The 123,846-nt window shown below is 48.0% G+C and overlaps 2 protein-coding genes, 1 long non-coding RNA gene and 1 pseudogene across 5 annotated transcripts; 2 read left to right on the top strand and 2 right to left on the bottom strand.

Moving 5' to 3' along the window:
- Positions 1–26,287: 26,287 nt before the first annotated feature.
- PLAC9 (placenta associated 9) lies at positions 26,288–38,061 on the top strand. The gene is made up of 4 exons (XM_069572254.1): positions 26,288–26,644; positions 36,242–36,339; positions 37,451–37,580; positions 37,930–38,061. Exons 1-4 carry the CDS (start codon positions 26,581–26,583, stop codon positions 37,938–37,940), a joined length of 303 nt encoding a protein of 100 aa, XP_069428355.1. The 5' UTR covers positions 26,288–26,580; the 3' UTR covers positions 37,941–38,061.
- Positions 38,062–43,108: 5,047 nt separating this feature from the next.
- ANXA11 (annexin A11) lies at positions 43,109–84,370 on the bottom strand. 3 transcript variants are annotated; one of them, XM_069572252.1, is made up of 16 exons: positions 83,956–84,217; positions 61,875–62,106; positions 58,276–58,338; positions 56,697–56,809; positions 55,408–55,794; positions 54,059–54,146; positions 53,724–53,818; positions 52,978–53,091; positions 51,968–52,058; positions 51,521–51,600; positions 51,335–51,391; positions 49,233–49,326; positions 46,781–46,876; positions 45,735–45,793; positions 45,413–45,535; positions 43,109–43,900 (listed from the first exon to the last, which is right to left on the bottom strand). In XM_069572252.1, the coding sequence occupies exons 3-16, from the start codon at positions 58,328–58,330 to the stop codon at positions 43,841–43,843; spliced, it is 1,512 nt and encodes a 503-aa protein (XP_069428353.1). In that variant the 5' UTR covers positions 58,331–58,338; positions 61,875–62,106; positions 83,956–84,217; the 3' UTR covers positions 43,109–43,840. The 3 variants fall into 3 exon arrangements, with proteins under 3 accessions (XP_069428353.1, XP_069428352.1, XP_069428354.1); XM_069572251.1 differs by lacking the exon at positions 61,875–62,106 and having other exon boundaries at positions 83,956–84,370; XM_069572253.1 differs by lacking the exon at positions 61,875–62,106 and having other exon boundaries at positions 54,248–55,794; positions 83,956–84,187.
- An 11,466-nt stretch (positions 84,371–95,836) lies between these two features.
- LOC138430212 (uncharacterized) lies at positions 95,837–105,969 on the top strand. Its single transcript, XR_011253066.1, has 3 exons — positions 95,837–97,279; positions 98,317–98,356; positions 105,687–105,969. It is a non-coding gene; the product is annotated as an uncharacterized lncRNA (long non-coding RNA).
- Positions 105,970–121,036: 15,067 nt separating this feature from the next.
- Positions 121,037–121,506, bottom strand: LOC138430324 (RNA-binding protein 3 pseudogene; annotated as a pseudogene).
- Positions 121,507–123,846: the final 2,340 nt, after the last annotated feature.

Here is a 123,846-nt window from a genome sequence, read left to right as displayed (position 1 = left end):
CACTGGGCTTTCTTCACATTCCACTTCAACCACAGGAGCTTTTGCTGAGTTGGGCTCCTGCTGTGCGTAGCCTCCTCCTTGTGGGGGGGCCGCACCGAGGTTGTTTCAGCCAGGTTAAATCTGAGTCACGGCACCATAGATGTCAGGTGAGTGTATTCTCCTTGGTTCTGTCTCGTCACAACAAAGATTTTGAGTGACGGACATTAAAGCCTTCGGCGCGGCACAGCTCTCGGGTCTTGGACAGACCATGTTATAGCTCTCAGGTCTCGAACAGACTGTGTTATAGCTCTTAGACAAATCAGTGTTACAGCTCTATTTTATTTAGAAGATAGCAGGAGAATCCATCCTCAAAGCATAAGGGCATGCCAACCCAAAGATGCAAAGAGAAGAGAGTGGAAGGGAGACAGAGAGAGGGAAAGAGCGCATGCACGCAGGGGAGAGAGAGAGAGTGCACACACATGCGAGGGAGAAAGAGAGAGAGACAAAGAGCGCACGCACGCAGGGGAGAGAGAGAGAGAGAAAGAGCATACACAAGCGAGGGAGAAAGAGAGAGAGAGACAAAGAGCGCACGCACCCAGGGGAGAGAGAGAGAGCCCTTTGGCTCCTTTTTTTATATGTTTTTTCCTTTCCCCTGGGCCTGCCCTATGCAAATTGGGCTTAGTCAGGAGTGCTGTTCTACCTGAAGTCCTCACTCCGGTCCCCGGGCCTTCCTCTGACCTTCCTCTGTTCTATTTTCATGGGCTTTTCTCTTCCTCGTCTTTTAGCCACCGCCATTTTGGACTCCTTTTCCTTATTCTAACTACCTAACAGTTCCAAATCTTTGTTACCACAAGAACTGAGGGAGAGAAGTAAACCAACCTGATATAAGTTAAAAAAAAAAATACTTTTCAAATATTAATTTTGTTCTAGACACTGTTACAAAATACCCAACATCCACAACTCTCTGAGGTAACAGCTTATACTTGAAGACAGGGAGGGGAGATCCCTGCCCAGACAGCCAATCAGCTCAGGCCATTGAATCCTTCTCCCAAGATCAACCATGAAGAAACAGTAAACATATGAGAGAAGCATGAATTCCTAAAACCAAAGAGAAAATGTAGGGAATGTCTTCCCCACTCCCACCCAACTCCTCAGACCCAAAATTAGAATTGGGCAGTAGGGAGTAGGTTGGTGGAGAACTTTTAATCTGTTCTCATCTCTCCCTCAAGTTGAACACAGCTATGGGCCTGACCCTCCTGCACAGAAGCGGGCAACAACAGGGCCCATGACAGCTTCTGTTGATATTAGCAACATAAAAGCCCACTGGATGATGAGAGAGAGTTCAGGAAAACAGACTGAGAGCCCTCGGGCAATCACCCCTATACTGCCAACCAAAGCACCAGGATTGTAGACTACACTGGTATCAAATGGAGAAGGCAATGGCACCCACTCCAGTACTCTTTTGCCTGGAAAATCCTATGGATGGAGGAGCCTGAGAGGCTGCAGTCCATGGGGTTGCTAAGAGTCGGACACGACTGAGTGACTTCACTCTCATTTTTCACTTTCCTGCATTGGAGAAGGAAATGGCAACCCACTCCAGTGTTCTTGCCTGGAGAATCCCAGGGACAGGGGAGCCTGGTGGGCTGCTGTCTATGGGGTCGCACAGAGTCAGACACGACTGAAGCGACAGCACCAGCACTGGTATCAAAAGGCTCAAAAGTGGAAAAACCTCAGGCAAAAGAGTGATCAATGGAATGGTATCAAACAGATTCTTTAAGGGTTCTATGGTTCCTGGATTTTCATCCTTAAATCACTGATTTCAGTGTAGACTAGGGCTTGGCCTTAGCCCTCCCTGCAGTGGATTATCAGACCTGCTGGTTGATATCCCAAGGGATACAAGATTACAAACTAAACCACTGGAAAGTTGAGAATCACAAACATATGCTAAGCCACACCTGTCATCTGAAACAGAAGTGTTGAAACAGAAGGACCGGAAATCTAAAAATTCTCCTTGAGTAGATGAATTAAAAAGAGAAGATGTTAGCAATATGGTATATAAACAAGAAATCAGTTTAAAAGAACTAAGTAAAATTATTAGGCATGAAAAATAAAATAGTTGAAATAAAGTAAAGCAAAGCAAAAGCAAAGTCGCTTAGTCATATCCAACTCTTTGCAATCCCATGGACTGTAGCCTACTAGGCTCCTCCATCCATGGGATTTTCCAGGCAAGAATATTGGAGTGGGTTGCCATTTCCTTCTCTAGGGGATCTTCCCGACCCAGGGATCAAACCTGGGTCCTCCCCCATTGTAGGCAGATGCTTTTTACCGTCTGAGCCACCAGGGAAGTCCAGTTGAAATAAAGAATCTATTAAATGAAAATAGAACACAAGAAATAAAATGGATATAGTTGAAGAACGAATTTGGAGAAACAGGCCTATGAGTGTCTCACAGCGGGAAAATATAAAACATAAAATACGAAAGAAGCTTGGAAATGTGGGTAATAAAGAAATGCTAACACCTAGGGGCATAAGTTCCAGATAGAAACATAAAAATGGAGTAGAAAAAATATTTGAAGATACAGTGGAGAGAAATTTCCCACAAACAACTGTATTTGGAAGATCTTATAAGGGCTTCCCTGGTGGCTCAGAATCCCATCTGCCAATGCATGAGACACAGGTTTGATCCCTGATCCAGGAAGATCACATGCCGTGGAGCAACAAAGCCCATGTGCAGTAACTATTTAGCCTGTGCTCTAGAGCCTGGGGACCACAGCAAGAGAAGCCACCTCAATGAGAAGTCATGCGCTGAAACTAGAGAGTTGCCCCTAATTGCCACAAACAGTGAAAAGCCTGCATAGCAACAAAGACCCAGCACAGCCAAAAACAAATAAATAAATAATTGTCTAAAAAAATGTTTAAAGAAAGGACTTATAAAGGGCCAAAAGAAATAAAGCATACCAATCTCTAGACATAACAATAAAAGTTGACAATAATCAAGAGAAAAATTATAAGTTTCCAAAGGGAAAGAACAGATCACCTCCAGAGGAATGACAATGAACAGATATCCAACAGCTACACTGGGTGCTATAAGACAGTAAATAATAGTTTTAAAATGCTGGGGAAAGGTACTTTGAATGTAGAATTTTATCTTCGGTCAAATTATCATTCAAATGAGAGACAGTGATGGGGGAAAAAAAAAGTTCCCTGCATTCAAGAGTTCAGAATGTTTGCCCTACAAAGACCCACATTGAAAACACCTGGGGAAAAAGTCCTTAATAAAAGGGAAATAAGTGAGACAATGCTGCAAGAGATATAGGGGAGGGAGAGGGAGAAACATCAAAATAAATAAATAAATAAATAAAAGGAGATAAGCCCAAATTTAAATTATATACAGCATAGTCAGTTTCCATGATGGGTAGGTGTATGTGTGTATGGAGGTGGGGGGATGGGGGGAGCAGCACCAGGATAAGTTAACTGGGCATAGGAGTAAGTTGAAATACAGAGCTTCTTTGGTTATTTCCCAATAAACCCACTGTATATGCGTGCTAAGTTGCTTCAGTCCTGTCCAATTCTTTGTGACCCTTATGGACCAGGCTCCTCTGTCCATGAGATTCTCCAGGCAAGAATACCAGAGTGGGTTGCCATGCCCTCCTTCAGGGGATCTTCCTGACCTAGGGATCGAACCTGTGTCTCTTTATGTCTCCAGCACTAGCAGGTGGGTTCTTTACCACTAATGCCACCTGGAAAGCCCAAACCCATTTGTACACTGAATAGTAAATAAAAAATTCATTTAATAAAACTAACCTATCTAGCATCATAGCTTTGCCTAGACAAACGTAAACATGCTCAGAACACTTTCATTAGCCTACAGTTGGGCAAAATCATCTAGTACAAAGCCTATTTTATAATACAGTGTTGAATATATCATGTAATTTGTAGAACACTGTACTGAATGGTTGTGTGAATACTTGTAAGTATGCCCATTGTTTACCCTAGTGATGGTGTGGCTGACTGGGAGCTGAAGCTGCTGCCGTTGCCCAGCAAAAACAGCAAACTAAGGGTTACCAGAGAGGAGAGGGTTGGGAAGAAGAGCAAAATAGACGAAGAGGCTTAAAAGGTACACACTTCTAGGGACAAAATAGATGCTTATAAGGTTGTAATGTACAGCACAGGGAATGTAGTCAATATTTCATAATAACTTTATATGGAATATAATCTATAAAAATATTGAATGACTGTTGTAAACCTGAAACTAATAAAATATTGTAAGTCAATCATACTTAAATTTGTTTTAAAAAGAACTAAATTTTTAAAAACTTTCCACTTTTTAACCCTCTGGAGATCCAACCAGTCCATTCTGAAGGAGATCAACCCTGGGATTTCTTTGGAAGGAATGATGCTAAAGCTGAAGCTCCAGTACTTTGGCCACCTCATGCAAAGAGTTGACTCATTGGAAAAGACTTTGATGCTGGGAGGGATTGGGGACAGGAGGAGAAGGGGACGACAGAGGATGAGATGGCTGGATGGCATCACTGACTCAATGGATGTGAATCTGAGTGAACTTCGGGAGTTGGTGATGGACAGGGAGGCCTGGCGTGCTGTGATTCATGGGGTCGCAAAGCGTCGGACATGACTGAGTGACTGAACTGAACTGAGAGTCATCTAAATCTCAATGAACTAGAATTACTCACACTGATACAACCGCAGAAAACCCAAGTTGCATTAACCTTAACTTTCCCACTACTAGGAAATGAAATCACCCAAAAAGATAAATCTGATAAAGAGAAAAGAGACAAAGATAAAGCTTCCTAAGAGGGAATCTTGCAGGCATTCTACTTTCCAATGGAAAGGTAACAACATAGCAACCCTCTGAAAGGACTGATAGATTGTTGTTGTTGTTCAGTCACTCGTCATGTCCGACTCTTTGGGCCCCCATGGACTGCAGCACTCCAGGCTTCCCTGTCCTTCACCATATCCCAGAGTTTGCTCAAACTCCTGCCCATCGAGGTGGTGATGCCATCCAACCATCTTGTCCTCTGTCATCCCCTTCTCCTCCCACCTTCAATCTTTCCCAGCATCAGGGTCCTTTCCAGTGAGTTGGCTCTTTGCATCAGGTGGCTAAAGTATTGGAGCTTCAGCATCAGTAATTCCAATGAATATTCAGAGTTGATTTCCTTTAGGATTGACTGCTTTGATCTCCTTGCAGTCCAAGGGACTCTCAAGAGTCTTCTCAAACCACAGTTCAGAAGCATCAATTCTTCAGCACTCAACCTTCTTTATGGTTCAACTCTCACATCCATACATGACTACTATGGATAGCCACAGACTACCATGGTTTATCCATATTAAAAACCACAGCTTTGACTATACAGACCTTGGTCAGTAATGTAAGGTCTTTGCTTTTTGATATGCTGTCTAGGTTTATCATAGCTTTTCTTCCAAGGAGCAAGCATCTTTTAATTTCATGGCTACAGTCTCCATCTGCAGTGATTTTGGAGCCCAAGAAACCAAAATCTTTCACTGTTTCCATTATTTCCCCATCTATTTGCCATGAAGTGATGGGACCAGAAAACATTTGTTTCCTGAATGTTGAGTTTTCAGCCAGCTGTTTCACTCTCTTCTTTCACTTTCATAAAGAGGCTTTTTAGTTCTTCTTCACTTTCTGCCATAAGTGTAGGGTCATCTGCATATGAGTCTACTGGTATTTCTCCTGGCAATCTTGATTCCAGGTTGTGCTTTATCCAGCCTGGTATTTCACATGATGTACTCTGCTTAGGAGTTAAATAAGCAGGGTGACAATATACAGCCTTGATGTACTCCCTTCCCAATTTGGAACCTGTCCATTATTCCATGTCTGGTTATAACTGCTAATTCCTGACCTGCATACAGGTTTCTCAAGAGGCAGGTCAGGTGGTCTGGTATTCCCATCTCTTTCAGAATTTTCCATAGTTTGTTGTGATTCACACAGTCAAAGGCTTTGGCATAGTCAGTGAAGCCAAGGTAGATGTTTTTCTGGAATTCTCTTGCTTTTTCTATGATCCAACAGATGTTGGCAATTTGACCTCTGGTTCCTCTGCCTTTTCTAAATCCAGCTTGTACATCTGGAAGTTCTTAGTTCACATATTGTTGAAGCCTAGCTTAGAGCATCTTGAGCATGATCTTGCTAGCATGTGAAATGAGTGCAATTGTGCGGTAGTTTGAACATTCTTTGGCATTGCCTTTCTTTGAGATTAGAATGAAAGTTGACCTTTTCCAATGCTGTGACCACTGCTGAGTTTTCCAAACTTGCTGGCATATAGAGTGCAGCACTTTCACAGCATCATCTTTTAGGAACTGAAATAGCTCAGCTGGAATTCCATCACTTCTACTAGCTTTGTCTGTAGTGATGCTTCCTAGGGAGCACTTGACTTCACATTCCAGGATGTCTGGCTCTAGGTGACTGGTCACACCATCATGGTTATCCGAGTCATTAAGATCTTTTTTGTATAGTTCTTCTGTGTATTCTTGTCACCTCTGCTCAATATCTTCTGGTTCTGTTAGGTCCATACCATTCCTTTATTGTGCCCATCTTTACATTAAATGTTCCCTTCATGTCTCATTTTCTTGAAGAGATCTCTAGTCTTGCCCATTCTATTGCCTTCCTCCACTTCTTTGCACTGTTCACTTAAGAAGGCTTTCTAATCTCTCCAAGCTATTCTTTGGAACTCTGCATTCAGATGGGTATGTCTTTCCTTTTCTCCTTTGCCTTTTGCTTCTCTTCTTTCCTCAGTTATTTGTAAGGCCTCCTCAGACAACCATTTTCACCTTTTTGCATTTCTGTTTCTTGGGGATGGTTTTGATCACTGCCTCTTGTACAATGCTATGAACCTCTATCCATGGTTCTTCAGGCATTCTATTAGATTTAATCCCTTGAATCTATTTGTCACTTCCACTGTATAATCATAAGGGATTTGATTTAGGTCATTGATAGATAGCAAGTCACATTTCAATCTATCTGTAATTGTTATGCATGTTTCCGCTTAAGAGCAAAAGTCAGCAGGGTGTAATGTCACTCCATTGGCCTTTGAGTGACAGCTCTCTTCAAACTGTCACCTAATACTTACTAGCTATATTAGTGATACCTTGGGTAAATTTCATGTCTTTGAATCCCAGTGTCTACTCCCTTCTTATCTTATTTCCTTTTACCCCAACACCCCTACTGCCCCCACATCCAGGCAACGTTTCCAACTTGTTTGCTGTGCCTGTTCTTCAAAATGTACATTGTTGTTTTGTGAGCAAGTATTTCTGATTTAAATAAAAAGTTGTATATATGTATACACACACACACACACAGGACTTAAATACCCAGGCATGTTGCTATATGTCGACTGCTACTAAACTTAGGCATCTTGAGAAGAACTCCCAGAACTATGAGTTTGGTACCTTAATCTAATTTTCATTTAATTCTTGACTATTTGCCACAAGTATGCTGAGTTGCCCACATTCCTGTTGCTCCCTTGGAAGGGGAAAAAAAAATCATCCCTAAAACAATGTGGAAGCCAGCTGGAACCTGCAGGATTTGTGAGCAAGACAGGAAACGATAGAAAAAGGCTGGCCAGCTAGGACAGCTTATCTTGGATGCCTCCAAAAAGCTGTCGTAACTTTGTTTAGCTTCGCTAGAAGCGTTTAACTACACAGGGAATGAGATCAAATGATGTTTGTGACCCACTCCTAATCAGAATCTCTTCATGAATCACAGCCTTGTCGTGGTGAAGGGGCTTGTGTAACTCAATGAAGCCATGAGCCACGCTGAGCAGGGCCACCCAAGACGGAAAGGTCAGAGTGAAGAGTTCTGACAAAATGTGGTCCACTGGAAGGGGAAATAGCAACCCACTCCACTGTTCTTGCCAGGAGAACCCCATCAACTGTATGAAAAAGCAAAAAGATATGACACTGGAAGATAAGATATCCTTCCACCCCACCCCCACCAGGTGGTAAGGTATCCAATAAACTACTGGGGAAGAGCAGAGGGCAATTACAAATAGCTCCAGAAAGAATGACGCAGCTGGGCCAAAGCGGAAATGACGCTCAGTCGTGGATGTGTCTGGTGGTGGTTAAAGTAAAGTCAAATGCTATAAAGAACAATCCTGCATAGGAACCTGGAATGTTAGGTACAGAGGGGCCTAGCATGCTGCAGTCCATGGGGCTGCAAAGAGTCAAACACAACTTAGTGACTGAACCACAGAATCAGAATGTTGTAAGGGACTGCAGAAATCTTCAGAAAGACACCCGCCGCACATACATACACCCTCATTTTACACTGGGAGAAATCGAGTGCCTCCAAAGGAAGGCAACCACCAATGTCACACGATCAACCTGGTGGCAGACCTAGGTCTCTGACTCCTTGATATTTCACCAAGCTGCCTGTCAGCAGAACCGCCAAAGTAATGCTCTCAACAGCATGGCTCACCTCCCAAATATTTTACAAATATTATCCAAGAAAGATGCATTAAGAGTGAGAATATTTTCCATCACTGTTGTTAGAGGCACTAAACCCCTACATCCTGTTCATGTTACTGGCGCCTGCCTTTGATATTGTATCCATAGCAATGTACAAATACTGTAAACATCTGCAGACCTAGGGGATGTTCTTGCCATTGGTTAAAGGTACAGCAATAATATGTTGCACATGTACACTGAAAAGGGGGTATTTATAGCTCTTATGAAGCTTTAACATCTGCACAGCTTAAGAACTGGCTGGGCTTGTGTTCTGAATATTACAGAACATTTCCTAGGAAACTGAAAATAAATATATTACAAAATTTCCATTTTGAAATACATTTAGTATTGTCCTGGCATCCTGTAATGCCTGTTGCAAAACACACTGTAGATATTATTAACTAAAGTACAGATCTTGTTCAAATTTCACAAAATTTTATGCTCGTGTCCATTATTTGTTTTTATACTTTATTTGAAATTCCACATTGTATTTAGTTGCCTTGAGCAGCTTCAGCTGCATGCGACAAGTTCTGATAAATTGTCTTTTCATTTTTAATCTGTTACAAATATTTTCTAATTTTCCTTGTTACGGCTTCTTAGATACACCATCATTTAAAGTGGACACTTAACTTCCAATACATGGGGCTTTTAAAGTATCTTTAACATTAATTTCTCATTTAAATGCTTTCTTCTCTGTAATCACCCTTTGTGTTTTTGCAGTCTTTTAATTTTATTGAGGTTTTCAATGGCTGTCAAAGATCTCTCTTGGTAACTATGACACTGCACTTGAAAATATGTGGGCTATTTTCAAATATCTTTTGATATTGACTTTTAACATAATTCCACAGTGACAAGAGAACAGACTCTGTATGATTTCAGTAGCTTTAGACCATGAAATTTTTGTACTTATCTCCCTGGATATGTTGCAGTGTCTCCTGGTTTATAGTCTATGGGAGCTTGAATAGAATTTGCATCCTCCTAGTGTGTGGAAATTATATAAATCTTAAGTATGTTGAATTGGTTCATAATGCTTTTCAGGTCTACTATATCCTTCTACTTTTCTATTTATCCTATTAATTTATGAAAGCTTGATATTGAAACTCCAACTAAAAATCTTAATTTATCTACTGAAAAATAACTAATAAGTAGTGGAACTATATGTAACTTATTTTGTATTTTCAAGTCTCCTGCAAATGTGTTATCATGCTTTCATAATTTAAAAAATAAAGAAGGAAAAAAGTTTTTAAAAAAGGAAGAATGTTGTCTCCTCAGGAGTTCTGGTTAATGCATCATACAGCGCAAACTGAAGAGGAGGGAGGAGACCCCAACAGGTAAAGAAAATTTTTATGTTTGTGTTTCTTGTCTTGCCATAAAGTATGGATTTCATTTCCTCATATCTATACAGTGGACATACTATATAATAGTGTGCTGTGTGTCTCTTCTCTGCTTGGTGGTTGGTAATGTCATGTTGACAGCTTAAAATTGTCTGCAACAGGAATATGTATGAAGAAGGAATTCATAGGGCCTGGACTCCATCTTAGGCCTGTTCATGCTGATCATCATAAAATTTTCTGTATCTATCGGAGTGTAACCTCGGGTGGGCCGAAAGAGCATGAGAGAGAGCTAACTCAATTATTCCCTGAAGTCTGGGCGGAAGACAAACCCCCCATCCCCCTCCAGGCTGGCTAAACATCAAGTCCCAGCAATAATTGAACTCAAACCAGGCACCATCCTGGTTAGAAGCACCAGTACCTGCTACCAATAGAGGCCTGGGCTGGCATACTGCCTCACATCAATAGACTGAAACAAGCGGGCATTCTAGTAGAGTGCCAATTGGCTTCGAATATGCCGATCCTACCAGTCAAAAAGGAAGGAGGACAGGACTATAAGCCTGTACAGGATCTCAGGCTAGTCAACCAGGCTACTGTGATTTTACACCCCTATACCTATACCCCTATACCTTACTTAGCCTCCTCCCGCCAAGGACTAAAGTTTATACTCACCTAGATTTCAAGGATGCCTTCTTCTGCATACGCCTCGCCCCAGGATCACAGCCCTTCTTTGCCTTTGAATAGGAAGATCCAGCCGAGGGCACCAAGCATCAGCTCATCTGGAGTCCCCCACAAGGGTTTAAGAACTCCCCAGCCATCTTTGGGGAAGCCTTGGCTTCTGGCCTGAACTCATTCCATCCGGAAGAGTATGGATGTTGGCTCCTACACTATGGGGATGACCTGCTGCTGGCTACCGAGACCAAGGAAAAATGCTGGAAAGGACAAAAGCACTGCTCCAGCTGCTGATGGAAGCAGGTTACCGGGTGTTGAAGAAGGAGGCACAGACCTGCAAGGAGGAGGTAAGGTCTCTGGGGTTTGTTTTAAAGAAGGACACAAGGTTCAGACCCTAGTTGGGTCCTATATACTGATGGCACTAGCCTGATAAAACAAGGACGACGGCTGTCAGGTTAGCCAAAGCGGAAGGGGCCATCAAGACTGAAAAGGGATGGTGGGAATTGCCAAGGGGCAAATTATTGGCACCGGAGGAGCTGGCACTCAATCTGGTAAGCCAAGCACACCAAGCGACCCACCTAGGCCACGCTGCCTGCTCACAGGTTAATGCTGCCTCTCGGGTATTCAGACAAAAACCTCCGGGTATTCAGCTGAAAGGCACGCTGCCCTTTGAACACCTGGGAGTGGACTTCACTGAAATGAAACCTCACCGACACCACCGTTACCTGCTGGTCATGGTATGTATGTTCTAGGGATGGGTAGGAGCTTTTCCTACCGGGACTGAAAGAGCATCAGAAGTAGCCCAGTGCCTGCTCAGGGAAATAGTTCCAAGATTTGGACTTCCTACCAGCATTGGTTCAGACAATGACCCAGCTTTTGTAGCTGATTTAGTACAACAAGTAAGCAAAACTTTAAACATCAAATGGAAACTGCGCACTGCATATAGGCCCAGAGTTCTCAGATGGTGGAATGAACCAACCGGACATTAAAGAGACTCTCCAAGAGGATCATAGAGACTGACTGCTCCTGGGTGGACTTGCTTCCGACAGCTCTGCTCAGACTCAGGATGACCCCACAGTCCCAAGGCTATTCTCCATACGAAATTGTGAATGGGAGGCACCCTCCCATAATAAAACAGGTGTCAACAAATTTGCCTCAGGTAAGAGGGTATAGGATTTCACAGCAGATGTAACTGGGTAAGGTAATAAATCAGGTAACTAAGTTTGTACAAGAAAGGGTGCTGTTCCCCCTTGGGGAACAGATTCATGAGTTTACGCTTGATGACCAAGTATGGGTCAAAGATTGGAAACGTGATTTGCTAGCCCCTTGGTGAAAGGGCCCTTATGTTGTTCTAACTACCCCTACTGCAATTAAAGTTGCAGGTATTGTCCCTTGGATCCATCATACGAGGGTGAAGAGAACATACCACACAGACCCAAAAAACGCTGAATGGACTGCACAGAGGGACCACGCTGACCCTCGAGAGACTAAGACCATCCTTAAGAAGAAGGAAAAAAAGATCCTGGATGAACCCCTTCAGGATGAAGCTGCACAATCAACTCCTGCTGCTTAGCCTCATCAACGTGATTTTGAATTTAACTTGCGCTTCAACTCAGGACAATGTTTTCATCTCATGGGCACATTCCTATGCAGACTTCCACAACACTTCCAGCTGCTGGGTACGTAGGACTATGCCTCTGTCAGTGATGGAGGGACTTCCTTGGTGGGTGTTACAGCTCTGCTAAGGAGATTTTAAACCACTCTGCTCTTTTCTGGGATGACAAAAAGAGACTTTCTTCTCTCTTGCCAATCATAACCTCTCCTTGCTCTCTTGGTGTAAGACCTACAGTCAATAGACTTGGGTCATGGGGTTACGTTTGATATAAATGCCAGTGTAACAAAAGCCTAACCTACAACAAACCCCAGTAAATCTAACCTTATTTACATGCTAGGTGGACAAGATCCATGTTTCAATGGTATGAATATATTGCTGCCTTATTTGTACCCTGTATAGGGAAACAGATATCATGATTAAAGCAGAGGCCTTGACTAATTTCACACAACAGGCCCTCCTAGATAGAACAAAAGCCATCCAAGCCTTAAATGAAGAGCCGATCCAAATGAGAAAAGCGGTAATTCGTAATAGCATGGCTTTGGACATACTCACAGCTGCTCAAGGAGGGACCTGTGCTATAATTAAGGTTGAATGTTGTGTATACATTCCTGACTTATCTGGCAATGTATCGCCTGCTTTAGATGACATGAAAAACCAGGTAAAAGCAATGTCAAATGGAAACATTCCTTTCTGGACTTCGGTCCTATCTTGGGTGAAAGGCGATTGGTGGAAAACTATATTTACCACTGTTATAGTTGCCTTGATAGTTTTGCTTTGTGGACCCTGAATTTTACAATGTGTTATGAACTCTGTAACCCAAAGGTTGATGTCATTCTCCCAAATTGGCGGTCGGAGAGCCAGGGTGCAATATATCCCTGTGAATGATGCTCATAATATGAGTTAAGAGCATCAAGAGGGGGGAATGAAGAAGGAATTCACAGGGCCTGGACTCCATCTTAGGCCTGTTCATGCTGATCATGCTTGGCCACCTTTCCAATGGACTCTGACCTCTGTGTTTAGTGCCTATGAACACAACAGCAGAAGGATAAGACCCCCTCCAGACAGGGGAACCTTAAAGATCGTATCTAGGTTACTCATCGCCTAAGAGAAAACATATGCTAATCACCCCTTCCTCCAGACAGGCCATAAATGTTTCTGTACCTATCGGAGTGTAACCTCGGGTTTATTGATTATTGGCTAATTGTTTGAGCACATGAGCACATAGCACATGAATGAGGGGGTTATTGGGATTGTATTTTCCTTGGTTGATGTAAGTCTCAAGGAATTTGGGGTGGTGGGTTCAGACATGTACACATGGGGTATAAAAGATTTTCACAAATGCTGGTCGGGGTCCTTGGCTAAGAGGAGACTCTGCCTTGGGCCCGGCGGTGTAACAAACTGCGCTCCACTATCTGCATTGTCCTTCTGAGTGAGTTTGTTTCCTGGAACACGTGGCTACAACATGTATACTAAGGAAATTGGCGAATGCTGTATTGGTTGATTTATTATTTTGTTGCTTATCTAGATTTAAGAAAGTCAAGGGGAAAATATTAATAATGCAGATTAAACTTCAAAGTGTGAATGACTAGAGCCCAGGATGAAAGCGGATTTAGTTCAATGAACATAGTTTGTACAAGAGTGAATTTATCAGCAGATCTTATCATATGTAAGACAATCCATTTATCGGGAAAAGAGCAGACTGAGATGCAACTTCATTTGTCAAATCAAGGTTGAAATGCACCCATGGTTTGACTGTGGATTCAAGAGCATCTTGGGAGGAAAATCAACTATATCAGATTTGCAGGAAAGACAACTGTGTATTTTATATTATCTGTAAATTTATTTTGTAAATATACATGATTAATATCAGTAAAACTTATAATAATGTATGTATTAAACACACACACACTGTAGGCCAAAGACAGGCATTCCTTGTGAAATCCCATTATATCCTTCGAATTTGCAGGAATCCCACAGAATGACTTCTATGTTAATGACAAGAAGAGAAACATTCTTTGAACAGTCACTGAGTGGCCAGGCATTACGCTTAGAGCCTGGTTTGCATTCTTTCACTTAATCCTCACTTTAACCCCTAAGAGGTTTGTCCTGCCAGCCCATATTTCCAGTTACAAAACTGATGCCTAATGAAATTAAGTAGCTTGTTAACAACCAGAGCTGGTGAGTGGTAGAACCAGGAATCAAACCAAGATCCCCATGACTCCAAAACCTATGTTTGTTACATGTGTGTTTGTAGCCTATTGGTTACAAACCAAGTGGTTTGTAATTGGTAAATTACAGACGCAACTATAGTGTATTCATGGTGAAATACATTGCTTTGTGAAATACTTATTTAAAATGGACTCCATCATCTAAATCCTTGTGTAGAAATTACTTGCTTTCTACTTCAAGCAAGCAATCCATATTGCCTTTTAAAACAGAGGAGAGTATTTATAAGGATATTAGGGGATTCTTGGTTCTTGGTGTTTAACAGAATAGATAATTCTATAATCCTTCCACTAAATATCCAGACAAACTGTAACAAGAATCTTTTAAATGCATGGATGAGCTTTCAAGGAAGTAACTGACTTCCAGAGGCAAAAAACAAAGTAAGCTTAAGTGAGAACAAGACTAAACATCCGAGCTGATACTCTGTTGGTTCCCAAGGTGATGTGGTAGGATTGGCCTAAATAATCAGAAAGTGTGAGTTTGAATTATCATGAAAGAATAATGCAAATGGAAATGTGTAAAATATTCACTCAATAACAAAACCCCTCTCGATCAGCCTAGGCTCAAACAGGGAAGAGATCTCTCTCCTCCCAAAATCCTAACCGCACAGTTCAGGAAGTCAATTCAGAAAACTGCAAATGACCCTGATTGAGTGATATATCCCTGGGATCTCTGGCACAAGCAAATACAAAACCTCTTTGCAACCCACTTCTGGCAAAGCTACTACAGATAAAAGCTATACTGCAGATTAGATCACAGCCCAAATGAAAATCACTGAAGGAAACAATCTACCACATATGTGTGTGTGCTAGGCGCTCAGTTGTGTCTAACTCTTTGCGACACTATGGACTGTAGCCCACCAGGCTCCTCTGTCCATTGGATTTTCCAGGCAAGAATACTGGAGTGGGTTGCCATTCCCTTTTCCAGGGGATCTTCCCGACCCAGATATCAAACCCAACTATTAACAGGATTAGAGTCTCTGGCTTCCCTCATAGTCCAGTATTAAAAATCTGCCTTGTAATACAGGAGACACAGGTTCAATCCCTGAGCCAGCAAGATCCTACATGCCACGGGGCCACTAAGCCCGTGTGCCACGACTCCTGAGCCTGCACCCTGGAGCCCACGTGCAGCAACTACTGAAGCCCATGTGCAGCAACTACTGAAGCCCATATGCCCGAGAGCCCATTCTCCGCAAGAGAAGCCCTTGCAATGCGAAGGCCACACACCACAACTAGAGAGGGGCCCTCGCTCTCCACAACTAGAGAAAAAGTCCACATGCAGCAGTGAAGACCCAGCACAGCCAGAAATAAATGAAAAGGATTAGAGACTCAAAGAACTTTTTAGGGGATCAATCTCTGCTGTCTTCAGATGTACAAGTGCTCCAGGGAGAAAAGGAGGATGTCACCCCTGCCTCAGAGGCAAGTTTTACATGAAATCTGGTCTTGCTGGCTAACCACCAGCAAGAGGGGCATGGGTGGATACAGTACCAAAGAGCTCAAATGCACTAAGGAAAATGGACGTAGTAAATAAGACTGGAAGAAAGGAGCCGCTGCCACCTAACTAGCCACGCAGCCTTGAGCAAATCTTTTACCTCTTGAACTTGGGTTTCTTCATGAGGCAGTTAAACCTGAGATTTACATAAGCTTTCAGCTTTAAAATTCCATGAAATCCCAGAAGCACTATTGGTTAGTGAAATGATTTATTGGGAATAGTGAGTTTCCTTTTACTGGAAGTATTCAAGAAGAGTGAGGATAGCCACTTGTCCAGTATGCCATGCCAAGAATTTCTATATTAGTTAAGAAGTTAAGATTTGATTTTGAGTAGTAAAAACAACAGAAATGGAGACTTCCTTGGTGGCCCAATGGTTAAGAATCTGCCTCGCAATGCAGGGGACATAGGTTAGATCCCTGGTTAGGGAACTAAGATCCCACATGCCACAGAGCAACTAAGCCCTCATGCCACAAGTACTGAGCCCATGCATTCTAGAGTGCAAGCAACACAACTAGAGGGCCCGAGGGCTGCAACTGCACATCACAGCTAGAGAGTCCGTGTGCCACCGCTGAGACCTGACATGGCCAAATACATATAAATAGATTTAAAATATTATTTTAAAAATCAAATAATAGTTAACATTGATTGAATATATAATATGTGCCCAGCACTATTCTAGGCATTTATACACATCTCATCTGATTCTCTCAACAACTCCCAAGAGGACACATTTACTATTAACATCCTCATTTGACACTCAGGTCAGAGACAGCAAGTTACCAGAGGTCTCTCATCTAGAAAGAGGCAGAACTGAGACAGGAAACCATGCTATTCTGACTCCCCCAGCTGTTACCCATCACCCAGTTCTGCCTTCAGCCCCTGATGCAGCCAGGATGGGCATGCCTTCCTCTGGCCTGGGCTCTTGAGTACAAGGCGATGTGACTGCCTCCAGCTACATCGTCCTCCAAAGTGAACAAGTGAGCATGGAATGCAGCCAGCTTGCTAACAAGGTTGCTTTCCTAAGTCTTGTGATGTGAGCAGGAAGGAGCTGCCATCACTGGAGTTCCTTTCACCCCCACTTCATTTTGCAAAAGGGGACCCTAACACCCAGAGAGGGTGAGCTAACCACCCAAGCACACACAGCAAAGAGCAGCAGAGCTGGGAAATAGCTACCTTGGGTCCTAACTTCCAGGCCAGTTCTCAATGTTTTGTTTTGTTGTTCAGCTTAACTAATATACATATACAACATAAGAGCTGTGAGTTGAGATTATTCAGTGCCTTAATGAGAACTATAGCCCAGGAGACAGCCCCTCAGACTGCTTTGAAGAACTGCTCTGAAGAGGTCTGTGATTTTGAGGAGTACGTGCAATCAGGCACATATCTCTGCAGAAGGTTGCTATCAGTCACAAGGATCAGATATCTCAGCTAATTATTTTAATGCTTTTCTAAGCATGGACTGATGCAAGAATTTGGGTTTGTAAAAATTTCTCCTGAAAATATCTAACTATCTGAGGGCCTGTTCTGCCAGTTTTCCCAGAGCACAGAGTGTCTCATTCTTGAGCTTCACCCTGAATTCTTTCCAGAGTGCTATCCGTCAATAACTGAAGTGGCATTTAGTGACTTGAGTCTTGTAGAAACGGGTGACAAGCAACATTCCTTAATTGGTGAGTTAATTCCTATGACCAAGGTAGCTCACATATGTCCCTCGGTTTTCAGATCCAACATATACACATTTTTTCCGATGAACCACAACAAATTAGAGATCCACAAGGGTAGCAATTATTTAAAATTAAATTCTCTGCCTCTTTTAAAAATTCGAATGTAATCTTGCCCCACACAACGGAATTTACCTCTTATCGATCCTGAATCAGTATTTCTGCCCCTTCAGGCAAATTTCTTCACTAACATTGACCCAAAAGTACATATTCCCACCTACTAACCTTTGTCCAGGCCATCAGCCCAAGAATTCCCTCCAGAATCCTCTCTTCTTTATCAGGGCAAACTGGAAATTCAGGTTCAAATAGTCACCCTGAGGAGAAACCAATCATTGGAACATCTGTTTTCAAACTAAATTTATACCTCAGTCAGAAACATGAAACTTCAGCACCCTATTTAAGCTTCAGCACAACACACAGAAATTTCAATATATTTTAGATTTACAAAGGAATAAAATTTGCAGACGGGTTGGAACAGTGTAGAATTCTCCACTCACCTATTCATTGGTCCTAGGGAACACAGTTAAAGCAGAATTATTCCAGAGGTAAAATATCAATACTTGTATATACCTTCTTTTTTCTCTTCCTTCCTCTTTTTTTCGTTTCTGTTCTGTTTTTGTTCCTTCTTGGTCAAGTTCAGTGATGTTCAAATTTTGGTTGCAAAAATTCTCAATTTAAGTGTGATTTTTTTAAAGGATGTTCAAGGCCTAGGTAAGTGTAGGTAAGTGTCATACGCTAGTTTGGGAATCAACTCCTAGTAAAATGCACTTTTCGTATCCAGAGGCACGTCCACAGTGAGGAACGGGCTTTGGAGTCCAGTGTGACCTTGGATAGGTTTCTTATCTGTTCTCAGTCCCATTCATAAAACGAGGGCAATGAAGGTGGAATGAGTGGGTCCTGGGCTGTTCCGGCCTGCTCGCTGGCACTCACTCCATGTCTCTTCACCCTTAGCTGCAGTTAGCTTGTCCTCAGCATCATTTCCTCAGTTGGCATCGTGGCCACCAGGTCCTTCACACTCAGGATCTGTGTCCTATGCTGGGGCCCAGAACTCTGCTCTCCACTTTCTCAAGGACCACGGAGCTTTCAGAGCGTGCGGAGGCAGGGCCCAGCCCCTTTTCTCCCTTACATTTTCTACATGGTCTCCCCAACTGGCTGTCGTCTACTCACTTCTGGTCCCTCCCAGCCTTGCTTTCTCATCCACTTCTCATCCCTCTGCTAACCTCCCAGCTAGACTTGGGCAAGGCCCTTTCTCTGGCCCTTTCTCAGTTTCCTTTCCTGGACAAGGAGGAGTGGGGCTACAACAGGAGTTGTTACTGCCACTACAAAGATATCCCATGCTTGCTGTAACACATCAGATCATTCAACAATAAGAAATGTCTGACACAAAATTGCCAGTTAATTAGTACCTCTCTGTCATCCTAATTCCTGTGTATAATAACAGTGATTGCACCTTTAGCAGCTGACTGTGCATTTTTTTCTAGGTATCAGTTATATAGAGAGAGACATGTATAAAATAGTATATAATATACATGCATACAGATTCACAGATGTACTTAGGTTCGTGATGAGATTGTATTGTGCACATTTTTCTGCAACTTGCTTTCTTTATTCAACAGTAAATCTTGCAGGTAATTCCACACTGGTGTACATAGATAGAATCCATTCATTTAATTTATTTACTTACAGATTTACCGACATACAGCACTGTGTAGGTTTAAGGTGCACAGCATAATGATTTGACTTATATATGCATCATGAAATGATCATTGCAATGTTTAGTGAACATCCATCATCTCATATAGATCCAAAATTAATAGAGAAAAATTCTTCATTAATGAGAACTCATAGAATTTACACTCTGAACAACTTTCATACAATATATAACATACATCAGTGTTAATGTGTTAACTATATTTATCATTTTGTACATTACAACCTTATTACTTATTTATCTTATAATTGGGAGGTGTACATTTTGACTGCCTTCATCCAGTTCCGCCTCTGACCACCCACACATCTGATCTCTTTTTTTATGAGTTTGTGTGATTGCATTTTTCAAAGTATCATTGATCAACAACACTGTCTTAGCTCCTGTTACTCACCTTAGTGATTTGATGTGTCTATACATTTCAAAATGATCACCATGATAAGCCTAGTTGTCATCTGGCACCATGCAAAGATATTACCTAATTGACTCTAATTCCCTACTCTATTCAATTCATATCTGTCACTCACTTATTTTCCAACTGGCAGTTTGTACTTAATCTCTCTCATCTATTTTTTTCCTGTCCCAACCTCCACGCCTCTGATAACCATCTTTTTGCTCTCTGTATCTATAATTCTGCTTCTGTTTTGCTATATTCTGCTTCTGTTTGTTCACTTGGTTTTAGACTCCACATATATGTGAAATTATACAGTATCTGTCTTTCTCTAGCTTCTTTCACTAGGCATAATACCATCCAGGTGGACCATGTTGTCAAAAATGGTAAGATTTCATTCTTTTTATGACTAATATTCCATTTTGTGTGCAGATAGATATACACACACACGTACACACATCTCATCTATTAGTGGACACTAAGGTCGCTTTCTGGGCTCCCCGCATGGCTCAGCTGGTAAAGAATCGCCTGCAGTGTAGGAGACTTGGGTTCGATCCCTGAGTTGGGAAGATCCTCTGAAGAAGGGAACAGCTACCCACTCCAGTATTCTGGCCTGGAGAATTCCACGGACTGTATAGTCCATGGGGTCACAGAGTCAGACATGATTGAGTGACTTTCACTTAGAATTAGGTTGCTTTCATATCTTGGCCATTGTAAATAACGCTGTAATGAATGCAGGGATAGATAGGTTTTTGTTTTCTTTGGATAACTACCCAGGAGTGGAATTGCTGGATCATATGGTAATTATATTTTTAATATTTTGAGGAATCTCTATACTGTTTTCCATAGTGGCTACAGGTTCAATGCAATACTTATCAAAATGCCAAGAATATTTTTCACAGAACTAGAACAAATCTAAAATTTGTACAGAAGCACAAAAGACCCTGAATAGCCAAAATAACCTTGAGAAAGAAGAACAAAGCTGAAGGTAACATGCTCTATGATTTCAAATTATACTACAAAGCTACAGTAATCAAAACAGTGTGGTACTGGAACAAAAACACACACACAGATCAAGGGAACTGAATAGAGCTTAGAAATGAATCCAATCTATGCTGAAGGAGGCAAGAATATACAATGGGGGAAGAAAACCTCATTGACATGATGTTAGGAAAACCGAACAGCCACGTGCAAAAGAATCAAACTGGACTACTCTCTCAAATTATGCACAAAAATGAATTCAAAATGGATTAAAGAATTAAATGTAAGACCTAAAACTATAAAACTTCTAGAAGAAAACAGGCAATAAGCTCTATAACACCTGTATTGATAATATCCTTTTTTGATGTGTCTCAGGCAAAATAACAAAAATAAACAAATGGGACTATATCAAGCTAAAAAGTTTTTGCACAGTGAAGGAAAAGGCCACCTACCAACTGTGCAGTGCTTAGTCGCTCAGTCATGTCCAACTCTTTGTGACCCCATGAACTGTAGCCCGCCAGGCTCCTCTGGCCATGGGGATTCTCCAGGCAAGAATCCTGGAGTGGGTTGCCATGACCTCCTCCAGGGGATCTTCCCAACCCAGGGATCGAACCCAGGTCTCCTGAATTGCAAGTGGATTCTTTACTGTCTGAGCCACCAGGAAAGCCCATATCAACTGGGAGTAGATATTTGCAAATGATATAAAATAAGATATATTTTATACTTGTGTGTGTGTATACAGTGCCTTTTTAAAAAGTATTATTTATTTACTTTTGGCTGCACTGGGTCTGCACCGCTTTAGGCAGACTTTCTCTAGTTTGGCAAGTGGGGGCTACTCTTTGTTGCGGTGCTCAGGTTTCTCATTGTGGTGGCTTCTCCTGTTGCAGATCACAGGCTACAGGTGCATGGGCTTCAGCAGCTGCAGCATGCGGCCACAGTAGTTGCGGCCTCAGATTCTAAGGCATGCGGCCACAGTAGTTGTGGCTCTCAGGTTCTAGAGCACAGGCTCAGCAGCTGTGGTTCATGGGCTTCGTTGCTCCACCACATGTGGAATCTTCCCAGACCAGGGATTGAACATGTGTCTCCTGCACTGGCAGGCAGATTCCTATCCACTGTGCCACCAAGAAGGTCCCTGATACCCAAAATATATAAAGAACTCATACAACTCCATTCATACAAACAATCTGATTTTAAAATGGGCATATCTAGACAGACATTTTTCCAAAGAAGACATACAGACAGTCAATAGACACATGAAAAGATGTTTAACATCACTAATCATCAAGGAAATGCAAATCAGATTGTGGTGGAGAGGGATGCTGCACCATGTGGTAAAGAATCCACCTGCAATGCAGGAACCGCAGGATATATGGGTTAGATCCCTGGGTCAGGAAGATCCCCTGGAGGAGGGCACAGCAACCCACTCCAGTATTCTTAGCAGGAGAATCCCATGGACAGAGGAGCCTGGTGGGCTACAGTGCATAGGATTGCAAAGAGTGAACACAACTCATGACTGAAGCAACTCAGTGTGCATGCATGTACAATGCCTAACTTCTGTGACCAAGGATCGAAACTATGCCCCCTACAATGCAAGTGTGCATTCTTAACCACTGGATCAGCAGGGAAGTCCAAGAGAAATGCAAATCAAACCATACTGAGATACCATCTCGCACATGTCAGAATGAGGGAAAGTCGCTTAGTCGTGTCCAACTCTTTGTGACCCCATGGACTGTATAGTCTGTGGAATTCTCCAGGCCAGAATACTGGAGTGGGTAACCTTTCCCTTCTCCAGGAGATCTTTCCAACCCAGGGATTGAACCCAAGACTCCCACATTGCAGGCAGATTCTTTACCAGGTGAGCCACAAGGGAAGTCCAAGAATACTGGAGTGGGTAGCCTATCCCTTCTCCAGAGGCTCTTCTTGACCCAGGAATTGAACCGGGGTCTCTGGCATTGCAGGTGGATTCTTTACCAAGTGAGCTATCGAGGAAGCCCACGTGTTAGAAAGGTGAATCAAAATAAGATACAAAAAGACTATAAACCCAACAGCGTTTTAGGAGGTGTTAGAAACAAAAGCAGGATATTGTGCGTGAGCCCTGCCTACAGCACCACCGAGCGGGTGGGCACACCACCCAAGCCACACTTCTAATTCAACTTCCAGTCTGCCCCTCCCCTGCCATTTAAAGGACCAGCTCCCCCTCCCTCAGGGAGCAAGCAAAGACACCTGTTACTTGTTTTCACTCCCTTCTGCTACAGCACAAGTCCGAGACCGAGTCAAGCTTTGCCTGCATTTCCCATCTGGCCTCTTATCACCTTCTGCTGATTAAAGTGTCCAAGAACCCACATCAGTGCACAGAGTGTCCTTAGCTTATATTTTATTCCAGCTCCAGTCTTGAGCAAAATGAGATCATTGCCCCCAGAGAACACTGATAAGGTTCTCACAGAGCTGGGGGACATGCCAGACGACTCCCTACCCGCCAAGGCCACAGGACCCTGGAGTCCTAAGTGAACACTTTGTTGGGAAATGTCTGTGGCTTTGACAATGGACTGAACTGACGCTGAGAAATGTGAATCTGTGCAAAAAAAGTCTCAAAACTAAGCAGGTAGGATACCTTTAAGCTGGTTTCCTCCACTTTTAAATGTGGATTCATCACACTTCAAAAAACACTGGGTGGGAAACTGCCCTTACCAACCTCTGGGATAACCACAGAACGCCGCTCATACAGTACCAGCCAGGATGGACTGAGAAACAAGCACACAGTGCTTGGAACGGTACTTGACATAAAGTCGGAATCAATGAACGGCAGCATCAGTGAATGTCGCCATTTAGGACGACAATTGCTGATGGTATACTGGTTAACATTAGGCCTGTACACAGCAGATTTCCCTACCTTCCTACATCTTCCCCTGCCTGGGAGGATTTGGGACTGTTTGCCAGAAAGGGGATAGAGTCTTAAACAAAAACAAAACACAAAAGACTTCTTAAATCTCACCTGGTTAGGGCCCCTGCACCTTCTGTCCTCTGCAGAGGCATCTATACCCACACTCCCCTGGTTCGTTCTCTCTGCCTGTAGCTTGTGTGGCCATGGGCTAGCAGCCCTGTTCCATCTGTGCGGAGGAGGGTTGACCTGGTCCCTGCGGAGCTAAGACCTTTCTGGAACCAGTCTTGTCTGCCCAGAGACAAGAAGACAAGGAGGCTTTTGTGGACTCTGGCCCTCCCAGCCACTGAGCCCCTTCCAGCTTGGCAGTCCCTCTCCTCCGCTCCACCTCCAGAGAGATGGCCAGCTCCCACTAACCGTTTGCTTGGCCCCTTGCCTTTGGGCGTGGGCCGGGGGAGCAAGCCCTGCCAGATGCCCCCTACCCACTTTTAGCACCTCAACAGGCCAGCCTGGGAGGCCACACACATCCTGCAGCATTGCCAGTGGGTGCATGGGTATCCTGGGAGCAAGTCTCCACATTTCTGTGTGACCTAAGGCCACCCCCTGACTTCTCCAAGCGTCATACTCCGAGTGAGGGTTCAACTGTGGATCTTGGTGGTAACTGCCAGGGCGGAAGCATGAGAGGAAAGGATGACTTCGCGCATTATAGCACTTTAACTAAGCAGGCAGTTATGGGTCATCTTTCCCTAACTTAAGAACTTGCCACTCTGAGCCTCCAAAGACCCAATCTGCCCTCTTCTACCTCCACCTCCCTCCAGATTTCCTCAGTACCTAGTTACTTACCTGGGGCCTGATGATGCTTCAGAGCATGAATTTTAGAATCTGGTCTACCTGCCTTCCAACCTGGGGTCTGCAGCTTTCTGATCTAATCAAATATATCTTCTCTGAAAATACATGGTTTTCACTAGGTCAATGATGCCATCCAACCAGCTCCTCCTCTGCCGCCCCCTTCTCCTCTTGTCCTCAGTCTTTCCCAGCATCAGGCTCTTTCCCAATGAATTGGCTCTTCACATCAAGTGGCCAAAGTACTGGAGCTTCATCTTCAGCATCAGTCCTTCCATTGAATATTCAGGGTTGATTTCTTTTAGGATTGACTGGTTTGATCTCCTTGATGATATTAATATATCAGATTAATAATCAGAATACATAAAGGAAAGAGGGAAAATAGAAAAAAAAGTATTTGAATAGGCAAATAAAACTCCACTTTACTCATAAAAAATAACATGTAAATAAAAATAACAAGGTAATTTTTTTCATCATCAAACTGTCAAAATATTAAAAGATAAATATCCAGTGTGCAAAAATGTACAGGGCTGCCTGTACATACAATTTCAAGTCTTCCCACTGCGGAAGCATTTTATGTAAATAGCGCCACCTGCAGCACAATTCCAATCTAGACTGCAGAGTAACTGGGTGTGCCTTGGAGCCCTGCTCTCAGTGGCTGGCCCCTACTTTGGGCTTAGTAAGAATCATTGGCATATCCAGCAAGAGGCCAGCTTAGCTAGATTCCAGTCCAGTTCCCTCAGCTTGGTAAACTCTTCCAGTTCCTTGTCTGTGCGGTTCCTAATATAAATTCAGACAAAATGTGTATACATGGAACTGCATGGAACTGAATAATATATGGAAAGTGAAAGTCACTCAGTCCTGTACAACTTTTTGCAATCCCGTGGACTGTATAGGCCAGAATACTGGAGTGGGTAGATGTTCCCTTCTCCAGGAGATCTTCCCACCCCAGGGATCGAATCCAGGTCTCCCACATTACACGCGGATTCTTTACCAGCTGAGCCATCAGGGAAGCCTATATTTGGGGATTTTTACTTTCATGCTTTTATTTTCATCCTCATCTCATCAAATTTTAGAGATCATTCTATGTTAGTACACCTCAACCTGAGACAGGCTGGGACTTGGGACCCTTTGCTGCAGTGCTTGCTCCTGGACAAACTGTTTTCTCCAGCAACAAAATACAAAGAAACTATAGGGGACTAAAAGTAGCTGTATGGTTGTACAAACTAGAAACAAGAAGATACAAAAAGACCAAAAACCCAACTGCCACTTCAGAGGGTTCAGAAACAAAAGCAAGGTACTATTCACCACACCAAGAGAGTGGGCAGACCTCCTAAACATACCCCTCCAGCCCAGGCACATCCACCCCAACCCTGGAGCCATTTAGGGACCAGCTCACCCCCTCCCCCAGGGAGCAAGCAAGGGCACCCATACCTATTATTTGGCGTGCTTAGGTAAGAGATCCAATAAGGTCTTGCCTGATGTGGCATTTTATCAATTTCTTTTTTTAAATTTATTTGGTTGCCGTCATGTGGGATCTTCCATTGCGGCAAAGGGACTCTCGACTTGTGGCATTAGGGCTCAGCAGCTGTGGCATACAGACTTAGTTGCTCCTCAGCGTGTGGGATCTTGGTTCCCTGAACAGGGATCAAACTCAGGTTCCTTCATTGCAAGGTGGATTCTTAACCACCAGACCACCAGGGAAGTCCCCATCAATTTCTATTTAAGAACCCGGATCAATAACAAATCCACTATATTCCTTTGGTAAGTATCTTTTAACAATACTGTTACTCCTTTAGAAGGACAAAATTTCTGTGGAAGACAGACGCTCCGTTTCTGAGCCTCCCTCTCAGAGCGGCACTATCTGATGTCATCAGAGCTGATTACTCCGTGAAGTTAGGGATTCAGATCCTGTGCCACAGGCGTGGGTGGCCCTTCTGGAAACTGCAAGTTGCTGGTCTGTGAAATGGGCTCATAACGGATCACTGGGCCCCCGGTTCCATCATCCTCTGTTCTGTGCTCGGGCCCAGGGGGAGGCGCGGGGGGCTCAGAGCGCGGCCCCTTCCTGGGGAGACGCCCAGCCTGGCACATCGCCCCTCCGCTCGCGGGGTCTCTGGAGGGGGCGGGCTCGCTGGAGCCAGAAAGCCCGGAGCCGCCCAGGAATCTTGGCTGAAACTGCGAGCATTTCCTCCCAGGCGGGCCGGCGCGATCCCGGGGAGGGCGGGGAGCGCGGCCGCAGGCAGAAGCGGCGCTGCGCTCCGCCGGCCGGCAGCATGCGGCCCCTGCTCTGCGCACTGGCCGGGCTCGCCCTGCTCCGCGCCGCGGGCGCCTTCGCCGGTGAGTGGGGCCCGGGAGCGGGGCGAGGGCTAGGGAGTCCGCGGACCGCGAGGAAGGAGCAGAAGAGAGGGAGGGAGATGGGGACGGAGCCAGACGGAGAGAGAGAGAGATGGAGAAAGAGGGAGATAAAGGGAGGGAGAGAGAGCGATGGGGAGAGAGAAAGGAAAGACGAAACAGAAAAAGGCAGAGAGATAGAGGCAGAGGAACATGGAAAACGGAACGAATAAAGAGGGAAAGGGAGAGGCTGGGACAGAAAGATTTCGGAGGTAAACAGATGGGTGTGAACTATGAATGAGGACAGCAAAAGGAGTTTAGTGGGAAAGAAACAGAGGAATTAAATGGCAAGAGAGGGAGATCCGAAAGAAACAGAAAAAGGAGAGAGGGTGGAGAAACCCAGTGCCCCGGGTGGGGAGGAGAGGGAGGAGGGGGCCAGGGTCCGGAGGTGAACCGTGAGGTCTGCGGGGTGGGGCGGCCTGCGAAGCACCCAGGCCTCCTTTCCTGGGGAATTCACTGGGATGCTGAGCTCCAACAGGCAGATGACCCCGGTCTGGTCCGGCCCAGCTGGTAGGGGCCAGGCAGGCGGCCCCTGGAGGCCTCGGCTTCACCTGCCTGGTAGTCTGAGGAGGTCCTGCAGTAGAGGAGAGGAGGCCAGTTGTCAGCCTTTCAGAGAGCTTTCCCAGAGGGCCTGAGCAGCCTTGGGTGGGTGGGGAGGAGGCCGCAGGAAGGAGAGGCCCTCTGGGTGCTCCCGGCTGGGTTCCTTGCCGTGCTTTATCCCCTCTAGCTCCCGACAGCAGCCTTAGAGCTGTCCCCTCGCAGGTGAGGCTCGGACAGGAAGGCTGCAGGACCAACTGTCCCGTATGCATAGGTGTTCCTTCCACCACCCCAAGACTCTGCACTCTGTGTAGAACTTTACAGTTGACATTTACCCAAGCTCTCTTGCCAACCTCAACCAGAGACGGCTGATGCTCACAGCTGTACAGGTGAGGGGAAGGCCCAGTCTGCCCAGGCATGCAGCTCTCCCGCCCCCTCAGCCACACCCTTGCCCTGTGTCAGGCTGCTCCCCCATCCACCTGGAGCTGGTGGAAGTGCCCCGTGTTAGGGTGGAAGCTCCCCTGGCAGGGAACCGGGAGCACCAGGGAAAGGGCTGAGGCCAGTCCTGCTCCTGGCCAGCCCCCGGCTGAGTGGCCTTGGGTGAGTCATGTCACCTCTCTGAAGCTATTTCCTCTTCTGTAAGTTGGGGAGAATGGTAGCCACCCAGAGAACTGGAGCAAAGGGAAGTGCCCAGCGCAGAACACCTGTCAACACACACTGGCTCCTTCCCTCGCGCCCTCAGACAGCTCCACTGACCTCCCTGAGCCAGCTTCTCCACTGAGGCTGGCAACGGAGGGCCAACAACCCCTTCCTCACAGGCTGAGTGAGGAGTGGCTGAGACCACCCAGCATAGAGTTCGGCCCACAGTGCCATCCGCCCACCCCCTACTTCCCTGGCCCACTGCCTGCCCCCTCTTTGCAGAGTCCCACCTCCAGGAGCTGAGGGGACAAAGCCGAGTCTGTGCTCCCCCAGAGGGAGGAGCTGGCCACTGCCCACAGTGGCTGACCTTCTGTGGCCCCTTAGCTATGAGTGGTACATACGTTTTGTCTTAAAGCCATTTTAAACATTATTTTCTTCCTGGTCATGCTCATTGCTTCAGATTAAGAAAAAAAGAAAGAAGAAAGTATAAATGTATTTATGTAATTTCACATTGTGTTCAAACATTGTTTTACATAACCTTTCAGACTTCAGACAATTATATCATTTTTTTTTAACTGTTGATTATCAAATCTTTTGGCTATACACACAGAATAGTGTAAGGAACCTCCATGGATTCCTGACATCTTAATTCGTCTAATCCACCTTCTCTCCCCTCCCTCAGATTACAGGAAACTCCAGGCACTAAATATTTTCATCTATAAGTACTACCTTATATATTATTAAAGCATCAATAATCTTTTAGTAACTAAAATACCACTGTCACCCCTAAAAATGAACAATAACTCCTTAATATCATCAAATGTCTAGTCAGTATTCATGTCCCTAATTGTGTCATGTTTTATATTTGGTCTGTTTGATTCAAATAAGGTGGATACATTTGGGTTTTGGTTGATATGTCCATTAAGTTTCTTGTAGTAAGTTTTAAGTTTCTTTAGAAGGTTCTTTTCTTTTTTCTTAAAATGTATTTGGTAAAGAAACTACGTTGCTGGCCCTATGGCTTTTCACATTTAAATTTTAGCTGAGTGCATCTTCTGTATGTCATTTAAATGTTCTCCTTTTCCCTGTATTGTCTATAAACTGGTAATTAGATCTTGAAGCATCGTATAATTCCAAGTAGACTTTTTTTGCGAGAATACTTTAAGATGATTTATTGCTTTAATTTTCACTTCTTTGATTACTGCCAAGGTTGGATATTTTTTTTTTCAAAAGAATATTGGTCATGTCTAATTCTTGTGAATTGTCTTGGCCTTTTCAATTGTGGTATTAGGATTTTTCATATTGCTCTATAAAGTCTTTTATGTGTTGAGTGAAATAGACGGTTCTGTGTTATTTGTAGAGAATTTTTTTTTTTAAGTTAAGACTTCAGCTGAGGTCCTTTTCTGTTTTGCTATTTAGCCATTCTCATCCATGCCTCGGGGCCTACAGGAATCCACCGTCACTCCGGGTCCCTGTGGACTGTCTTCCACTGGGATTCTGCTTTTTTGCTTTGGGTGAAAGAAGATGCTCGAGCTATGTTGAGACATCTTCCCAGGTGGCACTAGTGGTAAAGAACCTGCCTGCCAATGCAGGAGACTGAAGTCTCCTGGATCAGGAAGATCCCCTGGAGGGGGGCATGGGAACCCACTCCAGTATTCTTGCCTGGAGAATCGCATGGACAGGGTAGACTGAGAGAAAACTGGCAGGCTACAGTCCATGGGGTCGCAAAAAGTCGGACACAGCCGACGTGACTTAGCACGTAGCGTGCGTGGACACAGCCGACGTGACTTAGCACGTAGCATGCGTGGTAAGGATCACTGCGTTTCTTCTTACAAAAATGGATGATGGGGAGTGAAACTCTCAAAGACAATTTGATCCAATGTACACATTTGGGCTCTTGTTGGGCCCCAGGCCAGGTGCACAGGCGTCCTGTGTACAGGTCCCTTTTGCCCCATGCTTGTCCAGCCCCTCATTTTACAGAGGAGGCAGCTGAGATCCCAAGGTGGGAGGCCCTTAACTCATCACAGAACTCCCAAAGCACAGCATAGTGTCAGGCAGGTAGGATTCAAATCCTGCCCCTACTACCTACCAGCCGTGTAGTCTTGCGCATGTCTCAACCTCTTTGTTCTTTGGTTTTCTAATCTATAAAAAAGTGATGTAGGAGTACTGAGCTTACAGATAGAATTAAATGAGATAATAATGCAGGTAAACACTGAACAAAAAGTTTGGCGTGTAATAAGTGATCATATGTTGATAGCGGATTCAAATATAGAGTAGGGCTGTACCCATTCTAAAGGTGGAGAAACCGAGGATCTAGCAAGTGGGACTGGCTTATAACAGAGCCCAGAAAATCCGGTCAGCCTTGAACCCCCGGTGTGCTTGTTGGCGAAGCCCCTCCCAGCACCCCGGGGGCCCCTGCACAGTTTAGTCCCAGAGCAGATGCCTCCCCACCTTGAGGAGACCTGGCCAGAGTTACCTAGTGAAGAGCACTGGCTCCATGTGGAGAGGGAAGGCCACGGGGGCTTACACCGACCTGCTCAGTCTCCAGCCCACCTGGCGAATGCCTCACCTGGCATTTGCGCGTCATCTGGCAGTTCTCAGGTGCCTTCAAATGCGGGATCCCCTTGAGTCAGCGCAGCAGTCCTGCCAGTAGACAGGGCAGGGAGGATCCCCTGCAGAAGACTCTGAGTGAGAGGCAAAGAGCACAGTCAGCCAGCAGTGGAGGTGGGACCCCAACCTTGTGTTCTGTTCAGAGCATGTGGAGAGAAGTTTATCCTGGATGGCTTCCTAGTCCTTGGTCTGGTGGGGGTTTAGGAATGTTCTAGTACTTTATAATCCAGTGGATTAAAAAATGTAGGATTCTGAGGTGGAAGGAATCTGGTTTTCTGTACGGCCTTGAGGGGAGCAGAGTTGCCTGCCAACCTGGAGCATCAGCCAGGCCACCTCTGAACTGATAAGTGAGAAAGAAATAAACACTTGTGTGACTGAGGGGCGGAGGGCTCTTTGTTACAGCAGCTCAGCTTGTATCCTCACTTTAACCACCCGCTGACTGCACTGGTAAGCTCTCAGAGTCACCGGCAAGGCTCAAATCCACCTCTGGAAAATGACCAGAGAACAGGGGAGATGACATATCGCTCCCAAAATAAAAGTTTCCCAGCATCTGAGCTCCCTCTGAGGGGGCTTAAGCAGCCTTCTCCTGTTTCAGGCAGAGCAGGTCCACAGATTAGAGTTCTTCATATAATTGTTTGAAAATAGCATTCTTCTGCTTAAAAAAAAAACAACACTGGTTTGGAATGAAGCAGAAATTTTAATCCAAATATTGAATGTGGTCACATTTATTAGACTTATTATATTGAATGTGGTCACATAGAATTAAGCCGCAGTCTACAAGTGTGGCTGGTCAGAGCAGCACTTTTCAGGGTCAGAAATCATTTGAGTTGTGCACTTTCTTCGTGAGTGTTCAGGTCTAGAGGAAAAAAAGTTCTCCTATGTCTGTCAGTGGGAGGGGGCCCAGTGGCCACGCCCCTTTAACTGGAGTCTACCCCTTGCCTGCGCTGAGCCTCTGGTCCACCCCACCCCACCCCCCACCGGCAGCCGGCTCTCACGATGTTCCACCCAAGGCGCAGTCCAGGGTGCACATAGGCCCTGAGCAGGCACCAGACCAAGGAAAACAACCTTGCATCCAAGAAGGTCCATTCCCCAACTGGCCAGGCAGGGGACGGGGGGAGCAGAGAAAGGCAGGGAAAACTGGGAACCGCAGCCTTGGCCGTCGGTGGTCAGGCGGGATAATCTGCCACCTCCCCCACTCTTCTTCCTCTGGTTTGAGCTTCCCTGGAGCCCCGTGAAGCCGGCGGGCATTATCATGAGCTCTTTACTGGCAAGACAGCGCAAAGCGCGAAGGGAGTCCTTGCCTAACTGTTGCTTTGCTGGAGTTTCTGGGCAGACAAGCAACTTGTCCTTAGACTCATCCCGGTTCTGTCCTGGTAGCTCACTTGAGGTCTGAGAGACAGGTGACCCTTGGGTGCGCTGCATCTGTTCGGGCGTGCCTCGCCCTCGCCACTGCCCCAAAAGCCTTGTTCTGAGAAGGCAGCAGAGGCTCAGGGAGCAGGAAGTTCCCACTGGCTGCACCAGTGCGCAGCTGAGAACGGAGGCTTGCCGTGTGTTTTCTGCCTTCAGGCTTTGAGGTCAACGCCATGAGAACCCCCATGGGGAAGGGTGCGGGGCAGGGTGGCCGGGCTCTTCCCAGCCACCCCCAGCCCCCAACCCCCCACCCGCCCTCTCAGCAGAGCTCCCGGGGAGGCCTGGATGAGCTCACAGACAGTTGTGCCGCAGCCCGGGGTGCAGTTGTGTCCAGATGCGACGGATTACTGCCGTGTGATGTGGAGCGCAGTCTCAGCCCAGCTTCTTCCCTGGAGGGGTCTAGGAGCCAAGTCAGGCCTCATCATAGACACGCAGAGAACAGGATGTTTTAGGCTGAGCAAGGGGAGCAGACTCATGTTGCTCGTGACTTAGAGGGCTGATAGAGCCCCGCTTGGCCGGCAGGGTCACCCTGCTTCCTCCTGGCCTGAGTGCTTGGGGGAGGGGGAGAAGAGTCGTTTAGGGTCTGGGAAAGGGCAGGTGGGGTTCAGGGGAAAGGCTTGGCCAAAGGCCCCTCTGGGCAGAGTCTGCAGAAGGTGTGTGTGGGCACAGACCTAGGCCAGGACAGCCTCTGTGTGGCTGAGAACAGCTCTGCCTGCCCCCTCCAAGTCCTTTCTCTCTAGCTGAGCACCCCAGTTTTCTCAACTGAGACATATGAGTCAACATCTGGAGTCCCTTCATAGTGGCCCCTTTAGACCTGCCTCTGCCTGTCCAAAGCCTTCTCTCAGTGAATGACCCAGAATGGAGCACAGCCCTCCAGGTGGGGTCTCTCAGAACACCCCCCAACACCCATCCAGAACTTTTTGTATCAATGCACAAAGCCCACCACGACTCATGCTTTTTGCTGGCAACCTCACTGGACAAGTGCCTTATATTGTGGAAAGTTTCAAACCATGCACACAAAAGTAGACTAGCAGAGTGAGCCCTCCAACCCCTACCCCATGTCCCCGTCTCTCAATTTCAACAATTACCAGTCTTGGTCAATCTTGACCAATGTCCAACACTCCCACCCGTGCCTCCTCCCACTCCCAGGCCTGGATTATTTTGAAGTAAGCCAAGACATAATAGCATTGTATCTTAAATATTTCAGGAGAGATCTCTAAAAGGCTCCTTTTAAAAAAATAACCAAAGTGCCACTATAACATCCCCTCCCCCCCCAAAGTCAACAAGACCAGTGTTTTTTGAAGAGGTTTTTCTAAGTTCAGTGGATGGATGTAATAAAAAGCAGAAAGTAAAAACTGAAATTGTTCTCCACAAAAAATGCTCAGAGTGAAAGGAGGTTTTGTCCTTGTGCTTGGCTCTCACCCCTGTGTGGAAGAGCTGGGGTCCAGATAGATAGAGTTAGGACCAGAGACTCTTAGGGCATGGGGACTCTGGCAGAGCTCCACAAAACCAGCTGGCTGACCAGCTAGTGGGGCCAGGAGGAGGCCAGGGTGCTTGTGGTTCAGTCATTTGCCAACTGTGTGATCTTGGACAAGTCACCCAGCCTTCAGAGTTACACATTCATCACCAGCAAAATGGCTTATCATCTCCATCCTTACCTCAAGGACTGCCCGTCTTCTGCTGCCAAGTCACTTCAGTCGTGTCCGACTCTGTGCGACCCCATAGACAGCAGCCCACCAGGCTCCCTCGTCCCTGGGATTCTCCAAGCAAGAACACTGGAGTGGGCTGCCATTTCCTTCTCCAATGTATGAAAGTGAAAAGTGAAAGTGAAGTCGCTCAGTCGTGTCCGACTCTTGGCGACCCCATGGACTGCAGCCTACCAGGCTCCTCCGTCCATGGGATTTTCCAGGCAAGAGTACTGGAGTTGGGTGCTGTTGCCTTCTAGGCAACTTTATATGTCCCCTTGGGCAACCCAACCAACAATGAAGTCTTAGAGTTACAAGAGTTTTGCATTTACAAAGATCAAGTCCAATAACTCTTACCCCCACTCTGCTTCAGATGCTCACAGCCTTAGTATTGTCACTGTGAAGTTGCTCCACCTCTCCAGGCTAAAAATTGCAGTATCTCTTTAAAATTGCAGTAAATTCTGTTACCCTATCATTGCATTGAGACCTCCAGTGCCTTCAGCCCCTCCATTTCTCCCAACTGTCAGTCCTCTTATTGGCCTTTTCCCCTTCCTTATTCAGGCTAGACTCCAGAACTCAGCCGCTTAAGCCCTGGCTGGTTGAATCCTCAGCTCCTTTCTCCTCTGCCTGTCACCGCATTCATCCCTTGTTTCAGCTTGTCCCAGGTTTCAGCTTGTCCACCCATCTGTCTTTGCTGCTAAGCTGCTGGGGTGGGGCTTCCTTGGCGCTGTCACTCCGAATCATCCTCCTAACTGCTTCCGTCATTCTCCTCACCCCCTCTCTTTACTCAAGCTTCTTACCCAGGGGTGCTGATACACTGGCTCTTGGGAAACAAAGCGTTTGTCAGTTTCCATGGTGAAAGCACTCTTGCCATGGCTCCCATTTTAGTGGCTGTGTCTGTCAGCCTGCTCAGAGAATTCCCGATAACTTCACAATGAACTCTCCTCTCTGCTAACCCTGCAGGAGTTTTCAGCAGATGAGTCCCCTCTTCACCGAGTGAACAGCGGTTATTAGGTGGGACTTGCTCAACTTCTTGACCCTTTTAAGTAGAGCTTTTTACCCGTTTCTGCAGTGTGTCCTCTCTCTCCCTTCCACGCGTGACCCCCACCCCCACCCCCATCACCATTTCTGGACTCTGTGGCCTTGCATCCTTTCAGTTCTCCTGGGTTCTTCCTGTCTTCAGGCTAAAAGCGTTGTTTAGTTTCTTCAACGCTTAACAACCTGGAAGTAACAGTAAAGACTTCTTTAGACACCGTGATCCGATCTCCACTCGCAGCCGAGCTTGTTGGGCATGCTTTCTGGGATCTCTGTCTCCTTCTCTTGGCCTTCCCTTCCCTTCTCCTCCCACCGCGACTAGACTCTGGTCTGCTGGCGCCTCTTTACTGAGAGCGCGGGGATGGCGTTCGGCATCAGCTTCTCTGTTGCTCCGTGTGTCAGTCTTGACCTTGCTAGACCTCAGTGCCTCTTTAGGCCATGCTGTTTCGTCCTCTTTAAAGTGCTTGGCTTCTCCTTGTTTCTGGGGCAGTGTCCCCCTTCCTGACTGTCCGTGTTTTCCAAGGACCCAGCCAACTTGGATGCCCTGAAAACATCTCAGAGCCACCAACCCTGCAACGTGAGCTCAAAACCAGGCTCTAAGGCTTCTGGTGTGAAGGTGGCTGGTGCCAGGAAGAATCAAGGAGGACCCAGCGGTGGGGAGGAAAATGATGTTGAACAGGCTGAACCTCAGAGCTTCCACTTGCTGGCCGTGTGACGCTGGACCTGTCACTCCACCCCTCTCAATTTCCTCATGTGTGAACTGTGGGTAGTCATCGGTTGTAGAGGCTGGCTGAGTTTACGCGTTTGTTGAGCACACCATGTGGCGCATAATGCTATTTCTAAAACATCTCCGCACATACTCTTCCTCTTTTCCTACAGCGGTCTCCTTTCGCCAGTTCTTATGCCGATTACTGTGATACTTCCTGCCTTTAAAGATGAATCTCTCCAATTCATTCTCTGAATTTTAAAAATTCATATATGACTACATGACTCCCTGTTACAATAACCCCTGGAACATCATGATCGATAGATTAGGACCCCGGCTTTGTTTGCATCATCCACCTCTGCAGTCTCATCCCCCAGCCACGCAGTACTTTCCAGCCACTCCAAACCCCCAAGGGTTTCTGCACTGAGCCACGCCGCTGCTGCTGCTGCTAAGTCGTGTCAGTCACGTCCGACTCTGTGCGACCCCATAGACAGCAGCCCACCAGGCTTCCCCATCCCTGGAATTCTCCAGGCAAGAACAGTGGAGTGGGTTGCCATTTCCTTCTCCAATGCATGAAAGTGAGAAGTGAAAGTGAAGTCGCTCAGTCGTGTCCGACTCTTCGCGACCCCGTGCTACTTCATGTCTGTCTTTGCACACTCATTCTTTCTGGCTAAAACATTCCTTCCCTTCCCTTTCTTACCCAGTTCAGGCCGCACCTCCTTGAGGATGCCCACTTGGGTCTGGAGGTGACCCTGGCCCTGGAGATGAATGAGTAGGGCAGCCCTACATTCACATCCTGGCTCTCTCGGCTTCTCTTTGGACTGTTTTCTGGACTCACCTCCTTTGAGCCAGGTACTTTGTAAGAGACTCTAATGTTACAGGGAAACCGAGGGCCCCACAGTGACAAGACTTATTTTCCCACAGCTGATGAACCCTTCATCCCCTCCCGAGGAGACTCAGCTCAGAGCGCAGGGTGTGAGACACACGTGGCTCTCCACAGTCGGCTGGACGTCATAGAGGAGGTAATGAGGGTGGCCTGGGAGGACATGCAGCTTCAGGACCATCTGCCAGGCTGGTGGTGGCTTGGGAGGGCTCAGGCCAATCTGGTTTTTTAAAATTGGGGTGATCTAGGCCAGTCCTGCTCCCTGGCCACCATGTTAGACATCTCCATGCCTTCCCTGTACTGTTAGGCTGACCAGCCCCCAGCAGACCCTGCCTCCCCTGGGAACTTGCTTGCCTCCAGCGGGAGATCTCTGCATATTCACCAGATGAGAAGGTGGAAATTCACTTGCTGTGTTATGTTATACAGCTACTGCTTGTAACCCAAGGTCCATAGTTTTGTGTGGGGGAAAAAAACTGCACTTTATTTCATAAACCTTTAGCTGAAGTTTAGCACTGTCATTCACTATAGACAAAAAACAATTGTACCTTGATACTGTCATCAATAGAAATCAGATAATTTCATCCCATTATGGTCACTGTGAATATCTCAACTTATATCTCAATTTATTCTAATCAATGTGTCAAAAATTCAGTAGTTGTTAGGTCTGCTGTTACTTAAGGTAATACGTTTTATATCAAAATTTAAATACTTTAATATTTTAATGCATTTTATATCATTGGAAATCCTATATATTTTATTTTCTCAATGAAAGCATTCTTCTGATGGGAGTCTATAGGTTTTACCAGACTACTAAAGGGGTTCATTTACAAAAAAAGTTAAGAACCCTGAATAAAGAAAATTTCAAAATGCCAAAACGGTCATTTGGCAGAGTCGCCACCAGGGGGCGGGGCAACAAAAGAAATGTGAGCTCCCAGTGGTGTCATCTTGAAATGGGAAAAGGGATCCCAAAGTCCATCCACGCCCCAACCCAGTGATTAAGCGAAACCCCTGAGCGCCACAGCCAGGAGTGGCCTTGAGTGAGCCCCTCGAATCCTGTCATCTGGGAGCTGAGAGGCAGATGGGGGCAGTGCCTGAACCAGGAGGACCCAGGTCCCCCGGCACCTAGTTCCCTTCCGGCTGCCCCCTACTTGACTGCCACGGGCCCCGGAGGATGTGGCTGATGGAGCAAGACTGACCTCACTCTTGTCTTTCACAACCCTGCTGTCCTCCGCCTTCTCTCCTCGCTCTAGACAGTGGAGAAGACGGTGGAGCACCTGGAGGCGGAAGTCAAAGGCCTGCTGAGTCAGCTGGAGGAGCTGGCCTGGAACTTGCCCCCGGGGCCCTTCAGCCCGATCCCCGACCTCCTGGGAGATGGAGATGGTGAGCAGCTCGGGTAGCGGAGATGACAGCCTCTGGGACTGGGCAGCAGTGGGGACAACTGCTCCACTCCATGGACAAGCCAGGGAGTCTCCCGCTTCTCCTTGAGACAGAATTGGGAGGACTCCCCCCCGACTCCCCCAGAGAGCTGTCTGCCCACACCCCCAGGGTTGCTGTAGCCCAGCATCAGGAAAGGGCACCCAGCAGAGTCCGCAACACCCTGACGGAGAGCAGCTGCCTCCTCCGTGAGCTCTGTGTTCCTGGCGCAGGAGTCCCTGGGGGACTGGCAGGGGAGGGCAGGCGGCAGTCAGTGCCCGTTCACTCACCCCCCAGGTTGTCCCCTCTCTTTCAGATCGCTTTTGAGCACCAGAGCTGGAGCTGCCCAGCAGCTGGCAGTGACACGACAGCCCTCCTCTGAGAACAGAACAGGCATTCTGGCCTGGCTTCCTCAGCTTTGTGCAAAATAAAACCTATTCCTTTGGTCCTCTCTGTCTGCTGACAGTGACCTCTGCAGCCACAGCCCCTTCTCCATCTGCCCCCATGCCCTGAGGCTCGCACCCCTGCAGACTCAGACGTAGGAGCACAATTCCACCTGCACGCTTCCACCCTTATTTACAGGGATGGACAGGGCAGGGGTGGGTTCAAGAGGTGAGGCACCTGAGGCCCAGAACTTTAAGGCAGCACAGTGGAGGGGCCCTGAGTAGCCTTGTGACTCAGTATGTGGCCACGGTCGAACAGCAAAGGAGCCACCTGAGAGCTCATCGAAGATGCTGAATTGCGGGCCCTGCCCAGAACCTCTATTCTGATGAGACTGTCCACGCAGTGTGTGTGTACATTAGGTTTTTTTTTTACCTTTTTTCGACTGAGGTAAAATTCACATAAAATTCTAAATTTTAACCATATAAAATGGTACCAATTAAGTGGGTTCAGAGTGGTGTGCAATCACCACCACCTTATTCTAGGAATTTTTATCACCCCCTGTACTATTATGGAGAAGGCAGTGGCACCCCACTCCAGTACTCTTGCCTGGAAAATCCCATGGGGTGGAGGAGCCTGGTAGGCTGCAGTCCATGGGGTCGCTAGGAGTCGGACACAACTGAGCGACTTCACTTTCACTTTTCACTTTCATGCATTGGAGAAGGAAATGGCAACCTACTCTGGTGTTCCTGCCTGGAGAATCCCAGGGACAGGAGAGCCTGGTGGGCTGCCGTCTATGGGGTCGCACAGAGTCGGACACGACTGACGTGACTTAGCAGCAGCAGCCTGTAGCGTTAAGCAGTCATTTTCCATCCCCCCTCCCAACCTCCCTTGGAAACCACTAACATTTTGTCTGACGTTTTTTCACTTACCATGTTTTCAAGGTTCATCCATGTTGTATCAATACTTCACTTTTGTTTATAGCTGAATAATATCCCACTATGTGGCTATATCACATTTTATTCATCCATTCATCAAATCTGTGGACATGTGGGTTGTCTGCACTTTGGGCTTATTCTGAATAACACTATGAGCATTCACTCATGCGCAAGTTTGGGTGGGTATGTGTTCTCACTTCTCTCGGATGGAACTGTTGAGTCAAATAGTAACTCTAAGGTTTTGAAGATTCACCACTTTTGCGCAGCCACTGTACCACTTTTCGCTCCTACTAGCAATATCTATGTACGACGTTCAGTGTCTCCTTATCCTCCCCAACACACCTCCCTGGCGGCAACCATCACACTGGGCGTGAAGGGGCATCTCGTGGGTTTAAGTTGCATTCACCTGATTAGTGACGCTAAACATCTTTTCATGCTTGTCAGTCACTTTTGTTATGGAGAAAGTCTATTCAAATCCTTTGCCCGTTTAAAAAAACTAGGTTGTCTTTTTGCTGTTGAGTTGTAAGAGTTCTTTATGTATTGTGGATACTAAACTTTTATCCGAGATATGATTAGCAAGTGTTTTCTCCCATTCTGTGGGTTGTCTTATTTTTATAATCCTTTGATATCCAAATTTGTTCTGACGAAATTCAATTTATCTTTTTGCTTGTTCTTTTGCTATCAACCTAAGAATCCGCTGACATACCCAAAGTTATGAATTATTTATTCCTGTCTTCTAAGATTTTTATAGCTTTAGTTCTTACATTGTTTTGTTTAAAGCTATTTTAGGTCAATGTTTGTATGTGGTGTGAGGCGAAGATTCAACTTCATTAGTTGGTTCGTGGATAGTTGTTGAAGAGAATATTCTTTCCCCATTGAATGGTCCTGGCACCCTTGTCAAAAACTATTTTAGCGTAAGATTTACATCTCGGTTCTATCCCATGTTTCTATATACCTTCTTTATGCCAGTATCACACTGAATTACTACAGCTTTGTGGCAAGTTCTGAAATTAAGAACTATGAGTTCTCTTCGTTCCTTTTCAAGACTCTTGGCTTTTTGAGGAATTCCCTGCAATTCCTTATGGATTTAAGGATCAGCCAGTCCACAGGGACAAAAGGCAGTTGAAGTTTTGATACATATTGAACTTATAGATCAATTTTTAGAGTATTGCTATCTCCACAGTACTGTCCTCTAATCCATGAGCACAGGATTTTGTGTGTGTGTGTGTGTCTTACACCACCTTGGTTAAATTCATTCCTAAGTATCTTACTCCTTTCATCTGTTCTATCCAATAGGGTGAGTGAGGTGCTGAAGTCTCCACCCACTGTTGCTTAACTGCCTCTCCCTTCCATTGTCATGTTTCTGACTTTCCGGGGCTCTACTGTTAGATGCCTATGTATTTATAGTTGTTATGTCTTGATGGATTAAACATTTTATTAGGGTATGCTCTTAACTGGGGCATTTACTCCCTTTAAAGTACTTACGGGCCTCCCAGGTAGTACAGTAGTAAAGAACCTGCCTGCCAGTGCAGGAGGTATGAGAGACGCGGGTTGAATCCCAGGGTCAGGAAGATCCTCTGGAGTAGGGAATGGCAACCCACTCCAGTACTCTTGCCTGGAAAATCCCACGGACAGAGGAGCCTGGCGGGCTACAGTCCACAGGACGGCAAGAGTTGGACGCGACTGAAGTGACTTAGCCACGTTAATACCTTGCGACTGAAGTGACTTAGCCACGTTAATACCTTGCGACTGAAGTGACTTAGCCACGTTAATACCTTAACAGTGTTTTATTTCTTCATGTGGGTTTTAATTACAGTATCCTTTCATTTCAATTTGAAGGACTTTCTTTGGCATTTCTCATACAGAAAGTCTACTAGCAAAAAACTGTCTCAATTTTTGTTCATCCAGGAACGTTAATTTTTCCCTCATTTTTGAAGACTATTTTGCTGGATATAGGATTCCTGCTGACATTTTTTTCCCAGTGCACTGAATATGTCATCCCATAACCCTCTAGCCTCCATGGTTTCTGACAAGAAATCAGATGTCAACATTTTTGAAGACCGCTTGTATGTGACAAGGCAGTTCTCTATTTCTGACTTCACAATTCCTTGTCTGTCAACACTTTGGCTATAATGTGTCTCAAAGCAGATCTTCATAAAAATACCCGTTATGATCTGAGTTCCTGGGATGTGTGGACTAATATCTTTCATCAAATTTGTAAGATTCCAGCCACTGTTTCTTCAAATATTTCCACTCTCTCTCTCCTCTGACTCCCATGTGTGTGTGTTGGTACACTTGATGAGGCCCCACAGGTCTTAGGCTCCGTTCACTTCTCTCCTCAGATTGCAAGATCTCAATTGACCTATCTTGAAGTTTGCCAACTCTTTCTTCTGCTTTCTCAAATATCTTCTTGAACCTAAGTGATCTTGTCTTTGGGTCGTACTTTGTTGCCTTGCATGCCTTGTAATTTTTGTTGAAAACTGGGCAGTTTTTGAACATTATGTGAAAACTCTGGAAATCAGATTCCTCCCCTTCCTGAGTCTGTTGTTGCTGCTTGCTGAATTTCTTGTAGTTTCTCTAGTGACTTTCTGAACTGATTTTTTTAAAAGTCTGTGTTCTCTGTCAAGCGTGGCCACTGAAGTATCTGTTCAGCTAACTTAATGGCCTCTAGTGATTCAACGTTTCCTTTAACTCCTGGAACAAGAAAACCCCAATCTCCCAGGGTTTACAAATGTGTTCTGTGTGTACTCGAGGCAATCTTTTGATATTCAGCCAGCCAGTCTGTGACTCTGCAGTAGCATTCACTTCCTGCAAATGCAGAGCCTGAAGGTCTGCCAGAGGCAAGTCTTCTGAGCATATACTCAGCCCTGAACATGCGTTTGGTCTTCCAGATTCCCAGGAGTTAGTGGGAGCACTCCAAAACTACTGCTCTGCAAAGCATCACACTGTCAGCCTTTGCTCCCCAAACTTTTCAATTTGTCACCTGTTTGCCCCAACTGTAACCCCTCTCTCCAGGCACTGGTGCTGATGAAACTGCCTTCAGATATCCCTGAGGGTTGCCACCTCCACCTTACAAGAGTTCCAAATTAGGTAAAATAAAAAAAAGTCATTTAAGTCAGTCTTCCTGGAAGCAACCGGACAGATCAAAACAACCAACCATTCTTGAGAACAAGGTCCATTCTGCTCCATCCATTGCTAAGAACCTATTAAGGACTGTGGATACTGTTCTTGAGGCTGCCAGGCTGGGGTGAGGAGGATAAGGCTGGATAGTGAGATGGATAGTGAGAATGCCACAAGACTCTCTTATCAAGACTCAGTTTTTGTTTTTTTAAAGCTTTTTTTTTTTGGTTGCTACAAACTTTCAGTTCATTTCCAGATTTCTCATAAAGTTGATTCTGATAGTTTTGCCATCTTGTCACTTTTTTGGAGGTACAGTCTTTTCAAGATCCCTACTCTATCATTTTTGCTGACTACAATGAAGTTTAAGAAGCTCTGATCTAGTCTCCCCTTCATTTTAGGTCCAAAGAGGAGACGTAACTTACCCAGTAGCTGAGCTGAGGCCAGAATGGGGATGCCTGACTTCTGGACCAGTGTTCTTTCTGCTTTAGGGCTGCACTGGGTTCAGAGTGGACACCAGTATTAGGCCAAAGTGAGTTTTCCAAGGAGTGGGAGGGGATAAAAGCCCCTTGTAGAGTTGGGGACTTGACTAATTGGATCCTCTGCTGAGAATGAACCCCGTATAGGGCCAGGTGGAGGAATGAGTAACGATGTCCTTGTTTTTAGAAGAACACAGAGAGCTTTGAAGCTTGATGAAGCAAACATTTTAAGCTACTGATTTCTAGGCCAGGAATATAACTCCCTCCCTTCCAGACCTGGGGGAAGGACCACACTCCTCTTACTTGCCCTAGTGGACTTCACTGTACCCACATCTTACCAAAAACTCTGTGTGCCTTTTCAGCATCCAGACCCTGAGCAAAGACTTCAGGAACCCCCATTTCTCATGTCCTTAAGGCCCAGTCTGTGCAAATTACTTATATTCAGGGTTTCCGAAGCACAAGTTTCTTTTTAAAGCCATATAACTTTTCACGAGCTAATAAGGATGGAACCCCTAAGCTACAGGGCAGAATCATGAAGCATGAGAAAGCAAATTGGCACCAAGAAAACATTTCCAGAACGTTCCAGAGCTGGCTGACTTTAATTTGGAAACAGCATTTGGCCATCGACATTCAGGTTTAAGGCACATTCTCAATTACAAGAAGCCCTGTCACTGGCAGGGAACTGGCTTTGTTCTTGTGGTTTGTGTGGAAGAAAGAACAGACGACTTTCTGGCCTTTTCTTTTCTAAAAAGGAGTGAGTTTGGCAATAACAAAGCTCATGACACATTTTCACCAGATGCAGAAAGTGTACCCTTAAAGGTTTTCCCTTTTACTCCTCAGTGAAGACATGGCACTCCAACCCCCTACCTCTTTCACACCCAAACTTTGTATGCAGCAAAGACGTGTATGCAACTGTCTGCAACTATATATTAAAATTAAAAAAAAAAAAAAAACACCTCTGAACATACAAAATTACATGACTAGAAGGAAGCCAAGAGTTTCATCCATAAGCAAAGGGGAATGATTGCATGAGTCAGGAAACAAAATATCTACTTTAGCTGCAAGAGGCTGTGAGGGGTGGGGATGGGAGGAGGCGTCCTGAGAGTTCAAGACTGACTAGGTTCTCGGGCACAAGCACAATGCACGGATCAAGGGTGGGGGAGGAGATGGGGCCGAGGCTCTACAGTTGGTCTGTACTGTGACACCTGGGGGCTACTTTGTAGATTTGTTAGAAACAGACAAACATTCTTTCAGCCTTTTCCTGGCATTGCTGTTGCCAGCGGGTGGACAGAAGTGACCTGCCAGCCACTGCTCAGTCGTTGCCACCACAGATCTTCAGCAGAATCTTCCGGTAATCCCCTGAAGTGTCTCCCTGGTCACAGAAAGGAGTAAGACATCAAGTTAAGAAAGGCTCGACCAGTTCTGGCTTCCTGGCTCTTGATTTTCTTCTGCCCAAAGTGCCCTTACAGAGAGGTGGCCCTATCTTACGAAATTTCCCATTTTGCTGAGCAGGTGAGCAGCTCACATGCTGGCCTCACAGGTGCAAGGACCATGGACAGTGTAGCTCAGCCTCCCTAGTCTCCTCCAGTGAAAAAACTGACAGCTGTACTCACCCCAGTGATCAAAGTCAGCATTTAAAAAACAAACACAAAAATGTTTAAACAGCCCGAAACGCCCCTACCCAGGTCTGACTGATGGCGGTCTTTGCCCAGTGCGTTTCTGTTGTGCTGAACAGGGATTATACCGTAAGGCACCACTGTGTCGTGTGCCGGAAATGCCATCTGCTGTGACACGACCATCCGGCGGAGGAGACAGCTACCATTTCGGCTCCCAGTTCACACTGAGCTCTCCTCCAACTGTCCGCTGCACTTAGAAGTAAGGCCACAATGAGCTAATTTCTAATCATTTTCTTCCTTGAGGGCAAGGCCTATGGCTTATTCCAGATGCCCACAGCACACAAGATTGCTATCAGCAGCATTGTTTCTATAGCCGAGAAAAGAGAGAGAAGCTTCTCTCAAGAAGATGCCCAACATCAAACATCAGTGAGTCTGAAATCAGGACCTGGGTGTGGCAACTTCAATTTTAAGATTCAGAATTTAACTATCAGAAGCCTCCCTCCTTCCCACTCCTCCTGCAACAGAAATCAATTTTGTCAGACTGTCTCTGGCACACAGTGACGAAGAGGCACTAGTATCTACTAGACACGTACATGTCACACAATACGCTTTACATGGACCGCTTCCTTCAAGATCCAACACTTCTGGGGGTGGGATCATCTTAAGGATGATGGAACTAGGGTTCAGGGAGGTTTAAGCAAGCTGTGTGAGATCACATAGTGAGCAAATATTAACAGAAAAGCCAGAACTGGACCCCAAGTGGCGTGACCCCCGAGCCCTCGCTCTGAACCACCTCCCTGCGCTGCCTCCACCCTAAACCTGCAAGAGGTGGCTCGTCAGGGAGCCAGAGCCGTGCACCGTCCGGGGGCCTGGGCCCTGAGCTTTCCCTGACGGATGCCAGAGCCACGGGGCAGCTGGACTCTGAAGGCCAGGCCCCAGGCATTCATGTGGGGGTGGTGGTGCTGCGAGTCTCTCATGCTGACTATGGACCCTCCTCTGCCAGCCACCTGCTCAACAGCAGCTGTGCTGGATGCTGGGATGCAGGGTGGGGCGAGAGCAAGGTCAAGACCCTCCCTGCCGTCAGGAGCTGACAAGCTGCTGCTGTGCGTGCAGAGGAACAAGGGAAAACTGAAGAGGGCGAGTAGAGGACCACAGGCGAGATGCCCATGCTTGGCTGAGGCCAAGCCCATGGCGCTGTGAGGAGGAGGAGCAAAGGGGATGGGGGAACGGCCAGGGAGACAGCCCAGACGGCCCCCAGAGGCCCGTACCGTGATATCGTGGTACAGCGACTTGCCATACAGCCGCTTATACTCCGCTCTGATGTCCAGGAGGTCGATCTCGCTGCGAGACACCATGATGCGGATCAGGGTCCGGTCTTTGGTTCCGGCTCCCTAAAAAGAGTGGCCCAAGGGCATGAGCTGTGGACCTCCTCACCATCCAGTCCCTACCTTTCCTGGGCCCCAGGCCCCTCCCTGCCCCCTCTGGAGGAAGGCTGGCTCTCCTCAAGCTTCCTCCCCTGAGTAAGGTCCCAATCACAGGATGGGCTGAGACACCCCCCTCACCCAGACCCTGCACCTGGGGATTACCTACCCTCATGGCCTTGTTGAGCCTTTCAGCAAAGAAGGCTGGGGTATTCTTAAGACATTTCACTGGAAGAGAGAAACAAAGCATAAGCTGATCTGCAGAAAACTCAGTCTAGTGGGGCATGGAGCACATAGCCTCCTCTCAGAAGGCCGGCTGTCCATCAAACAACCTCTGCATCCATCTTCCTCCCCCCTCATCTCCTTCAGGCTCAATTATCCCACGATCCTGGCTCCAGCCCTCTGGAATAGAAACAGGTAGAGCCTGGACACCAACGCAACCCCTTTCCTGATAACCAGTGTGATGGAGGAAGTTGTGTAGGGACGGAATGTGGACGGTGGTTAGGAGCCATACGGCTGCTCGAGCAGGAGGGGCCCCGCTGGGGATGGCGTGGTCTTTGGGGGGAAGGATGTCTGAGCAGAATAATGCCCAACTGGGGTTCTCAGGCCATGACACCTACCATGGGGGACACAGGGAACCTGCCCCGCTCGGAGAGCTCCCAGAGAAGCAGAGCAGAGACAGACAGCCCGTGAGAGTCCCAAGTGGGTACAAAGAGGGGCCACACCCTCAGGTGGAGGGCTGGGGGAGGACTGGCCTGGAGCGTGCCAGGCCCTGCTCTGGAGGGCAGAACCCAGGCACCGTCCTGGGAGCTACGCCAGCTTTCCTCAGCCAGGGCCTGTTTTGCTGTTGCAAGTAAAAAAAAGCCTTTCCACGTGTTTCCATCACAAACATCTGACAACTGCCTGCAGGGATGTATTTTTAGAGAAGACTTGGCAGGATATGAGTCATCTTCCTCCCGGAGAGCGGCTGGTCGTGCTCCCACTGGTGCTCACGCTGCAGCTCCCTCCCCGGGGCTGGGCTTGAAATATAAACAAGACCGCTGGGGGCACAACTACACAGTGATCCAGGAAGCAGCCTGATTTCCCACTGCGTAGGCAGCTGGATTTAACAATCTTGGACCCTTTCACTATGCTCGTCCTCAACCACAGGGTGGATGAGCACCCAGAAAACTCACAACACACCCCAGGCCCCAGCGGGCGGGCTGAGACACCTACCCACAGCCAGCATGCCCTGCTCCAGGTCCCCAGACATCTCCCGGCAGATGCTCTTCTCAATGTCACGTCCTGTCATTCTCTGATACTCGTTAAAAACTAGTGGGAAGACAGAGGGACACATTATGAACTGAATTCTGTCCCTGACGCTTGCCCCAAATTCTTGCGTTGAAGTGTCCCAACTCCCAGGACTTCAGAATTTAAACTGTACTTGGAGATAGTCTTTAAAGAGGTAATTAAGTTAAAATGAGGCCCTCAGCATGGGCCCGGATCCAATCTGACTGGTGTTTTTATAAGAAAAGGAGATTTGGATACACAAGCAAACACCAGGGCTGCAAACACAGAGCTAAGAGCATGCTCAGACACAGCAAGGAGGGGCCACGTGCGAGCCAAGCAGAGAGGCCGCAAGAAAAACCCTCACTGCCGGCACCGTGATCTTGGACTTCTGGCCTCCAGAACTGGGAGAAAACAGATTCCTGCTGTTTAAGCCACCCGGCCCGTGGTATTTTATTACGGTAGCCCGAGCTGACTCGGACAGGACGCGTGGTGAGAGCTCTGCCTCCTCCCAGAGCCCGCCTCTCCCACTCTGCTCCTGGCACCCGAGGCGGTCCCGGTGACCACGCTGGCCCAGCTCTCAAGTCTGCCGGTTCTTCACCCGAAGGCAAGTGCATCCCCCCGCCCCCCAGCCTGCTCACTCAGTCCCCTTACCTGCACCTCAATCCCCTGTCCAGGAGCCCTGACACCAATACGCTCTGCTCAGATCCACCACCTCCAGTCCCGGCCCTTCCCCGTCATTCTGTGCCGGTCTTTCTTCATCTGACTGTAAGCTAACACAACTCTGGCACCCCAGCCTGCCCTGGGTTGGGCTGAGCACCCATGGGAAGCGGGCTGTGGGTTCCGAGAGGCAGGTGGAGCCATGGAGACCCGGGTCCCGACCTGAGCTCTGCCCCAGGATAGGACCCCCCTTCCCCGGCCAAGCTCTCGGCTTCTCTGTTCTCCAAACTGCTGTCATTCAATTCGCGTGTCAGCATCATGGCTTCTCCCACCTCTGGACCCAACTCAGATCAGCTCCTCTTTCCTCCCGACTAGTATCATTCATGCAGCCCTGATGCGCTGTAAACGTATTTCATGCTCATTAAAATGCACAGTGACCAAGACGAGCATGCGTGCGCACTTGCTCCACTGCAGGACAGTGCTGTGGAGGCAGGCAGCCCGAGGGCAAGCCCCAGCTCTGCCACGTTACCAGTTGGCTGCCTGAATTCCCCAGCTGCCCTTCACCCCATTCCTCATCTGTAAAGCGGGAGAATGGCGTCCACTGGCATTCATCAAAGGCTCGGTGCACGCACACAGTGGGTGCTGGAGATCCCAGCCCGCTGCTAGGTGTGGTCACCGTTCTCCATCCTCACCTGCCCTCTTCTGCGCTGACACTGCTGGCCTCTAGAACACCCCTTTCTCGGGGTGTCCCTCCTACGTCTCCTGCCCTGGCCAGAGCCCTGTCCTCAGACCGCTGTGCTCCCTCCCGGGGGGACCACTTGCAGTCCCAGGGCCTCAAACTCCTTCGACCCACTCAGCTCCCAAACTTCCACCTCTAGCCAGACCTCTCCAGAGCTCCGGGCTCACAGACCTAGTGGCTTCCATGGCATCTGTGGCTCCTGACCCCCTCCCCTCCTTAAAGCCTTCCACTCTCGGTCAAGGGCCCCGCCCTCTCCCACTGGCTCAGCAGGGACAAATCCCGGGGTCCTTTCTCTCTCTCACACTCCACAGCCAATTCATCTGCAAACAGGGCCAGAATCTGACCCCTGCTTACCACCTGCTCCTACCAGCTGTCCACACCACCATCACTCCTCCCCTGGACTGACTGCAGCCATCTCCTAACTGGTTTCCTTCTTCACCAGAGACCTCGCCACTCTTCTCAGTACACGTGCCAGTACACTTGCAAAACCTAAGTCAAATCACAGCCCTCCCTCACACCGAGCCCTCCACCGGCTCCCTGTTTTATTCAAGACAGACACCTAAGTCCAGGCAACTGTCAGCAGGGCTTCCTCCTGTACAGCACAGGGGACTGTATCCCAGCTCCCGGGATAAACCATGGAAAAGAAAACTGACAGAAGAATGTATACAGGCGTAAAACCGATTCGCTTTGCTGTGCAACAGAGATTGGCACAACACTGTGAGTCAACTATATTTCAATTAAAAGAAGAAATTAAAAACTGCTCCCAAACAAACTCTGAAATTCCACATTCTAGCAGGTAAAGATACCCACCATCAGGAGGCCCCCCTTTCTCTCACCTTCCTTGCTTTCCTCAGAACCAGATTACAGCACAGGCAGGAAACACGCTGATAAAATCCTGCAAATCACCACTAGGGGGCTCTTTCAAGGAAGCGAAAGGCCCACGCAGCGAGGAACTGCCAAAGGTTTCTGTTTCCTGGCACAGGGCAGCCAGCACAGCCTTACCTGCCACCAGGTGGGCCCGGCTCCGGGAGCACAGAATCGCATTGAACTTGGACTCATCTGTTCCCAGGCGGTTCTCCCCGGCTGCATAGAGCTCCTGGACAGAAGATGGACAGATAGGCATGCAGGCCTCACCCCCGACTCCAGGCCCACGTCACCTAGGACAGCTGGGCAGAATCTCTGGGCCCTGAAGCCCAGAGGGGAGGGAGAGGGGGACAGGGCCCCAGCTGAGTTCCATTCACTGTGCTAAGACAGATGCCATCCACACATCCCCTGGGCAGGGAGAGCCTAGGCCACTGGGGTCCAGGACAGGCAAGGAACCAGGGGGCAGCAGCACAAAGGAAAACACAGGCTTGAGTTCTAGCTCAGCTGCCCTCTTGCCACGGGACTCTAGGCAGGTCATTGGCCCTCTCTGTGTTCTCTGCTCTAAAGTGGGAAGACTGAATTAGATTTAGGGCCACCAACCTGAAAGCCCAAAGGGGCCACTGGGTAACTTAAATGCAGGAATCAGGGCAGTTTAAGGCCAGAGAGTGGTTGGGACCATGGGGACTACACAGAGGTGCTTCTCAGCTGAGAAGAGGACAGAGAAACAAGGCTCACAGCCCGCAGATCCACTTTCCACGTAGTGGTTTAGTTGCTAAGTCGTGTCCAACTCTTACAAGCCGTGGCCCGCCAGGTTCCTCTGTCCCTAGAATTCTCCAGGCAAGAATACTAGAGTGATTGCCATCTCCTTCTCCAGGGGATCTGCCCGACCCAGGCATCAAACCTGGGTTTTCTGCACCGCAGGCAGATTCTCTACCAACTGAGCTGGCAGGGGCGCCAGAAATCCAGATGTCCATGTGAAATTTCTCACCTTTAAAGGCAGTTTCCCTATCTATAAGCGGAAACACAGAATAACGATATTACAATTGACAGATCGCAGTTATGGATGTGGGACTTTATGTGACAGGTGCCTGCCTATCATTTCATTGCATACACCATTTTATGTTTGTAAATGGGAAGAATTTGCAGTTTCTTCTTAAACTGCTGAAGGTCTAAGCTCAGTATATATGCCAACTGGTAACCTTTGAACCAGATGGCTCCAAAGTACCTTTCGAGCCTCAGGCAGCAGCAGCTCGTGGACTTAAAGGCACCAATATTTGAGGGCAGAAGGTGCCCATCAGGGGCTCAGAGACCCCACAAGTCAAAGTGAGGCCAAGCAGGTCCAGAACTAAGAAGGCAGAGTAGTCGGCACGAAAGCCTTCGACCAAGGCAACTTCTGCCTGAGCTAAGAAACGGCCTGGCCAGAAAACAGCAATGGGAAAGTCCCCACTGGGCAAGGCCAGAGCCTGGGGCTTTAAGGATGTCCAGCCTCAAGTTCAGTTATGGAAATGGGGGTCCCAAGCCAGGGAGATGTTAAGGAGGGGACCGGGACCAGGGCAGGGGCAGGCGCTGTCTGGGCACAGGGAGTGAGCGAGGCGTCTGGGCCTCTGTCTAGACTCTGCCTCCAGGTCTCTCGGGACACAGCTCCGCCTTCCTGGGCCTCAGTGTCCTCACCTGGACACCTCGGTGCCCTCCAGCCCACCAGGAAGCTGGGGCCCTCTCCAAGCAGAACTGCTACGGTGGTCTGACATCATTGGTGGGAAACCCAAATGACTCTGGAGAGGCGCTTGGATCCCTGGACAAAGAGAGGAAATGGCCAGAGACAGTTCCCCCTTTAGCCTGCAATTCACACCAGGCTGGAGACAAGGGCAGAATTCTAAGGCTACACTACTAACATGGCAGCTGGTTTCTAGGCTCAAATCAAAAGCTTAACAGAATAATGGTCAAGGCAAACAAACACAAGAAAAGTACCAAGTCACATGAAATCCCACATCCATCACTGATCTACCAACTGTTGAAAGTAATATTATCCCATGTGGTCCCTCCTACAGGGCAGGAGGCTGAATGAAGCCTATGGAGGTGGGTGACCTGCTCAAGGTCACACGGTTGATAAGCAGCAGAGCCTGTGAAACTCAGAGAGTCTGGAATCCACTCCTCATCTTTGCTGTTTCCACCCCTCATAACACAAGGAAGTGGGAAGCCCCCCCTGCTCAGGAAGCCAGGTGAGCGGCCGTCACACTCACCTGCACATCTCTCTGGACGAGGGTCATGTCCACGTTTGTGCTTTCATCCCGGTTTCCCTGAAAGGAAGCAGGCTGTGAGGCAAGGCCACTCCTTGGAGCCACATCCTCCCTCCCTGCTCCTCTTCCCCGTGGCCCAGACGTTCACCTCTCCCTACCGTGGGCCCAAGCTCTGCCCTGGGAAAGTACCTGAGAGAGAGAGATGAGGAGCCGCTGGAAGTGTCCTGACGTGTCACTCCGAATGGCCTCCTCCAGGGTCTTTTTGAATTCTGAAAGCGAGATGCCAGGAAGGGCCACCCTGTAGCTCCGTGGACCAAGCTGCCCACTGCACACAGTCAACAGTGAGCGCTGGCAGGAGGAGCAGGTGGTCCACACGGCCCCCAGGAACACACAACTGGGGGCCAGGAAGGGCTATGCTCCCAGGCTGACCTGGCCCTGGGCATACCCAGGTTTTCCCTCAGCCTTAAGCTCAGTCACCTGCTTCTGTGTAAACAGCAATCAGGGCTGGGCCTGGGATGGAAGCCCAGTGTGCTGGGGATGGCAGGAGACGAGGAGACAAGGTCAGGAAGGGAGAGTTCAGGCCCCGGGAGGGAGAGGGTGTGGCCTCAGCGGCTGAGGCCCTGGGGCCAGCCTGACCTGTCTTGTAGAGTCTGTTCAGCTCCTGGATGTGCTCGTTGCTGCGGGAGGCGAGGATCTCGATCAGGCAGGCTTCATCAGTGCCCGCCCCCTGCGGAGCCAGAGCGCACGACAAAGCAGGAGCTTGTGACAGCCTCCTTGCTGGCACGCAGGGAAGAGCAGGTGCCATGATCCCTCAGGACACAAACCCCAGTGGAAGAGGCCACAGACACAGACCCACTCATGCTGCTGCTGCTGCTGCTGCTGCTGCCCCAGCCTGAAGCAGCCAAACTACCCCCCACAGTCCCAGGAAAGGACCAGGAAAGAGAGCAACATGGTGGCAAGTGGAGATCCATTTGAAGGATTATCCCCATTCCAACTTCCAGGACACCAAGAAATCAGAGAAGTGTGGTGACTTGTCCAAGGCCACACAGTCAATGGTGGGGCTGAGAGGCGGACCTAGATCTGTTTTATTCCAAGTTCAGTCCATGAATAAAGTGACAAACAACTGAGAAAACAGTTTGAAAGCAAGAGCATCGACACGTGGGAAAACCTGACTCCCAGAGTGGAGAGTGGAGCGTCTGGAGACACCTAAGAAAAGGCAACAACATTGAGGATGGAAGAGACGGCTGAGGAAGGGACAGTAAGGAGGCAGGGGACAGAGTCAGTAGCCTGCTTTCTGCATCGGGTTGCACCTTGGTTCTCACGATCACTAGCTGTGTGACCTTCGGCATGTTACTTCACCTCTCTGTGCCTCCAGTTCCTGGACCGTAAAATGGGAGTGATACTGGAGGCAGATATGGTAGGGTGTACTGGAAGCAAGGGAATCAGGAAGGACTTTCTTGACACAAGAGAAACCATTTCTGGCCTAAACCACTTTGTGACCTAAGCCTGGCCACAGTACTTGTCCTTAAGGGAACAACAGAGCAATAGGCAAGATAACAAAACATATAGACCCTGGGTTCTGAGCTGTGACACACACGTGGTCTAGGCCTTTGTCCATCACATCCACACACACAAAGCATACACACCTTGATAGCTTCCTTTATCTCACAGGCATCAAAGAGGACAGGGGTCTTCATCAGGGCTAAGATCGTCTTCTCAAAGTTTCCTGACAGTTCCGATTTCAGATCTTTGATCAAATCCTAATTGGACATTTAGAAAAATGAAAAAACCTATTTTGAGAATCCACAGGAGGTGACCAATAGGGAACAATATCCCAGATTCAGCAGCATTTACAGAAAAGACAAACCTCAGGCCCCAGACTGACCTACAGAACTATAACCTGCATTTGAACCAGATTCCCAGGGAACTCATAGCCCGTTAAAGTAGGAGAGACACTAGGCCAGAGCACTAGCCCGCATGCTCTAGCCTCTATGTACTCAGTGCTTATCTTTCTATTAGTAAGATCCAAAAGCCCCCAAAGTCAAACTTCTGTATGTTCAGCACTTAAAGCCTCTTCTTTCAAAGAGAAATAACTTGCCCATGGTCTCGGTGAGTCATGGCAGAGCCAGGATAGAACCCACATCCCCGGGCACCTCTCAGCAAACTTCAGGACCCTGTGGACTCTGGGATTTCTACTTCAGAACATCCTTTGCCTCTAGAAGATGCCATCAGTTGAGAGCCACCAAGAAACGCCCTAACATGCCTTAGGGTCCATCTAGGAGATCCAGGTCCTGGGGAAAAGCAGGAGTAGGCTGCACCTATCAGGAGGATATGCCCTGATTCAGGCAAGAACCCCTGACCGTCCCTGTTGGTCCCAGGAACCAACACTCACCTTCCCATATGCTGTCTTGAAGGACAGGAGGATCTGCTGCCGTTGCTTGTTGGAGCGACTACCCAGGCAGTCAATGATGGCCTGCTCGTCGGTCCCTGGTGGAAGGAGAGGTGGGAGTGCGCGTGGGGTCACAGGGATGCTCTGTGGCTAGAGACTTTCTCGGCCTGGGTCCTCCAATTCCTCTGAGCATCTGCGATACATCCCCATGTCCACTCTCTCTCTAACCCGGCAGCCAGGCCGCCTCCACCCAGCGACCCCAGCCCACAGAGCCACTGTGTGACTGCCGAGGGAGTCGGGGGAGGCAGCTGGGACTCGTGCCACCCAGGGTCTCTCACCAAAGCCCTTCATGGCCTTCCGCAGGACCTCAGCGTCTCGCAGGGGGTCAAAGCCAGATGCATCTGTGATGGTGCCTCGGTTTCCAAACTACTTAGACAGACAGACAGACAGTAAGATGCTGCATTTCCTAGACGTGAGACTGCCTGCCCCAGACTCTGGAAATATCTTCCTTCTAAAAGTTGGGGTACCTGAAGGAGTCTGCAGTTGACAGCACAAGGGACTCAACACTGAGTCGGCCTAATGTGACCATTGCCGCTCCTCGTGTCCTGGCACTGAAGCATCTGCCGGGCTCCCGTGGCAAGGAGCCTCCCTAGAGCTGAGTCCTGATGCTGGAAATCTACGCTACGCCCGGGTCCTCCAGGCCGGGGCTCCGGATGGAGGGGAGGCCTCAGAACAGGGTCCTAGCCTCTCCTCAAGGCCTCAGCGCTGCACATCAGGGCTCCCCTAACATCCCTGCTTAGTCCACTCTCTACACATCATAAACAGGTGTTCCTCCGGGATGCCTTCAAGTGTCCAGCCTTCACGATGGTACATGCAGACCGGCTACCTCCTGGATTCACTCTGGTTTCCTGGACTGTGTTCTGGATTCTGTGACCTGCTTGCCTGCTGGACTTCTTCCTCCAATGACGGCTATGCTCCAAGCACACTGGATTTTTCCTGCCTAAACTCTCCCTTGATGGATGGTCTAGGACAAACTGGCTTTAACAGAGGACAGAAGCTGAGAGAAAGATGAGGGGAAGGCAGAGAGGCACGATGCAGGGCAGGGCAGGGGTAGGGGGATGTGCAGGTGTTGGGGAAGGAGGGGAATGGACCCTCTGCCTAAAACTAGTAGTCGACCACACTCCACTGGCCCTGTGCTTGGCTGGTTTGGCTGTGTAACCATGGCAATGAATTCTAGGCTCTGCAAACATGAACTGCTCTCCAAAGTGAGCCAAGAGCAATCCTGAAAGAGCCACCAGCCATTTTCCACACTCAGAGGGGCTGGTTTTGAGTCTGGGAGGGCACATCCAGAGATTAAAGACTAAGAGCCACTGGGCAAAGGCCTTTTGAGACAGTTCTCACAAAGCCCAGGCAGTCAATACCACAAGAAGAACGAAGAGTACCTGGAGCGTTCAGACCCGCCTCACACAGGGACCCTCTAACCAAGCTGGGACAAACAGGGCAGCTCCCTGGGCCCTCAGAAGTGCAAGCAGGGGTGGGGAGTCTGTGAGAAAGTGATGCTCTGAAAACCACAAGTCAGAGCTACAGGACTGAGCCCTCCCCCATCCCTGCTAGGGGACACTAGGCCACGTGTCTCAGGCTATTAGGGCCAGGCCCGGACAGGCAGTAGCACAGGGTCGGCACCTACCTGGGCTGGGGACACGGCAGGGGTGACGGTCCCAGAACCCGAGTACCCTGGATAGCTCGGCGCCGGATGCTGCCCAGGAGGTGGCACTGGTGACTGTCCGGGGTAGGTCATGGGTGGCTGTCCAGGGTAGGCCCCTGGGGGCTGCTGTCCAGGGGGCAACATGGGCTGGCCTGGCACAGGGGCCCCTGGGTATGGCGGATATGAAGGCATCCCAGAGGGTGGGTTTCCTCCAGGGGGCGGGTACATTCCATACGAAGGAACAGGCTGCTGGGCGGGAGGGGGCTGCCCAAAACTCCCGGGGGGAACTGGAGGGTAACCACCGCCAGGGGTCCCCGGGTACAGGTTTGGCACGCTGGCTCCTCCAAACGTCCCGGACATGTTGGCTGCCTGAAAGTCCACAAAGCGGAGCCTTAGACTAACAGCCCTGGAGAGGTAAGGCCACACTCCATCCATCCCTCTGCCCCTCCCCACCCTGAGCCCTGCAGCGGGAGCCCCGGAGCCACACTCGGCTCAAGCTGACCCCGAGCACCACCAGCTTCTCAGCAGGCCTACCGAGCCCGCCCTCTGTCCCCATGCCCCCGCCTGCACCACTGGCCCTTTACCCTGCCTGCCTCACTCTGACACCACACCACTGTTCCCTCATGCTACTGTCTGTCTCCTCCCAGGGGCTGGCAGGTACTCCTGGGCTGGGGTTTTCTATCCCCAGCACCTACCATGGGCCTGGTGCAAATCAGACTAGGCAGTGGTTGCACTGTTTACACTGAGCGTACGTTTATCTTTAGATTATAAAATACACCATTTTATAAGCAAATCGAAAGTAGCGTGCCTGCCTGTGTTACCAGGCACCTGCCCCCCCCAACCAGGACAGTCATCCGCATGTACGAACACAGACAACACACACCTGCATCCGGTCACACATGCAGGACACACACACACACCCTCACCCTCCTCCCGTCCCTGTGCTGAGCGCATACAGAAGGTGCTCAATGCATATCCCTCACCCTGACCCAATCCCCCAGTACTGAAAGGAGCCTGGAAGGCCACGCAGCCCAACACACTCCCCCACCCCTCGCTTTACTAAAGAAAACGAGATGCAGAGAGGGACAGTGAACTGGCGAGAGCCTCGACGGAAACCCTTCTGTCCTAAGATATAGTGAGATACAGCGCGACACCCTCGGTGCCCACAGGTAAACACACACCCCTCTGACACCCCGGAAGCCAGCAGCCTTTCTCCCTCCGGCCCCACGAGAGTGGCCCCCGGGGCAGCCCAGTGGGCGGGCTGGACTCACCACTCCTGAGAGGTAGTCCTGGTTGAACTGCCCTGCGTAGTTGGCCACATTATCCAGCCCGATGGGAGGCATGGTGGGTGGCGGGTAGCCAGCACCACCCCAGGCACCGCCACCTGAAAGCAACACCGAGTCCATCAGCCCCTCGATCAACAGCCAAGAGGACAAGGCAGAGACATCAAGCTCCCAGGCGGTCAAAGAGAAGGCCAGGCAGAACCTTGGGCAGTCCTATAGGCCACGGTGAAAGCGCTCAGGCAGTAGAGTCTAGCCTGATCCTGCTGCCAGAGAAGAGAAGAAGGAACCTGCCCCACATTTTGGGGAGGAAGGCACCACTCAGCAAACACGCCCAAGACTCTCTGTGGGGTATTAAGGCAGGAGGGCCAAGGGCAGACTTGTTCTCCTGGCCTTACCACCATGGACCAGGAGTACAGACAGGTCACTCAGGGAGACTGTGCCAAGCCCAGCAGAGTGCGGAGCTCAGGGAGCACTCCGAGTCCAGAGTGACAGACGAGCACAGCGGGCGGGGTGGGCTGGCCTGCTCATCTGGCTGTGTGCCGTCACCACATGTCTGTGAGAGGCAGGGAGGAGCAGGATGACGGGACAGAGGCAGGCAGGGCTTGGCTGTGAGGAGGAGTCGGGGAACAGCAGTAAGAAGTTCCAGCTCCGACACCAGAAGGACCGGGGCATGCGCCCTGAGCGAGCACACAGCCATCCTGGCTCAGTTTCCCCGTGTGAAGCGGGGATAGCTGGTGATGGCCTCAACTGCTGTGAGGAGGACTGAGAGAGTTACTGCCAGGCAGGGCTTAGCTGGGAGCCCGGTGAGTGTTCGTATGTGACAGCCCTCACCGAAGCCCTCACGAGCAGCACAGCAGCCAGCATCATGGCTGGCCTGTCAGAAGCAGCCCTGTCCACGGCAGCGAAAAGGCCCTGGGGGCCTCCAGCGCGGCTTTCCAGCTCCAGGACACCCAGGACAGAGCCTCCCCGGAGTCACTGGCCAGTTCCTGCGCTTCCTGCTCCAGTGCCGACAGAGGCGGAAGTGGTGGGGCACGGGTACCGGACAGGCTGGCGCGGCCGCCCTGCTACTGGCCCACAGCCTCAGCGACCGCCTCCCCGCCCAGCGCGCAGGGGCCCTGCTGCTGGGAGCGCACGCACCATGCAGGCGGGGCAGGGGGAGGGACAGGGCGCCTGTCACCACGCGGTGTTCCAGAGGACGCCGTGCCAGAGCCTCTACCAGCTACCTCGGCCTTCCTGGGCCAGCCCCGTGATGGAGACGCCTGAATTCATTTGCAAAGGAGGAAACTGAGTCTCAGAGAATGGAACGTATCTGTCTGTTCCTATCAGCTAATAAGGCAAGAGACTGGGGCCTGGCCTCATCCTGGCTTTTCAGAAGTGGCTTCAAACCCTGGCCTCACCTGGCCCCAGGATCCAAGATCTTCTCTAGCCCCTTCCCATCTGGCTGCACTGTGTGGGTATGAAGGGAGCAAGGAAATGACTGGAAAGCACCATCACTCCTCCCCCTCTCCATGCCTAGCCCCTCTGAAGAGAGGGCAATCCCTCCCCCACAGGCCCCAGACCTTCTTACCTGGTGCAGCTGGTGGGTAGCCACCTGCGGGCGGGGGGTAGCCTGGGTAGCTCATGGCTAGATCTGAAAGGAAAGAGGAAAGTGTGCTCAGGCTCGGCCAGGGGCTCCCATTAGCTTTACTGGAGGACAGCAACACCCACAAGCCAGCCCCAGCAGGAGGATCCGCATCAGGCCTGACCCGGGGTGGGGCAACCCAGCTCACCCTTTACCCACAAGGCCCCTGCCAGAAACAGCAATCGGGGCATTACAGGATTCGCCACCCATGAGCTGGTGAGTTACCTTGAAAACCGCTTTCACCCAGGCTCCACCCCCACCTGTGCTGACAAGGGATGCTGCAGGTGTGACGCTGTTCTCCCATCTCATTCTCAGGGGCCAGGTCCATCTGCCTGGATCTTCTTTATCACCATCCATCCAGCATCAGGGAAAGCCCGTGCTCCCATCTCCCTGCTCCCAACCTACAGACCCTGAGCGATCCACAGCGGGCTCCAAATTGCATCTGCCCCAAACTACACTTTTTGTTCTCCAGCCTCTGGTTCACCCAGCAAGGAATCCCTGGGTACGGGATAACCATTCCCAGAAATAAGGAGAGCCCTCAGGAGGGCTCATCTGATCAAGCGAGGCAGTACCACCCTGTCCCTACAGATGGAACTCAGAAAGGGCAAGCGACTTGCAGGCCGGCAGTAAGGGAAGGAGCCAGGCCCGGGACCTAAATCCTTGGTGATGGTGGGAGACCTGTCCTCACAACCCCCTCTGTACAGACCCCTCTGCCGTGCCTCACGCTAGAGGAGCTGCCCAGAGGGACACGAGCTGCTGTGATATCACAGTCTCAGACCATCAGGAAACCTGCTTACTCTCGCCAATCAGTGGCTATTGCAATTTAAGAGGCACCCAAGGACCAGTGAAAGTGAGGAAACCTGTAGGCTTCCTTAACAATCACACCTGCTGAGCCCAGGTGAGCAGCTCCTCCTTGCACGCCAGGCCCCAAGCTAGTTCTCAAACTGCAGTGTGCATCAGAACCCACCTGGAGGGCTTGTTAAACACACTGCTGGGCTCCACCCGCAGGGTTTGAGTCAGTAGAGCCAGAATTCATATTTCTAACTAGTTCCCAGGTGATGTTACTGGTCCAGGAACTCTGAAATCACCTCTCTAGACACCATTATCCACCTACAAAACTCTGGGCCGCCCTTCACAGCTGTGCTGGAGAGCTCCCCACGCTGCTTTTAAGGGAGATGAAGGGCTTCCTTAAGGTGCCACTGGTTCCCGTGAGTCTGGTTCCCAGCCGTCTGGGCATGGTAATTTATTTGGGTCAGTGGGTCCACGGGTGACCGCAATGGGAGGCCAGATGGTGGCCTAGTGACCTTGCAGAAAGCGAGAATTGGCGACCTATGGTGTGGGCCAAAGACCTTTTCCCAAGCACGCTGTGATGTGGCGACTAAGCTCCCCAGTGGTGCTGCTTTCAGTCTGACCCCTCTGCCAGAACCCTGAGGCCTCGCTGGTGAGGCGACACCCTGGGGATCTGAATGCTGGATGGGCCAGGAACCTTCTCATGGAATAAAGAGGAGCCACCCATAGGAAAACCAGAGGAGCTGCAGTCCTGTTCCTGACACGGTTCTCCCTGGAGACCACCCCCCAGAGGAATGAGCCTGGAGGCCTCACCCACAGCGGGAGGGGAGAACAAAACAGAGGAGCCAGATACTGCCCTGTTCCCCACTTCAAAGTAAGATGTCAGCCAGAGCTAAGCATCAGACTTCAGAAGTAGCCCTCAACCCCAAAGATAACACTAAGTTTCTGCGTAAGACAGAAACAAGGAAAATAACACAAAGACAAGAGAAAGGACAGATTCAGGAAAAACGCTTCATGGTGAGAAAAAGACCAACAACCTTTAGAGAAACTCAAATGATGCAAACTACAACACAAAAGGAACACGAGATGCTCACCCTCACTAACACGGCGAGGCGCGCCGAGTGAACACACAGAGACGCTGAAATTAACAACGACACGGTCTCTGACTCAGAAACTCTACTTCTGGAGATCTATTTCCCAGATGCACGCAACCGTGACATTTACTACAACAACAACCAGAAGGAATCCCTAAATACCCACCTGCAAGAGGCTGGTTAAATAAATCACAACGGATCCATTCAAGGGATACTCTGTGTATTACATTCATATATCTATATATTATATTATACACTTCAAAATTAGCCAGCTCTATGAGTGGCTATTTGAAATGATCACCATTGTTAATAAAGGTGTAGTGCTGGGTGTATGCTAACTTAAAAATATGAAAATGTACAAATTTAGCGCTGAACACACAAACACACACACCCTACAATCCCTGGAATGTTAAACAAGGAACTGGGTAGCATTGATTGCCTCTGGAGGGGAAAACTGGAATAGAAATGAAATTCACTGCTTATATTTGCATTTCTGGCCCCATGCATGTGTGCCTATTAAAAAAACAACTTTAAAAAAGACTCAATTCAGGTAGGGCTTTCTGAGCTCACTTGAGGTTGTGGCTGTTCCTCCAAGATTCGAATAACTCACACAGGGTCCATTCAGGGCAAGGCAGCCCCCCAGCTCGGAGCCTGGGGTTAGGATTATTACATAAATACACCACGGAACTTGGACCTGCAGGGACTGCTAGGGTTCCCGCCTGGGGCCGGGCTGCAGGCCAGCCTCAGCCACTCACAGGGCGATGGTGCTCATTCCCTGAGCTCCCAGACGATGAGCTCTGCCCTGGAGGGCCCCACAGGCTGGGTCTCATCCCACACCCAAGGAATAGTCCTTCCTTCCACGCCCCCTGGCTTCCCCTCTCCCCAAAAGCCCACCTCCAGTCTTCCCTTCTTCTGAAAGAACCGCCTCATTTTCTTCCCACCATTTACTGCCTGAAGCAGTTCCACGTCTGTGGCCCACTCCCTTCTCGTTCACAGAGCTCCCCCGGGAAGCAAAGGCTCCGCGTATGGTGTGGAGAGTCCACGGCAGCAGCTCCCCAGCCTCCCTGGACTGTTAATGCCTGCATGTTCTGGACAATGGAGACAGGGTGCTGATTCCTGTTAAATATCCCCCTCCTGTTAAATTTCTACCCGTTGCTCCAGCCTACAAGATCTCTTGCAACCCGGGCCAGTATCAAGCATCTTAGCACTCTCTCTCAGCTTTCTTTTATATTCATTGGTTGGGAAAACATAGCATTTGCGTTCTTCCCAGTGAGTGACACTGAAAGGGCGCTCCTACACTGTCGCTACCAACCTCTCCCCACCCAGGACCACTCAGTCAGTTACTGGACCACCTAACTCTACCACAGCCTGATCGACACCCGTTTCCTCATCTAGTTCACGACAGTAGGAAGAGGGCCTCCGCCAAACGAGGATTCTAACACATCTCTCCCATCCCCCACCCGCCTAGAGCGCTCCAGCTTATCTGTCTAGGCATCTCCATGACAAAAGCAAAGGCAGCCAGAGAGTCTGGGTCGACCTTCGGAGGCTCAGTCCTCACTGCCAACGCCCTGACTCGCCCCTTCCCAATGAGGACATGTCCTAGGAGAGCCCCGGATCAGCAGGCAACTCTTAGACTCCCAACATCTACAGTCTTCCCCTCACCTTTTAAAAATAATTTTACTTCTTTATTTTGGGTCGTGTTGGGCCTCTGTTGCTGCGCGGGCTCTTCTCCAGTCGCGGCAAGCGGAAGCTGCTCTCCACTGCAGTGTGTGGACTTCCTGTTGCACTGGCTTCTTCTTGCGGAGCACGGGCTCCAGGGCGCACGGGCTTCAATAGCAGCGCACGTGGGCTAGGCAGTCAGCAGCTTCCAGGCTCCAGAGCACAGGCTCAGCAGCTGTGGCGCAAGGTTTCTGTTGCTCCAGGGCATGTGGGATCCTCCCGGTTTAGGGATTCAACCCATGTCTCTTGACAGGCAGGTGGATTTTTACTACTGAGCCACCAGGGGAGCCCCCTTCTTTTTGTGAAAATTAGGAAATTTGCTTATGGCCCAGTCTTTACATACTCTGGCCTCCACTTTTTCTCAAGAGGCCACCAGCAGGGTCCACTGCCCTTGGCAAAGTTAGTCTAGCACCTGGGGTACCATATACGGCTCAGAGGGGAGTTTGGGCAGGGCACAGTGGCGGGGAGGACCCTCACCTTCCCCTCCACTCTGTCCAGCCCTCACTCTGCACACAGAAGGTAACACAGTGATTACAGTCCTGCAGATCTGCTTTCTCTTGAGAACTACAAACATCACACCTTCCATGCTGACAAATGCCTTCCTCCTACTTCTGCCCTTCAACCAAGAAGAAAGGTGCCTGAGTGGGATGCTTCACGGGGTGGACAGGCCGGGATTCTGACAGGCCAGGCACATCCTTGTTCTGTGCCAGCTCTCATCAGGGCACTCTGTCTTGGGACTCACTGGAGAGGGCCTCCAGGTGCCGCAGGCAGCTGGCCTCTTCCGGGACTAATCCAGCTCCTAGACACCAGCCTCTGGGGAGCCTTCAGCCTCAAGTACTGCCTCTCAAGATGCAGCACAAACACCACCCTTCCCTTCCTTCCTCACTGGGACCATCTACCTGCAGCTGTGCACCCAGTTTCATCCAGCCGTGGCCCTCTCTGGCTAAACTAGGGCTTCTCATGCTTCAGGCTGCAAAACAATCACCTGCTGGACTTGTTTTAACCCAGATTGTCGGGTCCTGGCCCCACAGTCTCTGCAGAGTGGGTTTGGGAACTGGCCCCAAATGCTGATGCTGCTTGACTCTGGACCAGTTTCTGTAGCACTGCTTGCTTCCTCATGCATGAGAATCACCTGGACAGCTTGCTAAAAATAAAAATGCCCAGGCCTTGGCCCCAATCATTCTGGGCACTTCAGTCTGGGACGGTCCAGGGAATGTGAAATATAAACAAGCACCCTATCCCCATCTCCAGGGATTCTGATCTAATTGATTCTGCACTCCACAATCTAGGAAACACTTTTTCCTTTAAGGTACTTGGACACTTTCTAGCTTATTCTATCTAGTCTTTATTCCCAGCAGTAAGTAAACTCTGAGGATAAACACCAAGATCTGAGCATCCCAGGGTCCCGTGAGACCAAGCCTCAGCTTACTTGGTGAATGTTGAAAGCAGACAGCAGGTACATAGGGGGCTTCTCGGGGCCTATAAAGTGGCTTGTTCCCTAAAACTGTGTACATGTACACAAGAATACCACTACATTTCAAGGATTCCACAAGAGTGGCACCCAGAGTCCTCAAACACAGCAACCTAGAAACACTGTAGTAGAAGAGGCAAAATAACCCAGCACAACCCTGACCTAGCCACCGCCCCCACGATGGAGTCTTGTCGCTCCCCCACCTCCAGAGTGGGACATGGAGATATATGGTAGGCTGGCTGTGCTCTCTGCACATGCTCTCCTGTCCTGCCTGACTTCCAGTAGTGAGGAGGAAAAAGGAAGGTGGCAGGGCCATGCACGCCTGTCACAAGGATCATGTAGTGTCCTCCCCAGAAAGCCAGGGCTGCAGCAGGCTACCACTCAGAGGAGGCAGAAACCTGAAGCTCTTCCTGGGCCACAAGTCACATGCTGTGAGACCTCCCGCCCAATGCCCAGCAGCGAACCAAGAGGGCCTGGACTAGAGTGCATGCTTTGCTGGGATGGCCCCTTCCCAGTCTGAGCGCTACAGTATTTATTTGTGTGTTAGTTAATTAATATTAAATCTTCAATCTGTTTTTATGCAAAAATTTAAATGTAGAGCTTACACCATACAGTTCAGATGATCCCTGCTGGTTTCTTTTTAAAAATCAAAGGAAGAGAAGACAAACTACAGAATGGGAGGAAACATTTAAAAAGACACATCTGATAAAGGACTGTTATCCAGAATACAAAAACAATTCTTAAAAACTTAACAGTATGTATATCTGAAACTAACACAACATTGTAAATCAACTATACTTCAATTTAAAAAAAAGAACTCAATTTTAAAATGTGCGAAAGATCTAAACAGATACTGTCCCCAAAAATACATACACATGGCAAAAAAAAAAAACATACGAAAAGATGCTCAACATCATACAGCCTTAGGGAACTGCAGATTAAAGTAACAATGAAATACTACCACACACCTATTAGAATGGCCTAAATGCAAAACACCGATGACACCAAATGCTGATGAGGGTGTGAAGCTACAGAAACTCATTCACTGCTGCTGGAAATGCAAGACGGTGCAGCCACTTTGGAAAGCAGCAGGACAGTTTCTAACACCCTAAACATGATCTAGCAATAGCACTCCATGGTATTTACCCAAAGAGGCTGAAAATATATGTGCACACAAAACCCTGTGCATGGATATTTATAGCTGCTTTCTTCATAATGGCCAAAACTTGGAAGCAACCAAAATGCCTTCAGAAGGTGAATGGGTAAACTGTCGTACATCCAGACCATGGAATATTATTCACCAGTAAAAGAAATGAGCTGCAAGCCATGAAGAGACAGCAGGAACCTTAAATGCATATTACTAAGAGCCAAAAAGCCAGCCTGAAATGGTTACGTCCTGCACAGTTCCAAACCATACGTTATTCTGAAAGAGGTAAAACTATGGAGAAGTTAAAAAATCAGTGATTACCAGGAGTTAGTGAAAGGAAGGCATGAACAGGCAGAGCACCAAAGATTTTTAAGACAGTGAAGCTCTTCTGTATGATACTAAAACAGTGGACGTATTAGTCAAAACCCACAGAATGTACAACACTAAGAGTGAATGCTACCAATAAACCGTGGACTTTGGGCGATAATGGTATGTCAATACAGGGCCATCAACTCTAACTCTGATACGAGACACTGATAGTGGGCGAGGTGATGCTGTGAGCCTAAAGCTGCTCTATAATTTAATTTAAAAATAAAAAGTGGGGCTTCCCTCGTGGCTCAGTGGTAAAGAATCCTGTTGTTCCGCCTGCTGATGCAGAAGACATGGGTTGGGTCCCTGATCCGGGAAGATCCCACATGCCGTGGAACAACGAGGTCTGAGTGCTATGGCTATTGAGCCCGGAAACTGCAGCCACAGAGCCCATATGCCACAACTACTGAAGCCTGCACGCTCTAGAGCCCACGCTCAAGCACAAGAAACCGTGCAATGAGACGCCCACGCACCGCAACCAGAGGGCAGCCTCCATCTGCCGAAGCAAGAAGCGTCCCTGCAGCAGCAAAGACCCGGCACGGCCACAAATAAGCAAATGATTATTAAAAAGCAATAAAATGAATATAAACACACTGTATGGAAATTCAAACAGAACAGAAAGGCACAAAGGGAAAAGCAAAATTCACCCTCCCCTCTAATCCCTAACCAAAGGTCACCACTGAGCAGTCTCCAAAGTAAAATTCAAGACAAAACACACTTTTACACACACACACACACAAAATGCAAATACATATATGTGTATATATAGTTTTTATATGTTCATATATAGAGAGAGAGATGTAGAATTTTTTAAAAAACAAGAAAGAAATTTATCTATCAACAGACTCTCGCTCCAGTTCAAAGCGAGGTTTGGGCAGGCTCTGGTGTAATTAGTCAACCACATGCCTCCCTGGCCCACTTCCTGTACCTGGCTGTAGGGAAGATGAACAGTTAGCCAGCCCTGAGCTGGTCTGAGCAGCTCCTGACCACCACACACAGCTGGGAGGCAATGACCCAGAGCAGGGTGCAAAAGGGGCCCAAAGCAAGGCTATTTAAGGTAGTTCAGTTCAAAGAATCTCATATGGAAAAGGGCCCCAACCAGTGAGCTGGAGCTAGGCCCTCACCTCCACAGACCTTGGCTGTGACAGGTGGCTTCACCTCTCAGGGCTCTTCCTAGTTGGACTTTACAGCTTCTGAAGGTGACACTTCTTCAGGTTTTCACCCCAATCCTAGACTTAAGTGAAAGTGAAGTCACTAAGTCGTGTCTGATGCTCAGCGACCCCATGGACTGCAGCCTACCAGGCTCCTCTGTCCATGGGATTTTCAGGCAAGAGTACTGGAGTGGGGTGCCATTGCCTTCTCCAATGCATGAAAGTGAAAAGTGAAAGTGAAGTCACTCAGTCGTGTCTGACACTCAGCAACCCCATGGACTGCAGCCCACCAGGCCCCTCTGTCCATGGGATTTTCCAGCCAAGAGTACTGGAGTGGGGTGCCACTGCCTTCTCCGAATCCTAGACTTAGAGGCTCCCAAAATATCTATACTGGAAAGGAACTTGCAGTTTCCAACCACCTTGGTTTTGTAGCTAAAATATGCCAGGGACCCAGCTTACTCAAGTCACCAACACTTGGGGAGAGGGTCCAAGGTGGAACCCCACCTTCCTGAGAGAGAGCAGAGCCTCCCTGCCTTCCTGAAACAGGGCTGTGTTACAAAACCTATGACCACTGCAACCTGGGCTGGGCTGGTTTGTTTGGTGGTCCCAATCAGTCTTGCCATTGATCACCTACTTTAAGACCTCTCTCTCCTCCAAGGGCAAAAGGAAGACAGTGCAGTAACTGCTTTGAACTGGGGTCAGCCAAGATCAGTCCTCATTGCCAGGAGGTTCCAGAAACCCTCAGGTGCCTCAGCTCACACCACAGGCCTCTACCCACACCTAGAGGGAGGAGGAGAGCAATGCCTGGTACAGCCAAGCTCTGCCACACAGGTCCTCCAAGTTTCACTCAGATCTAGCCTGGTCCATCTCCAGTTCAGCCCAGCCAAGCAGAAACAGGCAGCATGATACAGAGCTCAGTGCTCCCTCAACTGCGTCCCCTGACACCAACTTTCGTCTCATGAGTGGGAATTTACCAGGTACCCACTTTAAAAAAGAGGCCAGTTGTCCAAAAACTTTGAAAACTGCTGCCTACTACATCCTCTTCCAGGAAAGTGCTAATTTTTGATAGATTAAAGACTCTGAGAAGACTCTGAGAAGGTGCCTGGTTAACTTTACCCCTCAATTTCCCAAACTTACTAGACAACAATAATAGTTAACATTTATCAAATACTCATTATGTACTAGGCCCTCTGTTAAGTGCTATACATGAAACTGAACTTTGCAGCAACTCCCTAAGACATATAAGACTAAGATCATGACCTCTGTATCAGAGATAAGGAAACTGAGGTGTGGAGAGATCACACAGCTTGCCCAAGGTCACGGCTAGTAAATGAAGAGCCAGGATTCAAACCCAGGCAGCCGAGCCCCAAAGTTCAGGATTTCACCCCTACAGTGCACTTCCTCCAGGGCCCACCAGCCCCAGAAACTACTATTGCAAAGACTGAAACTTTAAAAACACTGGTTGATGAAACAGAATAGAATTAGGCAGCAGGACACTAGGTTTTCCTGTGATCGCAGGTATTTCACTGAAGGCAGTCTAGGGTGGCAGGAGGAACATGAACTCTGATGTCCAAGTTCACACCCCAGTTCTGCACTGGGATGTGTGGTCTTGGGCAGGTTATCTAATACTCTGGGCCTCACTTTTCCACATCTGTAAAATGCAGGTAATAACAGTTTAATATCAAATATGTTCTCATTATATCCTCGTGAAGGTGAAAGTTGCTCAGTCGTGTCTGACTCCTTGCGACCCCATGGACTATACAGACCCCATGGAATTCTCCAGGCCAGGATACTGGAGTGTGTAGCCGTTCTCCAGGGGGTCTTCCCAAACCAGGGATTGAACCCAGGTCTCCCGCATTGCAGGTGGATTCTTTACCAGCTGAGCCACCACGGAAGCCCAAGAATACTGGAGTGGGTAGTCTATCCCTTCTCCAGTGGATCTTCCTGATCCAGGAATCAAACAGGGTTTCCTGCATTGCAGGCAGATTCTTTACCAGCTGAGCTACCAGGGAAGCCCCCCAAAAGTTCTAGTCACTCAGTCATGTCTGACTCTTTGCGACCCCCTATAGTCCATGGAATTCTCCAGGCCAGAATACTGGTGTGGGTAGCCGTTCCCTTCTCCAGATCTTTCCAACCCAGGGATCTAACCCAGGTCTCCTGCATGGAAGGCAGATTCCTTACCAGCTGAGTTACCAGGAAAGCCCTATATGTCCTCTAACCTCTCACTATATCAGTTTCCCTAAAATAGCAGGTTAGATTAGAGGGTCCCAGAGGACCCTAGACCACTTGACAACACTCAGGATGAGAGATGTGGGGGCAGGGAGGGCACACGGTGGAACACAAGAGCTTGGAGAGTCAGGACAGTGTGAAGGGCAGAGGGCGGGGGAGCAGGGCAGAGAGTAAAGTCGGCTGGTTCCTTCTCCACGCCAAACCCAGCCCCTAGCAGCAGACCCTGGGTGGGGATGGCTGTATTGGATTTTCCAGTCTCCCTAAGAAACCACCAACAGGAAACTGGCAATGTTTTCTTTCTATCCCCGCTGTAGGCTGGGATGCCCAGGGCTTGGTCCAAACTCCATGAAAAAGCTGGGGGTGAGGGGCGTGGAGTTTCCCAGGTGATGCAAGTGGTAAAGAACCCATCTGCCAATGCAGGAGACATAAAAGAGGCAGGTTCGATCCCTGGGTCAGCAAGATCCCCTGGAGGAGGGCATGGCAACACACTCCAGTATTCCTGCCAGGAGAATCCCATGGACAAAGGAACCTGGCAGGCTACAGTCCAAGGGCTGCAAAGAGTCAGACACGACTGAGCCGCCTGAGCACGCTCGCAGGCAGGCACACAGGGGCCGGGGAGCGGGTGATGGAGGAGAAAGCACCTCTGAAAAGACCTTACTTAAGAAGAAACCTGCCCCGGGAAGAGTGACTGGCAGAAGCAGAGCCTCAGTCTGCACAAAGCTTCAGCCCTACCAGTACCTAGGAGCCTGCTGCCTGTATGCCCACTCTGGGCTCGGCCCTGACAGAAACCATCTTTTCTGCTCTTGGCTGAGAAGACCTTTCCAGACCGTGTCCTGGGAACTCAGAACGAGGGAGCGAGGCAGGAGCGGACACCTCCTCGGAAAGGCTCCTGCAGGCGGACACAGATTCGCAGGCGGCCTCTCTGCCACCCCCTGCACAGCACAGCCCTGGCCAACCTGGGTTTCTTCAGTTCATGGGAAGGGCCCCCTTTGAAAGATGCCCGCACTAAACAGCTTCTGGAAGCGCCAACACTTAGTCAAATGCCAACCCTGATTCAGGATTTCTGAGGAGTGAAAAGTGGCCACAGAGGAAGCAGGTGAACCCAGATATGGTGTCAATATCTGGCAGACAACCAGGCTGTGACGGGAGATCAGGCTGAGGTCCCTGGAGTCACCAAGGTTCTTCTGACGGACACAAGTTTCTGTCACAAAGGCAGCGACAGAAAATCCCCCCCACCCCCACCAACGTAAGCCCAAGGTGTGGCCAGAACCTTATCAGGAAATACCCCTCCCCCAAAGGGAAACGGAGGTTGTTTCTAAGCGCCTGTGGGGCTGGGGAGGCAGGCCTGTGTCTGTCAATTTCACCACTTCCGCATGCAGAAGCTGCTTGCAATTGCACAGCCTGATCAGAATGGGCTCCTCAGGATCAGCCAATTAAATCAAGCACAACTCCGGGAGTAAAGAAAGCCTCCGTGCTGTCCCGACTTAGCTCTCAAGCCCCTCCATTTCCTGCAAAGTCCAACCCAAGAGTTGTTCCTCTAGAACCACCTAAGCCCACAGGGGTGCACCCTCCAAGCTCTGTGGAGGGTGCCGTCTGCACAACAAAACCATCAGCAGCTCAGCTGGAGGGGAACTTGGGGAGTTCCTTCTCCGAATCCCTCCTTGGCCCAGGGAAAGGGAGGCTGGGCAGCTCGTGCAGGTCACGCAGCCTACGCATCACCAACACTGCGTCTCGTAACATTCAACCCAGGTCCTCCGCAGATTCTTCTACCACCTCCAATTACTCTCTCTTCCATCTGTGCACAACCCACACTCCCCTGTCGAGCCACCAACATCACAGGACAGTCGTAAGAGACTCCTCAGCTTTGTCATACGGACTTTACCCATGGCCCACGCAGCCCTGATATCATCTTCTAACACGGCTGCTGGGCAACCGGGGTGAAAACACGGTCCAATGACATTAGTTCTAACACTTGCTGGCTGTGTGAGCTTGGCCATGTGGCTTGACCTTTCTGAGCCTTTCTCCTTAAAACCGGGGAAGGCACATTCATCTTACTATGTGGCCGTGAGGGTCTGGTGCACTGATACATGCATTTAAAGCTTATGCGTGTAGCTTATTAGCATACAGTGGGTGCTCAGTTAATCTTAGCTTACTCCCTAAGAATTATTAGCTTGGTAGCTAGGGTCTAGGTCCTAACTTCACCATACGCTGTATGACATTTTTAGAACAACTTCTCTGAACTTCTACGCTATCTGCAGAAACATGAGCTGCCGACCTACTTTGGTGTTACTGTGAGGACTGAATGAAGTAAGAACGGGAAGTTTTGTAAAACAGGGACCGTTTTCTGTGCTCTGTCACCAATTCAACCTGGGTTGCACCCTTCCAAGTGGCCAAAGGGGACAGGCTCTGAAGTTTGGAGAGGGGGGAAAGGGTCATCAAAGGTCCTGAACAGACATCCTAACTTACGTAGGGTCTACTAGGTGTCCAGCCCACACAGCGAGGGGGGTTCCTAAGCAATCGTTATGGTCACAGATGGTCCAAGACAAGTCTGAAAGGGAAAGAAAGGAGGGCTTTTCAAAGCCTATGATCAAGGCACCATGAAGTTTCTGGATTAGGTCTGTCAAAAATATTCCCAACAGAGAGTCAGCATCCTGACCCCCCAAAATCTGTGACTATGTTGCCCTAAATGACAAAGGGGTTTGCAGATAGGCTACAAACCTTGAGACGGGGAACATACCCTAGATTATCCAGGCGGGCCTGTGAGTCCTCTCCCAGCTATGGTAAGGATGAAAGAAAGGATAAGGAGAAACAACAATGAAGAGAGCTAAGAAGCCTGAGAGGGATTCCATCCTCACAGGAAGGGTGCCAGACGTCAAAGGATGTAGATGGCCTCTAGAAGCTGGAAAAGACAAGAAGCAGATGCTCCTCCAGAGCTTCCAGAAAAGATGTGATCCTGCCAACAGACACCAGGAGACCCATGAGACAAAACTACAACAGAGGTCGTGTGCTAAAATGGTGCAGTCACAGTGGCCAACAGTAGGGCAGCTCCTCAAGAAATCAAACATATGACCTAGCAATTCCATTTCTGTGAATGTACCCAAAAGAACCGAAAGCACTGTCCACCAGTGTTCCCATGTTCACAGCAGTTGTTATTCACAACAGTCAAAACGTGGAAATAACCCAAGCGTCCATCAGCAGATGAGAGGATAGGCTAGACATGGTATATACACAACACACAGGCTAGAACATGGGCGACTCTTGAGATAATTACACTGAATGAAATGAACCAGTCACAAAAGATAGTCTATGACTCTGCTTATGTGAGGGGGCCTCCCAGGGGGCACCAGCAGTAAAGACTCGACCTGCCGATGCAGGAGACGCAAGGCACACAGGTTCAATCCCCGGGTTGGGAAGACCCTCAGAGAAGGAAATGGCAACCACTCCAGGACCTTGCCTGGGAAATCCCACGGGCAGAGGAGCCTGGCGGGCTACAGTCCACCAGGTCACAGAGCTGGACATGCTGAAGGGACTGACTGATTCGCCACTTAAGCGAGGTAAGCAGAGCCGTCTGATTCAGAGACAAAGTGAGACAGTGATGCCAGGGGCTGAGGGGAGAGGGGATTAGGGGTTAATGTTTAATGGGGAGAGAGTTTGTTTGGGAAGATGAAAAGTTTTGGAGACAGATGGTGGTGATGCTTGTACAATAATGCTTTCCAATTGTGGTGCTGGAGAAGACTCTTGAGAGTCCCTTGCACTACAAGGAAATTAAACCAGTCAACCCTAAAGGAAATCAACCCTGAATATTAAAGGAAGGACTGTGGCTGAAGCTCCAATACTTGGCAAAGAGCCAACTCACTGGAAAAGACTCTGATGCTGGGAAAGACTGAAGGCAGAAGGAAAAGGTCATGACAGAGGATGAGAGAGTTGGATGGCATCACCAACTCAGTGGACATGAATTTGAGCAAACTCTGGGAAATAGTGGAGGACAGAGAAGCCTGGTGAGCTGCAGTCTATGGGGTCTATGAAAGAGTCAAAGAGTCAGACATGACTTAGTGACTGAACAAAAACAACAACTTAATACCACCAGACAGACACCTAAAAATGGTTACTAAAAAAAAAAAAAGGCAGTGTGGTATTAAGCCCCTAAATATGGATATTTTGCTACAGTAGCAATAGAAAGCAAGTTCTACAGAGACTGCTTCTCTCCTTCCCTCCAGATCCTTCCATGGTGTGCTCTTTGAAAAGGCTCCCTTTGTATGAGATCAGTGCACAGTTTGAACTCACTCAGCAGAAGCAGCAATAAACCCCCAAGACCACAGGAAAAACCATTCCACCAAGAAGGGAAGGCCCAGGTGCGTGCGTCTCCTACATGTCTGGGAATAAGAGCTCACTCAATAAAGCTTTGCTTGCTTGTATTATCAGTCAACAGAGTCACCATGGTGAGACCTGGGGCTTGTGAGTAGGTTCTGTATGGCCAGCCAGACACACCCAGCCAGCCATGCAAATGCTCCTGGGAGGGAAAATGTGGGCAGTGTGATGCTTGGGTGGGTGGGGTAGGTGAACACACCCAACCAGCCAGGACCAAGCAACTGGAATACCAGAGGTCATTTAGCCTAGAGATGACTCAGTTCATTCCTGCCCACCCAACCCTGGCTCCTATTTCACAAATGGAGAAACTGGCAGCCAGAGAGGGGAAGTGGCAGGGCAAGGTGACACAGCAAGACCCTCCCAGGGCTGGTTCAGGACCCTTCCACTGCGGCCTCCAAGGCAGGGGCCCACCGTGCAAAGGCAGGACCACAACCAGTCGCTGATTTTTCACAGCATCTCTAGCTGGGAAGGCTCAGGTTTAATGGAGCCTGAAGCCTATATAATTTTAGGGGCCCTTTTTAAGATGCCAGAAACAGAAGGCTTTTTTTTTTTTTTTTTTGCAAATTCTACAAAACCATATGACTTAGTAAATTCACCGCCAGGGCCTCTCCCACAGCCCTGGAGAGACCACACGCAAATGACTAGGGTGTGGGGGTTGGGAGGCTTCAACTAAGGACTGTATGCCCACCAGGCTCCTCTGTCCATGGAATTCTCCAGGCAAGGATACTGGAGTGGGTAGCCATCCCCTTCTCCAGGGGATCTTCCCTACCCAGGAACGGAATCCAGGTCTCCTGCACTGCAGGCAGATTCTTTACCGTCTGAGCCACCAGGGAAGCCCTAAGTTTCATTAGTTTCACACTGATTTTACTTCTGGGCTCAAAGAGACACCCAATGGCCAGGGCTAGACTCCCCTGAGAACAGGAGTTAAAAAACAGAGTTCTGGCCTGCACTTGGCTTTCCCTCTAGCTGGAGCTGCTGCTGCTGCTAAGTCGCTTCAGTCATGTTCGACTCAGTGCGACCCCATAGACGGCAGCCCACCAGGCTCCTCCGTCCCTGGGATTCTCCAGGCAAGAATACTGGAGTGGGTTGCTATTTCCTTCTCCAACGCATCAAAGTGAAAGTGAAGTTGCTCAGTCATGTCTGACTCCTAGCGACCCCATGGACTGCAGCCTACCAGGCTCCTCCGTCCATGGGATTTTCCAGGCAAGAATACTGGAGTTGGGTGCCATTGCCTTCTCCTTTAGCTGGAGAGATAAACACAAAAGAGTAGTCACAGAAACACTCACCAAGTGTGTAAGAGCCACTCCCAGGCAGAATGGAGATTTAGGTTGAGAATCAGGAAAGGGCTCTTTGGAAGCAGAGAGGATACGTGTTTAGGAAACCCACTTCTCTCTGATGAGCCCTGGCGAACCCAAGGCTCCCCTGGGCATCTCTCCTTCATCTGTGAAATGAGTGAGCCTGCAAGGGATCCATGGTTGTCAACTTGTGCTGCCAAGACCTGGGGCTCTTTGGAGGTTCTGTAATTCTGTTGTGGAGAGGAGGGGCGGGGCTGCAACAGACTCTCTCCAACTTAAATTTTGTTTTAAATAGAAAAAAGAAGAGACCTGGACACCAGGAGCCACATGGCGGCACACAGCTAGGGCTGTGGCAGCTGCCCCTTCATCCAGGGATGCCTGCCTTGGTTGCCTGCTGTCCCCTCCAGGGCTGTCCCCACAGGTGCCTGTATTCGTAATGCAAGGCACAGATGTTCACCCGGGCCTTGCTAGGTAAGATGTGATCAACCACCTCACCCTCATATGCAAGTCAGTCACAGATCCGGTCACAACAAACTGGGGGAGAGGGGTGGAGGAGAAGACAAAACAGCTAAAGGCAGCAGCAGGGAGTCCCCGGGGCTTCTACAGACCTGGGGCCTGTTCAAGTGCCTTTGGAAAGGCCTGGTCCCTTCAACCTTCGAAGACTGGAGAGAGTATCTATTTCAGCTCCAAATAGCAGAGCACCCCGCCCTGCCTAGAAGCCCCAGAAACCTCTCCTTCAAATAGCACTTCTCAAGGGCGGCTCTTCTAACGGTGACCGAGTCCCCAGCCAGCCTTGTTCAGCTGGAAAATGAAAAGAAATCCCCACCAGAGCCTACAGATCACACTGGAGGAGGAGATGCTCTTTTAGATCTCAGCTGGGCCTGACTGATGTGCAGGCGGAACCCTAAGACCTGCCAAGCAGCCCTGGGCTCTGCAATGGCAAGAAAATGGAAGGTCCCTGGAGGTCCCCATGGGATGGCAAGAAAGCAGGAAACGCATGTCCACAGCTCAGTCAAGCCAGGACCTCAGCATTTTCCATCTTCAGAACTTCTGCTCAGCCTTCTCTCTACCTAGTCTGTCCTCCTGCCTCCTTTGCTCCTCTGTCTGCCCTCCTTAAATTGAAGTCAATTCTGCCTTTTCCTTTAAGCCAGATGGAGGCCCGCTTCTTTCAGGAAACCCACCCTGATCTCTCCACCCATGATTACCTCTCTTTCTGGAACTTACCAGCACTTGGCCTAAAATGTTTTCTACGTCCTCTAGTGTTCTAGTAATACTCCCCTCTTTCCAGTACCTAAGTCGCTTCAGTCATAACTGATTCTCTGTGACCCTATGGATTGTAGCCCACCAGGCCCCTCTGTCCATGGGATTCTCCAGGCAAGAATACTGGAGTGGGGTGCCATTTCCTACTCGAGGAACACATATTACTATATCATGTATCACCTCATTAACCTTCACAACGATCCTATAAGACAGGTATTATCACCTCAAGGGGACTACGGCTCAGAGATGGTTCTTGACAAGCCATGATCACACACCTGATGTGTGCCAGGGCCAGAATTATTTTTTTTAGGGCTCCCAGAGAGAGAGTCAGTCCGCAGCTGTAGGACAGGCCTCTTCTCTCCTCCTTCACCAGTTAGCACAGGCAGAGCACTGCGAGGTTCCTGACAGGACATCAGTGGATCCTGACTGTATCTCTTCCACATCCTGGTGGCACCTGTCCCAATGACATCTTTGGTATGGAGGCTCCAGGAATCCTGGGGGCAGAGAGAACTCATCTAAAACATTCTTTCTCTCCCTCCTACGAAAAGGCCGGACCTTAAGTGACGTAAGAGGCGTCCGAACATTGCTGACTCTGCCAGGGCACTGCCTCACCTGCGAGGTGTGGGTCATGAAGTCATCAAGCCCCAGATGCGATCAAGGGACCCCAGGGCAGCACCCCACCAACCTAGACCATCCTTTCCCAACCACTGAATGGAAAGCCCACAGAAGGTGCTCTTAGACATTCAACTCCCCCACACACACCCATGAATCAAGAATAGCTGGAGCACACGTCAATCATTAGGCAAGCAGTGCCTCCAACTCTGCCTCCCTGCCGAAGGCTGGCACCTGGGGTGGCCCTACCGGAGGAGCTCCGGGTACAGCAAGCTAAGAGAGTAGCCACAGGCCAGTGTCCAGGCCTGACCAAGGGGCTGAACGTGAGCAAGCAGGCTCAGAAAGACATCGCTGGGGAATACAGTCAGTTCCCAGCACGCTAGCTTTGGGATTACATGGGAATCCTACATCAGAGCTGGAAGGGCCCTTCAGGAGACCCTTTGACTCCACTGTCTTATTTTACTTAGGTGGGAGCCAAGGCCTGGAGAGCAAAGCCTGCCTAGGCTCTCACCATTGGCTGGGGCGGGGCAAAGACTCAACTCATGATTCTTGACCTCCAGGCCAATGCATCCAGGCCCAAGCTGGCTCCCCTCCACTCACACTGCTGGGTTCTACTGAACCTTCCTGGGCTGGAGAATGGACTTGGCAATGTGAAGCCTGTCCTGGGAAAGACAGAATGAGAAGGTGACCCTGCTGCCTACAAATAAAGCCCCATGCCATCAAGTCACAGAGAAAGTGTCCTCTGCCCAGGGAAGCCTCTGTGACGCGGCTTCTCCCCAGGTTCTTGCCTATGAGTTAACAAGAGCAGAGAGCAGGGATTGGCAGCCGCTTGTTTTGATCTCTCTGGGGTATCAGGAGCTGCAATGACCATCAGCCCAACTCAGCTCAGGGTTCAAACGGCCTCTGTCCCCACACTTTCCCAGAAATAAGTCACTGATGTGTTACACCTGGAGTTGAGGCAGGTCAGTCAGGAGAAGAAAGCACAGTTAAGATACTCTCTATCCTAAAGCTGGTCTTGGAGGGACACCTGCCCCCACATCCCTAGGGCCTCTAAGGTGGATCCACGTGCAGAAAGCATGGCTGCCAAACGCGACCACTGGGAATGGCCTGGAAGCAGTGATGACCCTCAGAGCCTCAGCAAAGCAGCAGCAGCAACCTGCCTGCTTAGTCAGCAACCCGCTGGCTCAGCCGCTGCCTCCTCTGCACTGCCTGCTGGCTTGCCACTGTCATGAGATCCCATTCTTATTTCCCAACCTGAGGAAGGCTGGCTTAGAAAATGGCAAAACTGGCAAGCACAGTAGTAGTTTCAGACAGGACAGCAGTGGGTGGTGTTCCAGAAACTTCTGGTGGTCCCCCCTCAACCATCTGCCCATCTCGCTCCCACAACAGAACACTACCAGCAGCCTGGCACATGGCAGCCCCAAATTAGGACTACGCTTCCGAGCTTCCCTGGCAGCAAGGCAGGACTCTGTCAGGAAGTCAGCTGTCCTGGGCCACGCAGGTACGGTCCCCAGACCGGCCGCATCAGCACAACCTGAATGCCGTCAGGAAGGAAACTTCTCGGGCCTCACCACAGACCCCCTAGATCAGAGCCTTTAGGGATGAGGCCCAGGAATCTGAGTTTTAACAAACCTTCCAGATTATTCACAAACGTGCTCAAGTTTGAGAACCAAAGCCCTGAAGAACACCAGGAGCAACTGTGCCTACAGAGTCTGGTGCCTGGACAACCTCATGGAACAGGCACTTACTAACTCTGGACTCCAACCTCTGGAGATAGAGGGAGAGAGAACCTCCTCTTAAATCATGGCCAAACCTGAACCTGATGCAAGTGGGTCAGGAAGAGGAACGATGAGAAACTCAACCAAGACTGCAGAAAGTAGGAAAGCAACAACATCCAAGTGTAATAAATAGTAAACAGACAACAAGATGCAAGAAATCCAATCGAGACTATCTGGCATGCGAGCAGTCTGCATTCCCTACAAAGACAGAAACGACCAAACGTGGTTTGCTGTGATTATCACTGCCTCCTGCCATCTCCCCTCAACCCCAGGCACGTGCTGATTACAAGAGAAACACTTTTTTAAAAAAGGAAAGGAAAAGTTGAAAATTACGGCAAACACGTATTAGGTCAGCACAGAGAAAAACCAGAAGTGAGAATATTAATATTAAGACCATGTTGAGAACTTTCCGATAACCCTGCCTCTGCAGACTGAGGGCTTTTTCCAGCCACTTCTCAGCCATTTGCCTTTATCTGGAAACACAGGACTTGGAAAACTACTCACTAGGATTTCATGGTGCAACAAGGCTTAGGCCATTCTAGTTCCAAGAAATAGTTTACATGACTTAAAATACAAGCACAGAAAGGCTGTAAAACTTGGGGCCCAAGCCTTTACAGCTGACATTTGGTCTTGGGACATTTTTCTGTACTATTTTGTCATATCCCTTGGGGAACAGAGAGTCTGTTTTGCTGCTGTAGATGAGGAAGGAAATATATCTGTGAGCCATCTACTTGGACCTATGAGATGGGGGAGGAACCAACCACAAAGTCAGAGGTCCATCCCTGGGTTTTGTGAACTAACCTCCTTTTTTCCATCCCTCCTAAAACCTGGCTATCATAGGGGGCCACTGGGACAGACAAGAAGGGGGAGCTCACAGTCATCATGAGTCTAAGAAGCAGGCAGAGCCAGCCTGATTACTACCTACTCTGCATAAACCTGAGTGGAAACTAAAGGATGTGGCTTACCCCCTCCCTGACTGATACTTGCTTCCAAATTTCTGAGCCTTTTACTTACTGTCCTATAAAATGCATTTAATTACTAACTTCAGGACTACAAAGAAGGAATTCTCCCAGATTATGGACAATATATGCTCCTAAAATAGATAATATGGAATTTAAGGTCAAAGGTACAGAATAAGTAACAAACGACACAAGGTACAATCCCATGGGCGGAGGAGCCTGGTGAGCTGCAGTCCACTGGGGTCGCTAAGAGTCAGACACGACTGAGCGACTTCCTTTTCACTTTTCACTTTCATGCACTGGAGAAGGAAATGGCAACCCACTCCAGTTTTCTTGCCTGGAGAATCCCAGGGACGGAGGAGCCTGGTGGGCTGCCGTCTATGGGGTCGCACAAAGTCGGATATGACTGACGCGACTTAGCAGCAGCAACAATCCACAAAGATAAGCTTGATAAAGCTGTATACACCAGACATGCACGCCAAATTCACAAATCCAGAGCAAATGTAAGTCGAGTTTGACTCAAAAAAAAAAAAGATTCAATAAGCAAGGATGCAGAGGGCACCCTCAAGATCACAAAAATATCTGACATCTGTGTGCCACAAGTGTCATGAAAGCTTTTCAGGTTGATCATGTAGCTGGCCACAAAGAAAATCTTAATACAGCCCCACAAGAGATTCTGCCAAGCACCTTCACTCAATAGAATTGTGTCTGTATGCTCAGTTGCGTCAACTCTGCGACCCATGGACTGCGGCCCGCCAGGCTACTCTGACCATGGAATTTTCCAGGGAAGAATACTAGAGCAGGTTGCCATTTCATACAGGGAATCTTCCCGATCCAGGGATTAAACATGCATCTCTCGCATCTCCTGCACTGGCAGCTGAGCCACCGAGGAAGCCGAGAGAACTAGCAGCCCACATTCAGATAGGATCAGACTGCCCCAAAACTTCCTCAGATATTAAAGATGCTGCCTTCTAAAAAGTCCTTGGATCAGAACTGATCTACAGAGTACTAGGAAGCAATGGAAAGATGAGCATTTCATATAAAAGCCCACTGGCTAGACTGGTACTCAGAAGAAAATGCTGAGCTCTACGTAATTTTTAAATTAAAAAACTAAAAATAAATGAACCAATTTAGATGTGAAAACTAGAGCAATGAAATAAGCAAAAAGTAAGAAATGAGTAACAATAAAGGTTAATGATCAAAAAGTAATGACCAAAAGAATTTTTTAAAAAATATTTACAAATAATTTCCAAATTATATAACATTTTATGAGATATATACCTCCAGCATATCCAATTAGAACCCTATTCTTAGTATCTAATGAAGACATTCTATATCACAAGGCCTGTAATCTGTCCTTGATTTGGAAGACTTAATATTAGAAAGTGTTAACTCTTCCTTATAAAGATTCCTACCGGTGGTTCAGTGATAAAGAATTTGCCTGCAGTGCAGGAGTCCCAAGTTTGATCTCTGGGTCAGGAAGATCCCCTGGAGGAGGGCATGGCAACCCACTCCAGTATTCTTGTCTGAAGAATTCCACAGACAGAGGAGCCTAGCGGGCTACAGTCCATAGGGTGGCAAAGAGTGGGACACAACCGAAGCAACTGAGGATGCACAGACTATTTACTCCAACACTGTTTCAAACTATAAAAATAGTCCATAGCCTGCATACCCAGCAATAAGGGAAAGGTTGAAAAAATTACTTTACATCTGTACTACAAAACAGCCAGGGACAACCCAGGGTGGGTGGGGATGGCCTCTGCTTTTGCGCTCACAGTACAGGGCTGGCAAACAGTGGGTCCTCACTAACTATGAGTTCAACAGCAACATCCTTGTCACTAGCTTCCTAAAATAGCCATGACCTTTTAGGTGAACACAGCAAGCTCAGTCGGCTGTCACCAGCCCCCTCACAGACACACCCTTTTCCCCAAGGATGCCATCCCCAGGCTTAACCTCCACCTCCCTGTCATCAGCTCTGAGTTTCTCTTCGTCCCTCACTCACTGTCCTCCAAGCCAGTCTCTGCCCATTCTACAGGTGTAAGAGGCTCCAGGCACCTGACTTCCCTTCTCAATTTCAGGAGTCATTCCTCCCCCTTTTTCCTGTTAAGGCAGTGGCACCTTCAGGACCATAAGCCCCTGGAAGACTAGAACTCAGAGACCACAGAACCAGGAGTCAGCTACCCACCACCCACACACTCCAACCCCAGCTTCAAGATTCCTCGCAGCAACCCAAGATATCAACACTGCCATCGCCACCCCCTAACTGATCTCAAGCCCCCTTTGCAAACATCTTCTCACCAGATTCTGCAAACAACCATTTTACTACCCAGAACACTGGGTAGTAAAGCCCGTGTGGCTATGTGGCTTGTCCCAGGATACCCAGCACATATGGGGACTCTGCCTCCTCACTCCTCCATTGCCCCCCTGTTACTTTCTCACATCAGGAGCAAAGTCAGCTGTGGTTTGAGTCACTATTCACGCCACACTGTCAGGATCCTCCCAAACCACCACATGACATCAGACCTTTATTTCACGGGGTCCCGGGGTCAGGGTCAGTAGCCTCCTGTGGTATGGTTACTGAATTTCAACAACTGCTTTTAAAAATGCAAATTCCCAACAAAGAAAATTCAGTTTCTCCATTTCTCCTAAGACTTTTCCTATCTAGGTATCCCTCAGATTCCTCATGTTCTACAGGCCATTGGCTCACAAGGTGCTGTTGAGAAAAATCCAGAGAAACCTGAATCCGTTCACTTTGCTCCGACTGTGAAATACACCTACACACAGAATCTTCCTCCAGTACCCACCATGGGGCAAGTGCTAGTTACTGCTTAAGGGGGAAAAGACAGCAGCTGAAAAGAGGGAGGAAACAGCAGGAAAGAGAGTGAGATCCAGAAAGGCCATCAGTTCTCTGAAGATCCAGCACTCAGCACAGATTTGGTTTCTACACTCACCTCCTGCCCACACCAGCTTTTTTTTTTTTTCTTTGCAGTGAATACCCAGGAAAATCCCACACTCACCTATTCTGGCTCAATTCTCATTCCTACCATCCCAAGCTACCCATCCTCCCCAAATCACATGGCCAAGGCATCACTAATCCATCTTGGCCTTCTAGATGTCACAATCCAGGACAAGCCCTGACAACAATCCTTGACCTGATAACATAAAGGAGTCCAAGGGGACTTCCTCTTGACCTCTCTGCTAGTTCCTATGCCCACCTCTCAGTCTGAACTCACTTCCATCTCACTCTCCCCACTTTTTCTTTTTTTTGCCTATCCAAATTCAGCTTCCAAGGTCAAATATCCCTGGCCTGCCTCTTCACTTAGCTAACACCTGCTGAGTACCAACATCAGGCAAGGTCCTTTCTGGATGCTGTGAGACCAAGAGATGAGTGAGAAACACCACCCACCCTCCAGACACAGAGGACAGGGCAGAGAGATGTTGGCTGTACAATTACTACTGCAGGGCGAATACTGAGAAGCGATGTTAAAGGAGTGGAGGAGGGCTGAGTGGGCTGACCGCAAGCCTTGCCCCTTCCTGCTCCAGGTACCTGGATGGCTCCTAGAAGGGCGATGAATGACAGGCAGACTGGGTAAGGAGGGCAGAAGAGCATGAGCGAAGACAGAGGAACAGGTCAGGAGAGCAACTCAACTAGGCTGACATTCCGCTGCATGAAGGGAGTGATAAATATTATTACTACTGACTTTTACAGATGAATACTAATGTGTCAGGCCCTGCTGTAAGCTTTACGTCTATCCAGGTCACAGGAATACGGTCACCACCTATTCAGATCAGTGACTGAGCTGTACAGTTGTTAAGTATATTAATTAATTTAATCCTCACAATAACTCTGGGAGGTAGGTATTATTATTGCTGCCGTTGTCATTTAGTCGATAAGTTGTGTTTGGCTCTTTGTGACCTCATGGACTGCAGCCCGCCAGGCTCCACCGTCCATGGGATTTCCAAGGCAAGAATACTGGAGTAGGTAGCCATTTCCTTTTCCAGGGGATTTTCCCAACCCAGGGATAGAACCTGCGTCTCCTGTATTGGCAGGCAGATTCTTTACAGCTGAGCCACCAGGGAAGCTCCAGGTATTATCATTACCCCCATGGTAAAGATAAGGAAACAAAGGCACAGAGACTGGTAAGAGGCGAGATTTGGAAGGGAGGCCCAAGGTAGTGTGCCTCCCATGCCGGGCCAACAAATGGCCCTGCAACCTCACCTGGTCTCTCTTGTCAGGGAGAGCCTTGTGGCAAGGAGAGTGCCTTGTGCGAAGGGGCCCTGTTAACTCTCCTGGCATCCCCAACAACTGACTGAAACAAGGAAGGAACATAAGGAGAGCCAGTTGGGGGATGAGCAAGATAACATGCCCTGCCTAGACTCAGCCTGGCACTGCCCTCTAAGCTTTTGTTCCTGCTGTGGGGGTTGGGCAGAGGCTCATCCCTTGAAGGGTCACTCCAAGTCCAGGTCAAAGCAGCAGGGGAGCAAAGTGAAGGCAGGGAGGGAAGGCAGAGTGGTTGGCTACCAAAGATACCCTGGGTCTGTCCCAAAATACCCAATCGCCAAAGAAAGGTCGCTGATTTAGAGGGGAAGGGACAGAAATGTGCCAGGCAAACTGCTCCCAGCTTGGGCTGGAACTGTCTAGCTAAGCTTCTGCTCCCCAAAGTCTCAAACTGATGAACTGCACAACTCTCCGTTAAATCAACAGACTCATTTCTTAAAACTTTTTCAGGGAGAAGGGAAGTCAAGAATCCCTCCCTGAAACTGCAGCTCAAGGCTGAGATGAAGGAACAGGCAGAGCAGGTGAACACACAGGGGAACGCAGCACCTGGGGTGGATCCCGCGTTCTCTCAAATAAAGTGCCTTATGAATCAACTCCAACAGCAGCAGCTCCCAAGAATTTCGTCTTTCCAGTTCCGGAGGAAAGTTCCTGAAGGCAGCCACCCCTCCTAGGTCTCCGCAACAGAAGCCTTTTCCGGAAGGGTACACACACTCTCCAGAAATCAGCGGGGTCAGAGAGGTCGTGGCCACCGCCATCCCCACACCAGCCAGCCGCCTTCTTGTCGCAGGTTAACGGGCTCCCAGGCCCTGAGCCCCGGACCCCAGCGGAGCAGCACAATCACGCGGCCCTGGCCACTGGGGGCCCCGCCTGTGCACCGCCCACCCCAGGAGGGCCCCCGGCCGCTGACAGAGCTGGGCAGGAAGGCCGACGAAGCCCGTCCGGGACCAGCCCGACACCCGCGCCTTCACCCCCACGCTGTGTAACCAGGAAGCCGCAGGGCCGGGCTGAAGGCGGCGCGGGGCAGTCCGGGGCCTCCCGGCGGGGGCCGCGGCGCCCTGCCTCCGCCCCGTCCCGTGCCCCCCTCAAGCCGGAGAACCCTCACTCACCTGGCCACGGGGCAGTGGGGAGTCGCGAGGGGAGAAGCGGGACGCGGGCAGCAGCAGCTCTCTCTCCGGGCGTCCTAGGGGCAGCACGTCCGACCGGCCGCGAGTTTTGTCCCACTTCCACACTCGGAGCACTCGGGGAACTCGCGACCCGCAGGCTCCTCGGCCGTCAGGGCGGGGCCGGAGGAGGAGCCCACTGGGCGGAAAACCCCGGGCCCGAGGCCCAGCGTGCCCCGGGGCGGGGCCGCGTGCGCCGCGGAGGGGCGGGGCCGAGGGTGGGCGGGGCCGGGCGTGGTGTGCACGCGGCCCCGCCCCCAGGTGAGAGTCTTCTGGGCCAGTCTGGGAAGGAAGCCACACGCCTTCCACCGCGAGAGGTTACAGCAGGCGCCAGGAGGTCGGCGAAGAACCGGTTCGCCGCACCGCTTTCCTTGACCTGTCCTGCCCTGCACCGCACTCCGGGGGAGGGGATTTTCCCAAGCCCCCTCCAGCTCAGTGTACCTTCCTGATTGACTCTGTACATTTACACAACAGGATGGACGTGGAGGTGGGGGAGAGTAGCTTTATGGTGCAGAAACTGCAGTCAGCTTTTACTATCTCTGCCGGCTGATCAAGGTCAACGTCAAGAATGATAGATCAACAGTGGTAGTATGTATCGATTGTGGTCTTCTTTTCAAAAATGCATAATCCTAATCTAGTGAGAAAACACGATTAATCCTGGTTCAGGAATATTTTACAAAACACTTGACCAGTATTCCTCAATATTGTCAAGGTCATCAAAACCAAGGAAAGTCTGAAACACATTGGTACAGCCAAGAGAAGCCTGAGAGAATGTGAAAACTAAGTGTAATGTGTTATCCTGGATAGGATCCTGGAAAAAGGACATTAGATAAAGACTAAGGACACCTGAGTAAAGTATGGAGGTTAATTGATGCATCAATACTGGCTCATTCATTGTGGCAAAACACCATGCTAATAAAAGATGTTAATAGAAGAAACTGGAGTTTATGAGAACTCTGAAATTTTTTGTAACAAACTGGCACCCCACTCCAGTACTCTTGCCTGGAAAATCCCATGGACGGAGGAGCCTGATAGGCTGCAGTCCATGGGGTCGCTGAGAGTTGGACACGACTCAGTGACTAGGAAATGGCAACCCACTCCAGTGTTCTTGTCTGGAGAATCCCAGAGACAGGGGAGCCTGGTGGGCTGCCATCTATGGGGTCGCACAGAGTCAGTCAGACACGATTGAAGCGACTTAGCAGTTCTAGAAAATAAAGTTTATTTGTTGAAAAAAAAAAGTCATCTATATAATATATTAGTATGTTTATTGTACTTATTTTAAAATATAATATATATTAAATAGTATTCAAATGGCAACCCACTCCAGTATTCTTGCCTGGGAAATCTCTTGGACAGAGGAGCCTGGCGGGGTACAGACCCGAGGGTCGCTAAGAGTCGGACAGGACTGAAGCAACTAAGCATCCATAATATAGTTTCAAAAAACAAATTCACCCTTCATTCTCTCAGCCCACTTTTAGGTGTATCTTTCGTGCAGCTGGTAGATGTACTGTTTACAAAACTGTGCTGCTGTGTTTTTCTGCAACGTGGTTTTTTAGTCACTATATATTGGAGGGTCTTAGCTAGCAAGTGTACTGGGATCAACTTGGTTCTTCCCAACCACTGCACAATAGAAGCGGTTTTGCGCGTCATCATTCTTTGTTACTTAGCTCCTTACAAAGGACTTTTAGATTGTTGCCCATTTGGGGCCGTTAAAAACAAAGCTGCTGGTTCGATTTGCATTTTAATAGCGAAGGAGCTGGACAGGCCGAGGAGGATGCCAGGTCCGTGTGCTGCGCTCAGGGTCCCTGGTGCAGGCTTGGCCGCAGGAGCCCCGCTAAGAACCCTGGGTATCCAGTCATCTTCCGCAGCCTCTCCAACACCCCCACTTGCTCCAAGGCGCGGCTCTTTTTTGGGACCGTACTGCATTTTTTGGAGATGGTTGGGCGGGTGAGGGTGAAATGCAGGCCAATGGCTCGCGAGCGGCTCGAAGGAAACGCGCCCCGGAGCAGAAAAGAGCAGGAAGGGTCAGAGGCACTAGGCAACTCCGGCAGGGTTGTTATTACTCTGATGGGGGCGCCTGCGGCGTTGTTAGTGCGAGCGCCCGCTTGAAGCGCCCAGCTGAACCCGCAGCTTTCCGGGGGCCGGGGCGGGGAGGGCTTATCTGTTATATGGCTCTCTCTCTGGGCTGGGGGTTTTGTCTGGTAAATTCGTGGCACCCACCCAGCCCAAAAGCCTGAACACCCGGCACCCCCGCCCCGCGGTGTTCCCAGCTCCTGCTGCTGCTGCTGCTAAGTCGCTTCAGTCATATCCGACTCTGTGCGTCCCAGTTCCTAGGTAGTTGCAAAAGCGAGTTTTTTTTGATTGACTCATTTTTCTCCTGACTGAGCGAATGCTTTTAAATACGACGTTGATAGATAAGTAAGTCCTTTACCCTGGAATTCTTTCTTTGTGTAGCACAAACTTTTCTGCCTTAGAACTGAGCCCCTTGAAGCCAGAATAGTTACCGCTGGGTTTTGTGACTTGATAGATAGGATCACCATGTGGAGAAAAAGACTAGCTTTGGTGTTCAAATACCTGGGTTCTAGTTCCCATTCTGACGCTTGGAAGGGATGTGTTCTCCACTCATTGGTTTTCTCACCTGTAAAAATTTCAGATTAATCTATAAAAGTCTGTAAACTAACCTCTACTTCATTGTTGCTCAGGGCTGATGCAAACATCAAATGAAGCGAGGGAAAGTAAGTGCCTTGTAAAAATGTGAGGTGCTGTAGACCTCTGAGTAGTACCCTATTAAATCTTTTTTACATTGATTCACTCAACTGACTATGGTTGAATACAGCCAAGGTGACCCAGCCAACATGACCAGCCCAGTACTAGGTGCCTCAGGAAGAGGCACAAAAGAAAATTCCATTACTCTAAATACAGTTCTTCTTTAATGAGAAAAAAATATTAAGTTGTAAATACCCCCACACAAGAGAGACTTGCAAAAAGGACCCCGGGGTAAATGAAAGGCAGGTGAGAGGCTGGGGTCCAGAAAGTCTGCTATCAGCCTTGCCAGACTTTGCAAAGTGAAGATGAAAGTCACTTAGTAGGTGCCAGACTCTGCAACCCCATGGATTATACAGTCCATGGAATTCTCCAGGCCAGAATACTGGAGTGAGTAGCCTTTCCTTTCTCCAGGGAATCTTCCCAACCCAGGGATCGAACCCAGGTCTGCCGCACTGCAGGTGGATTCTTTACCAATTAGGGAATGTCCTAATTTTTAAAATCATGTTAGTCCTCCTTTTTTTTTAAGGATCTATTCCTTTTATTTCCGCTTTTATCTTTGTACTTTTGTTCTTCTACTTTCTTTGTGCTTGCTCTAGTGTTCTTTATCTGGTTTCTAGAGTTGAATGTTAGAGTTATTTATTTTTAGAATCTTTTGTTGTTGTTTTCTCTTGGAAATGCCATACAATTATTTTTTACAAGATTTAAGAAATAGATCTGAGTATGTGCTTTTAATTGGTGAGTTTAACCAGCTTGTATGGATAATGACTACAGAAATATTTCGATTTATATCCACCCCTTTTATGTTGTTATATTTGTGTGTGTGTGTGTGTGTATGCCCTCAGGACTGATATAACAAATTGAAAAATTTCCATCCTGATCAGTAAAATAGTTGTTGCCTGAGGCCTTACAGTACCCCACCCTTGACCTTCCCCTGGATCCAGCAACAAAAGAGGCATTAAAAAAAAAAAAAGAGGCATTAAGCCATACAGGTGGCACATGATATGTTGAATATCACGTGGTATATACTTTCTCTTTGTTTCTTTTTTTCTTTTTCTACCTTCCTTTGGGTTGTTTGAATTTTTTCATTTAAATAGGGGGATGATTCACAGTGATACTAGTGAATTACGAATGTATGAATCAATAACTGCTGTATAACTTTACCAAAATATTCCTCCAAAAACTCACACTTATAATGTCAAAAAATGAACTAACCATCTTTCCCTCTCAACCTGCTTTCCCTCTGGGTTCTATATCTCCAGTGAGATGCTACCTTCTGTCAAGGCATCCAGCCTAGAGCTCTGGTAGCTATTTGCTTTCCCTCTGCCAGAATCACCACCATGAAGTTGCAAGCCCCTGGTTTCCGTGGATTCCTCATGAGAGAGGCTTCACAGGTTTTTACTTCGTAGCGTTTTACTTAGTTATCTGTTCCTGTAGGATGTGCAGAAGTAAGCGAGCTATTGTAGGAACAAACAGTTCAGACGGCAGGCTCTGCCTCTCACTTTGCAGCGGCTTCTGTCCACTCTGTAATCTCTCTCGAAATGTCAATTGCCCCCAGGGGGAGAAAACCAGGAGAAGCCGGTTGTTTCTCTCCACCCCACCCCCAGAGTCTCAGAAAGACTCAGCCCTTGAAGATGTAAGGTACATGTAAGACTCTGCACAGGGCTGCAAGGCATGGGTGGAAACCCTAGGTCACTTTCTCTGTTTCCTTCAGGGAGATACGGGAAAACAGAGACTGATCTGTCACATATGTTGAACTATGGGGACTGCAGAATGGTACATGTAAGGCAATGAGTTTGTTTTTGTTTTTTATTTGGAGGCTAATTACTTTACAATATTGTGGTGGTTTTTACCATATATTCACATGAATCAGCCATGGATGTTTCCCATCCTGAACCTCCCTCCCACCTCCCTCTCCATCCCATCCCTCAGGGTCCTTCCAGTGCACCAGCTCTGAGCACCCTGTCTCATGCATTGAACCTGGACTGGTGATTCTTTTCACGTATGATAATATACATGTTTCAATGCTATTTTCTCAAATCATCTCACCCTCGCCTTCTCCCACAGAGTCCAAAGACTGTTCTATACATCTGTGTCTCTTTTGCTGTCTCGCATACAGGGTTATCGTTACCATCTTTTTAAATTCCATATATATGCCTTAGTATACTGTATTGGTGTTTTTCTTTCTGGCTTACTTCACTTTGTATAATAGGGTCCAGTTTCATCCACCTCATCAGAACTGATTCAAATGTATTCTTTTTAATGGCTGAGTAATACTCCATTGTGTATATGTACCACTGCTTTCTTATCCATTTGTCTGCTGATGGACATCTAGGGTGCTTCCATGTCCTGGCTATTGTAAACAGTGCTGCGATGAACATTGGGGTACACATGTCTCTTTCAATTCTGGTTTCCTCGGTGTGTATGCCCAGCAGTGAGATTGCTGGGTCATAAGGCAGTCCTATTTCCAGTTTTTTAAGGAATCTCCACACTGTTCTCCATAGGGGCTGTACTAGTTTGCATTCCCACCAACAGTGTAAGAGGGTTCCTTTTTCTCCTCACCCTCTCCAGCATTTATTGTTTGTAGACTTTGATAGCAGCCATTCTGACCAGCGGAGATGGTACTTCATTGTGGTTTTGATTTGCATTTCTCTGATAATGAGTGCTGTTGAGCATCTTTTCATGTGTTTGTTAGCCATCTGTATGTCTTCTTTGGAGAAATGTAAAGCAATGAATTTGAAAGAAGCAGGTTAAGATCCTGGGCTAAGCAAGGAATAAACAAAACTTTGCATGTGGAATAATGGGACCTCAGACCCTGGGAAGTCAGCAATCTGATTTACCATCCACAAGCAGGGAACTGGAGGATTCATTTGTGCAGAAAATGAGCATCTCAGACAAACATCCTTCAGTGACTGGTGTTTACTGTTTTCCTCAGTGCCAGCACTGATGGATGGTCAAACACCTTGTGGCGAACTCCATCAGTTGACAAAGCCCACTCCCAGACAGAGATTCAGGCACTGTTTAGTGCTTCGTCCCCAAATGTAGATGTCCAGGCTAGGATCACCAGCTTGTGAGGAAGGCCTCCAGATAGGGTGACCCACCGTCCTGGTTTGCCAGGGACTGAGGGTTTTTCAGGACACTGGACATTCAGAGTCAGACTGGAAAAGTCTCTGGCAAACTAGGGTGAGTTGCTCCAACAAGTATGAGCAACATCTATCAGTTTGGCTTTGGTTTAATTATTTGCAAGCCTGACTTTCTCCATGCACAGCTTGCAAGCCGTGCATAGTCATCTGCTATAATTTATAGGGTCTTGAGGCAAAGTCTGCCAAAAATTGGATTAAATGGTTTATGACTTTTGCTGATCCTTTCCCAGCCTCTGACACCATATGTAGCGAAAAATATGGTCTACATTATTTGTAATTTCCAGCCCAGTCAACTAAAAATGTGTCCTGGCTTCTTTTATTATTGGCTTGATCTTCTTCTTCTTTTTCTTCTTTTTTAAAGATCTAAGTAGCTTTAGCGCTTCCCAGGTGTCTCAGTGGTAAAGAATCCACCTGCCAATGCAGGAGAGGCAGATTTGGTCCCTGGATCCAGCAGATCCCCTGGATAAGGGAATGGAAACCCACTCCAGTGTTCTTGCCTGGAAAATCCCATGAAAAGAGGAGCCTGGTGGCCTACAGTCCATGGGGTCGGAAAGAGATGGACACAACTTAGCGACTGGGCACACAATCACAATTAGCTTTATTCAGCAACTATGATTGGGCAGTAAATAGTCTAGTAAATTGACTAGATCATACTTAACTCGGTCTTTAATCAACTGAAACCACTTTGGGATGTTTGCTTCCTGCTGGACTCAGTTGCAGCCCACCAGCCAGTGTCAGTTCTGCAGGGTCAGTGTCTGTGTCAGGCAGGCAGTTAAATGTGGTCTTTCCATGCCATCCTGCCCTGCTCTGGAAAACAGAAAGCCAAGCAGTCTCTGGGATGTAAACTACCTGATTTTCATGTCATGGACCAGGAATGGTCTTAATAGACAATTGATACTATCTAATTATCTCTGGAAACAAGGGCTACCACTTCTGGATCTGAAATAATAATTATCATATTAATAGATAGCCTCCAACTTTAGGGAAATTTATGGAAAATAATCTCAGATATGCAGATGACACCACCCTTATGGCAGAAAGTAAAGAGGAACTAAAAAGCCTCTTGATGAAAGTGAAAGAGGAGAGTGACAAAGTTGACCTAAAACTCAACATTCAGAAAACGAAGATCATGGCATCCGGTCCCATCACTTCATGGGAAATAGATGGGGAAACAGTGGAAACACTGTCAGACTTTATTTTATTGGGCTCCAAAATCACTGCAGATGGTGATTGCAGCCATGAAATTAAAAGACGCTTACTCCTTGGAAGAAAAGTTATGACTAACCTAGATAGCATATTCAAAAGCAGAGACATTACTTTGCCGACTAAGGTCCATCTAGTCAAGGCTATGGTTTTTCCTGTGGTCATTTATGGATGTGAAAGTTGGACTGTGAAGAAGGCTGAGTGCCAAAGAATTGATGCTTTTGAACTGTGGTGTTGGAGAAGACTCCTGAGAGTCCCTTGGACTGCAAGGAGATCCAACCAGTCCATTCTGAAGGAGATCAGTCCTGGGATTTCTTTGGAAGGAATGATGCTAAAGCTGAAAGTACTTTGGCCATCTCATGAGAAGAGTTGACTCATTGGAAAAGACTCTGATACTGGGAGGGATTGGGGGCAGGAGGAGAAGGGGACGACCCAGGATGAGATGGCTGGATGGCATCACGGACTCGATGGACGTGAGTCTGAGTGAACTCCCGGAGTTGGTGATGGACAGGGAGGCTTGGCGTGCTGCGATTCATGGGGTCGCAAAGAGTCGGACACAACTGAGCGACTGAACTGAACTAAACTGATGGAAAATAATTATAAATAGTAGGTTTATTTAGTTACTTTGGGAGGACATTCCACAACCAATTTAACTAGCAGGATCTGTTACTCAAAATGAAATGTGCTGCAGATTTTTGCACATGTTGCCAAACAGAGTAGATGGTTAGCAACCCGCTTTACCATTTTTCCAAGCTAATTTTTATTGCGGTCTCACTTTAGGATGTTGGATTGTGGGACTTCAATTACCTCCATTACTTGTTGCACGGCTAGAGAACTCTCAAAATTCCTCCCAAAGCAAATCTTGGCTCTGCCGGCAAGGACTCCCTTGACGCACTTTGGAGGGGATGTGGGTTGGCCTTCTTTTAGGAACATGTACTTGTCGGCGCCTGAGTTTTCATAAGAGGACTGACTCAAAGTCCCAGCCCAGTTTATTATTAAAGCAAGCGGCTCATTTCTTAACTGGCAATGGAAAGCATCACCATTCCAAGTAGAATCTAAAACCTGCAGCCGCAAAGGACTTTTCAAAAGCTTGGCTAGGTGAAATGCTGTTTATGGACAAGTGCCTATAAAGTATGTATTCTGTTCAATCTCTAGATATGTGTTCTTAAACATATCACCAATTCAGCCACAGCAGTAGAGTTCTGGTCTTTGACTAGAACTCATGGCTTCTTGGAGAAGTCCTTCCATGCTTTCTGCTTTGGCTGGAGGCCTTTGACCTACACTCAGAAACATTATACATAATACGGTTTTGAACATCGATCCCCTATCTGTTGTTGCAATGTTGTTGAGGGCATCGCTTAGTGTAATCATTCACAGTGGCCATGCCATGTGGACCTCTCATAGAAGTGAATCTGCTCTTTGGTCTTACTATCTGGAATAGTCACTTTTTCTTAGCAACCTGCAAATACTCTGAATCTCATAATGTGTCGTCTTTCCCTCTATCAGCTGCTAGGTCACTAAATTAGTGAACAACCATGTGTACATGTGTGCTAAGTCGCTTCAGTTGTGTCCAACTCTTTATGACACTATGGACCATAGCCCGCCAGGCTCCTCTGTCCGTGGGATTCTCTAGGCAAGAATCCTGGAGCAGGTTGTCACGCCCTCCCCCAGGGGATCTTCCCAACCCAGGGATTGAACCCAGTTCTCTTACATCTCCTGCATTAGCAGGCGGGTTCTTTACCACTAGCACCCCCTGGGAAGCCCAGTGAATAACTATGAGATCATACAAAGGAGACTCATCACTCAGGTGGACACCACTGATGAGCATGGAATCAGAGCATACAGGACTGGCAAGATGCTCTAGGGGACCGTACCTGCCATGTTTAAGTGTCCAAGAATCCCCTGGAGGAGAGTTGGAGACAAAAATAGGTTCCTCCAAACCACCTATAGAGGTGCCTTCAGATCATCCCTCTTCCTCAGAGTGAGGTTTAGGGTCAGGTGTGGTAGGGCAATGGCAGGGGAGGAAGACTTAGCTGGTCCTATATCCTTCTCCCTCATCAGGTTTCTATCCTGTGACGCACAGGACATGATTGGAAACCGGTGGGCACTGAATATGAAGTCAAGCACCGTGTGCTTTCTGTTTGTTTCAGCCGTTGTGGTCCCCGGGTCAAGGTGCATTCTTACCCCAAGTTCACGTCTAGTACATGAGCTGGGAAATAGTACACTGTAGAAGTTAAAAATGTGGGCTCTGAATTTCACACTGCACGTATTTAAAACTTTTTTTTCCAAGCCATTGTTGGTTTTTAAATTTAATTTTTACTATCTTTTGCCATTAGAGATTATTATTATCTGTTTAGGATACAGTCTTCTGTGGGGGTGGCAGAGGATGAGATGGTTGGATGACATCACTGACTCAATGGACATGAATTTGAGCAAACTCCAGGAGATCCTGGAGGACAGAGGACCCCGGCATACTGCAGCCGTGGGGTGACAGTCGGACACACTTTAGCTGCTGAACAACAACTTATATATATGGGTATGAAATTCAGCCTATGTGTGTAATCAAGTCTTTTAACCATTTTCTTTATACCTGTGCTCTTGTTTGTTTAATAAAGACAGTCCTTACTAATTCCAACATTATGAAAAAAAACAAACAAACAAACAAAAAAAAGGCTCTGGAGTCAAGAGAGCTAACATCAAACCCTACCTCCACACTCACTAGCTCAGTGACCTTGGATAAGAAGCTCTCTTCATCTCTAAATGTATAGAACTGCTTACCAAACACAGTTACTACAGGAAATACATTATATAACCACTGTGAATCATCTCGCCCAGAGCTCGACATTGCAGTAGACAGTTGCTATGCAGAAATACATCATGGTCGCTAAGAGTTTGGGGCTTTGGAATTGGATATACTGGGGGTTCAAATTCTAGCACTCCTTGGGCCAACTGTGAAACTTTGGGCAAGTTTCCAACTTCTTTAGATCTTTGCTTTTTTTTTTTTTTATCTGTCCAATGGAGCTGCTGCTGCTGCTGCTGCTAGTACACATAAACCCTTGCATGCCATTTGAAGTGTGTGCTCTGTAAATGATGCTCTTAATTGCTTGTTATTTTACTGCTCCACCAGAGAGCATGCAGCTAAGCTAAGCAGGCCAGAGAGACCACTTAAGGGAGATTGTCCAGAGCTGCCAACCCTCTGTGGCAACAGGGAAACTGATTTCCATCCCCAACATACGGTAACACATTATTCTCTGTGTGCTGAGCAGGGAGCTGTGAGTTTTATATTTTTGTTATATCTGGGACTAGGTCAGATGGATCTTAATATTTTAAGGGCCACAAGTACACAAGTATCAGTCTGGGTCCAATCAGGAGGCAGAAACCACGTAGGGTTTAAGAAATGGAAGTTTGATATAAGGAGTATTACATACACTATGATAAAAGAGTAACTATTGGATGTAAAGGCTTCTCACTGGTGCTAGGGGTAAAGAATCCATCTGCCAATGCAGGGTTCAATCCCTGGGTCGGGAAGATCTCCTGGAGGAGGAAATGGCAGCCCACTCCAGTATTCTTGCTGGAAAATCCCATGGACAGAGGAGCCTAGTGGGCTACAATCCATGGGTCACAAAGAGACAATACTGAGCACATACATCATATATATATAAAATGTAAAGTGAAAGTGAAGTTGCTCAGTCGTGTCCAACTCTTGCAATCCCATGGACTGTAGTCTACCAGGCTTCTCTGTCCATGGGATTTTCCAGGCAAGAGTAATGGAGAGGGTTGCCATTTCCATCTCCAGGGGATCTTCCTGATCCAGGGATCGAACCCAGGTCTCCTGCATTGCTTAAAACGTAAGTGGACCCCTATAGGGCTACTCTTCCTTCAGCTGAGAAAGAGGACCCATGAAGGAGGTCCCTTCCCCAGGCTGGGGATCAAACCTTGTTGGAGGAGGTGTCATGGCCCCACTGGAGGCAGAGAGATTAGCTGGTGCCTGGGCCAAAGCTAGTTGGCATCTGCTGGACAAGCAGGAAGCAATTACCTGGTAGGTGGGTATGTGGGCAGGTGGAGGGAGTTGAGTTGCGGTGTAGGTAGGTGGCACAGAACGTACAGTGTCTGTGTTGGGAGGGTCATGGGAAAGTGATCACTAGGCCAGGCAGGACTGCAAAGGTCACTGGAGGCCCTTCTGGGCACGTGGCTGGGGCAGAGCACCACAGGGTGTCCTACGCCTGCCCAAACCAGCAAGAACTGCCCCTTCCTCCTGCGTTGTTCTCTCGGCACCCTCTCTTAAGAACGCTTACATTACAACATCATGCTCACTGTAGAGGAGAGTCGCCTATGGGAATTCTACCCATTATCACAGAGTAGGTATTGGTGAGTGAACTTGGAGTTGAGGAATAATACACAGCACAGACACCTTGGGGCATTTGAAGAAAGCTGGGAGCATAATTAGTGTGGATCCATATGCTCAAGCATGTGCTCGTATATATATACTTTCCTTTGCTTGTTGGGGTTGGAGGGGATACTACTCCTAGGGTGTTCACAGACCTCAGGCGAAGAGCACTTGGAGGGGAAGTTATCCAAATGCAGGCTCCTCTATGGTTCCAGGGCAACTCCAGGAAAGCCTCCACAAAGCATTGAACTTTTGCGCGGAGGTGGGGCATTCTGAATTAATTTTTAACTTGTAGATTTCCTGTCTGTGTCTGTGACCTGAAAGTGCCTTCAGAGTAGATTTTGCCTTTGAGAAACTAACCTGGTGCCCTGAATTAGAAGCCAGAAAATCTGACCTGGCTGTGTGTTCCGGAGCACATCACCTTGGCTCTCTGAGCCTCGGTTTCCCCAAGCGAAAACTGGAACCTTAAGTCAGCCGCTTTCCCTGCGACTGTTTTTTTACACCAGCATTTTAAGCCTCCAACGAGGGTTCCGACCCCGGAGTCGGGAAGATACCCTGGAGAAGGAAATGGCAACGCACTCCAGTATCCTTGCCTGGAAAATCCCATGGACAGGGGAGCCTGGCGGGCTGCCGCCCATCCGGTCGCGAAGAGTTGGGCAGGACTGAGCACACGCAGAGTAAAAGGATTAAAGTCCTTGTTGCATTTCCCTGCGCTCTTCCACCAGCGTGTCCCAAACTGCAGCTTCTGCAGATGCTCACTACATCTTTTCACCAAAGGAGTAGGAGGACGGTGCTTCAAATGGGAGCAATGGACATTTCGGAGGCATTCGGGAGTTTGGAGATTGCAAAAGGACAACCGACTTTTCTCCCCTTATCCTTGCGATAGGGACGTTAGGAGCCGGGAAAGCTCAATTCTGCCATCTGCTGGTCACCTTTTGTATAGCAGCATCAAAATATTCACAGTTTTGGAGTTGGTGATGGACAGGGAGGCCTGGCGTGCTGTGATTCATGGGGTCGCAAAGAGTCGGACACGACTGAGCGACTGAACTGAACTGATAGTGCTGGAGCTAGAGGGCAAGATGCTTGGATGGCATCGCCGACTCAATGGACCTGAGTTTGAGCAGACGCGGGGAGATGGTGAAGGACAGGGAAGCCTGGCGAGCTGCAGTCCAGGGGGTCGCAAAGAGTCGGGCACGACTGAGCGACTTCACTTTCACTTTTCACTCTTACGCACTGGAGAAGGCAATGGCAACCCACTCCAGTGTTCTTGCCTGGAGAATCCCAGGGACGGGGGAGCCTGGTGGGCTGCCGTCTATGGGGTCGCACAGAGTCGGACACGACTGAAGTGACTTACCAAGGATCGGAGAGAGGAAGTGGCATTTACTGAGCACCTACTGTTTACAGGCGGCTTTCCAGGTGGCGCAGTGGTAAAGAATCCTCCTGTCAATGCAGGAGACTTCCAGGAGACCTGGCTCTGATCCCTGGGTCGGGAAGATCCCCTGGAGAAGGAAATGGCAACCCACTCCAGTATTCTTGCTTGGAAAATTCCATGAACAGAGGAGCTGGCAAATTACAGTCTACAGAGTCACAAAGAGTCAGACATGACTGGAGAGACTGCCGTAAAGAGGGCACGGGCTCCAGGGAGCCAGGGCTGCTTCTCAATGGCTGTTCCCCAAGCACACGCTTCAGCTGCTCTCAACTTCAGTTTTCTTATGAGGTGGATGAACAAAGAATTTGGAAGGACGGCCTTAAAAGACTAAAGAGGCTGTTACAGGTGGGTACTGAGAAGGAAAGGAGGGCATCCTGGGTTTCAGAAGACACCCATGGAACGCCTGACACGTGTCCTCTTCTTGTCCCCTTGTTTGTGAAGCCAGTTAAACTCTAGATCTCCAGGTGTCTCACCTCTGACGTCTGATCAGGGGCAGGGACAGAGGAATTGAAAAGATTTCTTCAAGGAAGAATGAAACAAACACCTGTGTAGACTCCACCAACTTTAAGAAATAGGAGCCATATCATTGTCTTTGAAGTATCCTATTATATGAAAATATTGCCATTTATTTACATATTCTACAGCATATGGACATTTGAATTATTTCCCATTGTTTCCAGTTTTTTGCTGCCTTGGACATTCGTACGCATACATTTCTGTCAAGTATATAATCAGGGAGTGGAATTGTTGGGTGGCAGACCACGTGCATTTTCAACTTTATAGATAATTACTATTTATTATCCCAAGAGGGTCCACCAGTCAAAACTCATGTTAAAAGTGCACGTGTTCATGTGTGTGTGTGTGTGTGTGTGTGTGTGTGTAGGAGGGAGGGTATTCCTGTTACACCAAATTCACTGCAAGCACTTGATATTGTCAGATTTTTTTAAGTTTTGCTAATTTTGTGGGGTGAGATGATGTAATTTCAATTTCCATCCAAAGGTGACTCTGTAATTGTTAGTCATCTTGAGGTATACCATAATTACTTTTCCTAATTTGTGCATTTAGAAATTTTCTTGGAGTAAATAATTTTTTCTTCAGGAATTTACCATATGTTTATGCACTCAGAATGTTTCATTCCCAACTCTTACATCACATGTGAAGTATTCTGTAAATAGCAGGGCCTTGGAGATCTTTTTCCGGGCCTGGAGCTCTCTGGCCTGCCCTCTCCTGTGTTAGTTCTGCAGGATCGCTGCACGGTTGCTAGACTGAATTTTTTTTTATTTGAACAGTCATCCTGGGCATTCTCGTTGCCATTTTCTTCTGTTTTCCTGGATCCCTTATCATCTTCGCCCTTTCTGATTTACTCTCTTATTTTTTTTCAGTACATCCTCTCCTAGTTTCCTGAGAAATAATTCTCAGAAGGTAAGTTTTTGGAAATCTTGCATGTGTGTAAATATCTCTACCTACAAACGTGAGTGATATTTTGTCTTGATATCTAGTTCCATGTTGGAAAACATTTCTGCTATGAGTTTTGAAGGCATACCTGCTTTGCCAATGGGGGTATGATTTTATTAAGAAGTCTAATGTCTAAGTCTTGATATTTTTGTATTTTTTATTCAAATTTTTTTCTTGGAACTTGCTTTTAATTCCTGGGGTTCTGTAATATCCTGGTGGTGAATGTATGAATTCATTCATTTCACAGGGTGCTTTGGGTGTCCTTTCAATCTGAAAACTCATACCTGTCTATTCCGGAAAGTTTTTTTTTTTTTTTTTTAATTTACCTAAAATATCTTTCCCTAATCTGTTTTCCCTTATTTCTTTCTGGAAGTTCTACTTATCAAACGCTGCCTCTCTGAGTAAATTTTCTAATTTTCTCACCTTTTTTTTTTTTTCCTCCCATTTTCTATTTCTTTTTCTTCTCATACTAGGTTTTGTAGAATTCCTTTTATATTCTTTTCTATGGAATCATCATCTCTGGTTTTTCTTAAATAAAATTCATGGGATATTTTTGCCCTGTGACCGTTCCTTTTTTGTGTGTTTTAACTACCTGCTCTTGTTTCTGAGTATGTAACTGGCATAGTTTTAGTTTTCTTCTACCTGAATGGTTTTTGTGTTTTCTAAGTTGTTTTGTAGGTGTCTTGTTTTTGTTTGGCCTCCATCTTTTACGTAAAAACTCTGTGATGATTTCTGGAAATACTTTAATGAGATACTAGGGATCTACTGGCGGGCCTTTTGTGCATGAGTAGTGCCTGTCACCTGGTGGGTTTCACTGTAGGGTAGTTGCAACTTAGCAGCAGCAGACATCCATTGGCGGGCCTTTGTGCATGAGCAGCGCCTGTCACCTGGTGGGTTTCACTGTAGGGTGGTTGCGACTTAGCAGCAGCAGACATCCATTGGCGGGCCTTTGTGCGTGAGCAGCGCCTGTCACCCGGTGGGTTTCACTGTAGGGTGGTTGCGACTTAGCAGCAGCAGCAGTTGTGTTGCTGTGCTTCATCACTCACCCATGTCTGACGCTTTGCAGCCCCCGGGACCGCAGCCTGCCACGCTTCTCTGTCTGTGCGATTTCCCAGGCATGAATACTGGAGTGGGTTGCCATTTACTTCTCCAGAGTATCTTCCTGATTCAGGGATAGAATCCATGTCTCCTGATTTGTTATTGCTGGTTACTTTGGTACAAATGCTTGTTCTGTTTATGGTTATCCCCAGGAGGACTCAGATACCACTACTTTCTAAAATATCACAGGAAACTAATTACATAAAGAATTTTCAAAAATTTGGAAGGAGGGACTATGTAACACTTTACAGCATCTTATCATTGATTACTTATTTGTTTATATCTTAATTTAAGCTCCTTCTGGGAAGAAAGCATGTCTTTTTTAATGTTTTCCTTTTGATGAAATCAATATACTTTTAAAATCTTTGTATCTTGTCAGCCATAATTTCTTCATTGAATTAATGTGTAACAAGAAGGTATTGAGATCATCATATGGGGTAAAAGGGAACTAACATTTCTTGAGCACCTACTCTGTGTCCAAGGTTATGGGAGAGTATCTTAGAATTTGGTTGACTTTGAGAATAACGACAGCTAACAGAACTGTTCAGAGCTGGCCTTCAAAGGAGAGGAAGCTGCTGTGTTTCGCTGGTTGTAGGCTCCAGCTGGGCTTCCCTGGTGGCTAGGTGGTAAAGAATCTGCCTGGAATGAAGGAGACCTGGGTTTGATCCCTGGGTCAGGAAGATCCCCTGGAGGAAGGCATGGCAACCCATTCCAGTATTCCTGCCTAGAGAATTCTATGGAGAGGGGACCCTGGCAGGTTATACCCCATGGGGTCACAAAGACTCAGACATGACTGAGAAACTAAACACACACACAGCTCAGGCTGCAGCTAGGGGTCATGGGGGAAGGTACAGCCGTCACAATATACAGTGGGGCTCCATGAACACCAGCTGTGACACTGATACTGACAGGCTTGATTTACTAAAGCCCATAGTTTGCATCAGGGGCTTCTCTGGCAGCTCAGCCGGTAAAGAATCTGCAAGCAGTGCGGGAGACCCGGGTTCCATCCCTGGGTCGGGAAGGGAGTGGCAACCCACTCCAGTATTCTTGCTTGGGAAATCTCATGGACAGAGGAACCTGGTGGGCTACAGTCCATGGGGTCACAAAGAGTCGGACACGACTGACCGACTAACATTTCATGGACACCAAACCTGGGGATCTGTGCTATGTACACATTCAGGATCCACAGAGATCTTGTAAAGATGGATGAAAAGCCAAAATGAACAAGGAGAAATTCTCTCCTTGTTAACATTCTCTCCTTGGACTCAAAAAACTAATTTCACGAATTCAGGATTAGGGAAGATCTGATTCAGGAAGAATCCTTGGGGTAAAGTATAGGAATTTGGGTTCGCTCCAAAACTAAAATAAAGCAAAACCTCTTTGCCATCTTTAGCTACAAGGACGTAAAACCAAGGACAAGGGAGGTGATAGTCCTATTTCATGTTGCTCGGTATATTACATGAGGCCTGTATTTGGTGTTGAGACTGTCCACTGTACAGATATTCAAGGATGGAAAAGCGATTACACTGAGGATACCATGTAACGAGTACTGTAGTTAGAGTCCAGAGGATGCTGAGGCTGTGTTACCTCACTGTGCAGGACCACAATGGTAAGGGAGGGGTGTCAGGAACGCTTCCCAGAGACCCCATATCAGTTGATATCCAAACGATAATTAAGAACTCTATAGATGGATATTTTAGTCCAGATGGCCAAAAATAGACACTGGTACAAGGACAGTTCTGAGAGGGAACAGCATGGATAAAACTGCAATGCACAGAGCACTGCTGCTTGTTCCGTTCCGTTCCGTTCAGTCACTCAGTCGTGTCCGACTCTTTGCGACACCATGGACTGTGGTACACCAGGCCTCCCTGTCCATCACCAACTCCTAGAGCTTACTCAAACTCATGTCCATTGAGTTGGTGATGCCATCCAACCGTCTCGTCATCTGTCGTCCCCTTCTCCTCCCACCTTCAATCATTCCCAGCATCAGGGTCTTTTCAAATGAGTCAATTCTTCACATCAGGTGGCCAAAGTATTGGAGCTTCAGCTTTAGGATGTCTTTCCAATGAATATTCAGGACTGATTTCCTTTAGGATGGACTGGTTGGATTTCCTTGCAGTCCAAAGGACTCTCAAGAGTCTTCTCCAACACCACAGTTCAAAAGCATCAATTCTTTGGTGCTCAGCTTTCTTTATAGTCCAACTCTCACATCCGTACATGACTACTGGATAAACCAAAGCTTTGACTAGATGGATCTTTGTTGGCAAAGAAACGTCTCTGTTTTTTAATATGCTCTCTAGATTGGTCATAACTTTTCTTCCAAGGAGCAAGCTTCTTTTAATTTCATGGCTGCAGTCACCACCTGCAGTGATTTTGGAGCCCAAAAAAGTAAAGTCTGTCACGGTTTCCATTGTTTCAACATCTATTTGCCATGAAGTGATGGGACCAGATGCCATGATCTTAGTTTTCTGAATGCCGAGTATTAAGCCAGCTTTTTTACTCTCCTCTTTCACTTTTATCAAGAGGCTCTTTAGTTCCTCTTTACTTTCTACCATAAGTGTGGTGTCATCTGCATATCTGAGGTTATTGATATTTCTCCCAGCAATCTTGATTCCAGCTTGTAATTTATCCAGTCCAACATTTCTCATGATGTACTCTGCATGTAAGTTAAATAAGCAGGGTGACAATATACAGCCTTGATGTACTCTTTTCCCGATTTGGAACCAGTCTGTTGTCCCATGTCCAGTTCTAACTGTTGCTTCCTGACCTGCATATAGGTTTCTCAAGAGGCAGGTCAGGTGGTCTGGTATTCCCATCTCTTTCAGAATTTTCCACAGTGTATTGTGATCCACACAGTCAAAGGCTTTGGCATAGTCAATAAAGCAGAAATACATGTTTTTCTGGAACTCTCTTGCTTTTTCCATGATCCAATGGATGCTGGCAATTTGATCTCTTGTTCCTCTGCCTTTTCTAAATCCAGCTTGAACATCTGGAAGGTCATGGTTCACATACTGTTGAAGCTTGGCTTGGAGAATTTTGAGCATTATTTTGCAAGTGTGTGAGATGAGTGCAATTGTGCAGTAGTCTGAGCATTCTTTGACACTGCCTTTCTTAGGGATCGGAATGAAAACTGACCTTTTCTAGTCCTGTGGCCCCTGCTGAGTTTTCCAAATTTGTTAGCATATTGACTGCAGCCCTTTTCACAGCATCATCTTTTAGGATTTGAAATAGCTCAACTGGAATTCCATCATCTCGACTAGCTTTGTTCACAGTGATGCTTCCTAAGGCCCACCTGACTTCGCATTACAGGATGTCTGGCTCTAGGTGAGCGATCATGCTATCATTATTATCTGGGTCCTGAAGATCTTTTTTGTATAGTTCTTCAGTGTATTCTTGCCACCTCTTCTTAATATCTTCTGCCCTTGTTAGGTCCATACCATTTCTGTCCTTTATTGTGCCCATCTTTGCATGAAATGTTCCCTTGGTATCTCTCTAATTTTCTTGAAAAACTCTCTAGTCTTTCCCATTCTGTTGTTTTCCTCTATTTCTTTGCATTGATAACTGAGGAAGGCTTTCTTATCTCTCCTTGATATTCTTTGAAACTCTGCATTCAAACAGGTATATCTTTCCTTTTCTCCTTTGCCCTTGGCTTCTCCTTTTCACAGCTATCTTCACTGCGGCTTGAGATGGGTGCAAACCAAACTCAAGTAGGGAGACCTCTGGTGGTGACTGAGAAAAGTACAGTCTCACAGACTAGGCTGTGGGCCTGAAGGCTATGGAGGGATTCTGAGTCCCAGGGTGACAGACATGACCACTTTGGAGAAGGGGACAGGGGAGGGGAAGGAAGGTAAGTATCAGCAGGATACAGCAAGATACAGCAGGATAAAGGAATTTTGAAAGGAAAATCAAAATGTTTATGGGGAAATGTTAGTTTCTGCTGTGTGAGGTGAGATGTGATTCTTCCTCCATCTCCCCAGGAAATAGTCTGTAAACTATTTATATCAGGGAAAGAAGGGAAGGAGGGAGAGAGGAGGTCACCTGAAAGTTCCACGGAGGCTGGGTTAGACAGACGATGTGTGGGGAGAAGGAGACTCAGGAGGACAGAGTTACTGACACCTTCAGTCAGCATAGTTGAGTAACAGTCACGACTGTCCTGTGGGTAGGAACTGGCCAGAGACAGGCTTCGATTCTCACTAGTTTGAGAGCAAGCCATGTAGAAACAGAATGGGCTGCTTCAAGAGGCACTGAGCTCCCTGTCACCAAAACGGCACAAGCAGAAATTGGTTGGCCATCCTCCAAAGAGGCTGCTCGTATGATTTCTGAAAGAGGTGGGATATTGATAGGTGAGCCTGAGACCCCCAGGCTTTTGATGGAGGCTGAGAAAATCATCCTGCGTCCTCCATTCTCAGCGAACTCATTCAGGTACTGAGGTGGAAGTTTTGATTGCATTCTTTTGAGGGAAGGTGCTAAATTCCACCTATGTGTTCAGATTAAGTCTGTGGAGACACAGGGCACATCTAGAAAGAAATAGAGGAGAAGGCAGAATCCGCAAGGAGAGAGGAGGGAGAAGAGTCATTGCTGATGGTCCAGAGCTTAGATTGCAAGAGTCAAGCATATTCTATCTGTGCCAGGCGTTTAGACACCATTTTCCCTTGAGGGCTGTGTCCATTAAGGTCTCTGCAGGAAATAGAATCAGTCCAGGTGGTACCCATGAAGATGCTATAATAAACTGTTGACAGAGTGTGGGCAGGTTAGGGGAACAGACAGGGAAGCAAGAGGCTTGTAGAGACTAGTAGCGAGGGGAAGCTCCCAGGCTAAAGGGGTTAGGAGAGAAAATTGTATTCTGGGCCCCTTGAGAGCAGAGGCCATGGAGGAGGGGTCTCCCGAGGGAGCCCTGATCATGGAGGTCACACCTGCAGGTGGAGACACGCTGATGAGAAGAGGGTGGTGCACGGGAGACAGTCCAGTGCACGCTCCTCTTACCTGCCAGAATCCCCTTCCCACAATCCCCTTTCCCTTCTCTCCTCTTACCTTCCAGAATCCCCCTTCCCAGAATCCCCTTCCCCTTCTCTCCTCTTACCTTCCAGAATCCCCCTTCCCAGAATCCCCTTCCCCTCTTCTCCTCTTCCCTTCCAGAATCCCCCTTCCCCTTCCTCATTAATTCAACCAGAAGCCAGAGGCTGAAGAGCCGGGAGGACTCAGTGTGCAGGGATGAGGTCACCCCAGCACAGAGCCGAGAGACAAGGAAAGAAAAACGTGGAAGGGGTGACAATGGAGAATGAGCAGTGTCAGGGCTCCTCGCCTCGCCTTTTGTGATAAAGACTGCAGGCTGTCCCACAGCATCCCGCTGTCTGGAATGCAGACACATCAGTGGGCCAGTTTGGACCATGAAGATGAGGGCAGAGAAGCTGCGGAGAGCCTGTCCCCCGAAGACACAGGGCTGCTGCCCTGAGGGTCGCTGCATGAGAAAGATGCAAAGCAGCAAGTGGCTCCAGCTGCAGGCCTGTGTCCACGCAAGTTACTACAGCCTTTGTGGATTTTGAGAAGGACAGAGCTCCCATCTCTGAGGAGGGCTTCAAGAGCTTACTGCACGCTCTGATAGCACTCCACGCGGGCCTAGATCCTCCCTTCTTGCCGAGGACCTTCATCCCGGTGATGGCTCAAAGCAGCTGTTACCTCGCACAGAGAAGCTCTCTTCCAGCGTGAATGTCCTTCCAGTGCTCTCTGCAAAGTGTCAGCCGCGCGTAGGGTGGGGCAGGCGGGGGCTGGGTGAAGGGTATTGCGGCCCTGTGTCTCCTCCCCAGTGGGTGTTCTCCCCCTCGTGGCTGTGGCCTCTCAGCCCCTGACAGCCCATGGGATGGCAGTTGCTGGTAAGAATCGCTTCCTGCTGGGTCCTGAGTTGAGAAGCTAGAAATGGCCCATCCTGCAGCACCGTCTCACTTCCTGTGTCACTCCATTAAGCTTCCCCTGGAAGCAGCCGGGGCCACTGCTCAAGCCTCCCCGAAGAGTGTAGGGTGCCTGGACTTGACAGGAAGTGTGAGGGGTGGGGATGAGGGACGGACAACAAAGCTTAGACCATTTGCATGAATTTCTGACGTCCTGTTTTGTATTGGTATTTCTTTAGCTTACAAAGCAATTTCTCAGAGTTTCACTCCATCTGAGAAGTTTGGAATAAACAGTTTTCATTCTCATTTTGCAGATGAAGAAACCGAGGTTTCCGGGGGTAGAGAAACGTACCCAGTGACATGTAACTCGGAGTCAGCCAGGCCAGAAGTAAGGCCCAGTTTCTGGTATTTATGCCAGATCTTCTCCTTGTCCCAGAGACCTCTGCATGGTGAAAGGAAAACTCTTCTTTAGTGGACATTTTATGAAACAACACTTAGAAAATGCTGAAGGTCTCCCTCCTCCCTGCCCTGGTTGTCAGGGGACACGTCATGGGTGTCCCAGTTCCATGAGTGACAAAGACTGTTTCAGAGAGCTTGTCTAGACTCTTCAGGCCTGGACTTTATCCACAGTGTGGGGTATGTATGGCGTGTGTGTTATGCATGTGGTGGTGACTGGGTATTTAATGTGTGTTGGTGATGTGTGGTACATGTGGAGTAGCATGTGTGTGTGGAGTAGTGTGTGTGTGTGTTGAGTCTTCACTTGAGGGTGTGTGGGAGTGTGAATAGGTGTGACGTAATGGTGCGTGTGTGATACATTGTTTGTGTATGTGTGTTGTGATATTCTTGTGCATGACTGTGATGGTGGATCTTTCTGAGTCTGCTGGTTCCGTGAGTGTTGTGGGTACATTCTTGTGTGTGCTGATGGATGCATGATATGCCATATGTGTGCTAGAAAGAAAAAGTGTGTGTGTGTGTGTGTGTGTGAGTGTGTGAGTATGAGTGTGTGTGTGTGCAGATAGCAGGGCTGGCACAGGAGGAGCCAGGACGGGAGGCTCACACCTTAGCAGCGCGTGTGTCGTGGCTCACGGCCCCCGGGTGCCCACCCGCGTGTCCCCACCTGGTTGGTCAGTTTGCCCAGCTGAGGCCTGTCTCAGTGTCAGCTGGGGCTTCCTCTGTTCTGAACAGGCCGGCATCCTTGGCACAGACCGAGATTTCACACTGGCTCGTCCCCAACTGCAGGTCCCCTCTGGGCCAGGCCAGCTGCCCGCTCCCTTGGGACTTCCACCCACAAGAGAACCCCTCCCTGCCTGGGACGGGAGGAGCCAGCCCCGAGCTGGACAGAATGGCCATGTCAACAACTCTGCCCTCCCCACCCCTGGAAACGGTCAAAACGAGCATCTGCCACCAGCGCTCTACAAACATCAGCCTTACCGGTGGGGACTGCCGTGGCCTCCTCGGCAGTCAGCCTCTTGGTGAGGCCTAGCCCACCTTCCCCTTTCAGATGAAAACTCGCCCTTCATGCTCACCCACCTGCACCCTGACCGCTCACACTGGTCTCTTTTATCTGTCTTCTATAAGAGTGCTTTGCACCTTCTAACACTTTGTATGATTTACTTGATTTTCTCTCCGTCTCTCCTTACTAGAATGTAAGCTCCACGAGGGCAGGAATGTGTTTGGTTTTTCATGTACTTAGAGGAGAGGAAGCAGGATGTTTAGAAGGCACTCAAAGTGTTTGTGGAAGGAAGGAAGGAAGGATGGAGGGACTTGATGCCAACCTCCCACCTAGGCCAAGCCATGGTGAGGGGTGTGGGGGAGCTTCCTCGGTCCTGCTGGGGACAGCCAGAGGCCAGAGGGCAGCTCCAGCGCTGCGGATGGAGGCCTGTCAGGCTCCCAGCCGCCGGCCTCATGGGAGGGCACAGCTGTGGGTGGAAGGGGAGCCAGGGAGGATGTGTTCAGTTTCTGGGGACGGAGCTGCTGGCTGGGGACGCATTTAATTTAGCCCAAGTCTGGCACGGAGTCAGGGGAGGCGATTAATACAGATGGGGTGCTGTTCTTTCCTTGGGGCTGGAGCTGTGGCTGGGGGCCAGGTTGGATCAAGTGCGTTACTGGCCCAGAGCTGGGTGAGATAAACACACTCTTGGGACAGCCCTTCTTCCAGGATAGGATGGCCAGATCCTGCCTGCTGGGGCCACAGTGAACCAAGAGTTGGCATAGGACTTTATAGCCTGCTACCGGTGTCCCATGTATGGACTCATCTGGACCCCATCACCGCCTGCCAGGGAGCTCAAGGTTCCACTTTACGGGTAGGGGGTGGGGAAGGGAAGCTGTGAGGGTGGGAGGGGCTTGCTGGAGGGTGGCTCGAGCCCAGGGCTCTAGATCCAGTGCTCGCTCCTTCCTCTTCTGTCCCCCACATATGATAGAAAGAGACAGACCCCTTACCTGCTTCTGGTTGAGGGACAGGCCCACTGGAGAGATGGGGCAGCCCCTCTAAGCCCACACCAGGCCCCGTGCCGATGTCAGGAGGGCAGAGCCCGCTCAGGCTGGGAATCAGAGCATCCAGGTTTGATCTCTGGTTTGGCTCCAGGTTGTTCAAGCCACTGTCGCTCCCTGGGGCTCAGTTTTCCCACTCGGACAAGCCCCGTCCAGCTGATGGTGGTCAGTTGGGCTCCAGTGAGACTCAGACACAGCTAGGCTTCCTACACAGTGGACTCTACTTATGGGCCAGGAGCTTCCAGTGGCCTCCGTGGGAACTCACCCTCAGCTTGCTTTCCTCCACCTTTCCTTCTCTTCCCATCCTCTTTCCCTCTGTGCTGGGTCAGGGGATCTGAATGGAAGCCAAGCAACTCAGCTGCTCTGCAGGGCATGCTGCCCAGCAGCCACTCCAGCACGCTGCTGTGGCCTCCGTAGCAGCTGCCTGGGCAGGAAAGGACTTCATGGGGGGACTCTGCTTGAAGTGCTACTCACTCTAAGGTTTGAGTGATGATGGTGGGACCTCAGCTTTTCAGTGACTTTCGCCTCAAAACGGGTCCAATGGAGGAAACAACCGAAACATCCACCAACAATGTGAATAGTTGAATGATGACTAAACAAGATGTGGTGTATCCAGCCAGCAGAATGTTGTTCAGTCATAAGAAAAGAATGGAATACTGACTCATGCAGCAACACGGATGAACGCTGAAAACATTACGCTGAGTGCAAGGAGTCAGTCATGAAAGGTCACGTGTTGTTTGAATCCGTGTATCTGAACCAGAGTAGGCAAATCCAAGAGACAGAAAACAGACTGGGCGGCGGCCAGGGGCTGGGCAGAGGGGAGACTGGGGAGCGGTGGCTTAACGAGTAAGGGGTCTCCTTTGGGAATGATGGGAATGTTCTGGAACTAGATAAAGGTGGTGGTTGCACGCTGTTGTGAATGTGCTCTAAGTGCCACTTGATTATAACTTGAAAGCAGTGAATTCTGTAACATGAATTTTAATTTTCATAAATTGACTCAACACATTAATCTCAGCACCACTTCTCCTTCCCCAACCTCTACTGCCTCCAGATCCCACCGCTGGCCCACCAATACCCCCTCCTCTTGTATCACTGAGATTCAACCCCTCTTCAATTCCAGGCCAGCCCTGAGTGCTGGTGGAGGGTTCTTAAGCCCCCTCATGCCGAGTCTTTCCTTCTGGGGATTCACTCAGCTTCATGCAGCCATCCCCATTTAGCTAGTACCTACTGTATACCACCCCCACTGAGCAGATGAGAAAATGATGCCTCTTGACAGAAGAGGAGCTGTGAGGTTCCCAGTGCCCCTACAATGCAGCTCTTCCATGGGTGGCTAGACCTCAGCTCAGCCCGTTGCTCTGCCACGGCAGGGCTATCATCCTCCCAAACCACTTCAAATACTCCAGTACAAGTTTCCCCTTTGCCCCACTCCCAGTCTTCCTCCTTACACAGGGCCCTATGGATACAAGACTGCCCCGCCTAGGAGGATACGGGCGTGGGTCAGATCCCTGAGTGGCAGCTGGCTTGTGCTTCAAGGTCACACCTGAATGGACCCTTATGTTCACTCAGAATCACTCCCAGCATGAAAATGAGCATGCATTAAGCTGGAGACCGGGAACCCAATCGAGGGTGGTAAATTTGGCTCTCCCATTGCCCACTTCTTTAATCACCAGCTCTATCATCCTCTTCTCATTCTCACACTTGGGCAAATGTGTTCAGCTGAAAGGGCACACACATCCACAGCTCATGGGACACTCATGGTCCAGGTCGGGGTGAATCATGCAGCCCCACTGTGTGCCCCAGGCCAGAGGACTGGACAGGTGTTGACCAGGCCAGGTGGCTGGGTGCAGAGGGCCCATGGGCTCAAAAGTCGTCAGCACATCAGAAGTGAGTTCAAATCCTAATTTTGCCACTTCATATTTCTGTGAAGAAGTTAGTCTCTCTGGTTTTCCATTTCCTTATTTGTCAGAGAGGAAAAAGCAAGATAGTTGAGGAAAAAAGAAAACAAGCTTTTCATGTACCAAATGTTCAGGAAACGGTGGTGAGCGCCCACACACACACCTCTCCTGGTGGAGGGCAGGGTGGGGGGCTTTTGATGGGGGTGTGGAAAGGGAGGTCAGAGGTTCAACCCTGGGGGTTATTTAGGGGCCTGGGGGTGGGGAGGATGAGGCTGGGAAGGCTCCTAGGTGAGGGTGCCGCTGAACCAAGAAGCCCCACCCCAAGTCTGACTCTGCCTGCCACACTGGGGAGGTGAGTTGGGAAGGCCAGCCAGGCAGGGAGCAAAGGGGTGGACACCAATCCAAACATCAAAGTCAGTCCTGAGGTTTTTGGCCAAATGAAGAGCCACAGGAAACAAACAGAGAGGCCCGAGAAACCCCATGTGTCTGAGCTCCCTGGGGTTTCAGAGACCTGAGCTGAGTGTCTGGGAGCCTTCTGGATTCTTTCCAGACCCCTGGCTAGCCCTGCTCAACAGTCTCCTTGACTCATGTCGGGAGAAGAGAAGAGAGAACCCAGAGGCAGGGAGGGGAAGCCATGCAGCTGTTCCTGAGCTGGGGCCTCGGAAATTCGAGCCGAGCCACAGGCTGCCGGCAGGCAGGAGAGGGCCTCTTGGAAGCCCACTTCTGAGGAGCTGGCCCAGTCTCGCCAGCAGCCCTGGGATTAGTTCAGCAGCCTTCTCTGAGCTCTGAACATTTGCAGCTTGGCGGCCACTTCCCTCTCTCCCAGCCCCACGGGGCAGCCCCCTGAGATGGGGGTAAGGGGAGCAGACAGCTGTGACCTGGGAGGGGAGGTGGAAGGGGCCCCCCGACTGGCCTGAGACTCAGGGAGCACTGCAATGGTATATGAGCCGCCTGGGGCCTTATTCCAAAAATGCCTTCTCCTCCCCCAGCTTTGTGAGCCTGAAAGACAGGGTTTAGGAGGAAAAGGGAGGAAATGACATCTGTACAGGCCCACTAGATACCAGGGAAGAGCTGGGTGCTTGACTGATACCACTATCTCAAGGTTGGTCTTATCATTTACATCCTTTGTTTTGAAAACAGGCTCAGAGAGGTTAAGTAACTTGCCCACAATAACTCAGTAAGTTAGTAGCAGAGCCAAGATATAAATCCAGGTCACTCTAATTCTAAATCCTAAGTTCTGTCTTTAGCCAGGGCCCAACGGCTTCCTGGGTGACACAGTGATAAAGAATCTGCCTGCCAAGCAGGAGATGTCAGTTCAATCCCTGGGTCAGGAAGATCCCCCAGAGAGGGAAATGGCAACCCACTCCAGTATTCTTGCCTGGGAAATCCCATGGACAAGGAGCCTGGTGGGCTACAGTCCATGGGGTCAACAAGAGTCAGAGACGACTTAGTGACTAAACCACTGCCACCAAAGAATTGGAAACAGGCAGCTCAGAATGGAACCCAGGGACAAGGCGAGCCTTATTTGCCTGCCTAAAGCGCAGTATGGAGAAGGTGATGGCACCCCACTCCAGTACTCTTGCCTGGAAAATCCCATGGACAGAGGAGCCTGGAAGGCTGCAGTCCATGGGGTCGCTGAGGGTCAGACCCAACTGAGCGACTTCACTTTCACTTTTCACTTTCATGCACTGGAGAAGGAAATGGCAACCCACTCTGGTGTCCTTGCCTGGAGAATCCTAGGGATGGCGGAGCCTGGTGGGCTGCCGTCTATGGGGTCACACAGAGTCGGACACGACTGAAGTGACTTAGCAGCAGCAGCAAAGCTCAGTATAATCACTGCAAGGCTGAGGCTGAGGGCTGAGGAGGCGGGGAGAGGTAATGGGCTTTGCCGTTTGCCCCTGGACTCGTTCTCACATTGCAGTCTGTCCAGAAGAAAAGAGCAGGTGACAAGTCAACAAACTGAGTCCCAAGAGGCTCAATTGAAAAGACTGGAGTGGGTAGCTTGGAGAAGGCTTAGAGGAGGCTGGGTTGTTGCTGGCTTGGAGCATAGTGACTTACTCTGTGGGACCAAGTAAGTCAGGACAGGCTAGGTTTGGCTGTGATGATGAACAATCCCCAAATCTCAGTGGCTTACACACACAAGGCTCATTTCTTGCTCATGTCCCAGTACGGGACAAGAGGGACTCTGCACATCCTAGTCATTTAGGAATCCAACCCAAGAGGGCTTTACTTCAGACATGATTCCCCACCCTCCTTCCCCTACCCTCAGTTCACTTCAGTTCAGTCATTCAGTTGGGTCTAACTCTTTTCAACCCCATGGACTTCAGCATGCCAGGCTTCCCTGTCCATCACCAACTCCTGGAGCCTGCTCAAATTAAACTCGTCCATCGAGTCGGTGATGCTATCCAACCATCTAATCCTCTGTCATCCCCTTCTCCTCCTGCCTTCAATCTTTCCCAGCATCAAGGTCTTTTCAAATGAGTCAGTTCTTCACATCAGAATGTTGGAGCTTCAGCTTCAGCATCATTCCTTCCGATGAATATTCAGGACTGATTTCCTTTAGGATTGACTGGTTTGATCTCCTTGCGGTCACCATCTGCAATGTATTTTGCAGCCCCCACTTTATTTTTGGGCCACAAAATCACTGCAGATGGTATTGCAGCCATGAAATTAAAAGACGCTTACTCCTTGGAAGGAAAGTTGTGACCAGCCTAGATAGCATATTGAAAAGCAGAGACATTACTTTGCCAACAAAGGTCCGTCTAGTCAAGGCTATGACTTTTTCAGTGGTCATGTATGTATGTGAGAGTTGGACTGTGAAGAAAGCTGAGCGCCGAAGAATTGATGTTTTTGAACTGTGGTGTTGGAGAAGACTCTTGAGAGTCCCTTGGACTGCAAGGAGATCCAACCAGTCCATCCTAAAGGAGATCAGTCCTGGGTGTTCTTTGGAAGGAATGATGCTAAAGCTGAAACTCCAGTACTTTGGCCACCTCATGTGAAGAGTTGACTCACTGGAAAAGACTCTGATGCTGGGAGGGATTGGGGGCAGGAGGAGAAGGGGATGACAGAGGATTAGATGGTTGGATAGCATCACCGACTCGATGGACATGAGTTTGGGTGAACTCCGGGAGTTGGTGATGGACAGGGAGGCCTGGCGTGCTGCAATTCATGGGGTCGCAAAGAGTCGGACACGACTGAGCGACTGAACTGAACTGAACTGGAAATAAAGTCTCTCACTGTTTCCATTGTTTCCTCATCTATTTGCCATGAAGTGATGGGACCAGATGCCATGATCTTAGTTTTCTGAATGTTGAGTTTTAAGTCAACTTTTTCACTCTCCTCTTTCACTTTCATCAAGAGGCTCTTTAGTTCTTTACTTTCTGCCATAAGTGTGGTGTCATCTGCATATCTGAAGCTATTAATATTTCTCCCTGCAATCCTGATTCCAGCTTGTGTTTCTTCCAACCCAGCATTTCTCATGATGTACTCTGCATATACGTTCAATAAGCAGGGTGACAATATACAGCCTTGATGTACTCCTTTCCCGATTTGGAACCAGTTTGTTGTTCCATGTCCAGTTCTAACTGTTACTTCTTGAACTGCATGCAAATTTCTCAGAAGGCAGGTCAGGTGGTCTGGTATTCCCATCTCTTGAAGAATTTTCCAGTTTGTTGTGATCCACACAGTTAAAGGCTTTGCCATAGTCAATAAAACAGAAGTAGATGTTTTTCTGGAATTATCTTGCTTTTTCTATGACCCTACACATGTTGGCAATTTATCTCTGGTTCCTCTGCCTTTTCTAAATTCAGCTTGAACATCTGAAAGTTCTCCACTCACCTACTCTAGAAGCCTCACTTGGAGAATTTTGAGCATTAGTTTGCTAGCATGTGAGATGAGTGCAAGTGTGGGATAGTTTGAACATTCTTTGGCATTGCCTTTCTTAGGGATCGGAATGAAAACTGACCTTTTCCAGTCCTGTGGCCACTGTTGAGTTTTCCAAATTTGCTGGCATATTGAGTGCAGCACTTTTCACAGCATCATCTTTTAGAATTTGAAACAGTTCAGGTAGAGCCCCCCTCTCCCTCCCCTACCCTCAACACTGTAGCAAGAGGTGATCTGCACACTGGCTTCTAAAACTTCTCATTTTATTGGTCGAAGGAAGTCACGTGGAAGCATGTAGTTTTAGGGGGCTAGAAATGCAAACCCACCCAGTGCCCAGGAGGTGATGGAAATGTTTGATGGGTAGCATTAAGCACTCAGGACTGAAAGGAGTAACTGTATGTTATGGGTAAATGCATTGAGGTCAATTTCAAGTCCATTGTGGCGTGACCTTCCCTGGGAAATAGTGAGTACCCACTAACAGAAGTATGCCAGCCAAGGCAGGATGGACACATGGCAGGAAGGTGGCAGAAGAGACTCTGCCATCACTTGGGTGATGGGATATGGCCTGCATGGTGGTGGGTAAGGGCAAGGGCACTGGAGCCAGAGATGCCTGTGTTCAAATCCTCTTCTCTCTTTTTAGCCGTTACTTTGTGCAGACTACCTACTATCTCTGGGCTCCAGCAGTTTCCTGTGTTACATGGGGATAATAATGATGCTGGGAAAGACGGAAGGCAGGAGGAGAAGGGGGCGACAGAGGATGAAATGGTTGGATAGTGTCACCTACTCAATGAACATGAGTTTAAGCAAACTCTGGGAGATAGTGAAAGACAGGAAAGCCTGGTGTGCTGCAGTCCATGGGGTTACAAAGAGTCGGACACAACTTAGAGACAGAACAACAGCCACATAATGCCAAAACCACTTGTGAGGATTAGATGTCTATAGCACACCATGCCTGGCACATGGGAAGCTTGAATCAAGTCCTGCATGTCCAACTCTTTGTGACCCTAGGGACTGTAGTCTGCCAGGCTTCTCTGTCCATGGGATTCTCTAGGCAAGAATACTGGAGTGGGTTGCCATGCCCTCCTCCAGGGGATCTTCCTGATGCAGGGACCAAACCTGTGTCTCTTATGTCTCCTGCATTGGAAGGCAAGTTCATCTGTTGCTCTTGTTGTTGTTCTCACTCCTACGCAAGATCCTGTGACCTTCCCCTCTTGAAATCCTTGGCAGCGTCTCTTCCTGGGCCTCTCACATCCCTAAGACATTAGTTAGCTGCCAGGGCAGAGATGGGAGAGTACTGTGCATAGCCCAGCAGGTTTCTCCCCGACCATTATGGCATGGCCTAAGAGGTAAAAAGCTTTCTGGGACTTTCTCTAGCCTGCTTCTGCGCCCCCCCCCCCAATATATTTTCCTCTCTTCCTGCCTCCAAGTCTGATTACAAAGCATTTACCTTCTCCAGCGTATCCCCAAATCTTCCCTAACAACCATTGATCCAACTTATGTCTACAAGATTTTGCCTTTTGCACACTGTCATAGAAATGGAGAGTCAGAGTATGCAGCCTTTCTGCTGTATCCTAATTGATCTACTCTCTTGAGGTTCGGTTGTATTAGATGAGAGATTACTCTATCTTCCTTCTCCCTTTCTCCCTGTCCAGCTGCATCGCTGTATTTGTTCCTTGGTTGCTATCTTCATAACTCTAAGTACTATATGCATATCTCCAGCTAAAAAGGTATCCCCAAGGCTTTCTGAGATAAAGCTTTTTACATCCCCACAAGCATGAAAATAACCATTTCAGAGACATCAGCAGGAGGCTTGGTAGAGAGAGGTGGTATGTTTCAGAAGTGAGGGCTTAAGGAGAACAGATGAGAGAATGAAGTTAAGAGAAGTTTTCTGGAAGAGGCAAGACTTGAGCTGAACCTTGTCCACTTACCTTTCCCAGGGCAGCTGCTCATCCATCGCTCTCTGTCTGTGAGCCTTGACTTGCAGTATCTCATTCAGACACCAGGGGGAGGACAAGGGGCTTTACTGGGATGTCCTCTCCTCTGATAGAAAGAAGACAGCTCCGCTTTCCCCGCTCCCATTCCTCCGAGCTGGGAAGGAGTTGCCGCTAGGTTCTCAGCTCCTAACCCTCAATCTGATCAGAGGTTTGAGTCTATGCATGATATCCGTAGCTTCCGGGCCTTCTCTTTGTGGACTTGTCTCATCTGCACTCCACGTTCTCAAGGTGTGGTCCTTAGAGCCCTCACATGGGCACCAGTCTGTAGACACGTACATTTCTGGGCCCGCTCCAGACCTCTCATCAGGAGCTGGGGCCCAGGAATATGCATGTTTCATACTCAGCCCAGGTTCCTCTCATACACAGGCGGCACCGAAAACTAATGTTGAAGGCTTTCCATGATCTTACCCCATCAACCCCCTTCATCATTTCCTCCCCTGTTTTCCATAGTCATTTCTCTGTAATAGGTTCATGATTTGAGGAAACACAGCATATTTGATTCTTGAAGGTTGAGCCTCTCACATGGAATTGATGCATCTTAAAAAAGTCTTTCAGGTGGCTCAGTAGTAAAGAATCTGCCTGCCAAGCATAAGACGTGGGTCAGGAAGATCCCCTGGAGGGAGGCATAGCAACCCACTCCAGTATTCTTGCTTGGAGAATCCCCATGGACAGAGGAGCCTGGCGGGCTACAGTCCATGGGGTTGAAAAGAGTCGGACAGGACTGAACAGGGCCTGTAAGCAACATCTACCCCACGCAGTCTGCAATTTGGAAGACTACATAAGACTCCCCACATTTTAGTTTCCAAGAAGTCCATTTAAAATATGATCTGATCTGCACTTCAGTTTTCCTGAAATGTAGTTCCTGGAACCTTTGAGTGGGAATCACTCATCATTTTATAAAACAGTTTTAATACACATTTTAGTATCGATACTTTTTATTTTAATACCAAAATAAGGAAGAAGAACAGAGTGTCCAAATAAATAAAAGTCCTCTACATTAATAAATTTAACTTTATGGAACTTTCATTCTCTTGCCCTCCGTTTTTCTGTTTTGTGCAAACAAATGAAAAATTCAGCACAGACCAGCTTGTGTTCTTGGGCTGGAGTTTGGGGAGCAAGCTGATGTGAGGACTTGATTTGAGAACAACTCCATTCTGGGCGGCTGTGTTGTGACTGCAGTACTAAGGTAGAGTATCAATACTGGACTTTTGGTACATATTTTGTGTATTATCAATATGTGACATTTTAAATGAAAGAGAGAGGTGGTGGTTTTCTATATTTGGTTCTCATGATGTTTTAAGGGTTGAGAGTTTAAGAAAATGATGCCATTTATATATCTACTGTCTGCTGTGAGGACTCAGCTGGGCCTAGAATCTGTGGACAGTTGTAGGTGCTGCCCTTTGGGCAGCAAGGTCAGGCAAGTGAAGGGTGGAAAGTTGTGTGGTGGGGTGACGAAGGAAGGAGCTGGGAGTATATTCTACATATGAGCACCAAGAAGGTCGTGATGTGGCTGTCCAAGGACTGGTCCATGAGGAAGTGAGCTGCCCTACACTCTGAGACACTAGAAAGAAGAGCTAGACCCAATAGCAAGAACTTTCAGAGGGGAAAATGTAAACTTGATAGAGAAAAGATGTTCTAGGAATCAGAGATGTCTAAATATGGAAAGCAAGCCTCTCGTTACCGCACACGGAGTTTGAAAAAGTCATTCATCTGGGAGGTGATGGAGAAGCTTACTGCATTTAAACATCAACAATACAATTAAATAGAAATAATGGAAATAATAGTTTTACATTGATAGTAATTGACATTTATAAAGTTGTTTGGGCACAACTGCAGTTTTAAAATAGTCTTAAGAGGTAGATTGAAAGCTATTCTGACTTCAAGTTCAAGATGGCAGATTGAGGATACACAGCAGTGCCCAAACAGAGGAAAATAAATGCCAGCTCCTGAGGCACTTATAATCTAGAAATTCTGTAGATTCCATATTATCCTTGAGACGCTGGAAAAACTTAGGGACAGGGCAAAATAAGACAATATAAGGAAAAAAGAAAGGCAGTTATAAGCTCCAAGGGGGAAAAAAAAAAATAGAGACAATGTAATTATAGTTTCCGTAGTGTAGTGGTTATCACATTTGCCTCACAGTGTAATTATAGCATCCTATTGATTACATAGGAAACCATATGTAGTCATAAGAATATAAACACTATTTTTGATTTTTAGAAACAATTTACAGACAGAGCATAGAAACTTAGTGACGACTGAAGACAGAATGCCAATGTTAAAAATTTTGACAATATAAAAATAAATGTATAGTCAGTGGAATACTTGTGTTAGAGGTGGGGAAATGAAATAAAAAGTAGGTGTGTTAATAGCTTCATTCTCATTTAAGATTGTTGAGTTATTGACTAGAGTTGATAAAACAAGGGATAGAAGTGTAAGTACATTCTTTAAATGTTCAAAGGTAAACAGAAGACGTAGACTAGATAGATTCACAGGCAGGCGAGCGAAACGGAGGAAGAGAAAAAGGAGGATGTTTTGTGAACTAAATTTTTGTTTTTCAAACCGGGGAATCAATAGATTACCTAGAGTCTGCAAATCAATAAATGGAACCTCCCTGGTGATCCAGTGGCTAAAACTCTACATTCCCAATGCAGAGGGCCTGGGTTCTAGGTCCCAGGTCAGGGAACATGCTGGCCAAGAGTTCGAACATTACAGCTAAAGATCCCATATGCCACAACTGCAGGTTGAAGATCCCATGTTCTTGCTGAAGGTAAGGCCCGGCACAGCCAAATAAATAAGATAAACATATATTTTAAAAAATAAATGGAACCATCAGCATTTTATTTAGTGTTTCAGAGGCTTATCACCTAAATAATACGATAAATGGTTAAAAGAGGTTTCCTTGAGGAAGTGAGTCGGGGTAGAAAGGACTGCAGCAAGAAACTTGTTTTCCATGACATACATGGGCATAACATTTTTTTAATTAAAAAAACCTACAATGTATTATTTTCATGTTGTTAAAAAAAATCAAAGTATACCATCCCCGTTATAATATAGGAAGAAACTGAGGCTCAGAGAGGCAAGATGACTTTGTTTAGGTCACAGCACAAGGAAGGAGAGCGACCAGGAATGAATGCCATATCTCAGGACACCAGCTCCTCCGAGCTCCACGGGGCTGCTCCAAGGAGCCTTGAGAGCGCCTCTCACTGTGCTTCTGTGATTCAGCATCCATTCAAGCTGCTATGCTTTTGCACCTGCTCTTTTCTCTGCCTGGGGGCCCCTCCCTACTTCTTTTGCTGGCATGCGTCTGTTCATTTATCACGACCCAGCCCTATGTCAGTTCCTCCGTAACAAGGCCTCTTCTTTTGTCTTCTTCCTGTACTCTGTCCCTGTAATGTTTATTTATGATCCCACTGGATCATAAATATTTGGCTATCCATCTGTACATGTTTCTGTCTCATTTGCTAGTCTATGAACCTTTCAAGGCAGAGGTCTGTGTCTGATTCAACACCATACCCTCGCTCCCACCTCACTGCCTGCCCCTGGGTCTTCAGAAGTGTTTCCGGAATTTGTGAATGGGTGGAGCGCATGTGTCTCTAACTCTGAGACTCTGGGCTGGTGGCCGAGCCCCAAAGCCTGGCCGTGGGCCTGACAGCTGTGAAGGAGCTGCTCTCTGAGGCTCACACGCATCCCTAAGTGACTGCCCTTCTCCCAGCCTTCATATTCCATCCCCTCCTATTTGCTTGTTCTCCACTCGCATCCCAAGCCTTATCTGCAAATCAGTGTTCCCAAAAGGCACGCTTTCAGAGCCAAGTGGAACCTTCCATCTGGATTGTATCAAATCACTGACAAAGTTCTGTCCCCAAGTCAGCAGAGGCTGGAGGAAGGCTTTGGGGGGGGGAAGACCTTCTCTCCTTAGAAGAACTAACCCAGAGAAAAAGATAATGACAATAATGTGCTGGGAAGAGCTGCTCAAAGTGGTGGAAACAGAGGAATGAACGGATTGAGTAGCCCTTAGACGTGTGTCCCCAGGCGGGCTCTTGGCGTCTCTGGGCCTCTGTTTCCTCCTCTGGATCATAGGGGAGTGATAGATGCCTTTGCATCAGGCGGGATTCACATGAGCCAAAGCATGAGAACAGGTCTGGAGCAACACTGACTCCGAGTTGGTGCTCATTCTATAGGTGCGTCTTCCTTTCTCTACAGTCATTTTTTCTTTAATTTTTATTTTTTTAATTTTTATCACAGTGAGCCACTAACACGGCTGAAGAGGCAAATTCTTCTTTCATTACAACAAAAACTAATTTTTCACCCCATCCTCACTATTTATTTTTCCCCAGAGGCAACCACTTTCAACTCTTTAAACAATTCTTCTGGTATTTACTTGCATATTTCAAAATAACTTGCTTGTGTTGGTATTTTTTGTGTTGTTTTCAGGTTTCATCTTTTTAATCATCCTGGTGAAGGACAGCCTAAATGTGACGTGAGACACAACAGAACATTTTTTATTTCCAATATTAAGAAAAAAATGAGGCAGTTTCCCGGCAGCCTAGGGATTACGAATTCTGTCTCTCACTGCTGTGGCCCAGGTTCAATCCTGGGTCAGGGAACTAAAAGCCTGCAATCGATGCAGCACAGCCAAGCAAACAAACAAAAAAAGAAATGACGTAACAAATAATTTTAGAAAACTATATAATCAGACAGAGTGCTAGAGTGAAAAAACCTCTAAGTAAAGATGTTCTTGGCCTTCCCTGGTAGCTCAGATGGTGAAGAATCTGCCTGCAATGAGGAGACCTAGGTTCGATCCCTGGATTGGGAAGATCCCCTGGAGAAGAGAATGGCAACCCACTCCAGTATTCTTGCCTGGAGAATTCCAAGCACAGAGGAGCCTAGCAGGCTATAGTCCATGGGGTCGCAAAGCATCTGACACAACTGAGCAACTAATACTTCACTTCCCATTTCAATCATGTTCTTGATTTCTTATAGTTAACCATTGGAAATTATTTCCCAACCATGATTAAACATTGTATACAGGTTTTTAAAAAAACGTTCCTAGATATACTTTATTTAAAACAATTTGTCTAGTTAAACTTTTTTTTTGGTCAGAACCAATAATCCTGGGAGCCTGAACTGAAAAACTGGTAAAAAAGGAAAAAATACTCAGACTCTACAAATGTCTCAGAATTTTTCTTTAAATGGGAGAAAAAAATTTTAAAAACACATGGAGCTTTCTGAAAGGTCTTTAACAAGCTACCTTGGGAGCTCAATTGAAAAAAAGATGTAGATGTACTAAAAACAGATGTTTCCGTGCAGCTCCAAAAATCTTTGTAAATACAGCCACTTGGAAGGATGGTCCTGGATCAGAAGCTTTATTCCTTGTGTATCTACGTGGGACGTGCATGCATCTCAGTTGTCATAACTGTCCCTGTAATTTCCTCCTAAATAGTGGTCGTAACCACCCTGACTTCTGCCACCATAGTCTCGGGACCTTCCATGTCCACATCCATATCCTCCAGGTCGATTGTCATACCTGTCACTTCCACAGTCCCGGTCCCCACCTCTTCTAGAGTAACTGTGACCACACCCACAGACTCAAAGTCACCTCCTCTTGTTCCCCGGGGCCGACCTGCCCAAGTGGTCTACATGGATCTGACAATTATCAGAGACTTTCCATTCAAGGCTCTCGTAGCGTCCGAGACACACTCTGGACTGTTGAAGGTGATGAAACCAAAACCCTGGGATAGCTGTGTCTTCCAGTCTTTGACAATGACCACCCCAGAAACAGGTCAGAAGCTGCTGAAATGGTCTTCCAGAGCTCGCCCCTCAGGGCTGAAGTTGAGTCCTCCCACAAAGAGCTTCCCTTCTTCAGAGGGCATGGCAGTAAAGCCAAGTCCTGGAAATGAAGATGTAAAAAGGCCAAAGAGACAGCGACTGCGAAGGAGCCAAGAGACTGGGCAGCAATGATACTTTTACATTCATCTACTGAAGGGCATCTTGGTTGATGCTGCTGCTGCTGCTGCTGAGTTGCTTCAGTCGTGTCTGACTCTGTGAGACCCCTTTTGGCAACTCTGAATAAAGTTGCTGTAAACCTCTGTGGTAGGTTTTTGTGTGGACTTCGGTTTTCAACTCATTTAAGTGAATAGCAAGGAGCACCATCTCTGGATTGTATGGTAAATCTATACTCAGGTTTGTAAGAAATTTCAGACTGTCTTCCAAAGTGGCGGTGCCTTTATGCATTCCCACCAGCAATAAATAAGAGTTCCTGTCATTCTACGCCTTCACCAGCATTTGGTGTGATCGAGCTTTCAGATATTCTAATAGGCGTACAGTGAAAGAAAAGTGAAAGTGAAGTCGCTCAGTCATGTCCTACTCTTTGCAACCCCATGGACTGTAGCCCACCAGGTTCCTCCATCCATGGGATTTTCCAAGCGAGAATACTGGAGTGGGGTGCCATTGCCTTCTCCAAGGTGTATAGTGGTATCTCACTATTTTAATTTGTAAGTCACTGACATATAATTTTGAGCATCTTTTTATATGTTTATTTGCCATCAATATTATCTTCTTTGAGGACGTATCTGTTCACATCTTTTGCCTAGTTTTTAGTTGGTTGGTTTTCTTATTGTTCAGTTTTAAGAATTCTTTGTACATTTTAGACATAAGCCTCTGTCAGACTGTATTTTGCAAATATTTTCTCCCAATCTTTGGCGTGTCTTTTCATTTTATTAATGTACTGAGCTTTTATTATTATTATATGTTTAACTTCTAAGAGTTCCTTTTTGTTCTCTAGATGTTCTTTTTAATAGTTTCTTCTTTTTGTTTCATGTATAGAAAAATTCTTCTCATCTCTCTGAAGATATTCATGACAATCTTTTCCTGAAGTGTTCCTCTCCCTGCAAGCCTCTGTTTTTTTCCAAAGTGCTTTTATTTCTTAGTAGAGGCTCTCCCCTAACAACAGGGGATTCTTGTTTGCCTTCTTGTCCGAGGAAGACACCAAAATCTGACTGTACACTCTGTGTTTGTGTTTGGGGATGTGGGGGAGGGGAGGGTGTGCTTCTTTCTAGGGCAATTGGGCCAACATTTTTGAGGGGAGACTTCTTTTCCAGTCCTTGCTGGACCTCGTAAACATGGCTACTAGTAGTTTGGGGTTCGAGTGGGAGAAGAAGCCTAGAAGCTCAACATCTAATAAGTAAATTTCCATTTCATCCCTATTTTAAATACTCCATACGCATCTATGTCTGCTGTCTTCCTGTCTGGAAATCCTTATTTTATCTTCTCCAGATAGTGAAGCTTCAGGTTTCCGCTGAGGTGCAGGACAGACAGTTTACCACCTGTGTGGTGAGGGAGGGAATGGGTCTGGGATTAAACTGCTTTTTAGACTTTTGGGGGCATAAACCATTTTGAGTTTATTCCATGAGGAAATTTTCATTTTCCCCCAGTGTTTTAATACTCAACAAGAATAACATCTAATGCCTTTTCATATTATTTGTAGCCTTAAATTTTGTAACTAGAAGTCGTGATACTAGATAAGATATAATTCACACTAGTTTCTAATCATCTTCTTTTAATAAGAATTTGATGAGATTATTTTGTCACTCTAAAGATTTTACGAAAATGTGTACTTTTCTATCATCTGTTCATCCAGAGATCCAGCTTCATTACCCTCAGTCTGTATTTATGATGAATGAATTTGAATGAAAAATTCCTATCAGAAAGTATTTCTATACACTTTATTTGAACTAATTTCTATTGGAATATAGTTGATTTACAAGGTTGTGTTAGTTCCTGCTATACAGCAAAGTGAGTCAGTTATGCATATACATATATTGACCCTTTTTTAGATTCTATTCCAATGTATGTCTTTACAGAGTACTGAGTCGAGCTCCTAGTGCCTACAGTAGGTTCTTATTAGTTATCCATTTTATGGTAGTGTGTATATGTCAGTCCCAATTCCCAGTTTATCCCTCCTCTCTATATGAGTAGGTTTGAGTAGATTCTTCAAGCTGTTCTGTGTTCCAGCTAGCATTATCTAACATTTATTGTTCCCATGGATTTAAAAAGTAAACTTTCTATCTAGTAGTCATGTCTCCTTAGGCTCCTCTTAGCTATGACAATTTCTCGAACTTTTTGGGTGTTTTATTACTATCTTCACAATTTTGAGAAATACTTTCCAGGTATTTTGTAAAATGGCTTTCAGCTGGGATTTCTCCGGCACTTCT

Source organism: Ovis canadensis, chromosome 25 (genome assembly GCF_042477335.2).
Source record: "Ovis canadensis isolate MfBH-ARS-UI-01 breed Bighorn chromosome 25, ARS-UI_OviCan_v2, whole genome shotgun sequence".
Classification (NCBI taxonomy): domain Eukaryota; kingdom Metazoa; phylum Chordata; class Mammalia; order Artiodactyla; family Bovidae; genus Ovis; species Ovis canadensis.
Note: the sequence above shows the minus strand (reverse complement) of the source record. Positions and strands in the feature narration are given on the sequence as shown.

Excerpts from the sequence above, each read along its gene's own strand:
- PLAC9 (XM_069572254.1), top strand. The coding sequence starts at position 26,581 with ATGCGGCCCCTGCTCTGCGCACTGGCCGGGCTCGCCCTGCTCCGCGCC. Across the intron at positions 26,645-36,241 it reads CGCCGCGGGCGCCTTCGCCG|CTGATGAACCCTTCATCCCC; the intron begins GTGAGTGGGGCC and ends ATTTTCCCACAG. Across the intron at positions 36,340-37,450 it reads GGCTGGACGTCATAGAGGAG|ACAGTGGAGAAGACGGTGGA; the intron begins GTAATGAGGGTG and ends TCCTCGCTCTAG.
- ANXA11 (XM_069572251.1), bottom strand. The coding sequence starts at position 58,330 with ATGAGCTACCCAGGCTACCCCCCGCCCGCAGGTGGCTACCCACCAGCT. Across the intron at positions 56,810-58,275 it reads CTACCCACCAGCTGCACCAG|GTGGCGGTGCCTGGGGTGGT; the intron begins GTAAGAAGGTCT and ends TGTTGCTTTCAG. Across the intron at positions 51,392-51,520 it reads TCCTCATCTCTCTCTCTCAG|GGAAACCGGGATGAAAGCAC; the intron begins GTACTTTCCCAG and ends GCTTCCTTTCAG.